The 141,357-nt window shown below is 39.6% G+C and overlaps 11 protein-coding genes and 3 long non-coding RNA genes across 28 annotated transcripts in view; 5 read left to right on the top strand and 9 right to left on the bottom strand.

Moving 5' to 3' along the window:
* Positions 1-4,156: 4,156 nt before the first annotated feature.
* LOC121774165 (transcription factor GTE9-like) lies at positions 4,157-10,366 on the bottom strand. Of its 5 annotated transcripts, none has more exons than XM_042171079.1 (12): positions 9,948-10,366; positions 9,773-9,823; positions 8,350-9,625; positions 8,187-8,235; positions 7,976-8,101; positions 7,083-7,144; positions 6,903-6,972; positions 5,293-5,370; positions 5,104-5,219; positions 4,964-5,030; positions 4,736-4,866; positions 4,157-4,656 (listed from the first exon to the last, which is right to left on the bottom strand). In XM_042171079.1, exons 3-12 carry the CDS (start codon positions 9,553-9,555, stop codon positions 4,393-4,395), a joined length of 2,169 nt encoding a protein of 722 aa, XP_042027013.1. In that variant the 5' UTR covers positions 9,556-9,625; positions 9,773-9,823; positions 9,948-10,366; the 3' UTR covers positions 4,157-4,392. The 5 variants fall into 5 exon arrangements, with proteins under 5 accessions (XP_042027013.1, XP_042027014.1, XP_042027015.1 ...); XM_042171080.1 differs by having other exon boundaries at positions 8,350-9,613; XM_042171081.1 differs by having other exon boundaries at positions 8,350-9,195; positions 9,280-10,366.
* Positions 10,367-21,242: 10,876 nt separating this feature from the next.
* Positions 21,243-22,317, bottom strand: LOC121775350. Of its 2 annotated transcripts, XR_006045123.1 has the most exons (4): positions 21,945-22,317; positions 21,793-21,855; positions 21,549-21,725; positions 21,243-21,446 (listed from the first exon to the last, which is right to left on the bottom strand). It is a non-coding gene; the product is annotated as an uncharacterized LOC121775350 (long non-coding RNA). The 2 variants fall into 2 exon arrangements; XR_006045122.1 differs by lacking the exon at positions 21,945-22,317 and having other exon boundaries at positions 21,793-21,918.
* A 426-nt stretch (positions 22,318-22,743) lies between these two features.
* On the top strand, positions 22,744-23,764 carry LOC121775351. The gene is made up of 2 exons (XR_006045124.1): positions 22,744-23,059; positions 23,549-23,764. It is a non-coding gene; the product is annotated as an uncharacterized LOC121775351 (long non-coding RNA).
* A 23,441-nt stretch (positions 23,765-47,205) lies between these two features.
* LOC121773732 lies at positions 47,206-47,984 on the bottom strand. The gene is made up of 2 exons (XR_006044837.1): positions 47,935-47,984; positions 47,206-47,460 (listed from the first exon to the last, which is right to left on the bottom strand). It is a non-coding gene; the product is annotated as an uncharacterized LOC121773732 (long non-coding RNA).
* Positions 47,985-50,646: 2,662 nt separating this feature from the next.
* LOC121773731 (kelch repeat-containing protein At3g27220-like) lies at positions 50,647-52,976 on the top strand. Its single transcript, XM_042170649.1, has 7 exons — positions 50,647-51,018; positions 51,226-51,396; positions 51,474-51,709; positions 51,800-51,970; positions 52,241-52,346; positions 52,425-52,631; positions 52,711-52,976. The coding sequence occupies exons 1-7, from the start codon at positions 50,692-50,694 to the stop codon at positions 52,873-52,875; spliced, it is 1,383 nt and encodes a 460-aa protein (XP_042026583.1). The 5' UTR covers positions 50,647-50,691; the 3' UTR covers positions 52,876-52,976.
* Positions 52,977-56,406: 3,430 nt separating this feature from the next.
* On the bottom strand, positions 56,407-60,015 carry LOC121773606 (serine/threonine-protein phosphatase 6 regulatory ankyrin repeat subunit B-like). The gene is made up of 4 exons (XM_042170498.1): positions 59,743-60,015; positions 58,665-58,940; positions 58,262-58,399; positions 56,407-58,065 (listed from the first exon to the last, which is right to left on the bottom strand). Exons 1-4 carry the CDS (start codon positions 59,878-59,880, stop codon positions 56,572-56,574), a joined length of 2,046 nt encoding a protein of 681 aa, XP_042026432.1. The 5' UTR covers positions 59,881-60,015; the 3' UTR covers positions 56,407-56,571.
* An 8,989-nt stretch (positions 60,016-69,004) lies between these two features.
* Positions 69,005-72,811, top strand: LOC121774681 (probable inactive leucine-rich repeat receptor-like protein kinase At3g03770). Of its 6 annotated transcripts, XM_042171539.1 has the most exons (8): positions 69,005-69,666; positions 69,762-69,864; positions 69,964-71,131; positions 71,223-71,356; positions 71,599-71,842; positions 71,919-72,130; positions 72,208-72,330; positions 72,415-72,811. In XM_042171539.1, exons 2-8 carry the CDS (start codon positions 69,775-69,777, stop codon positions 72,652-72,654), a joined length of 2,211 nt encoding a protein of 736 aa, XP_042027473.1. In that variant the 5' UTR covers positions 69,005-69,666; positions 69,762-69,774; the 3' UTR covers positions 72,655-72,811. The 6 variants fall into 6 exon arrangements, with proteins under 6 accessions (XP_042027473.1, XP_042027470.1, XP_042027471.1 ...); XM_042171536.1 differs by having other exon boundaries at positions 69,005-69,265; positions 69,762-71,131; XM_042171537.1 differs by having other exon boundaries at positions 69,762-71,131.
* A 362-nt stretch (positions 72,812-73,173) lies between these two features.
* LOC121774682 (uncharacterized sugar kinase slr0537-like) lies at positions 73,174-76,204 on the top strand. 2 transcript variants are annotated; one of them, XM_042171540.1, is made up of 5 exons: positions 73,174-73,547; positions 73,804-74,066; positions 74,285-74,402; positions 75,214-75,422; positions 75,541-76,204. In XM_042171540.1, the coding sequence occupies exons 1-5, from the start codon at positions 73,416-73,418 to the stop codon at positions 76,004-76,006; spliced, it is 1,188 nt and encodes a 395-aa protein (XP_042027474.1). In that variant the 5' UTR covers positions 73,174-73,415; the 3' UTR covers positions 76,007-76,204. The 2 variants fall into 2 exon arrangements, with proteins under 2 accessions (XP_042027474.1, XP_042027475.1); XM_042171541.1 differs by having other exon boundaries at positions 73,408-73,547; positions 73,711-74,066.
* Positions 76,205-76,561: 357 nt separating this feature from the next.
* Positions 76,562-78,579, bottom strand: LOC121773624 (dnAJ-like protein slr0093). The gene is made up of 6 exons (XM_042170518.1): positions 78,338-78,579; positions 78,192-78,269; positions 78,051-78,126; positions 77,483-77,556; positions 77,287-77,357; positions 76,562-76,733 (listed from the first exon to the last, which is right to left on the bottom strand). The coding sequence occupies exons 1-6, from the start codon at positions 78,368-78,370 to the stop codon at positions 76,691-76,693; spliced, it is 375 nt and encodes a 124-aa protein (XP_042026452.1). The 5' UTR covers positions 78,371-78,579; the 3' UTR covers positions 76,562-76,690.
* A 3,955-nt stretch (positions 78,580-82,534) lies between these two features.
* Positions 82,535-93,127, bottom strand: LOC121774660 (dual specificity protein kinase YAK1 homolog). The gene is made up of 18 exons (XM_042171513.1): positions 92,596-93,127; positions 91,225-91,424; positions 90,028-90,181; positions 89,827-89,936; positions 89,658-89,727; positions 89,464-89,546; positions 89,300-89,378; positions 89,174-89,214; positions 88,308-88,430; positions 86,870-87,020; positions 85,333-85,447; positions 85,149-85,231; positions 84,987-85,061; positions 84,614-84,688; positions 83,757-84,529; positions 83,420-83,578; positions 82,896-83,001; positions 82,535-82,810 (listed from the first exon to the last, which is right to left on the bottom strand). The coding sequence occupies exons 1-15, from the start codon at positions 92,788-92,790 to the stop codon at positions 83,771-83,773; spliced, it is 2,313 nt and encodes a 770-aa protein (XP_042027447.1). The 5' UTR covers positions 92,791-93,127; the 3' UTR covers positions 82,535-82,810; positions 82,896-83,001; positions 83,420-83,578; positions 83,757-83,770.
* A 5,224-nt stretch (positions 93,128-98,351) lies between these two features.
* On the bottom strand, positions 98,352-100,472 carry LOC121774816. 3 transcript variants are annotated; one of them, XR_006045030.1, is made up of 3 exons: positions 100,387-100,472; positions 99,250-99,375; positions 98,352-99,011 (listed from the first exon to the last, which is right to left on the bottom strand). XR_006045030.1 is itself a non-coding variant. In XM_042171674.1 (2 exons), the coding sequence occupies exons 1-2, from the start codon at positions 99,312-99,314 to the stop codon at positions 98,534-98,536; spliced, it is 480 nt and encodes a 159-aa protein (XP_042027608.1). In that variant the 5' UTR covers positions 99,315-100,444; the 3' UTR covers positions 98,352-98,533. The 3 variants fall into 3 exon arrangements, 1 of the variants encoding a protein (XP_042027608.1); XR_006045029.1 differs by having other exon boundaries at positions 99,250-100,444; XM_042171674.1 differs by having other exon boundaries at positions 98,352-98,948; positions 99,250-100,444.
* A 26,899-nt stretch (positions 100,473-127,371) lies between these two features.
* Positions 127,372-128,531, top strand: LOC121773527 (probable carboxylesterase 18). The gene has a single exon (XM_042170404.1). The coding sequence runs from the start codon at positions 127,464-127,466 to the stop codon at positions 128,442-128,444; it is 981 nt and encodes a 326-aa protein (XP_042026338.1). The 5' UTR covers positions 127,372-127,463; the 3' UTR covers positions 128,445-128,531.
* Positions 128,532-129,883: 1,352 nt separating this feature from the next.
* Positions 129,884-132,588, bottom strand: LOC121775201. 2 transcript variants are annotated; one of them, XM_042172235.1, is made up of 5 exons: positions 132,524-132,563; positions 131,737-132,428; positions 130,690-131,099; positions 130,424-130,493; positions 129,884-130,314 (listed from the first exon to the last, which is right to left on the bottom strand). In XM_042172235.1, the coding sequence occupies exons 2-5, from the start codon at positions 132,357-132,359 to the stop codon at positions 130,251-130,253; spliced, it is 1,167 nt and encodes a 388-aa protein (XP_042028169.1). In that variant the 5' UTR covers positions 132,360-132,428; positions 132,524-132,563; the 3' UTR covers positions 129,884-130,250. The 2 variants fall into 2 exon arrangements, with proteins under 2 accessions (XP_042028169.1, XP_042028168.1); XM_042172234.1 differs by having other exon boundaries at positions 131,737-132,588.
* A 3,536-nt stretch (positions 132,589-136,124) lies between these two features.
* The window catches only part of LOC121774616 (U1 small nuclear ribonucleoprotein 70 kDa-like), a 9,301-nt gene continuing 4,068 nt past the window's right edge, over positions 136,125-141,357 (bottom strand). The window contains exons 3-12 of the mRNA XM_042171479.1: positions 140,686-140,693; positions 140,109-140,284; positions 139,462-139,522; positions 139,220-139,318; positions 138,153-138,247; positions 137,949-138,062; positions 137,729-137,796; positions 137,254-137,364; positions 136,707-136,944; positions 136,125-136,561 (exon numbers count right to left, since the gene is read on the bottom strand). Of these exons, the coding sequence (XP_042027413.1) occupies positions 136,451-136,561; positions 136,707-136,944; positions 137,254-137,364; positions 137,729-137,796; positions 137,949-138,062; positions 138,153-138,247; positions 139,220-139,318; positions 139,462-139,522; positions 140,109-140,284; positions 140,686-140,693 (1,081 nt within the window). The 3' untranslated portion in view covers positions 136,125-136,450. The remainder of the gene's footprint in view (positions 136,562-136,706; positions 136,945-137,253; positions 137,365-137,728; positions 137,797-137,948; positions 138,063-138,152; positions 138,248-139,219; positions 139,319-139,461; positions 139,523-140,108; positions 140,285-140,685; positions 140,694-141,357) is intronic.

Raw genomic sequence — 141,357 nt, 5'->3', positions numbered from 1 at the left:
ATTGCCGCAGTGCACTTTTGAATAGGGGTGTGGTCGGGTATGCCAGCCGCATCGTGCCTGAAGCGGAAATACAGATATCGCTGCTCCAAAGCGTTAACAATACGCATAAACAAGTCCCGCATCATCCTAAAACGACGCCTGAAATGGTTGGCGTTAAAACGCGGCTCCTCTGCGAAGTAATCTGTGAACAGGCGCTGATGTGCAGCTTCATGATCACGATCAACCACTTGTCGACGGTGGACAACTGGTCGTGGGGGAGGTGCCGCCGGCTGCATATAACTCTGCATCCATCGATCAACCTCACGGCTCGTATAGGCATCTAGCTCTTCGTTCATCATACGCTCGTACTCATCCGCATCCCCACCACTACCACCGGCATTACTCATTTCTTAAATTGATCTTGTACAGAAAGTAAGGTAGAGAGAGAGTACTCGTTAAAACAAGTGGTGCGAATGAAAATGACGTTCAAAGCGCGTATATATAGTGTTTTCAAAAGAAAAAAAATAAAAAATAAAATCTGACGCCGGTTTGACGCCGATCCGGGACCCACAATGGCGACGTGAGGATCAGCGTCGGAACCGGTGTCATCGCGCGAATCAGCATGGCCACGCCGATTTTGACGCCGATTTCGCCGACGCCGGTTCCAATGGTTCGGCGTCAGAACCGGCGTCGGCGAAAAATCGGCGTCGCGGTTTTGACGCCGGCATTGGAGATGCTCTTACTACTACTCCCTCCGTCAACTTTTGATGACAAGTTAATAAGAAATTATATTAAAAAGTATGAGAGACATGTAAAGTAGGAAAAAAAAAAGAGAGTAAAATAGGAGATGGAATAAAGTAAGAGTGATTGGATGCTTTGATTTTTATTTTTTTAAAAAAAGGCATGACTCAACTTAGGTGGTATGTTCCAAAAATAAATATGACTCGACTTAGTTGAAACAGGAGGGAGTACTATTTGTTTGTAATAACTCAAAAATTAAGAGAAAAAAATTACTCCATTCGTATCACTTTAAATGACACACTACTCCCTCCGTTCTACCATAGCTAGGTACCGTCCCAAGATAACCGAGTCATATTCATTTTTGAGATGTCCCACTATAAGTGAGTCATTTCTCTTTTTAGCAAAAAATCATCAATTACTTTATCATCCACCTACTTTATTCTATCTTTTACTCTATCTCATACTTTCCTCTCTCTACTTTAACTCTTCAAATATCAATTCGTTAAATCCCGTGTCCAAAAGAAATTATTCGCTTATCTTGAGACGGAGGGAGTATTTCTTTTCGGCAGAGAAATTAAGAAAAATATACTTATTAGATTAAATAGAAAAAATAATGTAAGAGAAAGAAAATACTATGTTAATTATTATTCCTTCCGTCCCAAAGAAGACAACTAATTTTTCTTTCGATTTATCCCAATTAAGATAATCAATTACTACTAAATTTTCTCTCCATTAACATACAAAACAATACTGCATAAAATTTTATGCCGCCAAAAAATGAGACGGAGAAAATATTATATGTAGAAATGAGTCAACTGAAATATATAGAAGATTTACTTTTTTTATTGTATTTTAGGAGTAATTTTTATATTGAATGACACGAAATTTAAAGTTGTGTTTAATTACTCTACGTCCATTATATAGTATTTCCCTGTCTCACTAAGAGCATCCACAGTGGTTATAGCCCAGTAATAGCCCAGTCATAGCCTAGCCACAAACTCCTCCTGCCATATCATCAATGCTAAAAATCCTCCTGCCACATCAGAAATAGTCCAGCCATAGCCTAGCCATATCATAAATAGCCCAGCCACATCAATAGCCACATCACTAATAACACAATATACGGAATTTAATTTACGAGACATATACGGGAAACATTAATAATACTATTTTAATTTTTAAAAAAAGTACAATAAATTAAAAAGTACAAAAATTTTAAAAAAATACATTAATAAAAAAAAATTACATTCAAAATCGCAAAAAGTACATTACTTAAAAAAAATCACTCGCCGGCTCCCTCGCCTCCGTCGTTGCCGTCGCCACCGCCACCGCAGCCTCCGTCGCCACTGTCACCGCCGCCTCCGCTGCCGCCTCCACGCAGATCGTCATTCATGCTCTCGAGCAATGTGAAGAGAAATCTCTTCTCCTGGGGGTCCGTCGCCGCTCGCCATTCGGCTAACGTCTTCACCATCATCTGGCGCGTTTGTTGACGCGCGAAGTACTTGAGATCCTCTGTAGACTGGCGGTCAAAGGGGGATGCCGACTGGACCTCCTGGGAACCCCCGGCGACCCCCCTCGCCTCCCGTTGCGCCCGCTTTTGCCCAGCGGGGCGAGGTCGGCGGCCGAACGAACGAGGGTTGGGGAGCACCTGGTCCGTCTCGGGGATGTCGTGGGAACCACCGCTGCTGCCACTGAAATCCCCGGTATAGTTCAATCCGTTGCTTCTTCGGCCAGCCAGCGTCGACACCTACTCGGAATTTCTCGGAGTCGTTCAGCACAAGATAGCAGTTCCAGTAGGTGAAGTCCTTATACAACCCGGGCTGGGGAAAGGCTTTCTCCGCTATCCTCCTGCAGTCGTCCTCCGTTTGGCCACTACTCTGCATGCGGAGGGCGTTGGCGTACAAACCCGAAAATCGGGAGACGACAGCCCTGATTCGGTTCCACGCCTTCCGGCAATCCTCCCCGTTGTGTGGCCTCCCCTCCGGGCAAAATAGCTGGTAGGCTGCTGCTACCTTGCCCCACACGTTGACGATCCTCTGGTTATTAGAAACAAGAGGATCGTCGCAAACACTCACCCACGCCTTTGACAGCGCAACGTTCTCCTCGTCCGTCCACCTTCTCCGTACCGTGGGGTCATCCCCACCCGGCTGCGACGACTCCCCGACCTTCTTTCCCTTGCCCTTCTTCTTTGAGGCGCCACTACCCTGCACTGCTCCCCCCGTTTGAACGGGAGTTTCCGGAACTCCGAGACTATCAAACCCAAAATCCGACAACGCAAAATCATCAAAACCGCTCGGCGTGAACTGGGCATCCGTTGGGGTCGATGTGTGCGACGAAGCAGTCAAAAAATCAAAACTGGGGCAATAGACGTCCCCCCGTGTCACCTGCGTCCCCGGTACGCCCCCCGGCGTCCCCTGCGTCGCCGAACCTCCCCCGGGTATCATCTGCATATTGGGTGCCCACCCCGGCATCATCTGCATATTGGGTGCCCAACCCTGCATCGCCGGGAACCCCCCCGGCGGACTCCCTCCGGTCGGCATCCCGGGTAGCATCTGCTGCCACGAGTACATGTTGTAGTACCAGGGCATCTGATTCCATCCGCCTCCAACGGGGATTGGGGGAGTTTGAGAACCGCTCGTCCCTGAACTAGGCTCTTTGTTCATATCCATTTCTCGGTGGTGATCTTGTACAGAAATTAAGATAGAGAGAGTACTCATTAATACAAGTGGTGTGAATGAAAATGAAGTGCAAATCGCGTATATATAGTGTTTCGAAAATTAAAAAATAAAAAATAAAAAATCCGCTGGGCTATGCGCTGGGCGATCCGGGCGCTGCAATGGAGCCGAGCGGATCGCCCAGCGGATTTTGACCGCCTAGCGCTAGGCGAAATTGATTTCCGGAAAACCGCTCGGCGGTTTTCGGCTCCTCCAATGGTTCGCCTAGCGACCGCCTAGCGCCGGCGCTCGGTTAGGCGGTGCGCTAGGCGCCATTGTGGATGCTCTAAGTTAGTTCATAATTCTTTATTTTGACAAAAATAAAATATTTAATTACTCTTACTTTATTCTCTTTTATATATCCTACTACTATACTTTATTATTTTTCTATTTATTTTATTTTATTTTATTTCCATCCAACTCATTTCATACAATTTCTTCTATTTTATTTTATTTCCATCTAACTCATTTCATACAATTTCTTCTATTTTATTTTATTTCCATCTAACTCATTTCATACAATTTCTTAATCGTTATACCCAAACAAATAATTGGGAACAAATGATTGGGACAAAGAGAGTAGTATTTATCTTTGTTGAAGCAATTCCGAAAAGAAAGTAGTACTGAAGTTTTCATTTAATCATTTTTTCTGTTTTTTGTGTGCAATCGTACGTATACATACATCAAACAAGAGAAACTTACGATTTGCAACAGAAAAAAAATGCAAATTCAATACTTAGATCTTGTATTAAGAGAGAAGAGAGCAAAATTAGGAGCCAATATAGACCACACGTCCACACCATCATATATTCATACAACATGATATCAGCTATACGTATTTCCCACGCAAATAAGGTTGGAATCATTCTCATTTTCAGGACTTTTTTTTGTGATTTTCGAAGTTGAAGACCAATAATATCGAGAGTCCAATGAGCAGGCGAACCGATCTCACCTTCATCTACATTGAGCATGTAGTAGCATTGGGATCGGTTGTTGGGGGTTCGGGTTCCTCATCGTCGTCGTCCATCTTCATGTACAATCCAAGCTGCTCTAATGGATTATGACTTCCGAACTTGAAGCTCCCAAACCCATCCTGGGAGTCCTCTGGAGTTGTTTCATCGACAATGCTAGCTAGTGCTAGTTGCTCGGTAGGGGCTGTCCTCAACATTTCCAAGTCCTTAAGAAAACGAGAATTCTCGTTGATTTCAACTGTCTTCTCCATCTGCAGCGTTACACGGTAATATAGGCTTAAATGGAAGAGAATAAGGGATAAGATTCGAGTTAGTTTTTGGTAATCGAACCTTGAGCAGCGCTTCTCTCGCTGCTTCTCTCTCCAGTTCCCTTCTCCTTTTTTCTTCAGCTGCAGCTTCAGCTTCAGCCCGCTTACGAGCATCTTCTGCAGCTTTGGCTTCTGCTTGCAGCCTAGCTTTCTCTGTTTAAATGAAAGCAAAGATGTTAAAAATCCTTTGTTGGAGAGCAGAAGTGTTCATCCATAAACCATCACCAAGTAATTACATGAATTATAGTACCTCTTTTTTTGTGCATCTCAAGTTCCTCTCTTTCACGTCGGAGTTTCTCAGGGTCCATCTTCTCATCCTGTCAGAAGATCAGGATCATGCTGCTAAAACTAATAGGGTAACTTGTGATGAAAATTTGAGAAATCACTAACCTGAGTTAGAGTTTTCTCTCGAGCTTTTAAGATTGTGTCCAAAAACCGATTCTTCAAGATAGCGGCCCTGTACAGCTTGTCTGGGGAGACCTGCCTGTCATCTTGTGCACCCTCCACTGACACGTTCAACAATGACAGATAAGAAACAGCAAATATTTACATAGCCAATCCATCACATCGAGCTCTTACCATCAACTTGTCCATCTGAATCACTCGAGGAAGGCTTCACTAAACCATCTTCAAGGTGGTCCAGTTCACTAGCAGATGCTGCAAGGAATCAGGCACCTAGTTTAACCAGCAAATCGTGTAATTGACTGAGAAGTTAACAGATAATAGAAAGCTGACTTAACATGCATCATATTCGTGCCTGAAAATACTACTTCTCAACACAGAGCTGAGAGCTAAAAATAATATTTCAACTAAACTTGTGACGTCATGCCTGAAAATACTACTTCTCAACACAGAGCTGAAGAATGTTGTGTACTTATAGCTGAGAGAAAGACTTCATCAGGCTCATGAAAATGTTATCAGTGGCGCATGGCGGTCGACAAAAAAACCTCCACAAGGTTATGGCGGTCGGCATGGCAGAATATGACGATCGATAAATAATTAAATATATATTATAATTATAAATGTACATAAAAATGCAGTATATATAAAATGCAAATTTTTAGAAAACGATAAAAAAATATCTCAAAATATAATTTTATTTGAAGAAAGTTCCGTACATCATATTTAGTTGCTAGTAAACAGTACTTTCTTCAAATAAAATTTATTATATTTTGGGATTTTTTTTTATCATTTTCTAAAAATTTGGATTTTATATAAGCTGTATATTTTATGTACATTAATAATATATTTATTTATTTATAGAAAGTACTTCTACAATTTTCTTGATAAAGTAAATTAGATCTAATATACGATAATACTACGTACATCTCATTCAAGATGTCCACTTTTCCTTTTAAGTTTGTATCAACTAAGATATCCTCTTTTCTTTTGGGAATAAAACATGTCTTTTCTCTCCTCGATAAAATATTCAACTATATTTTTCTTGCTACTTTAATACATTCAACAACTCCACCTAAAATCTCATGTCATTTAAGAATATGGTCATCTTGAATGGGACAAAGGGAGTATGTGTATCTGAATTCCACTAATACATAAGGCATACAGTAATACAGAAATTGAGAAAACGGTGCTAGAGGCTGAACAGGAGGCAGCGGGGAGGTGCATCGCTTGAAACGGTGCAAACTTAGGCAGCGATAGAGCTGGCAGAGGTAGTGTTTAAAAGAGAGATAGATGTAGGGTCCGAGGTGTGGAGGCTAAAAATTCCAAAAACCCTACTTTCAATAGGAGAATGGATTGGGTTTCTGGTTAACTGGTAAATGGGTGGGAGAAAATGACAACTATGGAAGTGCCATGGCGCTACAAGAGGCATGGTGGCAGCCATCGCCGCCACCGAAAAATGCCAAGCCATGCATGGCTGCCTTTTAATTACACCGCTCATCTCCAACAATATGGGATGGGCCACAATGTGTAATGGGACCATAACTCCTACACTAAAGGAATGACTTCAGAAGCCAAAAGATCTAAAGTCCAAGCAGCTATTTCCACAAAATCCCAAAATCTAATTGTACATTTCATTTGTAATTATATAAAGCAAGTTGATATCTTCAAAATGCTGACTTTCTGGAATTAAAATAGAAACGAATCCTAAAATCCCAAAAAGAACAAAGCCTCTCCCCTTCCTCCCAATCCGATAAAACAGAAGGATAAGACAAATCCAAAACACTTACTATCTTTGCTAACCAACTCGCCAGTGTCAACCTTTTTATCAGCTGAATCTGCTGTGTGACAGGTTTCATCCTGAAACATTTATTAATAATACTATATAAATACCAACAAGCAGCAATTACTGACTCTATGACCAAAGGAGAACAATGGTGCAACCGTGCAAGAAAGAAATAAGAGGGGACCTGCTCTTGTTTTACAGCTGAAGAACCCTTGGAGCATTCAGACCCTCTATGAGAGTCTGGACCTGCAAGATTAAAAATATAAGAAATATTTTAGGGTTCACCGAACACAAATCATAGAAGGTACAGAAACCATGCCATGTCTCAAAGGACTATAAACATTTAACAAACAATTAAACATGTAGCTCTAGATAGATAAAACATACTATGATAAGTTAATCGATTGTTTACTTATATGGAATGGAACTTTAGAATATCCCAAAGCCATTGAGATTTTTTTACCATTAGCTAGGATGGAGAAATCATAATGATAAGGACTAAAAATACCCAATACTTTATCTTGTCAATCATGAACCCTGACTATAACTGCAAGGCGAACAATATCTAACACTTCCAGAACCAAAATAGTTCAATCGAGGAGATGGGTGGCATGGTTGTGGTGGCAGGGAATTGCAACAGTGGTGTGGTGGGGATGGGCGACGGAGTGGTAGCAGTCGGAGGTGTTGCTGGGGCTGGCAGAGGATGGAGCTATAGTGGTGGAGGATGGATAATGCGGAGGGAAACGGGGAAACCCAAACACCAGAACGAGGTGAGGAATGAAAAGCACTCAAATGGCGAATCCAAACTCTTGAAAACCAGCTGTGCAAATGAATGCACATTTAAGACTTCTACAAGGACGTATTCACAATTAGTAACCACACAGATTATAAACAAAAACTTTGCAGCACAAAAACGTCTCATGCAAGGAAACAGACATTAATATCACAGTGAATTAAACTAGCACATGGGATCAATTTAAGAGTTCAAAAAATGTAAACGTTTGCTAGCATGAAGTCCTGATACAGGATTATAATCAGATAATATTTACTGTTTGTTTATTCAGAATCCAAATCAACCTGCTTCATTATATTCTGCAGCTCTTCCCCCAACATCTTTTTCAATCAAAACTGGAGGATAGCTAGTGACAGGAGCTTCATTTCCCCCAATATCAACATCCTCGTCAATGGGATCGCTATCGTTGCCTTAAGATAGTGAACATCACATAATCAAAAAATAACTTCAGAGAAGTGACACTTAATCATAGAGTTAATTTACAAAAATTAGAACCTTTATCAACTTGAAGTGATGAATTGCTAAACCCAGATACATTTGGGAGCTGAAAAAGAAGAGAAACAATCAATTGGTGGTAATGCTAAAACAACACATGCATACTTCAGCAGGGTCTCCACAATGAGGGACAAGAAATGAGCTAAAAGGACAAAAAAAAAACCTCAATCTCACAGGCCTCAGATCTGGCAAGGTTCTTCTGGTTATCAGGTAAATGTTCTTCTAAAAGCTTCCTCAAGGTAAATAGGGTGTCATCGCTAAGATCGTCAATGTCTATTTCAATCTCATCCTCTCCACCATCACCTCTATTTGAAGTGTGTGCTCTGAGCAAATCAATGACGGTATCAGGTAGGTCCCCATCAAAACCCTCTAATTCCATGCTCAATTTATGCTTGTCTTCAGAAGTCAGCTTCCGCTTTGTAGGTTCTTGTACTACTTCATGTTGTCTTGGACTCGGTTTCCTCTTTTTCGACGGAGCCAATGTCTTGGTTATTCCAGTTTCTTCAATGCCCCTTGACTTTTTAGGTGCCGAATGGGAAGCAATCACCAAAAATTTATTCTCAATAGCTGTCCACCTTGTTTCAAAGAACTGACTAAATGACTCAGCCAGAACGTGGACGTCACTCCCAGGTGGATTATATGTCTTTGCATTCGTTAAAGTAAGTCGGACATCATCTACGAATTCTATAGGATCTGAGTACTTCCCTGAATTGAGTTTTCTCTTAACTGTTCCCAAATCCATGGGGGTTTTGATTATATTAAAATAATCCGGAATGTTCAGTTTCACCACATCGACAGGAGTATTGAATACCCAAGCAAATTCTTGTGACATCAGCTTCTTCAAGAGACCCTCACACTGCTTAAGTGTTGCGTTGTTAGCATTCACATGAGAGTTGTTGCTTGCTGATTGAAACCTTCCCGTTATAGCTCGATTCCAACCACGAGCTTTCTTCCCAGATGCAGAATTCAACAACGCCGATTTCTTCAAGCTACCCACTTGCAGCCCTTTCTGTTGTCCATTAGCGCAAGTAAGAGCATCAATAGAATTTGACTTTGTAAACTTATTTACAATTTTTTTCGTTGGCAACTCAACCTTATTTTGGAGAATTCGAATCTTCTCAAGCTCTGATGTCAAGCGACGCGCCAAACTCTTCCTCTCCAAGGAAGACAATTTGGACATGGGAATAATTTGTACTGGTACAGTAAAACCATCCCTGGAGGCTGAATTCAAATCAACCCATTTTCTCTTAGCCACAGAAGAGCCATCAACAGAGTCAATGCGTCCCGAGCTGCCAGATCCTTCAGATTCATAATGTGGAGCAACACTAGCAGAATAACCAGGGGGGAATCTATCTTTCTTGGCCATCATTATACCGCTCCACGCACTTATACAGAGTTCTGTTACCAACTATAGCAACCAAAATAATCTGCAGAAAGCACTGGAGGGAAAATTGCATTCATTCGAACATCTATATTAAAAATTCACTATTGGTTAACTTTTCAACTTTGCTTAAATTTACAGATTTTTTGCAGAAGAAATTCAAGAAATAACCTAAACAAACTCAGCTTGCAAACAATTACTAAACCTGATTCCACAAATCAGCAACACTCCAACTACCCGTTTCAGCCCAATTCCTCTGAAATAAACCAACATTTTACATTCCACTCATATATACAAATTGGACTGAGCCGAAATACCTAACTTCAATAACACCTAACATAATCCATTACCAATTCATGCTCGAGCTGAAATACAATTACCTTGAAATATATTCCAGTCCTCAATCTTGAGCACGAGCACCAATCCAGCAGCCAATGCCCGGGAAGGGACGGAAAATTTTTTGTATAGAGCAAAATTCACTAACTTAAATTGAAGAATTGAATAACTCAATAAACCTAGGAACCGAAAACCCTAGATCGAGAATTGAAAATTCGGAGCTCAGCTGAGAAAATGAATACTCGTAAAAACATAAACACTCAGTAATTTCGTAACCCTAGAAGAAAACAAAAGGTTGAACTGGATTAATAAGGGAGCCCCGAATCAAGAGCGCCAGTCGATTCGGGAAAGCTACCCGAAGCATCTGATCTCCGAAAGGAGTGTGTATGTCTATATGATCTAGTGTAGTAGATGGAGAGAGAAAGTGTGAACAATCACTCTGTTAATTTTTTTCTAGAGAGAGAGTGTGTATCAGTGGGAGTGGGCGGCGCCACTGAGGAAATCTGACCGTTGATTGTCTGCTCGGATGATCCTATCCGCTAGATCTGGATCTAAGTAATATGGCAGGCAGCCTCAGTTAGATTTAAGTAAGTCCAATTTAAAAGCAGCGAATTTAATGAAAACTAATTTAGCAACGTTATAAGAGCACCCGCAACGCGTGCCACCGGCGTTCCGCGTGCTGTTCCGCCGGAACGGTTTCGCCGCGGAACGCGTTGCAGCGTGCGTTCCGTCGCCATTCCGTGCCGCCACCGTTCCCATGCCGTGCCGCGTTCCGGAACGAGGAACGAAACGTTCCGCCACGCGCCGAGGCGACGTGGCGGACTCCCATTCGACGCGTGAAGCCCACTCGCTGCCCCGCGAGTGGGCTTCGTCCCGATGACGCAATAATTCATTTTTTTTAAAAAAAAATCGAATTTAATAAAAAAAAAATTAAAATTTTTTTTATTAACGGTAATGAGACCGTTAATTTTATAGCCGTTTGTTTTTTTTTTTATTATTTATTTATTTACTCTATAAATACTCCTATTTCATACTCATTTCAATCACAAACACACATCTATTTCTCTCTATTTCCACCCCAATTTTCATCTCAAATCAACTCTATTTTCCTTCTCCCAAATTTAATCAAACTAATGGATCCTTATGAACAAATGCGTCAAATATTGGAACAATCACTTGAAGAAGATCGACGACGGGAGGCGGAAGAAGCCGCTCCGCCCCAACGTCGCTCCCGTACGTACATCCATCGTAACCGGGAGGAAGCCGCCGCAAGGTTAGTACGCGACTACTTCTGCGATAACCCGGTTTGGGGAGATACGTACTTCCGTCGCCGTTTCCGCATGGGGAAACCGTTATTTCTCCACATCGCGAATACTTTGGCAGCCCGGGAAGAGTTCTTCCAGGAAGGGTTCGACGCGGTCGGACGTCCCAGCCACACGACGCTGCAGAAATGTACTGCAGCAATCCGCCAGCTTGCGACTGGACAAACGGCCGACATGTTCGACGAATACCTCCACATCGGAGATAGCACTGGGCGAATGTGCTTGCTCAAATTCTGCAAAGGCGTCCGGGCAGCCTTCACCGACGAATTTCTCCGGAGGCCAAGCACGGCCGATTGTCAGTTCCTTCTCGACCTTCACGAAACAGTGCACGGATTCCCAGGGATGCTCGGCAGCGTCGATTGCATGCACTGGCAATGGAAGAATTGCCCGGTGGCGTGGAAGGGGTCCTACACGAGCGGCCACAAAGGTACCCACCCAACCGTTATACTCGAGGCTGTTGCCGACTACCGCCTTTGGATCTGGCACGCGTACTTCGGGGTCCCCGGGTCGAACAACGACGTAAACGTGCTCAACCAGTCCGACCTCTTGACCGAAGTTTTGGATGGTAAAGCGCCGGCCATCAACTTCGTCGCCAACAATCGGCTTTATAAAATGGGGTACTATCTCGCCGATGGCATCTACCCGAAGTGGCCTACCTTCGTGAAGACGTGCAGTGGGTCTGCGAACCCAAAGCAGGCTCTTTTTGCGCAGAAGCAGGAGGCTGCTCGCAAGGATGTGGAGAGGGCGTTCGGGGTTCTCCAAGCGCGCTTCAACATCATCAAAGCCCCGGCTCGTACGTGGTTCATGGAGAACATGGTCGACATCATGTATACGTGCATAATCTTGCACAATATGATTGTCCAAGACGAAGGACCCGAGGCGGGAAATTGGTTCGACCCCGAATCCCCCGGAAGCTCAACCGCAAGTAGTCCGCCTCGAAGTGGAGCGCATCCGTCTATACAAGAACGGTTGGCTATTTGGGCAAGGACACGCGACTCTAGCGCCCACACCCAACTCCAACATGATCTAATTGAGCACATTTGGGCAAACTTTGGCGGATGAAATTATTAAAATTGTGTACTTTATTTTTTTATGATTTTAATTGTGTGCTTTTTATTTTTTTAAGTTTAAGTTGTAACTTTGTTTTAATGTTGTGTGTTTTTTAATAAAATGTGTTTGTTTTTTTAATTGAATTGAGTTGAAATAAAAAAAAAATGAAATTGAATGAATAGTAATTTAAGGAACGGTTAAGGAACGGTTAAGGAACGAGGGTTGCAGGTTCCGTTCCTTAGTTAAGGAATGGAGTAAAAAAGTACAGTGGGGCCCTCAAATAGTGGTTTAAGGAACGGTATAGGAACAACGTTGTGGATGGCCTAATATTCGTCCGCTAAGGGTGTCCACGATAACGCGGACACCCCAATAGCCCCGTCCCAATTTTTGTCCATAGCCCCAGTTTTTTTGTCCATAGCCCTAAAATTTTGTTTCCGCCCACTATGGTGAACACTTTCAATAGCCCCCAAATTTTATAATCAATTTTTCATTTTAAAATGTTTTTAGTTTCAATTAGGTATAATTAAAATTATCGCAATGTAAATAATTGGAAAACGATGTAATTGGGGATGAATATTCGTTGTATTGCAAAAGGGTAAAATTATACAACGAAAATTAAAAAAAAAAACATCTAAAAATTCACACGGCGTTGCCACCTCCCCTACGTGCCCACACTTCTTCAAACAAATCAGCCTCCGCCTCCTCCGCCAAGCGCGCCGCATCTTCTTGGGCGGCCTGGTGTTGCACCTGTTGAATCAGATCATTCCAACTGTCTCTCCACAAATTGTCCATTTTTTACCACAAATTCTAGTGAGAGAAATTTTGTGTGATGAAGAGTTGGAATGATGTGAAAATAATGAATGGAATGGGGTGTATTTATAGGTGAATTAAATTGAATTAAAAAAAACGCCTCCTATAGCCGCGCTGGGCATCCATCCACTATAGGCGCCCGCGTTATCCGCCGCGTCCGCCCCCGACTCGCCGCCTCCTCGCCTCGGAGTCGGCGATCGCTCGTCCGCTGCCTACCGCCCCCATCTCCTCGTCCGCCCCGAGGGCGGACAACTCTCCCACTATGGATAGCCCCGAGATAGCCCCGAGGCACGGCTATAGCCACGCATAACCATTGTGGACACTCTAAGGGAATCCACAAAGGGGCGCCTAAGGCGCGCCCTATGCATTTTATTTTATTTTATTTGAATATTTAAATAACAAAAAATTGGAAAAAAACTTCTTTTCATATATAAAAATTAATACATTATAATACGAATTAAAAAAAATACGCAAACTCAACGACGGCGGTTACGGTCCCACACTTCTTCAATCATGTCGTTCATGAGTTGTGCATGGTCTTGTTGGTTGCGCATTGAAGCCTGTCTAGCTAGAACCTCGTCGAAGCCCGACGGCAATCCTCTATTAGGGGGCTCGGTCGCCGTGCTGGACGAGCTAGATGCACTGTCATCATCGTTCCACTCGGCGATGTTCCCACCTTCATGCTCGACTATCATGTTGTGCATGATAATGCACGCATACATGGCGTCGGCGATGATTTCCTTGAACCAAAGACGAGTCGGCCCTCTCACAACGGCCCACCGTGATCGGAGCACACCAAATGCCCGCTCGACATCCTTCCGCGCCGACTCCTGCTTTTGCACAAATAAAACCATCTTCTCACCCATTGGGCAGCTGATCGTCTTTAGAAAAACAGGCCACCGTGGGTATATGCCATCGGCCAAGTAGTACCCCATGTGGTATCGGCGCATGTTGGCAGTGAACTCGATGGTCGGGCTGTTGCCGTTGCATTGCTCGGCGAAGAGGGTGGAGGAGTTGAGGATGTTGATGTCGTTGTTCGACCCGGCTACGCCGAAGTACGCATGCCAGATCCAGAGCCGATGGTCAGCGACGGCTTCGGGGATCAAAGTCGGGTGGATGCCCTTGTATCCACTAGTGAATTGGCCTCTCCACGCTGTCGGACAATTCTTCCACTCCCAGTGCATACAGTCGATGCTCCCTAGCATCCCAGGAAAGCCGTGCGCCGTCTCGTGCATCTTCATCAGGCCCTGGCAATCAGCGGCAGTCGGCTTGCGCAAATATGTGTCGCCGTTGGCCTCCACAACTCCCCTAAAAAAAAAAAAACGCGTGGCATCGTCCGCGACCATCGTCCCCTGATCCCGCAATGGGGCGCCCGATGGCCTATCGTCCGCGCCCATCGTCCGCCGAGCCAACAATGGCGCGGACGATGGCCTATCGTCCGCGCCCATCGTTTGCCGAGCCCACAATGGCGCGGACGATAGGCCATCGTCTGCGCTTCAACCGGGACGATGCATCGGGCGTGGGCGTAAGGCGCGGACGGTGGCGGGCACCCACAATGGGGCTGACGATGGAGCCGCGGACGATGGCACGCATCGGGCGAGCCATCGGGCGTCCCATTGTAGATGCCCTAATTATTCATGCTATCTCAAAAATAAAAAATTAATACTCAATTCGTCCCAACTCAAGTGATTGATTTCTTTTTGGCAGTTATTTTGCGAAGATGATAATAAATAGTTAAAGTGGAGAGAAAGTAAAGTAATTGATAAAATAATATAGAAGAGAGTCGTATATGCATTATTATATTAATTATTTTACTTTCTTTCCATTTTAACAATATATTACTCCCTCCGTCCCGGACTACTCGCACATTTCCTTTTCGGCACGGAGATTAAGGAATGATTGTATAGCAAAGTCAACAATTGCAGCTGTAGGTGATAATTTTTACTAAAAATGGAAAGAGTGCAAATAACTTGGGACGCCCATAAAGGAAATAAGTGCAAGTAGTCCGGGACGGAGGGAGTATCATTTTCCTCAAACACATGCCGAAAAGCAGTCAATCTCTTAAGATGGGACAGAGGGAGTACAGAGGGGTGTGTTATATTGCTAACTCTCTCTTAAATTGCTAACTACAACTATATCATAGATATTGGATCATTAAATCAAGGTACAAGATCATTCCTCCACGAATATCAATATGATGCACAGAAAATGTCAATTAGGAGTATTAATGTCAATTAGCAAAAAATTAGTCATAACTAACTTCTAAAAAATATCTCAAAACTTTAAATGAGTATAACTATCTCAATTTATATTTTTTTTACACAAAAGATATCGAATTAAAGATAATTTTATAAGGATTCTAACGTGATCTCACTTGCATATGATCCGATGTCAAAATTTGATAATATTTTTGTAAATTTCCATATATTTCGTCAACAGTTTTATGTCAATATAACTAACAAAATATGTCAACTTAATACATGTAAAATGTCAATATGAAACTGTGTTGACATATTCAAAGCATTGGTTTGATATGTTTAATTCACTATGTTGATATTTTGATCTAAAACCCTAAATTTTTAGAGTGTTTAGTATTAAAAAATAAAAAACGAATTTACATATGGCAATTTATAGACCATTAGATCTTTAAAATCATATGGTGTTAAATTAGTTGTAGTTAGCAATTAAGGGGGAGTTAGCAATTGATCACACCCCTAAAAAGTTATATTTTACTTTCATTTTAAGACATTGATTAGATGAGATTAACTGATTATAAAAAAATGTATTGTACTAATATTTAATTACTTAGTAAGTGAAAAAATTACTAAATAATTTATATTAACTTTTACATTTCTCCAAAGGAAGAGTCATTTCTTGGACAAGAGATATTTTGCAATGTTGTTTATGTGTTATGTCAGTGAGCTTGTATATGTTTTCTTAAGATTTTATTATGTTGGACATGGAGGAAGATAGAAACGTTCCTCTCATTTTAGGGGGCTTTCTTGGAAGAACTGATGAAGCATTGATAGATTTTACAAAGCGAGAATCGACCTTAGGTTTCAATATATATGAAACATTTGGTTTCGAGCAAAAAATTTTATGTAGTGTTGTTTTGTGAGTTAATGAAGAAAAGGGTAAAATAAGAAAGAAGAAAAAATAGAGATTTGATGTTAATTCCATTTTATGAAACATTTCCTTTTTGATAATACAATCCAAAAAAATTTATTTTATTTGTAATAGGTCAATGAAATATTGAAGTTCCATGAGAGGAAGAGACATATGGGTACAGACGAGTGCAAATGTGCAATATTATCTAAGTGACAATTAATTGTACGGGAAGGTAAAGGTTAATTTTATCTCTCTAGACTCTAGAGACCCTTTAAAAAAATTAGTCAACCCTTCCTCAAGTTAATTCGATTGAGTATAAGAGCATCCGCAGCGGTGGCGGTTGGCGCCACCGCCGTCCGTGCCAGCGGCAAGGCGAAGGACCGCCACCGCTGCAACCGCGCCGCTGGCACGGCGCTGCTCGATGTATCGAGCACGTCCGTGCCAGCGGACGCACACGTGGCGGTCTCCCATTCGCCAACGGCATAGCCGTTGGTTTCAAACATTTTTTTATTTTTTTTTTAAAAAAATCGGATTTTTATTAAAAAAATCGATAAAAAATAAAAAAAAAAAAAAAATTCACTTCCCCAAAAAATTATATCCGTTTATAACCGTTTTTCCCCACTTTTTAATTTTTTTTTTATTTTTTTTACCCCAAAAATACACACTTTCATCTATAAATACCCCCAATTTCACTCCAAAAAATTCACACTTTCACTACACAATTCTCATCATCAATCTCTCATATCCATTTTCATCTTCCTCTCACACCCTACAACACCACTATGTCCGGTAACGACGACAACCCAAGCGGCTCTCACGGTTGGAACCCCGAATGGTTCGGTTCGCAACCGTTTCATAGTCCGGAAACGGAATATTCGGCCCCTCCTCTCACCCAAGATTCGGGCGTTCCGAGTGGCTACCAGCCATACCCAATCGACGATCAAGGTGCCTCCGATGGGCGCTACGGGTGGACACCGGAGCCTAGGCCTCGCGCCCCTTCCCAAATGCCGAATCCTCCATCTCGCGCCGGTGTCCGCACACCGTACTCACCGGCGGAGATGGAAAGATTGTTCAAGGCGTACTTGGAAATCTCCGAAGATGCGGTGGTTGGAACGAACCAATCCGGCGATCACTTTTGGTGGCGCGTCTCTAGCCGGTACAATGCACACCGGCCGCCGGGAACGATCGAGCGCAACGAGAGTATGGTGCGCAACTGCATCGGCCGAGCCAACGAAGAAATTGGCAAGTTCAACGGCTATTTCATCCAGGAGTCCCGGAATGCCGGGAGCGGCCGAAGCGAGGTTGACATCATCACCGCCTCGCTGAGCACCTACCAATCCATGAACGGTAAGTCGTTCAAATATCTTAACGTTTGGCAGGAGACGCGGACGCACCCGAAGTATAAGGGAGGCATAACATCCTCCTCTAGCGGCTCCTCCAAACGCTCACGGTCGGCATCCCTATCCGACGCCGGCGAAGAAGTGGCTAGCCAACTCGCCGAAGCTAACTTGGGTAGCCCCGATGCCCAACCAAGCGGTTCCCGACGCCGACCGCAAGGTAGGAAGAAGGCGGCGGCCGAACGACGTCGCGCCGCGACTCCATCTGCCCCTGCTCCCGAACCCGCACCCTATGTTCCACCTCCACCCCCGAACAACTCGTTGTGGGCCCTTTTGGCCCAACTCAATATGGCCGATAGGTCAACTATGACCCCCACGCAACTTCAAACGCACGAGTCCATGATATTGGGTCTCCAAAAACAATTGGGGTTGGTGCCGCCGGATGCGTAGTCTTCCTCGGGTTATATTAGCCAATAATTATGTAATTTTTAATTTTTAGGAGTTTAATTATGTAATTTTTAATTTTTAGTATTTTAATTATGTAATTTTTAATTTTTAGGATTTTAATTATGTCTTTTTATTTTATTTGTAATTTGTTATTTTTATTGTGGTTTTTTTAATGAATTTTAGTATTATGAAAATGTTTTTGTGTAATTGAATTTTATATTAATTGTGCTCGTCCTTGCGGAAGAGCACAGTTGTGGGTGTTGTGCTCTTGCCAGAGAGCAGGCATGAATAGTACCGCCCGGGCCCACAACCGTGCCGCTGGCAAGAGCACGGTTGTGGATGCTCTAAGACTCACATGCATGATTGTAACTGCCCGACTTTTCGTATCCTTTATTCTTTTAATTATTCTCGATAGAGCGTCAAACTTTAAGTCGAATGCCGTCCTTATTATATTTCGAGAATTTATGGAATTGTTGCTAACCAAGAACCTAAGTACTATTTTGCTATATATGAATCAAGAGCCCAAGTCTTTTCATGTTTTATTTTTCGATTTCGCGACCAAAGTGAAAGCTTCGATAGAACTAGACGATCTTGCGTTTTATATAAACTAGTATCTCTCCCGTGCTATGCACGACCCATTATATTTTTTTCCAGAATATATATAATACCAAATAATTATGTGGCATAAATATTAAATGAAAAATAATTTATCATAATTAATCCATAATAGAGATAGAAATTATAAATTATTGAGTTTCATTTCATTGCAATATAGTGATCTTATACACTAAAAACCCAAACCTCGAAACCTAAATCCTAAACCCTTAACTTTAGTAGAAATTATAAATTATCGAGCTTCATTTCATTGCAATATTGTGATCCTATACACTAAAACCCCAAACCTCGAAACCTAAATCCTAAACCTTTAACTTTAAAATATACTCATCATGACCAACAATGAGCCAAATATCAATAAAATTTTCCCTCCGTCACAGTTCAATTTTAATTTGTTGATCACTTATTATATTTTGAGGGTTTTAGATATGTGTTCGATATCTTACACTGGGTTGGCCTACTTGATAATTCTTACTATAGTGGAGGTTTTTTATCTGAATCTTGTCTGTAAATCTGTTTATATGATCATATCAAGAAAGTGCTTTACAATAGGCCTATGTGAACGGTAAACAAAAAAAATCTTGCTTGCATTCATCCAAGGATTAAAATGAAAAGGTTTTTAAATCAAATAACATAAATGGCAATTGAAATATCAAACGTTAAATATTAGAAGTGGTATAACATTGATGTTGATTTAACTCATATTTAATCACGATGGAAATCATCATCTAATTATATCACATAATTTATGTCAAAAAATGCTTACAATGGAGGCTCTGAATCCTAATAGGAGATGAATGATCATTACAGCCGTAGATAGTGGATAATTATGTCAATTAATTCATAATCAATTTTTATATTTGAAGATAGAAACTACCGGGTGAATTTCAAATTGTGCTTCCAAAATTTAATGAGTTCAAAGTGGAAGATATAATTTTTTAAAATTGCATTACATCCCTAGCATAAAATTGCATTTACAACCCTTTGCGCGACTTAAAATATTTTTATTTTATTAATACATTGTGAATAAACTAAATAAAATAAGAAACAACATCGTTACATAAGATTTAAAAAATAAAATAAAATGTACTATACACAACATGTTAAATAATTTTAAAACTAAATCAACATGGAACATTTGTTAATTAGAACATTTACATAGATCTCTACAACAAAGAAAAATATCACCCTTAACAACATACACACTTCAATACTAAAACACTATTTAATATGAAATCAATATAAATATTTAATATACAACTTAAAATATTATAAGGACAATAATATTGTGATAAAAGACAAAATGATGGATCACAAAGCATATAAACAACACAAATATATAAATATTAATAGTAAAACTTAACATTAGAACAACGAAACAATAATTCAAAAATTATGAAAAAACTTATTTGTAAACAACTTTAACAGTTTCCTCTTTTAACACCTAAATTGATGATTTATACATGTGGGCTAAAAAAATGTGATACTTCATGTACTTTGTCGTCTTTTATGCTCTTCTTCTTCTTTGCTTCCTTTTGCCATTTCATTGACTTTTGGTGTTTTCTTTGCACGAAAACTACGTAAGAAACAACATCAATAAAGAAAGGAGGATGGATAAGAGACTGATGGAGCAACACGCTAGCATTCTCCATCATTGTGTACGTCGATGCACATAAGTTAAGCCTGAATTTGTTCACTATTTTTTACTAATGGAATTTGTACATTGTTTTTGACTGAGCTAATGTGTTCGAATTATTACTATTTATAGACAAAATTGGGTGTAACCATCCAACATATAAATGGATTTAATTATACTCCCTCCGTTCCACAGTAATATAGGCATTTCATTTTGAACACTCTTTTTGAAAAAATGATAATAAATGGTTAAAGTAGAGAAAGAGTAAAGTAAGATAGAGAATAGTGTAGAGAATAGTATTATCTACCCTATTCTCTATCTTACTTTACTATTTCTCTACTTTAACCATTTATTATCATTTTTCCAAAACGAGTGCTCAAAATGAAATGTCTCTATTACTGTGGAACGGAGGGAGTATAATGTAACCGTTGTTAATTGTTATATCTATTAATTAGGTTTGTAACTCATGTATTTGGAAGAAATTCGATTATTGGGAATGAAACTCTTCCTATCATTAAAGAAAATGTAACGTGCTTATTATGAGACGCATATCATTGGTTCCACCATTCATTCAAATAATTTGAAATTATATAGTAATAAATGGATGAAATTATAATGTAACCGCTACGAATTTAAAAATTAGTTCCAAAGTTATTTAAGACAATGCTTAATTTAGGTGCTCAAATTGATAAGAAACGTCCACTAAACACTAAATGTTTAAAATCTCACCCAAAATTTTCACTATAGTAAATTCATGTTGTGAATTAATTACATAATAGAGGCCCTGAGCCCTAATAGGAGATGAACTATCATTACAACCCAAGAGAGTGGATAATTATGACAATTAATTCATAATTTATATTTGAAGATAGAAACTACCGGATGAATTTAAAATTGGGCTTACCGAAATTTAATGAGTTCAAGTGAAAGATTTAATAGTTTTTCTTAATTGCATTTACCTCCATTCCACAAAATTTTTATTCAAAAGGTCCCAAAACTCAACTTTTATATATGTATAAATGAATCAAGAGGGAATAAAAAAACCCATACTAGTTTTTACAAGTTACCAACTCTATATGATCCATCTTTGGATCAAGAACATAGAACTATCATGAAAAAAAGAGTGTACATAGATTTTGGGCCTCTTCTTAGCAAGCTAAAATTTTTTATTTTCAGCCCATGTTGAATCCAGCTAGCTCGACTCTTTCCCTAAAGCACCTGCAATGAGAATACAAAGTCATTTAATACCAAGACCTGCAGCCATTCCATTAACAGTAATGAGACGACCATGCCTTTAAAAAAAATAAGCTAAGACCTTACCAAAACAAGACAAGTCTGCCACCTCTCTTTTCAGCACATGCATCCTCCAACTTCCCTGCCAAAATGGATCAGCTGTTAGGGGACAGCTTGTTTGACTCCCTAAAGGACTACCAGCCATGCCACATCCCCAAAGACTCCAACCGATTGTCACTTCTTTAGCTAACAACACTTCTATGCCTGCAAGATAAATCCAAATTCAGTTAAGGAAAGCAAGTGAGGAGTTATTGAAGATGAGTACACCTACACAAAATGTCAAAAGTAGTTAACAAAGAGCCAAGGAAGAGCTGTCTGTCCTTGATCAAAATCTCTGCCAAAATCCCAACAAACTTCAAAATTCAGTATATATATAGGTGCACAGCTCCAATTTGTTTCTATGGTTACACAAATCCTTCTCACCACTTCAGCACCATAAGTTGCATACAACAACAAAGAGTGCAGCAAGGGGAAGGGAGAGGAGCAAGGAGTGGCAGTCAAGGAACCAAGAGGATACACCCAAGCTAAGGTAATCCCAGCAACTCCCTTTTGCATCACATGTATAGCTCAAGAACATAGGAGCATGCTTTAAAACCCCACATCATAATAGATCAAGGAGTGAAACTTAGGATCAAGAACTTAGAACAACAAAAAAATTGTTCAACAATCAAGTTTCACATAGAAATCAAGGCTGCCTGAACCGAGAACAAAAGGAACTTGAACAACAAGGAGGGATAATTCTTTTTTTATTCTAGACTATAGTTAACATTCCTCAAGTGTACTGGATTTTTTTTATTCCGGCTTTGGGAGAGACGCATGAGGATCATGCGTCTCTTGTTAATGAAACGCATGAGGAACATGCGTCGTTGGTTTTTTAATTTTTGGAAATTGGACTCCTAGGAATTGGAAGAATAACTAAACTGGATGACAGGTGCTTAGAAATTGGAGTATTAAGCAATTGATTAAGGATTTAATCAGGGCGGTGGACTCCTTGGGATTTGTCTTAGCCATTACTTTGGGCGGTGAGAAGCTTAGGAGTTTGTAAAAGCCGTTTTACTTGGCGGCTGAGTCATTGGAACTGATTAAGTCTAGGGGTGAGCAAAAAAACCGAAAACCGAATATCCGAACAGAACCAAACCGAAAAATTGAAATTCGGTTCAGTTTTTTCAATTTGATTCGGTTTTGAAAATACAAAAATTTCAGTTTTTCGGTTCGGACCGGAAAAAAAACCGAAAATCTGAAAAACCGAATTATATTTAATAAATATATTAAAATATTATATATATACTATTTAATAGTAATAAAATCTCTAACCATAATGAATTCCGCCTCCATTCTCTATCTGACGCTCTCCTCCTTCATTCTCCACCCTCTCCGCCTCCATTCTCAATCTAACCCTAAATCTCCCAAAATCTAAGCCTCCAACCCGTCGCCTCCAGCCGTGCTCCAGACATCCACACCGCCTCTGCCCTCCACCCTCCAGCAGTGTAGCATGTCGCCTTCAGCCGTGCTCCAACCATCCACGCCTCCAGAAGAAGGTAATAACTCAAACTCATATATTTTCATCACAACTCTCAATTTAGTATTCAAATTTATAGTATTTCTGAAGTTTGTGTGTTTAGGCATTAGTGTGCAGGTTAGTACAATTTTTGAGATAATGAGTTTATGAATATGTTCTCTTTAGGAACCTGAAATAATTGAAAAATCCACAAACAGTTTCTGACTTTCAAACTGATTAAATTATTTAGTTTGCTCAGCTCAACTTTGATATTTAAAAATTAAAACATGAATATTGTAAGTATTAATTAAATAAGCAAGTATTGGAGCTGAATTCATATGGTCAAATTAAGTGTTATGATATTTAAATATTGGAATGCACTAATCATTCCAGATCTGCCGTCCTCCATAGCTCCATGCCCCTAAATTTAAAAAATTTTGTTATTCCAATTTTCTCAAATGTTCATTAGCATTTTCTGTTTCATTCTTAATAACTTATGAGATTATTTTGTATTTCAAATTTTACAAAGTTCATTCAAACTTGTGAGGAAAACCATGGGCAGAAAATATGACCAAGTTCATCCCTTAATATTTGGAATTTTGAGCAAGATTGCAAGAAGAAGTCACGAAGGCTTGGACTAGATTATAATTCGTTGTATATTTATTAGTTATTAGATATCATCAAACTCTATCTTTTTTTGTTTTTGCCTAAATATTTGTATTTGTTAGTTGATGTATGTTAATTATGTTATGCTTTTATGCTTTTTTGTTGGTTTTTTTTCGGTTTTTCAGTTTTTTGAAATGTTATACAATTTCGGTTTTTTCGGTTTGGTTCGGTTTTATTAGTTCGGATATCGGTTTTTCGGTTTCGATTCGGTTTTGATTTTCAAGTAAATTCGGTTTTTCAGTTTAGGTTTGGTTTGGGCAAAAAAATCGAACCGAAACCCGAATGCTCACCCCTAATTAAGTCATTTAATCTGGCTGGTAAAATACTTTGGAAATCGTTTGAAGTGATAAAGGCTGGGCGGCGGAGAACTAAACTGCAACGGCTAAATCCCTATTTACTGAAGTAGTTAAAGTTTAGGGAAATGCTATGCGGCCATAATGTGGCTGGCCATAAAATGGCATTTTAGTAAATATAAATACTATGAATAGAAATCATTTAATTACCTTATTTAATGCTTAAACAATGTTTACACTATTACCCTTTTACTTAATTGCGGTAGTAAATTTCAATTCCACAATCCATTATTTATATTTCTTCATTGAAATATATAGTATTATAGCTTCATAGTCAATATATTTATTTGTATACTAGTGATACGTATATACTAATTAATTACTAGCATTGCATACGCATATATTAGTACTATATAATATTTTGTGAAATGTTTAAACTCTCTATTATTTTAATAAATCTGTGATTAATTAAAATTCTTCATAAAATATAAGATCAACTAAAATTTGAATTAATCAATTATTAAATAACTTATAAATTATAATCATTGAAATAGTAATTAAATTAGTGATCAAAATTGAAACTGAACTATGATTAATTGAAATTAAATTACTATGATGCAATAATAAAAAAATAATATTTTTATATGGAATCCAGCTATAATATGGTTAATAATTAAAATTAACAAAAAAAGAAAATGAAACCAATGCATTTACGAACTACGGAGTATAATAAATTAAAAATATAAAAAAATTATTCAACTACATGTGTTATACTTATATTTGCATAAAAGATATTAGGAGTTGTATATTTCAAGTAAAGGGCACAATAGTCTCAACATGTTTACTCTTTTTGAGGTGCATCGATTTTGTTGAATTAGCATTAATCACACAAATTTTTATTAATATTTTAAGTTTATGGCTGGCTATATTATGGCCATTTAGCATCACTCTAAAGTTTATTGGGAATTTGTTGCTTTGGAGGAGAATTAATTGGGCGGTTGATTTACGAGGAACAATCAAGCAGGGCGACTGACCTCCTAGGAATTTGTTAAGCCATTTAATCTTGGCGGTGGCATCCTAGAAAATTGGAAGAGTAATTAAATTGGTTGGCAGCTGTTTAAGAGTTTGAATTAATCCGAGTGGGTTAGTGCTTTGGAATTGGTACGATCAAATTGGGGCGGTGGAGACTTAGTATAAGTAGAAGTCAGCTTACTCTTTTGAGAGTATCCATTTGTTCCAACGACGCATGTTCGCACATGCGTCTTATACAAAGACGCATGACTGACTGTAATGCGTTTCATTAACAAGAGAAACATGATCCTCATGCGTCTCTCTCCTAAAGCCGGAATAAAAAAAACTCCAGTACACTTGAAGAATGTTAATGGTAGCTTACGAAAAAAAAAGAAATAACCCACATTAGAATTCAAACACCATTTTGAAAACCACAAAGTGAGCTAAGTAATAGGAGGAAAACTTAGCTTAGAAGGGCTGTCCGGCAGCGACGGAGCCCCGAAGATCACCGCGGGGCAACGACAGTCGCTCCCTGAGCTTTGGACAGCGACGGCGCTGGTCGTCGAAGAGGAAGAGGAGACGCTGCCGTGGTTGAACAGCGACTTGGTGCGCTGACTAGATCCGCTAGGGAGAGAGAGCCCGACGGAGAGAGTGAGCTCGGAGCTAACCGGAGTAACAATCGGCGAATGCAGCTGAGAGAGAGAAATAGGGAGTTAGATGTCGACGGAGGGCGATAGTAGCGCTACTGCAGCAGCGCCGACGAGCCGGAGAGAGAGCTGCTAGCCGGCGAATAGAACCGAGGCTGACGGCGTAGGCGCAGCGGCTGACCTTGGAGATTTCACGAAGTTCTTTCCCCTTTCTTTCCCGCTTCTTTCACCCTCCCTTGGTCGCGGTAAACCGAGCTTTCTATCCTTAGAAAGTGAGGTCGTGACAATGATTTTGTTGGAGTACTCAGAGTATTCACTATCTTTTTTTATTACTTTCACGTCAGCATTTTATCTAACTTATTCTTAAGGGTTTATTTCTCTATAATAGAAGGACATATCTCACTTTCCATTTCATTTCCACGTCATCAATATTTGTATATTTCAATTTTAATTGTTTCACCCAACTAAAATGTGATAAAATGGTGAATAAGAATAAATTCAAGACAAATAAATTATAGGAAACATACTTAATTAAAAAAAACCCTACATTAAAAAAAATTCAGAAAATAACCAACAAAAAAACATAGATAAACATAATAGAGTATGGAGGTATGTATAGAGGGTTAAAAATAAATCAATGTTAGTCCTATCAAAATGGAGGGCCGATCAAAGGCCCTATGGGATCGGCCAAAGCCGATACAACGGCTCTTTGGGGTGACGGTGGAAAGGCTGATGATCGGCCCCTCTTCCACAATGAGGGGCCGATGGGGGAGCTGATCATAGGCTCAATTGATCGTCCCCCATAGTGAATGCTCTTAATAGTCCAACCTACTCCACCAAAACCACCAGCCGCTGCCTCCAAACAGCCACCAGTCGCCGCCTCCATACAGCCACCAACCGTCGCTGCCTACGTCCCACCGCGTCAAACTACAACTGGCTATCCTACTTCCCGCAACGTCCCCAATCCTACCAGCAGCCGCCGCTGCAAGCCTTCCCCACCAAAACTACCAGCCCGATGGATAGCAGCCCTACACTGGGAAGCCCCCATCCGGCTGGCTATCGCCACCCCCCACCACTCTCAGTCTTGCTGGTGTCTGCCGAGTCACGTCCGTTCAGCAGCACCGCTACCCGCTGCAGCTGTCGCGATCTCAATGGGGAAGACATAATCTTCTCTTTCGGGGTTGACTTTGTGTTGGGAGGTTTGATAGGGAATTTTAATTTTGTGTATGGACCTCGAATGAAGGTGCGAGAAGGAGAAGTGTCTGATTCATCGATTTTAGATGCTCAGATTGAATACTCATGTGATGATGCCAAAAATTTCGACTGCTATAGTTCTTCTTGTAGTGAGAGAATAGCTTTAGAGGAAAATCACACACTTGATGATAAGACTATTCATGATGTTTGTAATTTTAATTAGAGTATACTTTCAGCAAAGTTGATATACTTTGCCGGCCAACAACGTCGGTGGTTTGCTTGAAATACGAATCACGAGCTACAATTGAGAAAATTTGATCAACTCATTTGATTTGTATACTTTCATTTTCTATACAATTCAAAACTGTAAGTCGAATTATTTGACGGTTCAAAATTCGTTGGTTCATATATTTGTAATTTTATTACTATTTCCAGTGTTCGAACTCTCATTTTGAGTTACGCAAACGAGGCCTCAAATATGTTGCACAAAGAAATTATGGAAGCATATTCTTCGATTTGTACAGTTGTCTTGGGAGATTCAACCATCGCCTCCACCCGCGATCTAACCACTATGTTGCTACGATAAGATTAATACCCTATCAACAACGTCGTTGCCTATTGGTGCCGCGGCTTACTCGTCAGTTATCGAAGGGAACATATTTCATAGCTTGCATCCTATGACTGGATACCTTGGCTCTGCTCGGGTTGTACGAGGCAGCACTAATAGTTATGATGGCTCCGCCTTGCAAGCCCTTCCAAGTAGAATGCCAAGAGTTTAGTGGGACCTACAATCCACTAACTCATTCCACTCACATTTTATTATAAAACCAATATATAAAAGTAGGTATCACATTCCACTAACTTTTTCTACACACTTTAATTTAAAACGACAAACAAATTCTTAAAACTCGTGCCGGCCAGATATGGGACATTTAATGATGGACAAGGGAGTACAAAACAAAGTACCTTGCAAAGTTGTTTTGTTCATCAAAGCTTCTCTTATCAACGTCGATCGTTGCTTCTTGGTTTCCGCCTTGCGGGCAGGGTGGATTTCAACCGTGGGGGAGTTGGTACGAGCACATCTTTGGGAATATCTCAAATATCCTATAATTATTTAGTATGAATTATCATATATTTTCCATAGTTTATTAATTTACCATATCTTTTGCTTAGGATATTGCTCCCTCCGTCCACGAAAAATAGTCTTATTTTGCCATTTTGGGATGTCCACAAAAAATAGTCCCATTTCATAAAATGGAAACTTTCATATTTTTCTCACTTTTTCTCCACTATCTCATGCTTTGCCTACTTTTTCTCCATATCTTTCTCCCTTTACCCACTTTTTCTTCTCCTCTCTTACTTTACCAATTTCCCATTAAAACTCGTGCCGTCCACAAATGTGACTATTGTTTGTGGACAAAGGGAGTATTATATGTGATTTACTATATTTGGGTAGAATATTATTATATCCCCACATATTATATATATGTGTAGGAGAACCTTGTATTTGACTTTATCGTTTCTTTGTCTTTTATCGTTCATATATCTTTTCTGCGTTATTTTCTTCTTCTGCAAGTTAACGGACCCTCTCGAGCCTGGCGAATCCCTCGCCTCTATCAACTGATACGAGTAGCATCGTATCAAGTGTTTAGTTTCAGTATGCAATTACTTAAACATTGCAAAATAAGAACATTATACCAAATGTAAGGCATCACATCTACCTTTGTTAGAATCGTCGACTGCACATTAGTTGATATTTTTCACTTTGGGTGGAGCCAAGCCTGCATGGATTATTTTCATGGGTCACCCCCAAAAGACCTCAAACTAATTGGGGTGGGACAACACTTATACTGCTTCCAACTTCCCTCACTCATCCGATGTAGAATGAGTTTGTACCCAACAAAACTCCCCTTAAACCGAGACTACATCGGGAATGCAGTCAATACGAACATGGGTCGTTCCTGGGCCCGACTTTTGATATTGTTCGCTTTTGATCAAGCTCGCACCATAGTAATTTTTTGTTCAAATTATAAACCGTATATTATAGTAAATCTAACATTCACTCTCTCACACAAACGTAAACTACTTTTTGTTCGACATTATGCGTAAAAGAAAGCAATCCTCCGCCGATCACCCAAAACAACCGGCAGCAGTAGCAGGGGAGGCGAAAAGAGTCCATTTCCGGATCATTCTCAGCCAACCCGTGAAGAATGCTTGTCCGTAAAAGATGAACTCTTGTCCCTCCACGGAAAAATTTATCTTTTATATATGCTTAGAAAAAAACTTTTCAACTTCCATAAACTCTCATTTTATATATTGGACGATTTTTTTTGTAAGAGTTGTGTGCATTCATAGTGATGAGAATTTATTTTTTATAATTAATATGCAATCATGTATTGACAAACTACCTCATGAATTCATCATGAGTTACATTTGACATTTATAGTGATGTAGAATGATTTTCAGATCCAGTTTCTCTGAGTAGGGTTATTAGGGACTTTGGATTTCTTAGGCAGCAAAGATAGCTGCAATAAAACAACTATCGAATGTCGATGAAATCTCAAGCTCAAAATCGAGAATGCAATAAGAAATATATCGCGCAAGAAGAAAGTGTGCTTCTCATGTTATTTTTTGTTATAGGATAGAAATCACAGAGCCTGTTATTAGTGAGATGTCATTAGTGATAAGAGGGTGGAGAAAAAAAGAAGAATCAGTAGAAGAAGACGAGAAGGAGAATATCAACAAGGCATACCTTAATAGTCATCAAGGCTAAACTTAGGAGTAGCAAGCAGACCGAGCCATGGCTTACATGTAGGAAAAACATGTGGGAAATTAGAAAGGACTCAAAACCTTTCCTTTTCCTAAGTCTTTTGGCTTTTCAACCTCCAAGTGTTTATGAGGTGCCTTAAACCCGAGACCTCTCGTGTGACCACTCCTAGCCTATAAATAGGCTTGTTTTGAGAGATGGAAGACACACAACACAACCTACAATCCTTTTCTCTTCTCTCGTAGCTCAAGCACTCTAGTTCGCATCTTAGGAGCATCGCATTGCTCGGTTCTCGCCTCCAATTCAAGTTCGCCGGAGCCTACGAGTTTGAGGTGCTTCAACTCGATAGGAGGAAAGTCGTTTCATCTTTGGGGACATTACGCCAATCCGTGAGCACTAGCCGAGGCGTATTTCGTCTTGCGGAGAGAGGGATACCTCGACTCGACTTGAAGAATACTATAGTTTGCATCTCTTTACTTTCGTTGTAATTTATATTATTATATTTACCTTCCAGTTTTGTTCTTTTGTAATAGCAAGAGTTTTCCCGTGTAAAGGCTACAATATTTCCAACAATCGCAAGACGAAAAATTGTACTCTTGTTGAATTCATGTCGACCGATGCCGGAGGAAACATGAAATTCAAAGCTGGAATAAAGCAACGAACGGTCGCAATGTCGATGCGCTATGGAGTGGTTAATTCCTTGAGATCTATTCTCTTGAGAATGATGTTTATCGTTTGTCATTTGACAAGCAAGACCAATTTAGATTTGGTAGTAGTAATTGGGATGCATGGGTTTATGAATATACCAATGCACATTTGGTTCAATATAATTGTGTACTTATTGTTGGAAACAATACTGTACAAATTATTTGAACGTATTGTTATAAACAACAAAGATCACGAGGTGATCGCAGTGGTCTCCGACATGGACCATGGTAATAATCCAAATGAATGGTTTGTTGATACAGGTGCCACATGTCATGTGTGCTCCGAGAGAAGCGTTTTTTCTACTTACAAATCTGTGGGAGGTAGAAAAGTACGTATGGGAAATCAAGCCTCTTCCGAGGTGGTTGGTGTGGGTAATGTGTTCCTAAAATTAGGATCCGGAAAGGTTCTTACCCTCAAGGATGTGCTGCATGTCCCAGACATCCGAAATAATTTGGTGTCAGGCTCACTTCTAGTAAATCATGGATTTTCACTAGAATTTGAGTGTGAAAAGGTTATATTGACCAAGTATGAAAAGTTCAAAGGTGAAGGTCACCTAGTGAATGGGCTTTTTGAGCTGAATGTTACGGTCATTCACCGTGGAAAAGGATTAAGAAATAAGGAAGATGATGCATCCTCCTATTTGCTTGAGTGCTCTGATTTATGGCATAAAAGATTGGGACATGTAAATCTAAATGCTATAAAAAGATTAGTAAATCTTAATTTACTAAAAGTAGATAAGTTTAACTCACAAGAAAAATGTGAAGTCTGTGTTGAAGCAAAAATGACCAAGCTACCGTTTCGCTCGGTAGAACGGAGCACAAAACCTCTAGAGTTAATCCATACAGACGTATGTGATTTAAAATTTGTGCAAACTAGAGGTGGTAAAAAGTACTTCATCACATTTATAGATGATTGCACAAGGTATTGTTACCTTTACTTATTAAGAAGTAAAGATGAGGCAATTGAAGCGTTTAAAGACTTCAAAAATGAAGCCGAAAATCAACTTAATTGTCGAATTAAGTGTGTTCGAAGTGATAGAGGCGGTGAGTATGTAGCCCCGTTTGCAGAATTATGTCATGCAAGTGGTATAATTCACCAAACAACGGCTCCATATTCTCCCCAGTCAAATGGAGTTGCTGAACGAAAAAATCGAACACTTAAAGAGATGATGAATGCTCTGTTGATTAATTCTGGTTTATCCCAGAACATGTGGGGGGAGGCTGTGTTAACAGCGAATCATATCCTGAACAAAATTCCACTAAAAAATAGGGATGTGACTCCTTATGAGTTGTGGAAAGGGAAGAAACCTTCATATTCATACCTCAAAGTGTGGGGGTGTTTAGCGAAGGTAGAAGTGCCACCTCCGAAACAAGTTGCAATAGGCCCTAAAACAGTCGATTGCATCTTTATTGGCCATGCACTTAATAGTAGTGCCTATCGTTTCCTAGTCCATAGGTCAGCTGTGCCTGGCGTGGCTGAAGGAACAACGATTGAGTCAAGGAATGCTATATTCTTTGAGAATGTATACCCTTGCAAGAGGCAAGAGGATTGTTCTAGTGAAAGAATGATGGATGAATCCACTAGTTCTGATCCTCCAAAAAGGACGAGGTCAAGTCCTGAGGATGTTGAACCAAGACGTGGTAAAAGAGTTAAAGTTGCTAAAACATTTGGTCCTGACTTCATAACTTTTATGTTGGATGACGAACCAAAGTCATTGGCGGAAGCTCTGTCTGGCCTAGACGCGGCGTGGTGGCAAGAAGCTATCAACAGTGAAATTGAATCCATCATGAGAAATAACACTTGGGTGTTAGTAGACTTGCCTGAAGGCTGTAAGCCTTTAGGGTGCAAGTGGATTCTGAAAAGGAAATATAAGCCCGATGGTACTATAGATAAGTACAAAGCTCGCCTAGTTGTCCAAGGCTTTAAGCAGAAAGAAGGGCATGACTTTTTTGATACCTATTCACCTGTTACGAGAATCACTTCCATTCGGGTGCTTCTTGCGATTGCTGCTTTGCACAATCTTGAGATTCACCAAATGGATGTGAAAACTGCGTTTCTGAATGGTGATCTGGAAGAAGAAATATATATGGAACAACCTGAAGGGTTTGTTGTGCCTGGGCAAGAGCGTAAAGTATGCAAACTGGTAAAGTCATTATATGGGTTGAAGCAAGCACCATTACAATGGCATTTAAAATTTGACAACGTGATGTTGGCAAATAGATTCACTATCAATGAGTGTGATAAGTGTGTTTACATTAAGAACACAGATAACGGGTTTGTTATTGTGTGTCTGTATGTTGATGATATGTTGATAATGGGCAGCGATAGTGCCATTATTAACGAGACAAAAAACATGTTGAAAAGAAATTTCGATATGAAAGATATGGGTCTAGCTGATGTGATTCTCGGAATCAAAATATTGAGGACTAATGAGGGAATTGCCTTAACGCAATCTCATTATGTTGAGAAGATGCTTAAGAAATTCAACTCATTTGATTGTAAGCCAGCAAAGACTCCTTTGGAGCTCAATGTCTATCTAAGCAAGAATATGGGTGATTCCGTTGCTCAAGAAGAGTATGCAAAGGTCATAGGAAGTTTGATGTTTATCACAAACTGTACTCGACCTGATCTTGCTTGTCCTGTAAACATGTTGAGCCGATTTACGAGCAACCCAAGCAAGGAACATTGGAAAGCTCTGTGTAGAGTTTTGAGATACTTGAAGTATACTATTAACTTTGGGATGCATTACACCAGATATCCCCAAGTACATGAAGGGTACTGTGACGCAAATTAGATTTCTGATTCAAAAGACTCATTTTTAACAAGTGGGTATGTGTTCACTGTGGAGGGTGGTGTTGTCTCGTGGAAATCAACGAAACAGACGTGTATTGCTCGTTCCACCATGGAATCTGAGTTTATCGCTTTGGATAAAGCAGGGGAAGAAGCCGAGTGGCTTAGAAACTTCCTAGAAGATATTCCATGTTGGAAGAAGCCAGTGCCCGCAGTATTGATACACTGTGATAGCAAAGCAGCTATAGGTAGAGCACAAAGTGGCTTTTATAATGGTAAGTCTCGACATATTCGTCGACGACATAATACCGTAAGGCAGTTGATCACAAGTGGCATTATCTCAGTTGACTATGTAAAGTCAGTGGATAACTTAGCGGATCCATTAACAAAAGGTTTAAACCGTGATCAAATGCATAAATTGCTAAAAGGAATGGGACTGGAAACCACATTTTAAAAGATGAGTATAGTGGTAACCCAACCATACGATTGGAGATCCCATGGGATTGGTTCAATGGGAAAACGAAGCTATACAAATCTAGCTGTAACACTCAGAAGATTTTAATCTTCGCCCATTCTTTAGAAAGCATTGAGTGTTGTAACCTGCACGTGGTAAGAGGTTAAGTCTTTTGACTTTTAATGATTCTTGAAATCTCAAGGAGATGCAGTATGGCAGGATACTCATGAAAGAATCACCTATGTAAGTGAGGAGTGAGGCCGCTTCGTGTGTGTGAGTCACTTATGAATTCCAAAGAGGTGTTCCACGGCCGAAACGGACACAAACGTGAGAACTGATGGAGTTGAGACAATATTGTGTTGATGCTATTGACTAGGCATACACCAAGGAGGAATAGTTCAAGGCATCGCGTCCACTAGTCCGCCGGTATGTCCGATAGTGTTGACTATGGAAGGTTCAAAACCACAAGTTACCTCTCCAAATACAGTATCGTTTCCTGATAACTGAGCAAAAGAGTCTGCATACATGCATTTGTGCCTGATGTTGGTTTGAGTTTGCTGCGCTCTAACCAATGTGGGGGATTGTAGGAAAAACATGTGGGAAATTAGAAAGGACTCAAAACCTTTCCTTTTCCTAAGTCTTTTGGCTTTTCAACCTCCAAGTGTTTATGAGGTGCCTTAAACCCGAGACCTCTCGTGTGACCACTCCTAGCCTATAAATAGGCTTGTTTTGAGAGATGGAAGACACACAACACAACCTACAATCCTTTTCTTTTCTCTCGTAGCTCAAGCACTCTAGTTCGCATCTTAGGAGCATCGCATTGCTCGGTTCTCGCCTCCAATTCAAGTTCGCCGGAGCCTACGAGTTTGAGGTGCTTCAACTCGATAGGAGGAAAGTCGTTTCATCTTTGGGGACATTACGCCAATCCGTGAGCACTAGCCGAGGCGTATTTCGTCTTGCGGAGAGAGGGATACCTCGACTCGACTTGAAGAATACTATAGTTTGCATCTCTTTACTTTCGTTGTAATTTATATTATTATATTTACCTTCCAGTTTTGTTCTTTTGTAATAGCAAGAGTTTTCCCGTGTAAAGGCTACAATATTTCCAACATTACAAACACACTTGCAGGCCGTAGCCTCTCGAGTGGGGAGTCTTGAGAGAATATCTACTATGACTTCTGATGGTAGGTATACGAAGAAATCTTGGCCCATTTTGCCTCTCTCGACGTGATAACCCCTTGATCACTTCCTAAAAAGGAAAACCTAGAAGCATCAAAACATTATTTTGATCAAAGTAGTACACTTAGTGTAATTTACAACATCAAAATGTATGTCTCTACTCGCCAAATCCAAACATTACGAAATTGAACTTTGGCCAAATCCCTATCCTATTCCACAAAAAACAATTTGGTAAATTTGGTATGGCTAATAACAATTTTGCAAAGTACTAAACCATTTTAGGTTATAAGAATGTATCTAAATCCAGAAATGCAGACCAAATCTTGGCCATAGGATTAGGTGATCTAATGATCAATAATTAACCAAAATTACGGAATGTCATTGCTAATCAAGGTCATTTTATAAAATTTGAGTTTGATGTCAATTCTAGATTATTTAGGTCATCATTAATTAAAATGACCTAAAGATGCCCCCGTATGATTTTGTTCTGCGTTTTTGTATTAAGATCCAGTTTTGCATAAATCAAAACTCTCTATATATATAAACAAAATTTTGCAACAATAAAATATATAATTACAAATCCTAATGATTTAAAAACTTAATAAAAGTAAATTATAAAAAAATACTTCAAATTAGTTCATTTCTGGTTAATCGCATAACTTTAAAAATAAACTTCTATCCATTTCCATTTTTTTCAGACTTAAATCCGTAACTTGTGTGAGTGTTATACGAATCTGAATAAAAAAATATGGAAGTTGGCTTTTATTTTATACACAATATTTTAAAATTTCAAATCAATGAGCAATTAACAATGTTGAAGTTATGATATAGTAATTAGTTATTTGAAAAATTACAGAATTAACAAAAAAATTAATTAACATAATTTTTTGTTAATATTGTCCAGAGTCATAATTTTGAGTGTAGACGTAGAATATACTTATAATATTTTTATCTCTTTTTGTTAATATTATCGTCCAGAGTCCAGACTAACATAATTTTTTTGAGTGTTTTTCCTTCATTTTATGTGCTATTTACAAATATTATGTGCATATATGAATTGATTTCAAAAATAATTCTAGAAAGATAATGATAAGACTTATAAAACGTTTTATTTTTATCTTTATGTAAAAATTATTTTTTAAGGTTTAAAATAATATTTTTTTCAAATTATACTTTTCCAATTAACAAAACACGACTATAAAAAAATAATACCTACAATATTTTTTCTGAAGCTTATATTTTGATTCCACGAATATAGTTTCCTAGATCCGTCCCTGATCTCACGACTTAATCTTAGATGGTTAGTCATATAGTAATAATTAGTCATAGTCACCCTCTCTAACTAAAATAATCTCACAACTTAAATCCTAGATGGATAATCACATGATAATTAGTTACAACCACCCTTCTCCAACTAAAACAATCGTTCAATTTATTCCTAGATGATTGATAATATGATAATGAGTCACCATGACGTAAGATTTGTAGCATCAAAATCTTGGATGTGTTAAATTTAGCTGTAAAAATGATGTTGACTGTTATAATTTGACGGAATCATCAGTTTTGGACCGATTGTGATCCGAGTTGAAATGTTAGGGATGCAAAAATTCAAACATAATGTCTGGGACCAAAATCGTAAAAGGACCATATGTTCAGGACCAATTTTGACATTTACTCTTTTATTTATAATATAAAAGTTATTTTATTTATAATAGTAATAGTATTATTTTTGAAATAATTAAAATGATTAATTGGGTCAAAGACTCAAAATCGGGTAAACACCCGTTGACTGTTAATATTGACAGATAAGTCTATTTTGGACTAATTGTGGCCAGGTTGAAATGTATGAGATGCAATAATTCAAAATGTAATATCTTGGACCAAAATCGTAAAATCCACTTTTGGTCTTTACTCACTAAAATAAATAATGGTCCGTTGGTATCACACTAGTATATACTCCCTCTGTCTCATGGTATTCATACTTTTATATTTCGAATCGTCCCTACTTGCACTATTTCCATTTTAAGTAAGAATTATGATATTTAATTAATATATCAAAAGTGTTCCTTTTATTAAGTGATTTCTCATTATACGTAAAATACTAATTTAACTATACTAAAAAGGTCCATCCTAAATAAATGAGCCAAAATGTATAATTTTAAACTTATTGAGTATCATTCTCATTACTTTTAAAAAGATCCATTTTATTTAGTGGTTAATCTAAATTGAGCAACTACTAACTTGATATAAAAGAAATTAACGTGTGCAATAATTTCGGGAAAAATTAGCGTGTGCAATAATTTTGTAAATAATTAAGTTTTCGAAATTAAGTATTTATAGGCTTAGGAAAGATACTTTATATAAGTATTTCCAAATCAAATCAAGTCCATACAAACATTTTTAATCATTTGAAAATGTTTTTGGTAATAATCCCTCCATATATATAGCGGCCGCGACCAGAGCACCCCATCACTTTCTCAAGATCGTGTCTCTAGACTTTGAAACCCTAGTAAATGAACACATATGTTTTGTAAATTAGTGGTTTTCCCCAATTTATTATGGAATTGATTCTTTTGATTATTTTTTATTTTTAATGTTTGATTGGTTGATGTTTTGTGGGAGTTGTGTTGCATGCTTGTATATTTATGTGGAATTTTGAGTTGATGATATATAAGAGACATATTTTCTTGACTTTGGTTTTATGGCTTCTTTTGCTTTTTGTAGTTTTCTTTTCTAGCTTTGTGTGGGGTGGAGTTTGATGATCCCTTTCTTGCTGTTTTGGTGTTGTTTTGTTTATGTTTTTACTCCACAGCTTGCTTCTCTTGGCTCGAGCATTTTCAATAATAAAAAAAAAGAAAAAGAGACATATTGCCTTGTGTTTATTCTCCTGTTTTATTGCTCCATGTGTTGTGTTTTACACCTATTTCAGTTTCAATTTATGGCTGTGATTTATTTGATCTATGTAATAATATATATACTATATGTATATCTTACTTTTCGCCTATTGATGAATAATTATAATTTCAAGGTTATCTCACGACTCTGTGGATTGAATCAATCAATTGGCTGCCCTCTTTTTGGATCTTGCAAAATGTTAATTGGGCAAGTTAGAGAAATCACTCCACAGGACATACGAATCGTAGGTTTTATCGTTGTTTTTTACTCATCATTTATGTTATCACGACCGCCCCTTAGGGTTAATAAATACGGGCGATCGTGATTAAAAGAATCAAATAGAAGACGAAAAGAATTAGGGTTTCAACACAAGTTGGACTAACAATTAATATCCAAATAAATAACCAAGAGTTTAATATTATCCAACAAGGAATTCAGAATATCCATTACCCCAACAATTAAAGTTGTCGGCCCAAATAAATCATAATTTAAGACACGTCACAGCGGAAACGACCAAGAGAAAGAGTGACGTCATGTGTGAAGACACAACGACACTCAAGGTTCAAAGACATCAATAACATATTTAATTCACTCGCTCAACACCAACACATCCTCGTCGCAGCTCAACCTGCACATAGGGAAAACACATGCAGGACTAAGTACTATAAGAATACTCAATGGGCTCATGCCGAAAACATTTTCAATAAAGGTTGTCAATTTATCATGCCACACTTAAGTAACCGTCAGGTTTAGCTTTAGAAAGGTCCGAGGCACTAAAATCATTTTCCCATAGTAAAAGTCGACTGATCAGTCATTTTCCCATAGACGTTAGCCATATCTGCCAATACATGACTTGGAATGTGGCCACAAACCAAGCCACTAGACAGGCCAGCCCGTACGCTAGCACACGATCTACCATAGGTGTACACTAGTCCAAGTAGGGTTTGCGGCCCTACGAGGACCCGAATTCGATTTATATAACAATGGCGCATAGCCATATCAGATAGGCACGTTAAAACACAAATCACGGCATGATAAATACAGTTTCATTTCCATCGATGAAATATTTAGGACGTTGTCCTTATTTAAAAGAAAGCCCACCTCGAGTGCTTAATTTGAAATTACGTTCTTTCCATTGCGATGATTCACCTTTAACAATTTATATAATAGATAAATCAACACACTTTCAAATTAAAAAAAAAAGATGCATGCATCCTAAGCGGAGTTATTTATCTCGTTTTGTCTCGATTATTCGGCGGCCGCTTACGCCCCCAATTTCCTCCGTTGGCTCCTCGTATTTTCTTAATGATATCGAAATAAAATCCCCAAAATTATAAAAGTGTGTAATTAAATTAACGCAACCACTTTCCCTCGAACTATATTTATTTCGGACTTAGGATATAATTATTCATTCGTTGAAATAATCCAGAATTAATTAAATAATTCTCCACAATTAATTTAATTATCAATTCAAAGATTTATTTAAATAGTTCGCCCCAATTAATTATCGGCCCAAAACTTAATTATTTCATCACCTTATATCTCCAATTTAATTAAGATGCCCTAAGTAAAAATAAAAGAGGGCCAAACTTTGAATAAATCATCCCATTTAATTTATTAAGCCCAATTTCCTTAAATAGAGCAAAGGCCCATTTTTTAAAAACAACCCAAGCCCAACTCCCTCTCCATCCTCTCCCACATCTTTCTCCCTCTTCTTCTCTCACTCTCGACCAAATCGAGGATCTCCACCTCCGTAGCCTTCACCAACAATCCGGCTCCGTTTTCCTCCAGTTTGCGGCCTTGAATTCATCCGAAATTGCTTGGGTTTCGATTGGGGTGGAGCTGGAGCTGCTGTTCGTCTTCAGCGTTCCTCCACCGTCGCCGATTTCTACTGTCGTCGCCACCGTGAGCCGCGACGCCGCTGCCGCTGCTTCCGCGCAGTCACCGTCGCCGTCATACGCTCTGCTCCCCTGAACCGCTGCCGCTGCCGCTGCTGCCCGTCGCCGGACGGAGCGCTGCTGTCGCTGCCGCCGCCATCGCTGCCGGGAGGCGCTGCCTCCGCCACCCGTTGCCCCGAGCAGATACCGCACAACCCCGAAACGACCCGAACAACTACCGCGCAACCCCGATTAACTTCGAAAGATAAGTTCTCATTCAAAAAAAGTGTTTCTTTTCGTTCTTAATTTGATTCGCAGCAAGGGGAGTAAAGTTCGATTGGTTTTGGATTGCTTAATTGCTATTGATTGGTTCTTTGTTTGGGAGATTAATGCGGCGTATATGATATGAATACAGAATATGAAAATTCCTGTTTTAAATCCGAGTATGAATTTACCTCTGTGAATGAGAAATCAAGAGCGACGAGGATTTGAAAAGAATGGTTCTTGAAGCTGGAGAATTTGGTTACTGCCAATAGCACAAATTGATGTTAGATTCTGAAGCAGGAGAAACTTTAGATACAAACGATAGAACGTTGTTTACCTTGGATAGAAGTTGAAGAAGATAGATTGCTGCAGAGGACGATTAGAATAGGAAAAATAGATGGGTGGTTTGGATGTGGGAGAGATTTGGGGAGAGAGGGGAACGGTTTCAACGTGGGTTGAGGGAGGATTCGAATTTTTCTTTTTTTTTTCTTATTTTTGAATTAATTTGCATTTTATCTGGTATTTGTTTGCAGATTACGGAGGAAGAATATCTTTTCACGGAGGAGGAAAATATGCTCAAAATTGTTAATTAAATTTGACTTGGTGACCAAGTCAATAGGAAGAGAATCTGTTTTGATCTAATCCACGTTTTTTGTTGTATTTTCTTTTAAATTGTGCAGTCCATAATTTATTTATCACGGACTGGACCTTTATATTATTTATTTGATTTATCGGATCCAACACGGAATTGAGTCCAATAAATATTCCTCACGGACAGGAATTATTTAAATTCGCATATTCACTTATTTCACAAATCTCCAGTCAACAACAATTAATTTACCGACAATTAATTCACGGCCCTCGCAAAAATAATAGCATTAAAAACCAGTAATTTAGGGTTCACAAATTAGGTTTAGAAAAACGGGGCGTTACATCCTACCAACCTTAGCAGAAATTTCGTCCCGAAATTTGTTATCCTCAAGAAAAGAGTTCGGGATACAATTCCATCATTTTATCCTCATTCTCCCACGTGGCTTCTTCATGCCCATGATTTTCCCATAGTACTTTCACACAAGCAACATTTTTATTTCTCACAATTTGGATCTTTCGGTCCAAAATAGATTGGGGTCTCTCTTCGTAGCTTAAGTCCGGACTCAACGCGACTTCCTCAAAATGGATCACGTGCTTCGGGTCGAACACGTATTTTCGTAACTGTGACACATGAAAAATGTTTTGAACATTTCCAAGGTTTGGTGGTAGCGCCAAACGGTATGCAACGGGGCCCACTCCTTCAAGAATTTCATAAGGCCCAATAAATCGCGGCTTCAGTTTTCCCTTGACGCCGAATCGTGTTATCCCTTTTGATGGGGATACTTTCAGGAAAACTTTGTCGCCAGCTTGGAATTGTAAATCAGTTCGTCGGACATCCGCGTATGATTTTAGTTTGTCTTGAGCTTCTTTTATCCTTTCCCGAATTTGCCGCACGATTCCCACCATCTCTTCAACTGCATCAGGTCCAAGTATTCTTCTTTCGCCAACTTCATCCCAGTAGAGCAGTGATCTACACTTTCTTCCGTATAATGCCTCATACGGTGCCATGTTTATCGTTGCCTGGAAGCTATTGTTGTAGACGAACTCGATCAATGGTAGTGCTGCCTCCCAACTTCCCCCTCGGTCGAGTACCACGGCTCTCAGCATATCTTCGAGAGTTTGGATCGTTCTTTCGGACTGTCCATCGGTTTGCGGGTGAAATGCCGTGCTAAAGTTCAATTTGGTTCCAAGCTCCTTCTGTAGACTTATCCAAAATCTTGAGGTGAATTTTGGGTCACGGTCGGACGTGATAGTCACTGGGACTCTATGCAATCGAACTATCTCCCTTATGTAAAGTTGAGCCAGTTTACTGGACCCATAGCTTATGAGAATCGGTATGAAATGCGCACTCTTGGTAAGTCGATCTATAATTACCCAAATGGCGGTGTTCCCCCTTAGAGTCCTTGGCAAACCTGTCACGAAATCCATGGCGATGTGCTCCCATTTCCACTCGGGAATCTCCAGTGGTTGTAACTTCCCATACGGTCGTTGATGTAGAATCTTCCCTTGCTGACAGACTAAACATCTCTCGACGAATGACGCTATGTCCCTCTTCATACCATTCCACCAAAAGGACTTCTTCAGATCTTGATACATTTTCGTACTTCCTGGGTGAGCGGTGTAAGGTGTCTCATGAGCTTCACTCATCACCTCGTTTTTGAGCCCCTCGTTATCCGGCATGCATAATCTTCCTTCGAAAGTAAGGGCATTGTCACCTTCTTCGCTAAAGTTCCCAGACTCGCCAGTTCGCACTTCAATACGAATTTCCTCTAATTTCGCATCCATCCGTTGTGCTTCAATAATCCTCGACCTTAGATCAGGTTCAACAGCTAGAGTGGCGATTCGTGCATCCACTGTTTCAGGTGCCCTCACCACTTCCAAACGCATCTTGCTAAATTCGCGTATCAGGCTTTCTTCTTTGGTGAGAAAAGTGCCCAGTTGGGAATGGTCCTTCCGGCTCAATGCATCTGCTACTACATTCGCTTTGCCGGGGTGATAATTGATGCCACAATCGTAGTCTTTCACCAACTCGAGCCATCTTCGTTGCCGCATGTTCAAATCTTTCTGCTCGAAGAAGTACTTCAAGCTTTTGTGATCCGTGAAGATCTCACATCGGACTCCGTAGAGATGATGTCTCCAAATCTTTAAAGCGTGCACTACCGCTGCTAGCTCCAAGTCGTGGGTTGGATAGTTCAACTCATGTGGCCTCAATTGTCGTGACGCGTAAGCAATCACCTTGTTGTTTTGCATCAATACGCATCCAAGTCCCACCTTCGATGCGTCAGTGTATACCACGTAGTTCACTCCAGGCTCTGGCACCGCTAGAATCGGTGCACTAGTTAGCTTTTCCTTCAACAGTTGGAAACTTGCCTCACACTCTGGGGTCCAATTGACTTTCACCCCCTTCTTGAGTTGTTGAGTCATGGGTCTCGCTATCTTGGAGAACCCTTCAATAAACCTTCGGTAGTATCCTACCAAGCCTAGGAAACTCCGAATCTCGTTTGGTATTGTAGGTGCTTTCCACCGTTGTACCGCCTCAATCTTAGCAGGATCCACTCGAATTCCTTCTGCCGTCACGATATGACCAAGGAAATTTACTTCCTTAAGCCAAAATTCACACTTGCTGAATTTAGCATACAACTTCTCACTCCTCAATGTCTCCAAGGTAATTCGCAGGTGCTCTTCGTGTTCCTTCTCATTCCTCGAGTAAACGAGTACATCATCTATGAATACCAAAACGAATTTATCCAAGTATGGGTGGAATACTCGGTTCATCAAATTCATGAATACGGCAGGTGCATTCGTCAGTCCAAATGGCATTACCACGAACTCATAGTGACCATATCTTGTGCGAAAAGCAGTCTTCGGTATGTCCTCTCTTCGGACCCTCAAATGATGGTATCCGGACCTCAAGTCCATCTTTGAGAACACACCAGCTCCCCGAAGTTGATCGAATAAGTCATCTATTCTCGGCAGTGGATATTTGTTCTTGAGAGTCATCTTGTTCAATTCTCTATAATCAATGTACATTCTCATCGATCCATCTTTCTTCTTCACAAAAAGCACAGGCGCGCCCCACGGTGACACACTGGGTCTAATCCTAAATCCATTAGCTCTTGAAGTTGTATCTTGAGTTCCTCTAACTCCTTAGGTGCCATTCGATATGGAGCCTTAGACACTGGTGCCGACCCTGGCTCTAGGTCGATCGTGAACTCCAATTGCCGATCTGGCGGTGGGCCAGGCAAAGCTTCAGGAAAGACGTCTGGGAATTCTCGTACCACCGCGACATCTTCCACTTTCCTTTCTTCCTTCTCATCTCCTTGTAGATAGACCAGATAGGCAGGGCGCCCTTTTCCTAACATCGTAGTGGCTTGGAGTGCGGAGATGATAGACGTTTTTTTTTTGTTCATCGTGATTCCATGATACACGATTAGTTCCTTTCCCGGGGTTTGTAATGATATATGTTTCTCTTTACAACAAGGAGTAGCATAACACACGGCTAACCAATTTATTTCCAAAATTATATCAATATCCTTCATGGCCATAACTTGTATGTTGTGCGCGACTAGCTTAAGTTTTTTTTTTTTTTTTTTTAAATTAACTTCATATATTTATATCATATATATGAAGGAGGAAATTACAAATCAACTCCTATAACAAGGAGGAAAGACAAATTACGCCACCCAGGGTTCGAACTCGAGACCTCTAGGATGGACGCGGTATACAGCACCCTATACAATTTCTATGTTCGAGCATGTTCGAGAAATCTCTATCACCCCTCCCACTGGTGAGGTCACCATCATCTTATGTTCAGATTTATTAGCAGGCAACTTAATGTGTCCACACATAGTTCTGCCAAATTTTCGCTCTCGTGACTCCCTTGTTCAGTCTTGGTTTTTTTTCTAGAGCTCAGCGCATATGCTCTAGCCTGGGAGGGAAGTCTTGGGCGGTGAGGTTGTTGTTGTCGCGGAGATTGATCACGATTCATCCTTAGTTCAGCCGGTGGTGCCCTCGACTGCTGACGGAATCCTTGATTGTTTAGCCTTGACCCCATCCCCGCATTCTTGCTCGGACACTCTCTAGAGAAGTGACCATTTCTCCCACAATTAAAGCACTTGGTAGTGTTCTGCATCATACACTCTCCAAAATGGTACCTGGAGCACACATTGCATTGTGGTGGTCTGGGTCGGAAGTCACCCCTCTGGTTAGAGAAATTTTATCTGTCCCCCATACTGTGGTCGGTTTTGGGTGGCTGGTATCCCTTATTTTCATAGGGAGCCTTATTTTTCATCTCATTTTCTCTTCTCTCGAGAATAATGTGGTGGAGGCAGTGCCAGTGTAGTGTTTCACATCGCCCTCTCCTTGGGCATAGCTTCCTCAACATCGAGTGCGAGGGCTAACGCTTCCGCGTATGTAAGTCTCCCATGACTAGCCAATGCCATCTTTATCTCATGCCTTAGACCTTAACGGAACTTATCGGCCAGCTTCTCGTCGGTGTCAACTTGTTCAGGTGCATACCGAGTCATATCGCAGAGCGCGCGATCATATTCCGTCACCGACATGCGTCCTTGGGTTAAGTTGTAAAACTCAGCCGCCTTTACCTTTCAGTAACTTTTTGGGGTATGCTTGTTGTATATTTCCGCCTTAATGCCCTCCCATGTCATTGTGTCCACTTTCTTAGGGGCCAGGTCCCTTGCTTGGTCCCACCCAAAGTCAGCCGAATCCGTGAGTTGGTATGTTACATAAATCAATTGCTCTTCCTCGGTGCACTTCAAGAATTCGAAGATGCTCTCCAATACGCGTATCCAAGTCTCGGCCTTTGCTGGTTCTCCTATCCCATCGAATATAGGAGGATTTTGCTTTAGCAAAAACTATTCAATATGCCATTCTGGCTTAGGTGTAGGAGGTGATGGTGATGGTGCTTGCACGCGTTTCTCCTTTCGATTGTTTCACATTTTAGTTGATTCAATTTCGCCACTTGCTGGACGATTTCCTCTCGTCTACGACCTTCATTCGTATATCTTAATCTATCAGGGTACTCGTACTTTCATTCCATTACTATTGTACAACGATGATCTTATGCGACGACCTTAATACTCCGACTCTCAGTTGTTATGCGTATCTCCCTTGATCAACCACTTACATAAATTCTGAGCCGCAAAACGTGATCATTTGATGTACACGACTTCTCTCGACTTTTGTTTCTCAAGACCTAATGTCTGGTATGACGTAACGTTCGATTCTTTGGCTGCTTGCTACAACTAAGCATGGATGCAAAAATATTCGACTCCTGGTGTTGTTGGTGTACCATTTTGTATCAGTCTCTCGAAACCAATTCCTCATATTGTGTTTGCAGAGATCGAGCCATTGTCTTCCTTGAGAGTCTTGTATCAAGAATTTAGAAAACTATTTTACTGTCTTACTTGGATCAAAACGGATTTCAACATGAGGAACACTACTGAAATTTCCCTTGATTAGAATGGCTCCGAAAATGACTCAAGAGGAACAAGAATGAGTCACTACTTTCGTTAAAAGGAAACAGTGATGCATCACTTGCAAATTGCAGGTAAACCAAAAGTTTTAAACGTACGAAAAGAATATCATTGTCAAGGAGCTTCATAGAAAGAAATTTATGAGAATCCAAGTAAGTACTGTAATTAATTTCATCCATTCTAGCTACAAAGGTGGCACTCCGTCATTTTCCGAAGATAATTGAAGCGTTCTCGAAAACTCTAGATTCTAGGTCAAGACTCTCGGTGTCGTTACAACCATTAGCTGTCCTTGAAGATCACACCTTCATATTGTTTTTGGCACGCCCTCGCGGTCATGCTCATTAAAACATGGTAATAACCCTCTCGGCCTTAACGTGTCATAAGTGTTGTCTTATTTGTAACGCGTCGTCGCATTAGCATGTTATGCACGATTGCATTCACTTGATCTGATGGCATGCACAATTTCTCGTCGTTGTAAGGATACATCACCTAACATTTCTTCTTGTCCTGATCTCGTTAGAAATTTCCTTTCTTTTTGTCCTTATCATCCAGGGAAACAATAGGCAGCTATAATAATACGTCTAGTTCGAAGTATATGTTTTCATTTGTCCCATCACTCAGGAAAGTGATATTGTAGTTATCAATTTACAACTATGTTCGAGCACGTTCAGCTTAGCATACTTCTTAGGCACTCTATGTTTTCCAGACATAGTTCATAGTCTCATAATTCAAGCTTCATATGGATTCTACGTTTGCAACAAAGTTCAAAATTCCACATTTCACCTTCATAATGATTTTATACGATACCTCGTACTTCATCAATCATGAATTATCATCACATAAAACGTCATTCATATATTGCGCAGTCAAACATGTAATAACAAGTCCCCGTCTCAAGCATGCGATTCATTTTCACACTTCAATATCCATCACATTCAACACCTTCAATAACATACTCCCATAGTTTCTCGCGTCTCGTATGACCACAATATTTTCCAAAGCCATAGCATTTACTTTAAGATTCCAATAGGCCCAGAATTGCCATTTTTGCAAGGAACCATTTTCCCACCGAATTTAAAAATTTTCGGTAATTCATTTTAAAAGTCGCCAAAATATTCTTACCTCTTCTTTCGTGGTTGGGCGTGACGAGTTGTGATGTTGAGCCTTCGACGTTAAACACTTTAGTCTATCGATACAAGGGTAGACTATAACTCAAAAAGACTCTTGGGTCCAGAGCGGAAAGAAACTGAGGCTCTGATACCAAACTGTCACGACCGCCCTTTAGGGTTAATAAATACGGGCGATCGTGATTAAAAGAATTAAATAGAAGACGAAAAGAATTAGGGTTTCAACACAAGTTGGACCAACAATTAATATCCAAATAAATAACCAAGAGTTTAATATTATCCAACAAGGAATTCAGAATATCCATTACCCCAACAATTAAAGTTGTCGGCCCAAATAAATCATAATTTAAGACACGTCACAGCGGAAACGACCAAGAGAAAGAGTGACGTCATGTGTGAAGACACAACGACACTCAAGGTTCAAAGACATCAATAACATATTTAATTCACTCGCTCAACACCAACACATCCTCGTCGCCGCTCAACCTGCACATAGGGAAAACACATGCAGGGCTGAGTACTATAAGAATACTCAATGGGCTCATGCCGAAAACATTTTCAATAAAGGTTGTCAATTTATCATGCCACACTTAAGTAACCGTCGGGGTTTAGCTTTAGAAAGGCCCGAGGCACTAAAATCATTTTCCCATAGTAAAAGTCGACTGATCAGTCATTTTCCCATAGACGTTAGCCTTATCTGCCAATACATGACTTGGAATGTGGCCACAAACCAAGCCACTAGACCGGCCAGCCCGTACGCTAGCACACGACCTACCATAGGTGTACACTAGTCCAAGTAGGGTTTGCGGCCCTACGAGGACCCGAATTCGATTTATATAACAATGGCGCATAGCCATATCAGATAGGCACGTTAAAACACAAATCACGGCATGATAAATACAGTTTCATTTCCATCGATAAAATATTTAGGACGTTGTCCTTATTTAAAAGAAAGCCCACCTCGAGTGCTTAATTTGAAATTACGTTCTTTCCCTTGCGATCACGATTCCCTTGTGATGATTCACCTTTAACAATTTATATAATAGATAAATCAACACACTTTCAAATTAAAAAAAAAGATGCATGCATCCTAAGCGAAGTTATTTATCTCGTTTTGTCTCGATTATTCGGCGGCCGCTTACGCCCCTAATTTCCTCCGTTGGCTCCTCGTATTTTCTTAATGATATCGAAATAAAATCCCCAAAATTATAAAAGTGTGTAATTAAATTAACGCAACCACTTTCCCTCGAACTATATTTATTTCGGACTTAGGATATAATTATCCATTCGTTGAAATAATCCGGAATTAATTAAATAATTCTCCATAATTAATTTAATTATCAATTCAAAGATTTATTTAAATAGTTCGCCCCAATTAATTATCGGCCCAAAACTTAATTATTTCATCACCTTATATCTCCAATTTAATTAAGATGCCCCAAGTAAAAATAAAAGAGGGCCAAACTTTGAATAAATCCTCCCATTTAATTTATTAAGCCCAATTTCCTTAAATAGAGCAAAGGCCCATTTTTTAAAATCAAGGCCCAAATGTTTTTTTTTAAAAACAACCCAAGCCCAACTCCCTCTCCATTCTCTCCCACATCTTTCTCCCTCTTCTTCTCTCACTCTCGACCAAATCGAGGATCTCCACCTCCGTAGCATTCACCAACAATCCGGCTCTGTTTTCCTCCAGTTTGCGGCCTTGAATTCATCCGAAATTGCTTGGGTTTCGATTGGGGTGGAGCTGGAGCTGCTGTTCGTCCTCAGCGTTCCTCCACCGTCGCCGATTTCTACTGCCGTCGCCACCGTGAGCCGCGACGCCGCTGCCGCTGCTTCCGTGCAGTCACCGTCGCCGTCATACGCTCTGCTCCACTGAACCGCTGCCGCTGCTGCCCGTCGCCGGACGGAGCGCTGCTGTCGCTGCCCGTCGCCGGACGGAGCGCTGCTGTCGCTGCCCGCCGTCGCTGCCGCCACCATCGCTGCCGGGAGGCGCTGCCTCCGCCACCCGTTGCTCCGAGCAGATACCGCACAACCCCGAAACGACCCGAACAACTACCGCGCAACCCCGATTAACTTCGAAAGATAAGTTCTCATTCAAAAAAGCGTTTCTTTTCGTTCTTAATCTGCTCAAAATCTTTAATTAAATTTGACTTGGTGACCAAGTCAATAGGAAGAGAATCTGTTTTGATCTAATCCACGTTTTTTTTGTTGTATTTTCTTTTAAATTGTGCAGTCCATAATTTATTTATCACGGACTGGACATTTATATTATTTATTTGATTTATCGGATCCAACACGGAATTGAGTCCAATAAATATTCCTCACGGACAGGAATTATTTAAATTCGCATATTCACTTATTTCACAAATCTCCAGTCAACAACAATTAATTTACCGGCAATTAATTTACGGCCCTCGCAAAAATAATAGCATTAAAAACCAGTAATTTAGGGTTCACAAATTAGGTTTAGAAAAACGGGACGTAATATACATTATTTATGAACTATTTGTATATACATGGTGGCAAATTGAAGCACTGATTGATAAGAAAACAAGAAAAAATCCTTTTTATTTTTCTACCATATGTGCTAAACTTGTCTTTTCCACTCGATGAGGTCAAAAAATGTGCATTCAACTTTACATGAAGTTGTGGATAAGTTGTGCAAAAATTCAACCTCGCATCATCAAACTTGGTAACTTTAATTTCATCGATCTGTACTATTATTTCGATGTTATACTCCATTAACAAAGGTGCTTCATAATTCTTGAAAAATGTTTGTACATGTCCCTTAAAATTCACTATACTATATGATTGGAATTGTCTAATAATTTGCTTTCTTCCAGTATGGCAAAGGCTCGAGTTGGAAAATTTTGAAGGCGTATCATATGAGAGTGGCTTTGAAAGCCCAGGAATCATTTCTACGTCTTCGTCGAATGGATCTTAGATGCATTCAAGTGAGTTTTCTTTTGTCGTATCTTTGGATCAAAATGATTGATAATCAAATTTTGTTTTTAAAATTGCGCAGAACACAACAACTCAGCTTATCAAGTTCAACTAGTCAGGCCGGCCACCTATAATGCCTGAAAACATGCACCACGTTGTTGCATTACCCAGCAGTGTCTACACGTCCGATCATTGTGGTCGTATCGAGATGCCACAAAAACAAGTCGTTAATTCATACTAATTCCAACTCACGAATTGTGCGAGGGATGAACCATCTGATGATTGAATCACAGGGTGGCTGGCACTACATGCGACTCCCGCGCAAAGAAGAATAAAGTAGAGAAAGTAAAAAAATATTTTTTTAAACCCTATGTGAAATTATATGTTAATATCTAATAATACCAGTTTTGAAAATAAGACTGAGTTGTTTTTGGTTGGATTATAATGTTTTATGATTCAGAATTGGAGCATTACTTGTTTGGTTGGTTTCTTGATCGAGGAATATGTGTTACATTTAATTTATCGCACATTTTACACGGTAATTTAAATTCTCATTAGAGCCGCCACATAAGATTTAATTTCATCACACTACTTACTGGATTGTGAAAATTTTGATACTCATTTAAAATTATTATTTTCACCATATTTAAATTTTGCAGAAAAGTCGGAATTAGCCTATAGTTAACATTTATTGGCTATTAATGATAAATAACTAAATGCTTTTAGAAAGAGTGTTTGGAGAAAACCATCGGTATCTCAGGCGGTGTGGCGGCGATGTTTAAACCATTGGCGCCCCATCTTTTTTTCCCTCTCCCCAAACATGATCTGCTTTACTATAACTTTCCCCTTTGCTTGCTCCGTCAACTTCTCATTACCTTTCTTCGATCATCAATCGATATGCTGTCTGCCGGAAAACGCAGTTCCACTAAATCCACAGTCGTTTTTACGCTTCTATCCCTTATTGGGATTGCTTTAACGCTCGATTTCTTCTGGGCCTCCTCCTCCACTTCTTCCTCTTCTTCTTACTCCTCACCGTTTTCGAACTGGGATCGGGAGAAAAATCAAATCTTGGTTGTTTCGAAACCCAAAATCGACACTGAGGTTGGTGATGATGGATTGATTGGCCTCTGAATTTTGCCTCTATTGAGTTTAGTGATGATGGAGAAATTTTTTGTTTGGTTTGTGTATTGAATTTTGCTTCTATTTGGTTGATTTCACTGGTGATGGTTCAAAATGTGTTGTTTTGTATTGTATGGTACTATCTGTTTGTAGAAATGCCTGAATGAAAGAGTTATTTGATGATCGCAGGGGAATTATAATGTACCTGAGCTGGAATTATCAGGTACATTTGCTGATCTACCAGCTCCAGAATTAGAATGGGAGCAAATGGCTTCAGCGCCTGTGCCGCGTTTGGATGGTTCCGCCATTCAGATTGAGGATCTTCTTTACGTTTTCTCCGGATATGGAAACCTTGATCATGTAAGCTCTTTGAATCTATAAATCAGTATGAGTTTTTATGTGCTTAGTATTATTTTGATGTCATGCTTCTTTGGTAGGTGCATTCCCATGTGGATGTCTATGATTTTAGGGCTAGAAATTGGACTGAAAGATTCGAGACGCCAAAAGAAATGGCAAATTCCCATTTGGGAGTGGCGAGTGATGGGAGAAGATATGTGTACATTGTGTCTGGACAGCATGGCCCTCAGTGCACAGCTCCTCCCGTGGCTCTTTCCTTTGTCCTCGACACAAGGACGAGGAAGTGGGAGAGCATTCCCTCATTACCAGCTCCGAGGTAGTACTACTAGATCACTATAGCTATATATCAAGATTACTTTGTTTTGAACTGAAAAACAATAACTTGGTGAATGTGATAATGGTTTAGATATGCTCCAGCAACTCAGATATGGAGGGGAAGACTACATGTAATGGGTGGCAGCAAAGAGAATCGGCATACACCTGCAACCGACCATTGGAGCATTGCAGTGGAGAATGGTAGAGCAATCGAGAAAGAATGGCGAAAAGAGCTACCCCTACCCCGAGGGGGGCCTCATAGGTAAAAAAACTCTTCCTTTTTATCTGCAAGTTTTAGTTTATTCATGAGAAGATGAATAGTACCGCTTCCGTCTACAAAAAATAGTCATGGTAGTCGATGACACATGTTTCAAAGCGAAATTGGTAAAGTAAGAGTGAGATAGAGTGTTAGATTGAAGTATTGTTAGTGGAAAATGAGACCCACCTCGTTATAGAGTGAAACTTACCCTAAAATAGAAAAACAAGACTATTTTTTTGTTGACGAAAGTAGTAACTTGCAATTTGTGAATAGGGCTTGTGTTGCGGTTGGTGATAATCTTTTTGTGATTGGCGGTCAAGAGGGCGATTTCATGCCAAAACCCGGGTCACCCATTTTCAAATGCTCAAGGAGGCATGAGGTAGAACACGAGACGAGTGTGCTATGAGTTGTAGCTAGATGGATCTCGTGTTTTACTATTTTCTTGTGTCTTGTTCAGGTGGTATACGGGGATGTCTATATGCTTGATGGTGAGATGAAGTGGAAAGCTGTGAACCCGATGCCCAAACCCGATTCCCACATAGAATCGTCTTGGATTATTTGGAATAACTCGATTGTCATAATGGGAGGGACAACAGAGAAGCACCCTGTGACTAAAAGGATGATCCTAGTGGGAGAGATATTCCAATTTCATTTGGATACCATGGTATGTATGTTTGAATCAAATTCATCTCTAACATGTTCAAGTAATGAATTGACACAATATGATAATGTGAATGGTGCAGCAATGGTCTGTGATGGGGAGGATGCCGTACAGGGTGAAGACGACGTTGGCCGGTTTTTGGGATGGATGGTTGTATTTCACATCTGGGCAGAGAGACAGAGGAGAAGATAATCCACAACCAAAGAAAGTGATTGCTGAAATGTGGAGAACTAAGTTGAGCTTCTGATGTTTTTTACTCATAATTTGCAACTTTTTTCTCTATTGTCACATAGAAAACACATTTTTATTTTAAATTTCAAATTAATCAATTATTTTCATTGAAAGTAATATATATGAGAAAAGTTGTAACTCCATCTACAGAATTTATATGAATTTATATGAGTCTTATTGTATCAATTTGGAATACACTGAGTCTAATTGAAATACACTATTAACTTCATTTTGCATCCATTTGGATTAACTTGATAGATAAGAAATTGCTAATCAAACTTCAGACCCCTCTTAGCGGAAATCATTATACAAGTTGAATCCTTTATTAAATAGTGAGCATTATGATTATTGAAATTATAATTTTTTTTAAATTATGATTCCTTTTTTTCAAAATATTAACGTATTTAGAAACATGTGTGAAAATATACTTTTTATGTATTTAATTGATCTAAAATAATTTTTAGTTTTTTTTATATTTGTGATTTTTGTTTGTCCTTTTTATAGTTTGATTAGAATACAAAAAGAAAAATTGTATACAAGGATATTAATCATATACTCCCCCGTCTACAAAAAATAGACAAGTTTTATCATTTTGAGTCGTCCACAAAAATTAGACTAAGTCTAGAAATGAAAAGTTTTAAACAATATTAACCCTACACATCATTCTAAATATGGATCCCGCAATCCCCTAACACTACTTTCACTATATTTTCCCACCATCTATTTTTAAAATTCATGTCATTTACAACTTTATCTATTTTGTTTGGATTGAGGGAGTATTTTTTAATGAATTGCTTATTTTAATTAGGCCATTCACAATAGACCCCATATCTAGCCGGATGCTGCAGTTTTTTGGTCTCTATTGCTTGTGCTGAAAAGGGGGGACGCCGGGCGGTTTCAGCCGCGTGGGCGGCGGGCTCTGCGCCGCTGCCCGTGAGCAGCAGGTTTTAAATATGTTGTCGGATTTAAATTTTTTCTTTTTTTAAATACGTTTACATATCTATAACTAATTTTAAATTATGTAGTTTTTAATATTATATTTTTTAAATCTATGTTATTTTGCTAACTCAAAAACATTAACAAATGATGAAAAATGGTGAAATAAGTTTTGACAGTAAAAATGAGTTTCTGGCTGATTTTGCGTGTTTTTCCACTTGTATAGTTTTTTTATGAATTGTATATTTTAACTATGTAATTTTAGTTAATAGTGTATTTCAATTAGATTTCATAGTGAATAAATTGAAGTAAGAAATATTGTAGTCGAAGGAATAAAGTTGTTTGTTATACTCGTTCCGTCCCAATAAATATGAAATATTTGGTTTGCGGTACGAGATTTTATGCAGTGTTATTTTATGAGATAATGAAGAGAGAGTAAAACGTAGAGCTGGTATGGTGTTTATTTTAAGAAACGTTTTATTTTTAATGGAATAATCCAAAAAGAAAAATATTTTGGTTTAAATGGGACGGAGGGAGTATTACGGAAATAGGTAAAAAAATGTTGTGAGATTCAATAGTGTAGTGAATTAATAATTGTAAGAAACAAAGTTGTAGATGCACTTATGTAAGGCATTGGCTTATTAGCAATTACGTTTCTTTATTTTATTGACACTGTTTTTCTTGTAATATAATGACAAACAATAGTAAAATAGGAAAGATGTAAATATGAAACCAACTAGTAAAAAAGGAAAACGTAAAATTAAGAAGTAAAATTTTGCATGATTTGAGAAAATTTAGTGAAATTTGTCAGAATATAAACAATCAAGACTTTCATACATATGTGAAGTAGCACTATAAATACGAAAATATAAAGTTGGATCTTCTTAATAAGAAAATAGGAATAGAAGATGAATTGAAGCCGTTGTGCAGCTGCAGCATGTAAGCATTTGAGGAGAAGATGCCCTTCAGATTGCATTTTTGCTCCATATTTTCCATCAAATAATCCATGTCGTTTTGCTTATGTTCACAAGATTTATGGCGCCAGCAATGTTGGAAAAATACTACAGGTAATTAATACACATTTTATATATATTTGTAGTGAATTAATGGATGTTTTTTGGAGAAGAGCAAGCAGCGGAGACGTTGTGCTACGAGGCATACTGCAGGATACGGGTGTGCCGGGATGGATGGTTAGTAAGGCCGAGGTCGCTGCTCTTCAACCTGCCTATTTCTCTGACTCCTCTTGCTTCCATTACAAATTACTATCTATCATAATTTATGGATTCATTTTCTTTGCCTTACTGTCTTTTGTTTATGGAGTACAATAATAAGAAATGAAACCACATCCATCAATAATACTATCAATCTCACTCAGTTCAACTACTTGAATGATAATTTATTTATTAAGTATGTTGCTGCCTGCGGTTCACACTAGCTAGCTACTACCCTGTGAAAAAATGACTACTAGTAGTAATTAATATTCTTCTAACAAAAATTACTAAATTATTTTCTATTTTTCATTATTAGTTTTGATTCAACTTGTACATCAATCAAAAAAAAATATAACTAACAAGTAGCCTATTTGATCACTTAAATCAAACGCGTCTAAACATCTGAGCGAAATAAAATGAAGAGCCAATTGATACAACTATTGCTACCTACATACACTAGAAATATCAGAATCTAAGTTTGGTCAGTGCGTTTGATAGGGGCGTATAAGTGATCAAATATTTAATTTTTATGAAATTTAATACAATCGATTGTGGTATATTACTAATTAATCTCATATTGGAAAAAGATTCTTAATTAAACTTATAGGCTAAATTATTGCACGTACATAATTAATGTGCACAAAAATGAGATGTAGATAGCCCACACGCGCACCTCACCAAGGTCGCGTGTTGGGGCCGTGGACTTCAAATTAGGGCTTAGGCTTTATCTGAACCCAGTATAATTTTTTTTACCTTTAAAAGAAATCAATACTATTTTTTTACCTATGAAAGCAACCAATTAAAATAATAGTCCAATCCTGCATTGGACATGTATTCCAACACATTGTGGCTTGACATGTAGGTATCTGTACATTCACATTGAAAGGGTCGTCCAAGCACGGCGTGAAACGGGTTCAGATATATCCATATAAATTCATGCTTTCAACGCGTACATGACGTAACGTCAACTATTACGCATCAATATTGATGGCAGAATGTCTGCGTTGACTCCAGCATGCTCCAATGTAGTGGACTACACCTATAAATAGAGTTTTCGTTCCATGTATTTCAGTCTCATGCAATCTATGTATACTTTGTCTATCGAAGTTGTGCCCTTGCTATCGAAGTTGTGCCCTTGCTATCATTTGGTTCGCCGAAGTTTGTTTGTGAGCAGTGCAGCTACATCCAAGATGAAACTGTTTAATATTTGGAGGTGAAAAATCAAATCCGATAATACTACAGAGATGTATCTCGTTTTACGAAAAGAGAACTTAACTCGGCTATTCTCTAAGGTTTATTGTACCAATTTCTGTATTTGCTTGCTCTTTTTCATAAAATAGATCAATCTTGCATTTTATTTGCTCCCATTAAAAAATGTATTTAAATTTAAGCTCTCTATGTTATAGTTTAAAGAATACTGCAATCATCATCCGAATTCCGAAAATAATTTCCCAAATTACAAATACTTGGAGATGAAGCACTCACTACCTACTCCTAACATAACTGTACACCTCCCATCCCCAACATAATTCTACTTACCAAAAATAGCATCTCCGGTCAACAGCCTAATCCCACGCACCCACAGCTCCGCCACCTCCTTCACACACAAAATGCACCTCCTTATTCTTCGTCGTCCTAACCCGGAAGATCCCCGCCTCATCCTCATCCCCATCCCCCTTCCTCCTCCTATTCCGCTGGAAACTCAAGCTCGGCCCTACTTCCGCCTCCCGGCATATCACATTCCTGCAGCTCGACTTCCCCCACCGCAGAACCCCAGTTTCTCCTACCATTGCAACGACCTTCGTGTGTGGCACTCCCTTGCCTCCCTTGGTGTGTTTTCGCAGCTGCAAGCCATCCGTCACCACCTTGCATGCGACCGCGTCCAGTATCACTTCCTCTGCTTCATCGTGAAGCTTCTTCCCGATTGATAGCGCAGTTTCACCCTTGACATTTTTCATGCCAATATCCGCTCCTGAAGAGATGAGGAGTTGGCACATTTTGCCATTGCTTTCCCTTGCTGCCAGCATGAGTGGCGTGTAGCCTTCACCGTCCGCAGCATTGATGTCGTACCCCTTGATTTTTAAAAGCTTCACTGCGTCAGTGTCTCCACGACGAGCTGCGTAGTGCAGGGCATAGAATCCTCCAGCGATGCGGTTTCCCTTCTCCAGAGCAAACTCTAGCATCACCTTCTCGAATAGATCACTCTGCTTGTTGAGTTTGGAAAGTGAGATGGCTGTCTCACCAGATTTGTTGCATAGCTTAACATCAGCACCAGCATATACGAGCAACCGGAAAGCATCAACGTGACCCTGCGCTGCAGCAATCATGACTGCAGAGAAGCCTCTGTTGTCCTGCTCATCTAGCTCAATATCTGCTTGTCCCATCACTGCTTTCAAGAAAACAACATCGCCAGATTCAGCCACGAACAACAGGGGCGAAAAAACAGACTTCTTGGTGGATGTAGGCATAGATCCGCTGCGTATTACATCGAGCAATACTTGCTGAAAACTGACATACCATCGATTTGAACGAGCGATGGAAGCTGCTGATTGGCCAGACAAATTAACCAAGCCAAAGTCAGCCCCTGCCTTTGCCAATGCTTGGAGGCATTCTTCCTGCATATATGCCGCGCAGATCATTACCGCTGTCTCACCATATTCTGTTGTGCAGTTCACATCACAACCTGAATCAATCAAAGTACGAAGAATTGTTGAAGATCCAAGCCGAGAAGCCATATGGATAGGACGAAACTGAGTGTGTTGTGTGGTCATGACTGATGTCTCAATGCATGCACCATGTTTTACAAGCACGTTCACAGCTTCTTGATTGTCGCATAGAATGGCATGGTGGAGTAGAGTTCTTCCAAAATGAGGAGCATCAGGGGAGATGCACTGAAGGAGCATCTCCAGTATAGATCCGGTTGCTTCAAAATATTCAACAGCACACCAAGTGATGGGATAAGGCTCAGCGAGTCCTGCACCAACTCGAAATTCCTCACCAGAAGCCAAATCCCATAACCATGCTCCAAGGTGCGCTTTCACATCAGTTCTGACACCAGCCTTTTTTGTAGAAAAATATGATAAGTTAAGTTCATTGAAGACCACAATAATGCATGAGATCAAGATATTTCCCAAATATATAGAGGTGATGGTCCAATGTTGTTATTTTGTTGTATAGATGTAGAGCGGAGACACACACGAGTAATCCTAATTAATACAAGGATCCAAATTCATTGATAAGCATTAAATTTGTTACCTTCAGTAGTAGCCGGACCACAGAAATCTGCCTACTAACAACGGCAGCCACAAGTGCAGTACAATCGGCATTTGTATGCAGAGAAGGCTTACGAGATTGAAGCAAAACACGATCGGTTGCATTGGCATCTACTCCACACTGCCAGTAAATAACAACTAAGTAAATAACAACTAAATTAGATAGATCATAAAATGGATATGAACAAAGATCTGTATGATGAGTTGCAACACATTCCATCTGCCGATTTGAACAAAGTTACCATACATGGCCTTCCCAATTAATTTGGTACCTGGTAGGCATTATAACCAACTAACTCATTTAACCTCATAATGCTGGTAGTTTACAGTCAAATAACAGAGATATGTTGCCTGTACAAATTGGTGTAGGTGTATCCAAAATGTACCTTGACGAGAGTATCAACGACCTCAACAAATCCTCTACTGCATGCAGTAACGAGAACGTGAACAGCAACATGCGGTCTGATAAGGTCAGATGCCATTAGCAGCTCCACTAACTGAGAGTGTCCATGGATGCTAACCTCTAACAGTGCCTCCTCACAAGCTGGTTGAGATGCCCCAGCTTTTAGAAGGATCTCTAGGATTTCGTAATGGCCCTCTCTAGCAGCTGCCGCCGTTGCATAGCCCCTAAACAGTTGTAGGTTTACATCAGCTCCAACACTCTGCGATTTCAGAAAGGTTACATTCGGTCATTGCAGATATGATATAAAAATTTATTTTCCTTTACTTGAAAATACATTAGTTCTGTAAAAAATGTCAGTAACAGCGTAAAAATATTTTATTTTAGTCCATATAGAACTGAGACAATTTAAAAACAACCTCGTGGTACAAGCAGATTGCACCATCTTCATATATTAGTAAGAAGAAAAAAATATTAAAACACAAGAAAAGCTCTTATTAAGGAAACAATATACTTTGTCTGTTTGTAACTTGAGGCAACAATACAGAGAATTATTAAGGAGCTGGCCCCCACCTGATAAACAGATTTCCCTAATTAAATAGTGGAAAACGACTACGAGTAGTGTACATAACAGTTACCACAATACAATGACGGTGACGGGAAATTAAGTCAATGCGATAAACCACTCTAATAGGATAAGAAAGGGACTGAGATCACAAAGCACAATATACGGTTTATGGAAGGTTAGAGGCAAGAGATCGATAATCAGAAGTAAAAAATCAATCACAAGGAGATTTCAAGCAACAATCAATGCCTATGCATCTGTCGACATTTTGAATAACAGAGATAAATAACAACACCAGCATATCAACTTTAAAACTTTGAATTGAACCAAACGAAATAATCGAGTCTCTAATCACGCAAAGCAAAACTAACAGCATTATATAGAAAAGGATTCGCGCAAATCCAGCAACAATAAAACAAAAAATCGGAAAGCCAGATTAGAATTTGCCGAATTCCGATGATGGATTTCCATAAAAGTGAAGGTGAAGGAGAGAATTTACCAGTAATTTCCTGACTAGTGCCGAATTTCCGTTAGTAACAGCAACAAACAAAGGCGTAGCATCAGTTCGGAACTCCTCGTAGTAGACTCGCACCTGGCTCGGAGATTCCTCTGGCAAAACGACGCCGGTTTTTCGCATCTTCAAGCAAACTGCACCGACGTGGTTGACGTCGACGAAGGGATTGGCGAGGCATTGATGAACCGATCTGAGATCATTGCAAAGCGACGATTGTAGAAGGCGGTGTGAGACCTCAGCATCGTGGCAGCCAGAAATCCGCCGCTCCCTCCCCCGCCATGTCTCAGCACCATCATTTCCAGGTGCAGTGTTGGTTGAGAGAGAGAGAGAAATTGAAATAAGTGAGCGCCAGAGACGGAGGGGGAAATAACTTCTTTTTTCACTACTTGATTGATTTTTTGAAATTCACTTTTAATTTTGTGTGTAAAGAATTTAAAGGAATTCCTATATTCTAGCATCACTTTAATTATCATTTAGAGCATCCACAGTGGTCGCCGGACAAGTAATAGTCTAGCCATAGCTCAACCATGCCACATCAGCAGCACTAAATTCCTCCTACCACATCAGCTAGACAAGCAATAGCCCAGCCACAGCCTTGCCACATCATCAGCACTAAAAATAAATAATTAACAATCACACAAAATACGAAATTAAATTCACGCCACATATACGGGAAAATTCAATTATTTCATTTAAATTAAAAAAAGGTACATAATTTAACAAAATTACATAATAAAAAAAATGTCGTGCAAATCGCGTATATATAGTTTTTCGAAAATTTAAAAAAAAATTCGCTCGTCGGTTCCTCGCCGATCGGGAGGCTGCAATAGCAGCGAGCCGATCGGCGAGAGGATCGGCAAGCGCCCGGGAATCGGCGTACCCTCGCCGAAATTCTCGCCGGTTTGGCCCTCGCCGGCTGCAATAGTTCGGCGAGCCGCTCGCTCGCCGACCACTGGAGATGCTCTTATTTCTTTTTTCCAAAAAGAGCATTTGCTTGTAAAATTCTAAATACTCAATAAAATCTGATTTTGTATAATAATTTTAAAATCTTCGTATTAATTACCAAACTTTTTGGTATTTATTTTGCAACTACTTGTGCGTACCGTTTTGATAAAAGTACATGAAATTTAAATATATATTTACATTTTTATTTTATACTAACATAATAATGCAAATCAACCTAAATATAATTCCCCAAAACCAGAAGCAGCCACTTTTTTTAAAAATCCAAATTCTCAATCCAAAATCCAAAATAACATTTCGCAGGTCTAATCACAATGTTATTTGATAACATAAAGTCACAATACAAAATTCGCAACCTATGCTACCAAGATGTTCTGAATTATTCGAAAAAATCTTAGTTTTAATTTTGATGATACTCTGAATCTTTCAAAAAGTTACTCTATGTTACTTATATTGAAAATTTGTTATTTGAATTTTGAGAAAAGGTTATTCCATGTAATTGCCACGTAACCATGTTACAAAGTTATGTCATCAGTGAAATTTAGATAGTTACTAGTATAAAATAAGAACAAATTAAAAGTTTTAGTATAATGTAGAGAGAGATTTTAAAACGGTTATGCAAAATCAGAATTTGGTGAAAGTTTAGCAATTTACGTACAAATATCTCTGTCTAAAATCAACGACTTGAATTTAAATATATTATCATAAAAATTCTGGATTTGAGAATGCGTTATTTATTTATAATCAATTTTTTGGCTTGAATTTGTGAAGCCATATCCATATTAGTTATCGTACATTTTCACCTTTAAACAAGTACTTTATAAATACTCTCCTTTCATCATCCTATTATAAATTTCTGACTATTTTTTGGCACATGAATTGAAAAAATAATTGGATAGAGTCGGTGTTGTCAAGATGTGAAAGGGGAGATGCATTACAATTCATCTTCAAAAATAATTTGTGTAGGAGTTGGAGCCATCACAATTTTATTGGGGTTACATGAGCCCTCAGTTTTCTAATAAATTCAAAATATTTATATTTACTTTTTTTTAAAGAATATTTACCTTTTTTTATATACAAGTACTTTGTAATAAAAAGGGGTTGTAAAAGCTGGTTCACATTTTTTTTCAGTCAATACTTCTTTGACAAGCCATATACTATATAGTCAAGATTGTTGGCCAACATTTTTAGCAAATTAATTAGACAACAATGCAATTAACATTTTAATAAATCAATGTTAGCAGATTTGTATTTCATCACAAATTGAACTTTAGTTTCACTTAAAATAAAAAGTGTAACACTACTAGTTTATTCAAATTTTACAACTTTCGTATTCTAAAATCGAGATAAGTTACAAAACTAAATTATAAAAAGACAAATGGAAACAAAGTAGCTAATTTTCTTCCCCATAAATTGCCTTTCATTCTTTTGATTTTGCCGGATAAAAAAAAAGAGATTTTATATTTGTGAGAAAAAGAATTAAATCGAATCCACATGGCGAAAGAGAGGTTCGGCTGCATTTGCGCACGCCGGCACGTGACCACTATATATCACTGTGTCTATGTCTGAGATAGAATAATTAATATTTAATCCATCGCTAATATCTACAAAAATGGACATTTTTTTATTAGAAATGATAATTTTGATGTTTAAGCAAATCTATACTAATAAAGTTAAAGTCATGTTATATTCACACATACAAGACAAAAGGATTTATTCTAGTCACACTGACATGTGCATAAATTAATCTTTTTTTACATAAATCTTTATGTATAATGAATTAGTCAAGTTTGATTAACTAGCAAATTTTAGCATAAAAGTGAGGTTACACTAACACAAGACACTCATGAATACTTCATTGTCACGAAACATTATATTATAAACTTAATTAAGTTTAGAGAAGAGATCGAGAGAAGAAAATATATTAAGATGATGATTAGATCTCAGACCTTTAAATTATTTTGTCAATTCTTTAATCTCGTATTTCATTTTTTATGAATGCATAAATTCATATTACAAAATGTATATTAGCAAGTGAAAATAACGTTAAATTGCAAGCGAAAATATAATTATAGTACAGTGATTGTGGTCAATTAGGATTCACATGAGCATGTCCTGATTTAGAGCCTTATTTATTACGATCCATAAAATCATACTCCATAAATTTGTAGAGAGACAAAACAAACCATGTTCAATGAATAATTTGTAATTGTCCTACTACAATAGGCATCCTATGGAAATGCAGTCCCATATGGACAACTTGAAACAATGGTTTAAATAAATAAAATAGGTTCATGCCAATACCTGAAGGTTGTATCTTTTTATTCTCTAATTATTTTTAGATTTTTTTAAAATTATAATAGGATTTGGTTTTCTATTATGAAGAAATATATTTATTTTATTCTAGAATTACAAAACCTATTTAAGTATTACTACCATTTAAATTTTTGAATGATAATTTTGAACTAATTTGATCTTATTTTATTTTGGAGTTATTTTTCAGAAACAAATATAATATGAGCTATATATGAATTGATTGGGAATTTATATATAGATTTATATAAAATAAGTCAAAATCAATTGCGATATAAATAAAAATAATAAAAAGTAGATTTGAAGTTCAACTCTAACAAAAGTAGATTCCCATTAGATTAATTTGAGGCTAATAAATTGAAAGTTTGAACATTGTTAGCGCCTCAATGAGGGTCCATGTCTTCACCAAAGCAATACCCCACTTTCATTAATTTAACACTTTCGATACCAAAAAAAAAGTGTATTCGATCATTTGGAGCTTGATAGGATTGAAAATCTCTCATTCTCTCAATTAAACTTGCTTTTTTATTCAAGTCTTTCTCTAAATTATGTAGTTTTTTTGTTCCAACAATTTGGTTTACCTCATCATCTAAGCAACAATATCTTTGTAAGGGGATTGTGGCATTTGGAAAAACTTAGAATGAAGCTGTGTGGGGCCATTGATCATAATCCATGTTTTATTTATTTGTCATGATTAGGCCATAATCTTAATCTACTAAATTATTGATAACTTAGCCTTTCACTAACAATGGAAGATACCTTAAAGTGAGGATTTAGTATGCCACACAAATAGTGTGTTCCAATTGAATTATATAGAGGTGTTCGTTTTGCAAGATTGTATCTTTGATTAAATATGTAGTGTGTTTGGTTCATGAAATTCAATCCCACAATTCAATCCTAGATGGATAATCATGAGATATTAGTCATAGCTAACCCCCTATGATTAAAATAATTTCATAATTTAATCATAAATTGTATCTTGGTATTATTTTATCTAGGAAACCGAACACCACCATAGAATATAAAATATAATTGGAATAGAATGAAAAAGCACCAATTGGACATTAATCAAACAACCGTCTAATTGGAATAAAATGAATTACAATTTCTGTGCAATTCTATTTGCACTCAACATAGTTCCATACATTTACTTAATTAATTGGACATTAATCAAACAACCATTCAATAATGGAATTGGATAGATTCTCACACAGGAGACAACTCTAAAAAAATGTTTAACATTCATTAATCTAAGACTTATTTTACAAAAGAAGGAATAAAAATTGATTTATACTTGTAAGGAAAATTAACATAAATGTCCCAAAACTAGGCTTAATAGACTGAAAATTTGGAAACAACGAGTGGAGTTAAGGAACCACTCGGACTAGTGGAGGTCTATGAGTGCGCAATTTTTATAAAATTATCATACCTTTCTCAATCAGACTTCAGTTGAGGTGTGTAAGATACCCACATGAAGTTCTTTCGAAAATAAAGACATCGGTGGTCTTTGAAAAACTTTTGAAATTCATCTTGTTAGGCTAAGTGTTTACATTATTATGACTTCATTCTTTTCTCCACTTTGTCTTGAGTTGTTATCAGTAATGTCAAGAAGATGCGAAATTTCCTCATGGCTCAAATATGTGCTCCCGACATTCGTCCTTGGGCCCCTATCCATCCATGACTCTCTCAAAGTTGGCACGATGCTCGATGTTAAACAATCGAATTTTCATCAATGCATGCAATACACATCTACTGTTCATGCAATACACATGAACTGTGATCAGATTATCCATATTTATAGAGTATTTATTGAGCTTAGGTGGGATCCAATGAAATATGGATTTGCCTCTTCCTAAACTTCTACTTAATTAAACCAGTCTTGATTTAATTAAAGTTTTTAAGGAATATTAACTAGTGTAACTTTTATTCATTGTACTGATAGTAAATTTTAATTAGCTATGTTTATGTAGAATAAATCATTGACCAGAATATTTTTTTAGTACAATTCAGTCATCAAACTGAGACACAATTCTATAAAGTAACAATATTTAAATGCTTATCAACACTACCTAAGAAGCCATGATATTGAGAGGCGAAAAACCCACACATTCGAAGTAGCGTTATGACCGACACATATGTCAATATTACTTGTACATATGAAAATGAATAATTTGCAAGATATTTGTACTTGATTTACACAATAAAAAGTATGTATCTCAACATGATTCATTTAGGGTTGTATCACACCCAATGTCACCAGTAATCCAAGATAGAAAGTAAGGCCATCCGCAATGGGGCGGACGATGGCACGCCCGATGGCGCGCATCGTTCGCGCCCGCCATCGTCCGCCCCATTGTGGGTGCGTGACATAGGCCGCGGACGATCGTCGCGCCCTATACTAAGGGCGCGGAGTATAGCGCGGACGATGTCCATCGTCTGCCCCATTGCGGCCTACGCGGACGATAGGCCATCGACCGCCCCACTGTGGGCTACGCGGACGATGGTCGCGGACGATGGCACGCGTTTTTAATTTTATATTTAAATCTCGTTTCTCATTCATTTGTACATACGAACATATCGACTATCTATTTACATATTCTCTCTCCATCCAACCAAAATGAATCTCGGCGACGACACCAATAGTTCTACTTCGTCTGAGTCGGTAGTTCAACGTCGGAAGCATTAGATGCAGCCGTTGAAGAGGCCATGGCGGCATGCTATGCGGCAATGCAGCGCGAGGAGGAGGAGGCGGCAGCGGCGGCTGAGCAAGTCCATAGGCCTATTCGACATAGGACGTATGTCCGACGCGACCACCCGGAAGCTCACAGACGTCTGGTTGAAGACTATTTTGCCGATCAACCACGATGGGGCCCGACTGTTTTCCGCCGCCGGTTTAGAATGTCGCGGTACCTTTTTCTCAGCATTGTTCGGACATTGTCTTCACGTGATGAATACTTCACGTTTCGGGAGGACGACATCGGCAAACCCGGCCTTACACCATTGCAAAAGTGCACGACTGCTATTCGTCAGTTGGCATACGGCACCACGGCGGACCTTTTTGACGAGTACCTCCACTGCGGGGATTCTACAGGCCGCGAGTGTCTGAAGCGCTTTTGTCGGGGGATAGTAGAGGCCTATGGCGACACATATTTGCGCAAGCCGACTGCCACTGATTGCCAGGGTCTGATGCAGATGCACGAGACGGCGCACGGGTTTCCTGGGATGCTCGGGAGCATCGACTGTATGCACTGGCAGTGGAAGAATTGTCCGACGGCGTGGAGAGGCCAATTCACAAGTGGATACAAGGGCAGCCACCCGACGATGATCCTCGAAGCCGTCGCTGACCATCGACTCTGGATCTGGCATGCTTACTTCGGCGTAGCCGGGTCGAACAACGACATTAACGTCCTCAACTCGTCCACCCTCTTCACCGAGCAATGTAACGGCAACGGCCCGGCCATCGAGTTCACTGCCAACAGACGCCAATACCATATGGGGTACTACTTGGCCGATGGCATCTACCCACGATGGCCAGTTTTCCTAAAGACGATCAGCTGCCCAATTGGTGAGAAGAGGGTTTTATTTGCGCAAAAGCAGGAGTCGGCGCGGAAGGATGTCGAGCGGGCATTTGGTGTGCTCCAATCACGGTGGGCAATTGTGAAAGGGCCGGCTTGTTCATGGTACAAGGAAGTCATCGCCGATGTCATATATGCGTGCATAATCATGCACAACATGATAGTCGAGAATGAAGGCGGAAGCATCACCGATTGGAATGAAGATGACCGTGCATCTAGCTCGTCCGGCACGTCGACCGAGACACCCGATAGAGGGTTACCGTTAGGCTTCAATGAGGTTCTATCTAGACAGACCTCAATGCGCAACCAACAGGATCATGCGCAGCTCATGAGCGACATGATTGAAGAAGTGTGGGCTCGTAACCGCCGTCGCTGAGTTTGCGTTTTTTTAATTCGCATTGTAATGTATTAATTTTTATTAAATGAAATGAAGTTTTTGAAATTCGTATTTTAATTTATTAGTTTTTTTAAATTCGTATGGATTTTGTAAATATTAAAAAAATGATGATGTGGCGCGCCTTAGGGCGCCCCACTGCAGGTGGGGAGGTAGGAGGATAAAACTGATGACGTGGCGCGCCTTAGGGCACCCCACTGCTGATGCCCTAAGTTCGGATCGATACCAACAATCTGTTTGCGATAGACGGTCTACATTTATCATTTATCTAGGTTGAGAATGACTCATAATTACTTCTACAAGGTACCTACCGAAAGATCTTTTGTAACTATCTATCAATCAATCTACAATATAGAAAAAGGACTGATTATTCCATTATCAAAATCCTTAGCGGGATGTTAGTTAAATGGTTAAGTGACGTGGCAAAATACTACTCCCTCCGCCCCAATTAAGTTGAGCCAAATTTTTTGGCACGAAAATTAAAAAATTGTGTTGAAAAGTAGAAGAGATGAATAAAGTAGGAGAGATAAAGACAAAAGAAAGCAAATGACAAAATAAAGTAAAAGTGATTGGATGTTTTGTTTTTTGTTAAAAAAAAGAAATGACTCAACTTAGTTAGAACGTCGTAAAAAGGAATAAGACTCAACTTAGTTGTGACGATGGGAATAGTAATTTGTTAATCTATTACATTCAACTTATAAATGTTGTACTCTCACACACAACTTGTGAAATGAGATACTACGATTCTTCTACTTCTCTAATTTGTAACTTAGCTTTGCAAGTTAGTGGATGATATTCTTGATCGCCTTTCTATACTCCGACGTACTTGAAGCTCTGTGGCGGTTCCAACCTTGTACCACTATGTTAGTAGACGACAATGATATGAATTTGGTGCTTTGGCTTTTAACTTTTAGCTTTTAGCTTTTAGCTTCTTTTTTTGTTGGTCTTTAAAATTGGTCCCTTTGATTTGTTTTTTCTTGTTAGTAGGTATCTGTTCACAATTTTCTGAAAAGTGGTTATGGTTGCAACATTCCCTCATTATAAGTGTTTAACTGACCGTTAGCATAGTAATCTGTAATTTTGGCATCATTGCAGTCATCTTTTTCTTTATTTGATTGAGGATATCTCACATCATTGACTGCACACATACATATGTTTCACTTATTGTCAACTTTTGGAAAGAGAAAAAGAACAAACTTCTATGCTTTAAGCTTTTGTTGGCAAAAACAATATCAATGGGTAAACACACAGTACAATTTATCCACAACAAAATTCTACCGTAGTACTATATCATATTCGCACCATGAAGATTTGGTCACAAGGGTGTATCTATAATGTAAAACGAGGTCATGTATAACAATCATAGTATTCACTATGATTATTATCACAGTGAAAATTCATTTTCTCCGCAGGGATAGAATTGCAAGAAGAACAATTTTGTCATTTTTTGTTGTTCACGATTTATAGAACCATTTACATTTTTTCACTTTTTGTATGCAGACCCCACACTTCACCAACTTTTTACATTCACAATTGAACATAAAAACGTAAAACAGATAATATTATTTTAAATGGTCTCTCTTTACTTTTCTTCCCAAAGTCAAACAATTTATTAAAACTCGTGTTGGGTCAAAATAACTGCATGTAATATCCAAGTTGCGCCTTTTTGGAATAGAATCAATTAGTAACGGAAATGGAAACGTGGGGTTAGGCACTGATGACAGAGTGATTAACATGTGTTTTTGTGCAATTTGACTGACTAATCATCATGCTTTTGTTATTGAAAGCTCTAAAGCTCTATTTTAAAAGGAATCAGTGACTTGGATTTGTTGCTTTCTGTGTAGACCCCTTTTTTTAAGCCAGGTTTCATTTCAAATGTTCACATAACTTATTACACTTACCATCATTGTAGTCTACAAAGAGAAGATGAAATTCAAAATATATCCAATTAATTGTGCTAGAATCAGTAGTCAGGTCAGGTGTTTATAAAAAATGGTAGGATGTTTAAATATATTTTCCACATCATAATTACACCTTATTTTGTGCCTGTGTCTGTGTATAGATGTGAAAGTTAAGGTTTTCAATTTTAACAGTGGACTGGTTTTTGTATAGATGTGAAGTTATACTCTCACCCTCACTCTGACTGCTTCAATCCATCTCACCTCATCCATTAATGCCACATCGAAAGACGACAAAAGGAAGTTCCCATTTTTGCTACTCTCAAACTTGTTTTCTTCCATGAATAAATGCATCTATGCTGGTGGTAGGAGTAAATGCTGATTCTTCCCTTTCAACCGCCTCTCATTATTAGTTTCATTTGTTCCAAGTCTTTCCCATTTATGTTAAATTCTTTCTCTTAATAAAATCTTTCCAATAGATAATTTTATCGAAGTTCTCTTGATTGTTCATGCTGTCTACCCCATGTTTCTTGTCTGTTTCGGTAATTTTACTTCTACAGAATCCAACATTATTCAGTTTCTTTCATCTCCTCTTTAATGGTTTTCCAATATCTTATCTCTAGCCCTGTTCCATGAAATCATTAGCTGTTTATTAGGCTTTTTCTGAGTGCTCTTTTGCAGTTTTCTGAATTTGAGAGTTGGATGTTGGTGAGAAATGGAACCCCTATCCAAAAGCTGCAATCTTTAGGGCTTTTGCTGAAATCTTGTGGGTTCCCTTTTGCAAATTTATAAATTTGAGTGTTGAAGTGTTGGAGAGATAGAGGTAGCTGATGGAATGCTAACAAAAGCTGCAATCTTTAGGGCTTTTGAGCAAATGGGGCCTTCAAATTGCTCAGTTTTGGTGTTTCTTTCATGGCTGCTGTTTGCTTGTAGCACTCATCAGCTGAACAGCTACGAAACTCAGGTTCTTCTTCAGCTTAGGAAGCATTTGGAGTATCCTCTGCCTCTGAGCACTTGGGAAAATAACAATGCTGATTTCTGCAATTTGTCTTCTCCACCACAGCTCACCATCAAATGTGAGAATGATTCTGTGACCGAGCTTCGAATCATGGGAGACAAGCCTGCAAAGGTCAGTAGTGAATTCATTGGATTTGCAATTCCAAATCTAACACTGTCCCAGAGTTTCTCTATGGATTCTTTCGTTACAACTTTGACGAGGTTGTCCAACTTAAGGGTTGTTACTTTAGTGTCTTTAGGCCTATGGGGTCCATTGCCTGATAAAATCCATAGATTATATCTGCTTGAAGCTTTAGACATGAGTTCAAATTTCTTGTTTGGTCCCATTCCTTCTCAAATGTCTAGAATGGTTAAGCTAAGGACTTTGAGCTTTGATGAGAACTATTTTAATGGCAGTGTACCTGAGTGGTTGGATTTGTGGTCGAATCTCACTGTGTTAAGCTTAAAGAACAACAGATTGAATGGCGAGATTCCTTCTGCAGTGTCAAGAATTGCAACATTGATTGAATTAGTTATGTCTCACAACCTGCTCACTGGGAAGTTACCTGATCTGAGCAGCCTCTCGAGTTTGCAGCTACTCGATTTGAGAGAGAACGGATTAGATTCCGAACTGCCTCCTCTGCCAAAAGGGCTTGCTAATGTGTTTCTAAGCAAGAACTCGTTTTCTGGTGGCATACCTGAACAATTTGTTAAGTTGGATCAACTTCAGCATCTTGATTTGTCGAATAATCATCTTAGTGGAACCCCTCCTCCTCTGCTTTTCTCTCTCCCGAATATTAGTTACTTGAATCTGTCATCCAATGTTCTTAGTGGATTACATCCTGAGCATCTCAAGTGTGGAGAGGGACTTAATTTGATTGATCTTTCTGATAATAAAATGGTAGGTCAGCTTCCCAATTGTTTGGACACTGCAGCAGATAACCGAATTGTCAAAATTAGTGGAAATTGCTTCTCTGCTGATGCCAGAGATCAACATTCTGCAGCATACTGCAAAGATGTTGAGGGCAAAGGACGATCTAGAACGAGGGAAATAGTCATTCTGGCTGGTGTGATTGGGGGAATCGGCGTTGTAGTGATAATCCTCTTGCTTGTTGGTCTTATGTTTTTCTGTAAAAGGCACCAAACACAGCATTCAGTAGTTCAGCATATTGCACCTAAGGTTAAGCAAGACGATCCACCATCTGGAATTTCCCCCGATCTCATAACAAGTGCCAGTATGCTCCCTTTCCTACATTATGATTCACTTACAATGTCATCTACTATCTTTGTTTTGAATCTTGAATTTTTTATGTTTCCTTCCATCAGGGATAATGTCTGAAGCATCAAAAGTTGGGAATCAAAGTTCTCCATCCTATAGGGTGTTTACTGTAGCAGAACTTGAAGAAGCTACAAAAAACTTTGATCAGTCGACTTTCTTGGGCGAGGGGTCTATCGGCAAGGTAGCTCGGTACCTACATTGTGTCTTGACCCTTTCTTTAAGTGAATTTATCTTGAGCATTTTTTTAAGTACTGCTTGTGAAAATGACATAGTTTCAAGTTTCATTTAGGTAAGTAGGTAAGTTTTATTCAAGTTTCAAGTTTTTGTTCTCGACTATTTGATGTGATTTTGCATATGCTGCATTAGCCACATTCTACGTGAAATTCTACTATCTTTCTTACTATTGTAGCTTCACCTGTACAGGTTTACAAGGGAAAGTTAGAGAATGGAAGCTTTGTTGTTATACGATCTTTAACTCTCTACAGAAAATGCTCGATTCAAAACCTCAAGCTGCGGCTTGATTTGCTTTCAAAGCTTCGTCACCCTCACTTGGTTGCCCTTCTTGGCCATTGCATCGATGATGGTATGCAAGACGACTCAAGTGTACGTAGGTTGTACCTTGTGCAAGAATTCGTTCCAAATGGAAACTTCAGATCCCATCTTTCAGGTACTATACTCATCACCTATCTTTTATAGAAGATGAAGGTTATTAAATGATGGAATTTGGCTGTGTTGGTGCACAGAGAACTCTCCAGAGAAGGTCCTAAAGTGGCCGGAAAGATTGGCTGTTCTTATTGGTGCAGCCAAGGCAGTCCATTTTCTGCATACAGGGGTGATTCCGCCTTCTCTGAACAATCGTCTGAAGACGAACAATATACTTATGGACGAGCATGGGATTGCAAAGCTTAGTGATTATGGAATGTCCATCATTGCAGATGAAACTGAAAAATCTGATGTAGGCTCCTCTATTCACTCTTGAAGCCATATTGATTCTTGTAAACAGCTATTTACAGTTTTTGTTTTTTTTTGCAGGGAAAGGGAGAGCACGTAGATAGGTTGCAGGACGATGTTCACAATTTCGGGTTCATACTACTCGAGTCATTGGTAGGTCCTGTAACCAGTGGAAAAGGAGAAGCATTTCTGGTAAATGAGATGGTATGTTGCTGTATTTGTATGGTTGGTTTGTTGTAATGAAGTTATTGGTTTAGGGTTTTGATTCTGTTTCGGGACGAATGGCAGACATCGTTCAGCAGCCAAGACGGGAGGCGAAAGATAGTGGATCCGATCGTGCTAACCACGAGCTCACAGGAGTCGTTGTCCATAGTGATATCCATCACGAACAAATGCATATCGGGTGAGTCGTCGGGGGGGCCCTCGTTTGAAGATGTGCTGTGGAACTTGCAGTATGCTGCTCAAGTGCAGGCCACGGCCGATGCAGACCAGAAGTCGGATAGCGCGTCTCATCAGAGCTTCGGCTAACCGCCTCCTTTTGTTGTAGTAATGCTTTCATTAAGTTATAGTAGAGTGAGATATAGTATTATGTTGAGAAAATGTAAATGCATTAATTTCCACTAATTTATTGTATTTTTCGTTGGCATATGGTACTAAATTAAGAAAAAGGCAGAGTTGAAGTTGAGCATGATATGTAATGTAACTACGACAGACCACCGCTCGAAGAATAAGCTTGTCCTCGAGCTTGAAGTTTAGAAATCGTTTCGGCTATTTCCCATCGGCAACAAGCATGCATGTTCCACAAACCTGGTTTGTTGTCATCATTATCCAAAATAGTGTATTCAGGTTCAGCCCACAGAAGCAAGATCGTCATCTTTGAGAAGCCAATGATTTTTTGTGCATATATTCCATGAGCGAGGGCGAGGCACAAATAAATTAAGTTTGTTTGTTTGTTTGTGTTATTGCAAGTGGTCCATTTTCACAGTATTTCACTTTTATCCCAATAATTAATTAATTTAATCCAATATTATAATATGGTTTATCCAATACATAAATGGTTGTGCGGTGGAGATTGAGCAGGCTTGATCGCCTGCAGCTGCAGCCACCATCTCCGCCGCTGTCTTCGCCCTCTCTCATTCCGAACTTTCTTCTCCCTATCCTAACTTTCTTCTCCTTCTCCCGCTCTCAATTCATTCCCCCTTTTTAACCGGACATCCATTCCTTCTCAATCTCATGCCTCCAACTCTTACTTTTCCTCCTCCTCCTCCTCCTCTTCTCCTTCTTCTTCTATGTCGACTGGCAGCGACTGCCGTTGCGCCTCTGAAGCTGGAGTCCTAGGAGTTTCCGATTCCGACGACGATGACCCTCTCCCCCACAATTTTCCTGACACATGGCACGTCCTTGGCCTCGGCCAAGCTATGGTACTCTCTGCCCTAATTATTTATCCTTGTGTTGCTGCAATTTCCCTAATTTCTCAGATTTGGAATTATTAACATCCTATTATCACTAGAATAATTGAATTGGAAATCACAAATTAGGAATTAAATGAGAATCTGACACTAATGCCACTTGCTATCGACATAGGAAACTGCTTACGAAGCAATATATGAGACCTGATCCTTACCTCTGAGGATGTTAACGAGAACAAAGTTTAAGGAGTTCATTTTCATTGTCTAGGTGGACTTTTCGGGAATGGTCGATGACGAATTTCTTAATAGGCTCGGATTAGGAAAGGGCACTAGGAAAGTGGTGAATCATGAAGAAAGAGGTAGAGTTTTACGGGCCATGGATGGATGCAGCTATAAAGCTGCTGCTGGTGGCTCTCTCTCCAACACCTTGGTTGCTTTGGCAAGGCTTGGTGCTCAACCTATTGGAGGACCTTCGCTAAATGTTGCCATGGCAGGCAGCGTTGGAAGTGATCCCTTAGGTGGATTCTACCGGTAGGATTTATAGTCTTTTGTGTTTTCCATAATCGTACAGTTTCCACCTCCTACCATCCATTACTTCTACTTCAAGACTCTTTTCACATCGATGTTTACAATGAATTGAGGTTAATTAAGCAGTTGGTGTGCTTTTGATATTGTCTGTCACACATGTATCCACAGCTAGATTGCTTGAGTCTCATTTCTTAACCATACTTTTGTGAATGTTAATATAGATCAAAACTCCGGCGAGCAAATGTAAATTTCCTTTCAGCACCAGTGAAGGATGGAACTACTGGTACAGTTATTGTTCTCACAACTCCAGATGCTCAACGGACAATGCTTGCTTACCAGGTAAGTAGCATTTCAGATAGTTAGTGTAAAGTTTAAGATGCCTGTGATTATGTGATGTTCAGCACAGTAAGGAATATGAAGTCATGCACTATCAAGGTTTATTATTCAAAAATGAAAACAACTATGATAATAATGAGTACAGGAGATGTCTGTGAGGCAGGGTCTTCCAGTTACTGCCGACCATGAAAAAACTAAATCATGAAATGTGTTATGGAAGATATTTTATTAGATCAATTATTATTATACATTACATTGTCAGAAAGGTTGAGCAAGTCTAGCGTGAACCAAGGAATGTTGAGATCTACCCCCCCCCCCCCCCCAATCATGACAGAGTCGTAAACCTCTTGAAAGGAAAAATGCGCACATTATGAAACAAAACAAAGTTTCTAGATGACTCATTATTGGTCAAGTTAGGCGTTTTTATGCACTGTAAGACAGTGAACCCATTTGTTTGGCTTGTTTAAAGCTAGCACAGCATTGGTTCAATCGATGAATATTGATTTGTGAAAGTTAAATAAATTAACATGTCACCTTGAAACTAGATGCTTTAAATGATTCAGCAATGAGATATATCCATAATATTTGAAGTTAATCTATACATTGTCTCAAAAAGTAGATCTCTCCTTTTCATTCTTGATGCGGTCGAACTTATTTCATGTTGCTGATCAGTATCAACTGTAAATAAGTTTTCTTCATTTTGACATTTTACTGTAGTTGCTTAATCCATTATCCCAAATTTTCTTTCGGTTCTTCAATTTTATATACGATAGCTTCATGAATTTCTCTAAAATCGTTCTGTCAATGATATCAGGGCACTTCGTCAAGAGTAAATTATGATTCATGCTTGGCTAGCTTGATGTCCAAAACAAGTATATTAGTTGTTGAAGGATACTTATTTGAATTTCCTGACACAATCAAAACAATTTCTATGGCATGCGAGGAGGCCCGCAAATGTGGTGCTCTTGTCGCCATTACAGCGTCAGATGTCACCTGCATTGAAAGACATTATGATGACTTCTGGTAAATATTCTGTGACCTACCTAACTCTTTTATCCTCTTCATTTGTTCCGAGGTTTGTCTGTAATATAATCAATCTGTCAGCCTGAGATATAACTTTTAGTTTATACTTATGTGTCAGGGACATCATGGCAAATTATGCAGACATAATCTTTGCCAACAGCGATGAAGCCAGGGCTTTTTGTCATTTTTCCTCAAAAGAGAGCCCCATCTCAGCAACTAGGTACCTGAGTCATTTTGTCCCGTTTGTTTCCGTGACAGACGGTCCTAGAGGCTCTTATGTTGGTGTGAAGGGAGAATCTGTTTACATACCTCCAAACCCTTGCGTAGCACTGGACACTTGTGGGGCGGGAGATGCCTATGCATCTGGGATATTATATGGTTTGTCACGTGGTGTATCTGATTTGAGAAGTATTGGTACGTTAGCTTCGAAGGTTGCATCTGTAGTTGTTGGACAGCAAGGAACTCGGCTAGGGATAGAAGATGCTGCTAAGTTGGCTGAGTCATTCGCATTCCATTGCAAGAGCGAGAGCAAGAGCTCAGCAAGGTGGTCTGATGTAAGTTCTGATCAAATTTCCAGCTTGTGATCTTTTGCATTTAGTGAAGGAAAAATCTATCTCATGCCAATTTGTTGATCCATTGAACATTTTTAGCTGTTTATAACCACTGTATATCTTGGAAGTAGTAATTAGGTATGGCATTGTATTATTCTTCTGCTATGAGAGATATGTAGCAGTTTATCTACTAGCATCAGATATGTAGCAGTCTATTAATTTCTTCATTAAGAGTTGATTTTGACTTCTTGATAGTATGTGACAGTAACGAATCGATTAGAGCAGCACAATAACAAAAATTGCATAGTAATTCCAGGAATCGATAATCGAATCAGATCCGAGTTCATTAACCTTTACTAGAAAGAAGAAATACTGTGTTATTAGAAGATTTCAATTGAAATATAGTAAATGGATGTTGCATAGCACATAGCAACCACCACTATATAGCCGTTTAGTTAATTTTGCTCAGATAGTTCAACCTATTGTTAGTTTGCTTAGACCAGCAGCGCACACCTGTTCTTCGACAGCAGACAACAGCATAGGAAGAAATACAAGAAGAATAGGCCAGCATAACTAGCCGGAATGGCATTTTCATCAACTTTTCTGCATTGCTTTTCTTAACAATATGATACAAATATTTGTCTCATCTCTTAATGTTAACAGACAAGAATATTGAGATGGAGAATGGTGAAGAAATAAAATGACTCTCTCCAAACCTCAATTTTCTTTTAAATCATTAAGTTCCACAAGCGTCTGTGACCTGCACGACGAGGAAACGAAAAATAAAACATAAACAGTTGAGTTTTTATCAACAAGAAAGGCCAAGCTGCTAGAATAAGGCAGGACTGTAAAATATAAGCATAAATCATAGATTGTGTATTACTTTCTACTCATTTATGAGTCTGCTATTCCATTATAATTACAATTACTCTCTCGACTCTAGTTTTGCTCAACTATGAGAACAAAGGAACTATGTACGGGATGAAGCACATGCAACACTAACAAATACTAAAAATAAACAAGACCATCAATATAAAGTCACAGTAAACACACAAAAGTGTATGGACAGCTTTGTCTACAACAGTCACATATGGTGAGATGTAGTAGTTGATGTCTTGAATTCGAGCGAGAAAGCAAATCCCTTTTTCATATGAAACATGATATTCTTTTCATTCCCTTTTCACATTAATTTCTCTCATTCTACACTCTGGCAGCACGCCATGCCAAGGCCGTAAATGCAGGCATGCAATTTCATAACGTACTTGAGAAGAAAACGAAGCAAGTTGAGCATCAAAAGAGATAATCATGCTTACCATTTTGATGTTTGGCTGATGCCAAGACCATTACAGGTGAGTATCATTCCTTTGAATCTCGATAAATACTCCTAGAAAGGGAGAGGCCGATCAAAATATTAGCGAAGAAGCATCAAATTTTGACAATGATAACAAACTGTTAACATAACTTGGATCAGACAACGCCTCCAAAGATGACACGCCACAAAATACTAACCCGTAGGGTGTACTTGTCAATCTCATAGTTTCCATTCAAATCATACTCGAGTCTCTTATCTGGATCACTTAACACTGCAAGGAATATACATGGGAATGAAACTTAACATCATACCCCAGAGAACAAGAGGGCTCTACCAATCAACATATCTTTATAATGTTAAAGGCACTAGATTTTTAGGTCAGCTGATGGAAAGTTGATTCGATTCAATTCCATTCCATTTTGCAGAGAGAAGACAACTAATTGTTAGCACTGCCCACAAACTATGCTTAAATGGTGATCTTAGATGTAGAGTACAACTCCATCCGTTCCATCCATCCACGATTAATTGATACCAATTTCCTTTTTCGTCCGTCCACAATTAATGGACACCCTGACTTTTTACTACTACTTTTGGTAGTGGACCTCATTCCACTAACTTTTTCAACCTACTTTACACTATATTTTTTAAAACCCGAGCCGAGTCAAATGGACTCAATTAATCGTGGACACAAGATGATTTATGATTGAAAATTGGAGATGAAATACCAATAATTCCAAAATGGGATTGATTAGCAAACAAAATTACCAGAATAAGCTTCATTAATTTCTTGAAATATAGCGGTGGCAGCAACATCACCCTTGTGTTTGTCAGGATGCCATTTCTGCAAACGAACAAGGTAAATTAGAAGAGGAAATAGAGAGAAAAGAAGATGAATTAAGTGTGTACCAAAGCGAGCTTGCGGTAATTAAATCGGATTTTGTGGTCAGTTGCATCATAATCTACTTGTAAGATCTTGTAATAATCCTGAAATAGGAAGCAAGTAAATGAAATTGAGAGGTGGAAATGAATAGAGAGAAGAAGGTGGAACTAACCTTGTGAGAAGTGGAGTTGAGATTGGAGTCCATGATTAGATGGAGAAAGATTCATAATTTCGTTTCATGGAAGAATGAAGCTGGATATTGGGGAGTTTTAATTTTCCTAATTTAGGATATTTTTATAGAAAGGTTTGGTAGCTGTAGCTGTAGCTGTAGCTGTATATAAAACCAGAGACTTAAAAAATGGATCGGAGAAGAGAGAAGAGAGAAGAGAGAAGAGAGATAATGTAAAAGGCATTTCTTTTCTTGAACAAAAAAGGCGGCCCATATATCCCAACGCAGCCCATCATAGCTGTTCGCTATTATTTGCGAGTCTTTTAAACCAATTTATGCTGGTTCTTATTACTTCTCCTATTTTATTTCATGGTTCTTATTAATTTTCTTTATTTTATTTTTCCTAACTGGATTTTACATTCTATGTAGCTTATAATTTATATCGCACTAAAATTTTTCCTTCCAATTTTCTTAATAAAATTAAACTAACTTTTAAAACTTCGCACGGAACAAAAATATGACAATTAATGGAGATCGGAGGAAGTATAGTTTTAGAAATAACGATTACAACTCATCATTCTATCACTTAACCATTTATATTAATCTTTTACTTAATATTTATAGGTTCCATTTTTTTTATTCATTTCTTATTTTAATATTTATTGTGAAATCTTATTAAATTCTTTTGCGAATAAATTGAAATAAGAAATGAAATAAAAATAAGATATCAGCATCGAGTTAAATTTAACTAAAATATAAATTAATATTAAAATTAATTTTTTATAATAATTAAATCCAGATGATTATAAAAATATAAATATGATATTAGAAAAAGGAAAGTGAAAACAAAAATGAACACAATAAAGAAAGATCGAAAATAAAAAATGATAAAGTTGGAGTTTTAATTCAACCTTTAGGTTTCACCAAACACATTACCACTAGACCACCATTGATTTTGTAGGGAAACCCACAAATTTATATAGAAAGCAATAATTTTTTTCTGAAATGCAAACCAATTGTCCTACACTATTACAACTATATATAAGCAATGCAAAATTCATTTCTCTAATACTTCCTCCATCTGTCATTACTTGTCAACAGTTCTTTTTTTGTCCGTTCGTCAATATTTGTCACACTTACTTTTTACTAATTTTAGTAGTGGATCTCACATGTCACTAACTAATTCTTATAAAAATAGGACACATATTCCGCACATTTTTTACCCACTTTTCATATTCCACATATTTTTTATCAACTTTTCTTAATATTTCTTAAAATCCGAGCCAGGTCAACTTGCTACGATTAATGGTAGACGGAAGAAGTATAAAGGATTATACACCACAAAATAAATTTAATAAAAAAAAATTGATTCTTTATAGTGCCTGTCAAATTGGGTACCCGCGGATACCCGATCCGAAAATTTCGGGTACCCGATCCTAAATTTCCCAAAATCTAATACCCGATACCAGATCTAAAAATGATTTCGGGTACCCAGATACCCGACTCGGGTATCCAGTCCCGATTGTGAATTTTTTAATATTTTTTTATTAGTTTTTTAAGAAAATTAACTACAAAATTTTAGAAATACAAACTTGTAGTTCAAATTTGATACAAACTTGAAGTAGTTCGAGTTTAAGATAAAAATAAACTACTACAAATTATTAGAAATAAAAAAAATCAAAAGTTATAACATCCACCGTTCATCCATAATAAACATCACAATTCATACATTAACCCTAAATGTGACTTAAGAGTGAAGGATTTCAAGAGTACATTTGATTTTTTAAATAACAAAATGGATACATAATTTATTAAATTTAAAAGAAATTAAAAAAAATCGGGTAATTTGGGTATACCCGATCGGATATCGGGTTACCCGATACCCGAGTATCCAATTACCCGATATTTCGGGTTCGGATATCGGGTATCCAAATCCCGATATCCATTTTGACACCCCTACTTTACAGTTAAAATTGGGCAAAAATGATGTCCTCACTCGCACGCCCGAGTTGTGCTTAGAGAGAAAGACAAGGTTGTGAGGCAATTTCACATCAACATGGTTGAAGCTATGTATAGTGAGAGCATCCACATCCGTGCTCTTTGGCAAGAGCACGGATGTGGGCTCGGACCCACATTTATTAATTTTTTTTCTCTCTGCTCTTGCTCAAGAGCACAACACCCACATCCATACTCTTAAAAAAAGAAAATGCCAACTGCCAATAGAAACGCGCCACGTCGCCCTACTCAGCGGCACGAACGTGCTCTATGTATCGAGCAGAGCCGTGTTGTTGGCAAGAGCACAGCAGCGGATAGGGGCGTGCCGTGCGAATGCTCTGATGAATCGTCTGGATTGAGCTAATAAAATTGCTGAGGATGGAAAAACCTAACTAACTACTTATGCTTGTGGGATTGATGATTTATTTGGGTGTAAATATAATAATATAGGGGTGGTGATGAATTGCTAATTAAAAAGTAATCTAAATTTGAGACCAATGAAGAGATCGTAGTGATTGAAATAATTCCAAGTCGATTATAATATAAATTTTAAAAATAATTAAATAAATTCAAAGGTTATTAATTTCTTTTCATAAATATTGTAGTTAAAAGTTAAAACTAACCGATTTCTCTCCCATCAAAATCATCTCAAAACTTTAAATTTACTCAACTCTCTCGATTTAAATTATTTTTCCGCACAAAATATATCAAATTAAAGATAATTTTATAAGGATTCTAACGAGATTTCAATTGCATATGTTCCGACGACGTTCGAATGATGAAATTTGATAATTTTTATTTCAATTTTCGTTTATGTTAATAAGCAGATTTTATCAATAAATGCATCAAACAATCTCAATATAATGCATGTACAAACTGTGTTGATATTTTCATGTCATTGTGTTGATATTTGTAATACACTATGTTGATATAAAAAAACTACGAAAATTATAATATATTAACTAAATGATGATTTTACCCCTTTGTTGATATTTTATCTACTATTTATTGAAATTCGTGAAGTTTAATCTCACGCATTCATTTTAAAATCTAAGAGTGGAAGATTTAGTCTTAATTTTGAATTATAATGCTATAAGTAATATAAGAAGACCATGCAATACAGTGGTTTAGATTTTTAGAGATGATTTGAATGGTGTCTGCATTAATCACTCTATTTATACAATTCAATCCACACTATTTTTTAGAAAAAGCTGTGACAATAAAAGCAATCCATTGTCAGTAATAACACTATTTTTTGTAAATCACCATCTCCTGTCAAATGTATTATGCTCCATCAACTAAGCAATATCAACCCTCAAATCAACTTCTTTCTTTAACCTTTTGAAACCAGAGACACATGTATGTCGATAGTAATTTTTTTTCTCAACAAACTTAGAAAAAAAATAGGAAGGGAAAAGGAAAAAATCACTAGTCCAGGAAATTCAATACTAGTATAAATAATGATGACTTCTCCGGTCCGATGCAATGACTTCTCCCATCATAACATTTCGCACTATGCATTCCTTCTGTAATCTTTTCTTCCTTGAAAAGCCGGAGGTGGGCGGGCAGCGGCGTATCCACTAAGGAACAAAGGGTACAACTGTACCCCAAAATAAAATATTAGCATTATATATTGAGAAAATAATCAAGTTAGTTCCTTAGTCTAGCGATAGAATCTTCCTTTACCAAATTGGTAGCCTAAGTTGATTCCCACTCAGTTCGGATTTTCAGTCTCTTTTTCTTGTTATTTTAGTTTCTTCATTTTTCTGTATTTTTCTCTTTCAGTTTTAAATCTTTTTATGTATTTTAGCAATCTAATAAAAGATTATGTATTTATTTTATTTCTTTTCAAATTAGTTAATTCTCTTGAAAAGTATTTTCATTATTTTTAATGAGTTTCATTTTCTCTTCTAATGCGTCTTATTTTGTACATATATTTCTATTTTAAATTCATCTTATACATTTTATGCATGTATATTTAAAACAATTTCTTATCTTATAAAGCATTATGCATTTAGTTATTTTCTAATGAATTTTAATATTAACTTTTTGTTTTAATTTATTCTATTGCATTTTATTTTTTTATTTTCTATTTTTTGTAAATAATTGAAACATTGCTCAAATAGCCAAATAATGATTTAATGGTAAAATAACCCACAAAAAGATAAATTATTAAAAGATAACACACTATTAATGCTAAAACAATTTATCTATAATATATAAATCTAAGAACCTTTATTTTGAATAATGAATGTCATTTAAGTAGTAGTAACACTAATTTAAAAATAATTCACATCTATATACAAAGTATAATCTGAATGGAAAATAAAAATAAAAATTTTGATTGAGAGAACAAATTAAAAAGAAGAAAAAGGATCGGATATTGAAGATTTATGCTATAATTATTTATCGTACCCCCAAACCGAAATTCCTGGATACGCCACTGTGTGCAGGAGACCGAGTAGTTCCCTCTATGTCCTCCTGCAAGCAGAGCAGATATACCAAGTTAGTGTTAAAATATATTGGAATGGTGTTCAAACTGAAACCAGATCATTGGGGTACTCACCTTTAGCGCCAAATGAGGCGTTAAATATGATTGATGGGCATAACCATGGATTGCAGGATTACTCCCTGCTTCGCCAACAGAAAAAGACTGAATACGCCCGTCATGCCTACATTGTGATCAAACAACAGAAAAACTAAACTGAGCCTCAGTTAGCAACCACCAGGCACAAGAAAGCTTCAAAACACAATCATCTTTAAACAGTTCCATTCAGCTTTGCTTTTCAAATGATATCAAAACAATGGCTTTGCAGTTCAATTTTCAATTATATAGTTTTACAAGCATGGTTCATACTTCTGATATTCTTGATCATAGTGGAAGATATTTGTCCACATAGGTCATGTCATTAGTTAAAAATTAAAGAAAATTTGCAATTTTATTTTTCAACAAGTGATGAAACAGGTGTACATCTGGCACTAATGAAAGCCTGAGCTAAATTGGAGAATATGATCTTAGAAAAGCAGTAAAATGGATCAAACAAATTTCAAGACTGTCTCCTTTATATATTCTGCGAATATAAAGCTTACCTTTGCATAGAAAGAGCAGCAATGGAGATGTGACTTGAATTTCCAGCTCCAATCAATGGTTCAATGGACATTGAAGGTTGGCCCAAGTCCATCCCCTTGATAAATTGATTTGTCATGCTATTCACATCTGAACTATCCTCTTATAAAAGAAGTTCTTCACTGAAAAAAACAAAATAGTGAAATACTATAAAACAATGAACATATTACAAGAAGATCCATTTGATAATTTCATAAAATACAAGCACATAGATAATCAGAACATCTATATTAATAGAGCTCAACCATCCAACAACTAAGTTTCTTATGTCAAAATACATTACTGCAGGTACATGCATACCTATAATTCGGATCCTAGTCTCCAGGATCAGGCAGTGAGTTACTAGCCTCATGCTTTTCAACTGCACTCCCTTGGACAGTTTGCATGTGTGAAGAGGAGTAACTAGATGCTACACTCCCCCCTCCTTGTTGAGGTCTCCATGTTGATGCATTAAAGTTGGGCTGCCGATGAGATTGAGAGCCTATATATACAGGAGAGTTCCCCTCAAGCTGACCAGTGTTCATATCGGTGATATTTCCTTGACAGTTAGAAGATGGTGCAGTCTCTTGGGAATGTAAATTTCCATGATAGGACCAGTTCTTCCTTCTGTTGTAATGGCTTCCAGATGCCATCTTTCCTAAAGGAGATCCATGACAACTACCTCTAGGAGAAGGAGGACCGTAATGTCTGGGCGAACCTGCTGAAATCTGACCATAGGAGCTAGGAGGAGTAAACTGCGAAGGGCTAGAACCAAGGGACATAGGTGCGAAATTTCCAGGGCTAAAACCAATTCCACTCCCGTGCGGTAGTTGCATCATGCGCCTAGTATCAGGACTATTCCCAAGAAGTAAGTTACCACTGTGTGCGTAGAGATTCATTCCAGACGGACCAGCAGGAGAATAAAATGCATGGAAATTGTTGTTGTCACCAAAACTTCCATAGCTGCTTCCAAGCCCCAGGCCATCATTGTAGCTCCCATGGCTTACCAAACTACCATAACTACCTGGATGCACATATGGCACAAATTGGTAATGTTGGCTGTTGGGCATCATAGCTCTATTCCTTCCTGATATCTACATAAGAAGACCTGCAAAGTCAATTTTTGCATCCAGATAAACAAAAGGGACTGCAGAATATATTGGATGAAAATTGCTTACATTAGGGGACAGACCAGCGGCAAACCAATGACCCCCAGCAGGATGGTGGTCCACCTTAGCATTTTGAGTAACAGGCTGAAAAATGAAATTTACAAAAATTGATGAAACCAGGAAGGGTCGTGTAGACAAGGCCAGATACAGATCAATGAATGAATCAGGACATTGCTAACATAGAGGAATGACTATATCAAGCAAGATCTTCACCAATTGCTGTCACAGACTAGCAATCAATACAAAACGATTTTCATTCATGGGCTACCCTTAACTCACACAAACAAAAATGGTAGAATTCTTATTTTCCAACAGGTAAAAGAAAGAACAGGAGCATGTCTGACACATTATTGTAGAAGGCAATTCAGCCATACGTACTCACCATGTGCGAGGTCTCTGGAGCAGGTTTGTAAGGGCATGTAAAAGGTTCCCCAGTAACAAAAGGGTGCTTGGAAGCCTAAAACACATTATTAATCAAATCCTATTAGACAAAGAAAATCAATTTATAGATCCATACTTATTGGATGCCAAAGTTGTTCAATACCTGCAACGGCGACCACCTTTTATCCGGATCAAATTCGACGAGCCCCTTCAAGAAATCAATAAGTGCCAATCGTATTTGACTTTCTGTAAAAGTAGAAGTCCATAATGTATCCAAATAAATAATGTATCAAAAATTAGACAGTCAATATGCCCCCTGTAGCTTCTTGAAAGAGTATCATGATAACCTTTAAGAATTTCTTCCTCTGGCAAATTCTTCCTGTAAGGGTACTTCGTGACAATGGCTTCAAGGTTCATATGGTTGAAGTACTCCTTTCCTATTGAAGGTTTTTTCGATTCCCTCTGAATCAAAGAAGCATTAAAATAACTATTAACTAGCATAAAGAATTAGTGAATGCATAAATGATAATTTAAGGTCTGGAAATCAGCAAAACTTGCTGATTTATTTCAATATTACACCAGGACCCACCATAAGTACGATGCAAGTAATATCATAAGCATCATTATTTTCATGGAAATGCATCAAGAGAGCAACTGAGAACTCGTCACTATGGCTCGAGTGAGCAATGTGCCCTTACCTAGTTGTGGCCTTGTGAATCAACATGAGAAACTAAGAATAGTGAGATAATACAAAATCTCAAACAACAAATCTGAATTCTATAAACAGGAAATAAACATATGATCAAAAAAATAAAGTGTGGTACTCCCTCCGTCCCACTCAAGATGTCCACATTCTTGAGTGGCACGAGATTTTAGGTGTTGTTACATGGAGTAAGTAGATAGAAAAATGTACTCCCTCCGTCCCGGCTAAGATGACACATTTCTTGGCCGGCACGGGATTTTAGGAGTTATTGGTTAGTGTTTAATTGGAGAGAAAATATAGAGAGAAAGAAAGATGAATATTTCAATAGGAGTGAGAAAAAGTAGTTGGGTGTATTAATTGGAGAGAGAAAGTTTCCAAAAAAGGAAATGTGTCATCTTAGTTGGGACAAACTAAAAAGGAAAACGTGTCATCTTAAGCGGGACGGAGGGAGTAATTGAATATTTTAATGAGAGAGGAGAGAGGGATTTATTTCCAAATATAGAAAGTGGACATCTTGAGTGGGACAAACTAAAAAAGGAAAGATGGACATCTTGAGTGGGACGGAGGGAGAGTACAAATGAAAATTGATATAATAGGAAGCTAAGAAGCAGGCCTAAAAATTAATATAGAGAGCTGCACACCCATAAATAAATATTATACTTGTATATGCATAGATATTATTGTGCACACAAATACAGATAATTACGGCATATGGGCCGGTACATAATACATATTTGAAAGGGAAAATTGCCATTTTCACAACTTTTGATTGACTTCTGATCAAACCCATAACTTTCAAAATCAGTCCATTAAATCATAACCTTTGCACATTTCTCAATTGTCTCATACAATTAATCATAATTTTTGGTTAACTTCTAGATAAATTTAGCATTCTTCTATGGTGGTCAATTTCTAGATTATTACTATTATGTAAGCGGTGAAGATATAATGATGAAAAGTTCAAAAGTCACAACAAATTTCATGAATATTTTGATTGTATGGGACAACTGAGAAATGTAAAAAAGTTAATATTTAATGGGCTGATTTTTAAAGTTGCGGGATTAACCATAAGTCAACCAAAAGTTATGATTTAAATGGCAATTTTTCCCTATTTGAAAACACACAAAACCCTAACAATAAAAATCACCAAGCTGTAACTTACAAGTTTAAAAGGCACTTACAGCTGCATATTCTTCTTCAGTCAAGACCTGATACATGCTGTAATTGCTTCTTTGACTCTGGTCTCTGTCATCATGATTGATGCTCCCAATGAACTTAAAAAACTTGCTAGTGTTTTTTGCTTTCCTGAGAATATAATCAGGAGGTTGACCCCTGCCAATTTAGCAGAGTAAGTCAACTTGCAAGATAGCTAACACCTGAGCAAAGTAAACTTTATACAAAGCAGAGTTCACCACATGTGATGTTTTTATTGTTGTAGATGCTGTGGTGGTCTGTTTCTGATCAAATTAATGCACGGTAAATTGGAGCTTTGATTATGTTCAACTTGATAATGTATTCCAAGAGATAAAGTAAAGAAAATATGTTTAGAAAATGGCAGTGGATGGTCTGTTTCTGATCAAATTAATGCACGGTAAATTGGAGTTTTGATTATGTTCAACTTGATAATGTATTCCAAGAGATAAAGTGAAGAAAATATGCCTAAATATCTAAACTTGGAGATTTTAGCATTGAATTTAAGATTGAGGGTAGCATCTTCATAATGGAGTTAAAATTCAGTCATGAACCATTGAAGCAAATGAGATATAAAGATTTCTGAAATGGGAACGAGGAAGAACAAGGAAAAGAAGAACTTGTGGTAGAAAATGCTGGAGCATTTATGCACCACCTTTACTCGCATGGTATATCTTAGAAAGTTGAATCTGAAAAGGCTGGAGAGCAGAGTTAGTTAACTGAATTTGTAGGTATAGAAAATGGCAGTGTGTGATTATGATCGCATTGGGGTGGAAAACAGAACCAACAGCCATTTTCAGGAGTGTGTGTTGCAGCATCTATGCTGTGTGTAACTATCTATTGGATAGCATGTCAACCTTCTTTTTCTCAACTAGACAAATTTCTTTTCCCAATCTATGCTTATACTTATGAGCATATAAAGCTTATCCAAATTAGAACAATTTCATTAAGTACAAAATTTTAATTAACATCATTCGCAATTATCTTCTCATCATGTTTTTCAAGACGTGTCCAGTTTCCTAACTAAATCTATCTTTGTCCCAAAATTAGGATTGGATATCATTAATTTCTTTTGTAAGACAATAGACCACAAAGATCAACAGCCAGGCCTTCAGGGCCATTTATTCTACAATAGCAAGCATAAAAACATTGGAAGTGATTTAGAGTAAGCGAGTGGAATAAATAGCAGAACCCAAACCTTAAGGGAGGACGTATGGGTAGTTGTATCAAATAACTGAAGAGTACACGGGCATTCATTTCATAAAATGAAATATGCCCAAACAAAGATAATAACTGAAACAAAGACGTAAGGACTAAGATAAAAATCTCCAGTAACATTAACATCAACCTTCGCTTTCCACTTGTCAAAAGATTGCCTAAAAGCATCAGTTAATTAAATTCCAAAAAAAGAAAGAGAATGTGTCATACCCAAGAATTTTAATCATTCTCCGCAGAAGATCAAACTCTGAAACTCCTGGAAACAATGGTAGCCCAAGAAATAACTCAGCAACAATGCACCCAAATGACCACATGTCAATAGCTGTAGTGTACCTATGCAAGGTTAAGGTCTACAAAAGCATCTTTTTGCATCATAAAGAATCTATTAAATGAGTATAAATCAACATAAAAGAGCGGGAGAAGAAGAAAATAAATGTAGCCCAAGAATTTAGTTCCTCAAAATCCAAGTAAGTGACTATTAAATACTCCCTCCGTCCCACCATAAGCGAGTCACTTTCTTTGTTAGGGTGTCCACCATAAGTCAGTCATTTCCCTTATAGCAAAAATAATACATACTCCCTCCATCCACAAAAAATAGTCCCATTTGTGGATGGCACGGGTTTTACGGAGAAATTGGTAAAGTAAGAGAGAAGGGAGAAAAAATAGATAAAGTAGGGGGAAAGAGAAAAGGTAAGAGAGAGAGGAGAAAAAGTGGATAAAGTATTAGAGAAAGTTTCCAATTTTGAAATGAGAGTATGTTTCGTGGACTCCCAAAAATGGCAAAATGTAGTTTTTCGTGGACGGAGGGAGTATACTTTATTCTCTAACCTACTTTTTTCTCTTCACTCCTCTACTTTTTTCTCTCTCCACTTAACTCTTTAAATATCAATTTCTTAAATCCTATGCCGAAAAGAAGCGCCTCGCTTATGGCGGGACGGAGGGACTACTTGTTTTCCTTTACTCAATTAGAAGTACTATGATTAAGACTAGCTTCTCCATTATAGCAAGGTCCAGGGCATCCCAAGCAATTTTTTTGTGGGGTCAGGGGCCAGGGTTTATATCATTTTCAAGAATACTGGTATCCAAGAAGAACTTCTGGTGATCTATAGTACCGACTCTGCAAAAAAAAGGTTATTAGCTTAACAAACTAAGCTCAAATTGGTATCAACAAATTTACAAATTCCCAAATTGAGAAAGCTTACCTGTATATAAGAATAAACAGTACGATCTTCTCTACAAGCTGATCCAAAGTCTATGATTTTGATTTCTGCTGGCTTCACACTGTAATTTATCACTTAATACTTTAGGTATATAAGATAAATAAGATGCATACCTTTGTGGGGTTCAAAATCATCGAGTAGCTCACCTTGTAGATAACAGAATATTCTCTGGCTTTAGATCACAATGAATTATGCCAGCATCTTTCATGAGAGCCAAACCCCGCAATATCTAGAATAATAAGAAATCAATCTTATAACACATTGACAAATTAAACAGTCCCATTCCATGAATAAACTTTCTTAAAATCCACACCAGCTTGGAGAAAGGAAAAATTATCACCTGTTTTGAGAATAGCAGCACAATGCTCAACGACAACCCTCTAAAATGATTCAACTTGATAAGCTCATACCTGATACAAGATTCTCAAGGCAATGCAGCTAAGTTCCCAGGTGTGGTCAAGCAAAAAAGGTTTATCTCTAAATGGAATATTTGTAGACCAATAACTCACAGATTAACATCAAGCAGCTCAAAGACGATGCACAAGTGATTCTGGTACACAAAATAATCATAAATCCGGACAATGTGGTGCTTATCCTCAGGATCAAACTTCTTATTTAACTGCGTAAAGAAACAAAAGGCTGAAAACCTACCACAAAGAGTTCTAGGCGAATTAAAAAAAATGACAAAACCAAGTCCAGAGCAGGCTTACTGTTGTTAGGATAGAAACTTCAACAAGTGCCTGCTGGTAAAAAGCAGGTAAATTTTTTATGATCTTGACAGCAACAAAACTGTTCATTTCTGCTACCCAACATTTAGCAACCTGCCCAAAGGTGCCTTGGCCAAGAACATCCTTCACAACGTACCTGCATACAAAAGTAGATGGCAAATCATTTGCCAACATCTGATGTTACATACAAGTGAGAAGTAGAGAGCCTAGCAGGCGAGAACAAGAGCAGAAGAAAAAAGGCAGATGTCAAATAATTTTTTATAATACTCCCTCCGTTCGGGCTAAGATGACACACTACTTGGCCGGCACGGGATTTTAGGAGTTATTGGTTAAAGTGTTTAATTGGAGAGAGAAAAGGTGGGTGTAAGTATTAAAATAGAGAGAGAAAGAAAAATGAATATTTTAATAGGAGTGAGAAAAAGTTGTTGGGTGTTTTAATTGAAGAGAGAGAGTTTCCTAAAAAGGAAATGTGTCATCTTAATTGGGACAAACTAAAAAGGAAAACGTGTCATCTTAAGCGGGGCGGAAGGAGTATGTAACTATGTGATATAGAAACTTCAGTAAAAGAATACTTTTCTCTGCAATTCATACAGGCAGAATGCCGAAACCAAGATGATCGATCCAGTTTTTCTTTTACTTTTTCTTCATTACTGACCGGATACTAGATGGTAATATTTTTCTTACAAAGAACTTATATCATTTAGAGCCATTTATTGATTTATTTAGCCATTTCCTCGTTCCATGAACATTAGGTTGATACTTATTTAAAATGCCGGACACGAAGATATTTTATTCAAACAATTATGTTGATCAATGCGAAATATATTAAAATGGGAATCCAGTGGCATGCCAAGATAAATTAATTGTAACAATTAGAAACCCTACTAGTATCTGTCCAACACCAATGGAACCTTGATTTAGACCAGAAATTACAAGGTCAGTGCACTACTCATAAAAATCCCCTGTTTTATTAACTAAATTCTTCCACCTGTTAAAAAAATTACAATAAGACACATATTCTGCTAAGTGTTCGCATAACGCAATTACCACTATATGTTCAAAATGTATCATCTTGAGTTTTAACATTAATGATTTAAATATGAAAGTAGGACGTAATGCTTAATGCTGCCTTTGATTTAAATCCTTGAGCAAATTCCCCGGACATCGAGGTAGGCATACCTTTGATTTATGTTTGAGTTAACGAGAGAATAATTTACGGTCAGGATCAGGTCTGAGTTTTCATTATCACAACCATCATTCAAAAGTCCAACAGATGGTGATGTCAAGAACCTCTTTAAATTCAATTCTTCTGAATAACAGAATTGAGGGTTGCATAATTGATATATCTCAACAATATCCTTAGCCAAGCGGGCAACCAACTGCAACCAAAAAGAAAAGAAAAGTCTAAAATGGACCTACAAGTTCAACCAAGGTTACACAAAGCAAACGAAGTCCTAGCAAAAAATGACAGATAAGCAGCAAGTCAATAAGAATAATAGTTTGTCAGGAAAAACAAAAGCATAGCCAGAAAGGAGATAAGTTCCTTGATAGAGGACATAATATCATCCCGACAATAAAATTGAATCATGACCAGCCATTGTAATATGCACAGTCCATATGTATAACCAGAATATCTTGATCTTTTGATCTCCTTCCCAGTGACAACAATATTGGGGCAGTTTCTTGAACTTTCTGCCTTATCCAAAAACAATTTTTCCTTTCTTCAAGTGAACAAGCCAATGACAATTTTACATAGGGATTTGACTATTAAGGCTTCAGAAAGTCCTTCTTACTCCACCTATCTCAACAAAATGAAGTGATGCTCTATCCACAAACCACGCCCAAGTTAAGACCACTACTTTTTTTATCTTCTTCAAATAGCATGGTATGCGATTATACTTTGGAATTGATTTATGAATAAAGGACTAATATATCCTGATTTCTTGGACTAATATATCCTGATTTCTTGTGTTAGTATAACCACAGCCATCACAACTCACAAACTTACTCATTTAAATTTATACTGATACAGTGACAACTTAATTTCAACAAGTTTAGTTAGTTGATACAAGTTTATTTCTGCATTGATAATTTGATGATACATAGATGGTCCAGAATCTATATGGTCAAAATGTAGATAGTTTTGTTCAAAGCAGAATAAGCAAACACTTGCAGCATGCCAACAACATCTAATACCAACCTCTAAAGGTAACTTGTTAATATATGAAGCATCATTAATGTGTTCTCCAACTTTGGTCTCTTCCTAATTACTTTCAAGGTCATCTACTGCCTAATTATATATGTAACCTATAAATTTATGTGATCTATTATAATCAACTGCTTCACTGCCAAACAGGATGAAATGCTCGGCAATCAGCATACATGATCAATAGTGAAATAGGAAACGCAACAAGAACCATAGCAACCAACCCAAGCCAACAACCACATTCTTTGACCAGATCAGAGCCAATTCAAAAATTAGGCACTTGGAGAAGCTGAAATCGTAGATTACGTGATTGTAGCTATGCAATGAGAGATGAGAATCGATACCGGTCTCTTGACGACCACCCGAAGATGTTGGGGCTTGGTATTGGTGTGGAGAGTTGGGGAATAAGGTCGGAAGGCAAGCGGCCTAGGGCGCCATGAGATTATCCTGGATGATGAGGAAGAGGAAGATGTTGAACTCTCGCTGAGTTGCGGGGATTCAGCTTCCCTAGCAGCAGCAGCAGCAGAGACCTCGTCCATAACTCAATCCTACCTCAGTTAAATTGATTGATTGATGAATAATAGATTAAAGATTCAGTTGAAAGTCAGAAACAGGGATGGTATGGTTTACTCCTCCAGCAAATTCGAGGAATTTACCGGAAGATTGTAATCCCATCCTCCTCCTCCACTCAGGAAAGAATCTTCAAAATCAGGCACATAAACAAATATACAAATTTCTTTTTTATGTTTTTTTCTGGAAAGGGAGGGAATCGATCGAGCTGTGGCCAGAAGGGGGAGAAAAGAAAGAAATCAAAGAGATAGAGCGATGAAGTGAAAATCGGTAGAAATCAATCTGAATTTGGAGGAAATAATTAAGAAAATTAGAGGGGAAAGGGGATGAAGGCTAGAGCTGCCCAAGCTTTACCGAATCGGCGGTTAAAACCGGAACCGGAACCGTAACCGGCACTTAGAGGGGAAAGGGGATGAAGGCTAGAGCTGCCTAAAGTTTACCGAATCGGCGGTTAAAACCGAAACCGTAACCGCCGGTTACGGTTCTGAACCAAAACCGCAAGAAATATCCCGAATCGAAACCGTGAATTTTAGAACCGTGGTTCGATTCAGGTTACAAATTTTTCGAACCGAAACCACGACCGAACCGCCGGTTTCACGGTTCCGAACCACCAATGCAATGATAAATTTAAACATAGTTAATCCTTATATTAAAACTATGCTCCATTAAATAAAACATCGTTGAATGATCCGGCTTTTTAGTTTTATACTTTTATAAGTAACTTTCATTTTTGGATTTGGTAATATCCGTGGAAACAATAATGTGGGACAAAACTTTGCAGCAAAAATAACTTTATAATACTATTTGGTAAAATTGGATTGTAATTTGGAAAACATAAGAGAAAAGATAATAAAATAAAAATAAACTAAATTACAAGAGGTAGTCTATGGAGTATGTACCTTTAATTATGGTAATAACTTTATAATACTATTTCTGATTTTATTAATTAACATTGTCTTTTATGTATGTAGTCTATAAAGCATGGATCATTATTAATAAATATTTATAGAACATTGTTTAATAAAACCTAGAAGAATTGATTACTTTAAATAAAGCATAATACTCTAATTAACATTAGTTAATGAATTTGTAGTCTTCAAAATTGATTAATTGAGTCTTTAATTGGTTGGCGGTGGGTGATGGTTGCACTATTCAAAATTGATTGCACAAAACGACATTTCGTTTATTTTTATTTATTTATTTATTTATTTTTATTTTTTTAATGCTGCTTTTAAATTCAAATTGGACCAATTTCCCCCTATTTATATCACTTTGTAATTTGTTTGTAAATTATATGACATTGTAATTTATTTATAAATTTGATCATATTGTAATTTATACATGTAAATTGTAAATTTGATATCATTTTCACCTTAATGTCTTAATTCAATTTAAATTATCCATTTCATTGTTCCAATTTATTTTAAAATTTCAAACTAAATGGCATTAAAATATTAAGGAAAAAAACCGTGAAACCGCGATGAACCGTCCGAAAACCGGCGGTTCGGAACCGAAACCGTGAAACAGCCTCACGGTTCGGTTCTGATTCCTTATTTCCCAAAACCGGAACCGGCGGTTCCAAACCCAAACCGCAGATTCATGAACCGTGGGCAGGTCTAATGAAGGCGCTGTGAAAGGGGTGGGGTGTTTTCTGGTAATCGGGGAGCAGTAATTGAACAACTACTACTGTGGGGAAAATCGGGTTTCTAGGGCAGTTTGCCTTTAAAATTAGCATTGTTGGGCACCTGCTTCAAATCCTCAAACGGAAAAAGAAGCTTCCCATTTGCTTCGGGAACCCCCTGGAAGCTTCCATAGCCGCTCCCGAGCCCATCCAGCGAGAAGTTGAGCGACGGCTTGAACTCCGGCATCGGAAACCCCGACGAGTATGGATCCGCCGACGCCGGCATGAAACCGCCCAACGTCGCCGCCGTGAGCAGCTCCAGCGAGGAGGAGAGATGCTGGCGCGGCGGCGACGACGGAGAAGAAGCGGCGACGGTGGAGTTGGTGAATGAGGGGAATTGGATCATGTCGGTTAGGGATTTGAACCAACTGTTTGATGAAATGCCTGAACGAAAGTTTGCCCTCCAAGTGTTCGATGAAATGCCTGAACGAAAGTTTGCCTGAATGAAAGGTTGAAACATGCCAATCCCATTGGCGTGTATAACTTGGGATAATTTTTGGCCTTTTTTCACGACAGAAGGCGCGAAAAACGCCACCCGAATTGGCGTTTTTAAAACACGCCACTGGGATTGGCGTTTTTCGATCAAACGCTAACCCCGTCGGCGTTTTTTAACATACATGCAATACAACGACACATACGTTGTAAAACGCCAATACGTGTGGCGTTTTCACTTAAAACACGCCAACGAGAATGGCGTTTTTCCCATTTATGGAATAGATAACAAAATGGGTACATTTACGTAATTTTAAAGGCAAACTGCCCTAGAAACCCGATTTTCCCTACTACTGTGTCTGTTACTCTATTTGGATTAGCAGTAAAACTAACATTCTTCTCCCAATTTCACATTATAATTACTTAAATAATAAATCCAATAATGTTAGAGGAATCTTCAGCTGTATTAATATAGGGCAAATTGCCACAAAAAATTATGAAATTTAGCTATTTACTGGTCAATTCCATCCCTTTTAAAAATAGTTACTTATATCATAATTTTGATTTTTTTTTAATTATTCTATTAATTTAGATGTGGAGGAAAATTATACTGATATGACTTGAAAATTGAAATCCATAATTTTTTGGCAAATGTGTATATTCAAAAGCCATTGACTTTAGTAAAAAAGTACATTGTATAAGATTAGACTTAAGTTTTTTGCCTTCTAAATCTTACGTACATGATTTCCTCCTAAGCTAAATTAATGGAACAACTGAAAAAACTGATGAAGTTATGATATGATTGAATATTTTTTAAGTTGCTGGATTAATTAAAATTTGACAAAATTTCTTGATATGTTGCCAATTTCCCCTTTAATATTAATAAAAGTCTTGCATCTAATACTTTTATCTTTAAATGGAGTATATTTCAACCCATTTGCTAAAAGTTTACTAATTAATTTTTCCCTGTATAAGATAAACACTGTAATTTATGTAAGATAATCTTTATTCAATTTTGGTTTTTGTTACAAAATTAGGCATTAACAAGTAACGCCTCCATGTGAATTCGATAGAGCACCCGCAAGCCGCAACGCATCTCGCGGGTGTCTCTTATCTCGTGACGGCGTTACGGCGTCACGTCTCGTCACCATCCCGCCGAGACGCCAGTCCCACCGAGACGGATGGCGAGCCAGCTCGCCACGCGTGACACCCACTCGCCGGCCCGCGAGTGGGCTTCGTCAGGCTGACGCAATAAATCATTTTTTTTAAAAAAATTCGAATTTAATAAAAAAAATCAAACGGTAATATTACCGTTTTCGACCATTTTTTTCCTTTTTTTCTTTTTTCTTTTATTTTTTTACTCTATAAATACTCATATTTCAAGCTCAATACACACACAAATACACATCTATTCTTCCCAAATCATCTCCATTTCCTCTCCAATTTTCATCTAACCTCTCAAATTTTCATCACAAAATGTCCGGCGACGGAAACGAGGGCGGCTCCGACGGGTTTGACATCAACGCGTTTGACGACTGGGGGGCATGTACAATGTATTGGCTGGTTCGGGTTCCGGTTTGTCGACGTCGGGCACCCAAGGCTCGTCGACGCCGGTGGGGTACCAACCATCCCATTTTGATGTGGATGCATACGTTCGTCCCTCCGCCCTGAGATATTCGCAGGGATTATCCCAAATTAGGGAGGATTACCCGGATGAACCCACTCCGGAAGGAGGACGAGGCGGTGGAAGCTCCAGGGCATTCGACGCCGTGCAGGAAGAGGCGGAGGCGGCCGAGGAGGATGAGGATGTAGGCAGAAGCTCCAGAACACGATGGCTGTGTACAACGCCTGGATCATCGTCTCGTACGATCCCATCGTCGGGAATCAACAAACTTAGAAGTGCTTCTGGGAAAAGGTCACCGAGGCCTAGAACGAGATTAAGCCGAAGGGGTCCCACCGCCGCACATTGAAGATGCTCCGCGCTCACTTTGACCGAGTCGATAGAGAGGTCAAAAAATTTTGCGGCATCTACAAGACTGAAGCGGCTCATTACTAAAGCGGAGCCACGGGAACCGACATTCTGAGATCGGCTTTGCGAGTCTATTTCGACGACACCGGCAAAGAATTCAAACATGTCGATGTTTAGGAGGTCGTCAAAGACGAGGCAAGGTGGGCTGGCGGTGTCCAGTCCAGCACGGGCTCGACCTCGAAGCGCACGAAGCACACAACAGGTGGCCAATACTAGTCTAGTGGGGCGGTTCAGGCAGCGCCGCACAAGAGGTTGTCTCGCAGGAGGTTGAGGGCACGGCGGCCGATGCAGGGGGTCTCCCGTGGGCGCCGTCGGCCGCAAGGGACTAAGGCGGCGAAGGCGGCTAGAGGGAGGAGGGGCCGAGGCGAATCAAGCCAGGCAGGCTCCCAAGGGCCGCCCCCCTTCTTAATGTCCATGTACTTCACCGCCACGATGGCGGACACTTCCCGCATGACGCCTACCCAATTTCAAGCCCATCATGCCGGCATTGTGTATCTGGCGGGACAACTTGGTATTCCGCCTCCACCGCCTCCAGGGGATGATTCGCCGGCGGAGTAGTTTTTATAATTTCTATAAAATTGTATTTTAAATTATGTCTTTTTTTATTTATTATGCCATGAATTTAATTATGTATTTTTTTTAGGATTTTAAGTTGTAATTTTTATTTTATTTAATGAAGTGTATTTTTATTAATTGAATTTGTTCGAAATAAAAATAAAAAATGAAATTGAATGAATAGTTAAAGGATGAGATGGTTAAGAGACAGATAAGAGATGGAGGGTTGCAGGTTCTGTCTCTTAGTTAAGAGATGGAGTGAAAAGTACAGTAGGGCCCATGAATAGTTAAGAGATGAGATAGTTAAGAGACGGATAAAAGATAGCGTTGCGGATGACCTAACATATACATAAACAACGATCGGAATCATATATTTTCTAAAACAAAATTTATTAGATTGCGAGCTAGAAATAAGACCTGTTTTCAAAATTCAAACATGTTCTTGAACTTGGTTCTTTAATATTTTCATTATCTTGACCTCAAGTCATTATATTGCCATCACTAGCTAAACTTGAGTGGTTCTTATAAAAGTATTCATACTCGGGTGCATCTATCTAGTCTTATAAAGCATTAACAATGCAGCCGCAGCCGCCTCTGGGGTGGCCACCTGGCGCGGCTGCATTAGACGCGGCCATGTGTTTCGATGTGCCAAACAGCATGCGGTTCGGTACTGAGAGGATTCATAGATAAAGAATAGTATAATGTTGTAAATCGGCAATTTGACTACTAATGATAGTATGTATATCTAGTCTAAACATGGCCATCTATAATGCACACTACTAACTCAGCTAACATTAGTTCGCGCCATAAACCAGAAACACAAAATACCATAGTGCCAGGAAAAACATATAAACCATCAAGCATTTCCGCATAGCATCTCTGACCAAAAAATCAAGCTAAGTACATGGGCCACATTCAGAAAAGCATTGCTAGAGTTGGTACACATTTTGTAGAGAATATGCCTGATTGCAAAAATGTGCAGAAAAGAAACAAGTTGGAAAATAAATCAACCTAGTCATGCTGCTGAACTTGTGGATGCTCTAAACTTCCCCTGCATCCATACTAATCGCCTCTCCCTTTTAAGAGATACGAAAGTTTCTCTTGCTGAGGGATTTTCAAATAAATCCAAAGCAAAAAAGTATACAGTTTGATCAACACCTTGCATCTCATCCAATATTTTTATGCATTTGCTTATGGTGAAACGCTCCTCATTTCTCATGATTGCAGCAGCTCTCATCTTTGAAGCTGCAGCTATCTCCAACATAGCATCCACAATAGCATCACCTGTTGCTTTGCGGCTTCTCTTGTGCTGCCCTGAGTGCGGAATCGTGGTATGGTGTTTATTCTGGCTATCTAACATGTTTGCTTCCTCGCCAGACCCAGAGGAAGCGTCCCCGTCTACGAAAGTCCGGTCACCAGACATACTTGGCCTTACAATATACCAAATGAGGGGGAATAAGGTTCCAGTTGCCTTCTAGGTTAGCAAAGAAGATCTGGATCAAAGCAATTACGAAATCCAATGTAGAATCCTTCAAATGGTAAGTAAGACCAGAGCACAAGAGATGAAACCAGCAATGGACCAAATTAAAGGAATATTAGATGTATTAAGCTAAATTTTTCATATTCCTTGTTGCAAACGAGTAAGACAATAACACTTAAGAACGAAACAAAGAAATAAGCATGTGTAATCTCAATTACAGTTAAAAAGGAAGAGAAGAATGCTAGATGTACGTTGTTGTTGATGGCATTATACGGATGTTGATAAGCATGAAGGCCTCATATATGGACCGATACATGTGATGATACACTTAATTTGCTAGATTGGGATAGATCTTGGGTACTTGAGGAACGGTCATCCTAGAAAAAGCATTAAACCAAATACATTTTAAATATACAAGACGAGCTCGATCATTTAAGCATAGAATTCTAAATAGTTAATACTCAAGCATCACAGTGGGAATTAACAGTCAGGATAAGTGCCATTTCAGATAAAATAAAACATATTTTTCCTGTCTTATTAACGCTAACCCTACCAACAATGAGGATGTGAAGTCAGTTGCAGAGTGCAGACTGGTATATACAAACCTATTGCAAACTTCTCCGCATAACAACAACTACGTCATTTGTCCCAAGCTACTTGCTACATATTCCAGTTTGGGTTGTCCCAAGCTAGTTCCATTTCTTCTTTTTGCAAAAGCTTTATCCTTTCTTCCTTTATTCTCTCTCTCTCTCACTTACTTTAATATATTTCCTACTTTATTCTCTCTCCATTTAACCTTTAAACATCAATTAACATCAATTACCCCGTGCCCTAAAGAAATGTAGATCAACTAGCTTGGGACAGAGAGAGCATTAGATAGGCCATAACAAAAAGAGGAAATGAAAATAGTAAATTTATGTATTTGTAGTTAACTTCAAATGGTAAGTGTGAATTACAGATGTTGGAACGTTTTCATGTCAGAAAAATTACCATGTAGGTGACATACAGATAACACAGGGAGAAGTACATTCTGCAGCAATTCCACAGAAATACATCGTATACAAATGTACAAACAACGATAATGAAAGTAAAATTGAATAAACAAAGAAGAAAGTAGATGGAATCAGGGTTTCTAGCTGCACTAATACATGTATTTTACGGTTAATTATTCCTGGACTTAGATCGAGAGGAGTTAAGCTCACGCCTCAAAGACAATGATCAAACACACTGACACGTTCGCATAAAAGAGAATTTTGAGTGGAAATTGAGAATCAGCACAGGCACAGAGAGCGGTAGCGTAATCAAATCAATAAAACAGAATTAACTGAGAAAATTAGCAATAGAATTGAAATATAGGATAATGATTAGCTGGGAAGAAATAGAAATACTTGGGAGGATGAGAAAAATGAAACGCCTGCTGCACGGCCAAGTGCCAACTGAAATGAAGACGACGATGATTTTCGAATATTTAATCGATTCACACGCTTTTATTCTCGGATTGGGTGGAGGTTAAACTGGGCCATATTCTCACTATTTGGAGGCCCATATTCTCTTCTCATTAAACCCATATTTACACCTCTTCCCTTAATAATCAATCTCTCCCATACCATTTTTCCTCCCAAACTCTTTCTCACCAATGAGTCTCACAACCACAATTTATAATTATACAACATTTGATCAAAATAATTTTGTGCAATTAATTTATAATAAAGATGAGAGTTCAATAATTTTTAATATTAATGTATAGAGCTACGTGCATTCAGCATTAAATTTATAGATTTCTAATTCGTAAATCATTACAACCTTTTCCACTTATTGCATTGAAAAACGAAACACGCTTTCATGAGTTACAATGGCATTTATAATATTTCTCATAAAAGTCCTCTTTTATATTATGTATGTATAGATAGCTACGTGCATTCAGCATTAAATTTATTGATATCTTATTCAGTTTCACTTTGCTATATATATATAATATGAATGTAGATTTGTTGTGTGTATTTTTATTTTTTGAATCTCAACATCATTCTCTAGCTCTCTATAAAGGTGTGATATTTGAATGATTGATACATATAGAAAATGAAAGTCGAATTATTCAGTTACATGTCTTCCATGGATTAATGCTTGAATTGAGCGGGTAAGGGAGAGCAGCACACCAGGGCAGGCACTCAAATCTGGCATCACCTTCACCCGCACCACAGTTTACCATGAAGCGGCATCAATTTTTCAGATAGTTGTAACCAAGAATATTCATATGACTACAAGTTTTCAGAATGCTTGCATAACTACAAGATGTTTACACCTGTTCTAACTGTGCCAAAACCTTTCCCTCAGCAAACAGATCAACAATGATACCTGCATTGTGTGTAAGTTAGGCCTATGATATTGATATGGTAGTTCATGTGTTGGTTATGTATTGTCCAGTGATGAATCCGCGAATTTCTGAGGTTTGTAAATGCTGGTAGAGAATGAAAATGCAGATCACGACACAAAGAATTTACGTGGTTCGATTTACTGAGGTAAATCTACGTCCACGGGAAGAAAAGAGGGCAGAGTTGTATTGCTTGATCTGTTTTCTACAGCTAACAATACAGACTTGCTATTTGCTATTTTCTCTCTAGAGAGCTTAACAGAAGTTAACAGAGCCCTTATCTATCTGACCTAGGTTCTATTTATACATTGAACCAAGATCGTGGCATGCAGCATTTATTAGGTAGTGGATGTCGTGGAGATCGTGGCCTAAGATCGTGGCATGTAGCGTAGGTGACGGCCTACGATCGTGGCCTGAGTTGACACCACGTGGTAGTGGGTGTGTTGGAAGTTGTGGAAATCCTGCATGGGTCCACTAACTCCTTGTTCGGTCGAATACTGAGACCGAACTGCTTTGGTTGCCGATCTGAGAGTAGAGCTTGATGCCGACCTGAGAGCAGAGCTTGATTGGTAGGCTTTTGCCGAGCTGTAGGCTGAGGCCGAACTCTTACTGATACCGAACTGCTTTGGTTGCCGATCTGGGAGCTTGATGCCGACTTGAGAGCAGAGCTTGATTGGTTGGCTTTTACCGAGCTGTAGGCTGAGGCCGAACTCTTTGGTAATGCCGAACTCATACTCTTCCTTGGGCTTTGGGCTGATGGGCCGTTGGTGCTGTTGGGCTTGTTTAGTCCGTACCCCATCACTACCCCCCCCCGAAAGACGAAGTGAATCACTTCGGCGAAGCGAGTCACTTCGGCATTCTGGATAAAGGTACGGGGGAGGCTGTCGTCAGGGGACGTGCCTTGCACGTGACTGCATTAAATGCGACAGTAAAATCCGGCCGTTGAATCCCGAAAAGGTGGGATTCGAAACGGTGCGACGATTTTGAAATCTTCGCCGAATCTGATAAATACCTCCCTTCTTCATCATTGAAGCACTTTTGCGACTGCTTCTTCTGCACTCTATCTCCTTTGCGTAAAAATTTCCTTCCGCTTTCAAGAATATCTTCAGAATTTCTTCAGATTTTGCAAAGAGTAAGAACCATGTCTTCTTCTTCTTCTTCCGAGTTAGGTAGCGGTAGGAAAGGGGGCAAGGGGTCTTCTGGCCGGAAAGAGTCCGGGGAGAAGACCGTAGAGTATTTCCACAGCATCTTGAGTAAGGATACTGTGATATCCCTACCCGAACAATACTTTTTTCCTGGGGGGAAGGCGGTGGTACCTGACGGTGATCATAGGGCTGACTCCCCGCCGGAGGGTTACGCCACCGTGTACGAGGCCTGCTTAGAATGCGGGCTTCGTTTCCCCCTCCCTTCTGCCTTTGTAGAGCTGCTAGATTTTTTTCAGCTCCCTTTAGGTCAGGTGACTCCGAACTCTTGGAGGCACTTATCGGCTTTTGCTGCCGAACTGCGTAGTCTAGATAAGGATCTGTCTCTGAGGGCAATCCTTAATTTTTTCCAGTTTAAGAGGAAGGGATCTTGGTTTTACTTGGTCCCTTTACAGCCTTTTAGGGCCTTTTGTAAAACCAAATGGCCGAAATGGCAAAATCGCTTCTTTTTTTATAATAGGACCGCGGCTCCTAGTTTTCCCTGGAGAGGGCCGAAGTCCGTTATCCGTCATCCTCGGCCTGAACCGTTGGACGAGCTCGATGGCGAGCTCAACAAGATTCCCATAGTTAGGAAACAATACACGGAGTCTGAGCTCGTCAAGGGCGACGTCGTGTTCGACATCTCGTCTTCGGACGAAGAGGCCGAGGGTGAGGATTTCTCTTTATCTTTATGCTCTACTGCTTTAACGAGGAAAACTAACCTTGTTTTCTTGCTTTTTGGCAGTGTTCATGCTGAATAAGGTTAGCCGCAAATCCTCCGAGCTTAAGGAGCCGGAGAAAGAGAAGGCTACCATCTCGGCGCCTGATGCCGAGAAGAATCCGAAGAGGCAAAAGACCTCTTCGGGTCCAAAGAAGCCGGAGTCGACTTCGGCAAGTAGGAAGGGGAAGACCCAGAAGCCCCCGAGAGCGCCAGAGAAAGACGTGGTCTTGGCGCCTCCTTCGGAGCATATCTGTGAGCCATTTTTATGGCCCACGGACTTTGCCGAGGTGAATTGTCTTCTTGATTCCTTGGCTTGGCTTCTGTCCTGTATTTTTGGTGCCCTCTGTTGACTTTTTTCCTTATCCATTTTCAGAGGAACGATATGCTCTCCAAGCTCGTCGCCGTCGAGCTCTCCAAAGCGTCCAACGACTATGCTGAGATGCAGAGGAAATTGGCGGCTGCTTGTCACCGGGCCGAGCAGGCTGAGGCAAACTTTGAGAAAGCCAGAGCTGCTAGGATTTCGGCCCAGGATGAAGCTCAGTTTGCCAAAAACCAGCTCGTCATCCAGCGAGAGCAGACGAAACGGAGTGATGCTGCCGCCGTGGTTGCCCAAGGAGAGGGTCTCCGTGCTTTCGTGGAGAAACTCTTTCTGAGCCACCAATTCTCGGCCTTTGTCGGTAGTCTGGTAAGGCTAATTACCGATAAGGGCGAGCAGGGGGCCGACGTCGTGCTGCCTCTGTATAGCCGAGAGATAGCAGCTCGGCTTCAGAATCTGCCGCTCCTTGAGGAGCTCGCTTCCTCCTCGGTCCTGCTTTCTGCAGACCGAGTCCGGAGTTGTCGAGCTGATCGGGACGAGAACCTGGAGGCTATCTTTGCCTCCGTGGGACCCGTTTCACCCGCTTCGACTTACAACGAAGAGGGTGAGGCCGAGCCGCTGGAGCAGGAGGTCGGCGATAAGCAGGCCGATCAGGAGGCGCAGCAGATCGGCTACAGTGGCGCCGAGCAGGCTGGGGAGAGCAAGGAGGCAGAGGCTGAAGCTGAAGCAGATAAGGAGAAGGAAGCTGAACCTCACCGAGAAGGCGGAGACGAAGCTAGCGAAGTATGATTTCGCCCCCCTTCTCTTAGTTTAGTTTCTTCCTTTATGTAAAATGGCCTTGAAGCCCTCCTTGTATAGAAAGAATTTTTTCTTATGAATGAAAAAAATTCTTCTTTCTGCTCTTGTGTCTTCGTATAGCCTTTCGTACTCTCTTACTCCTGTTGTGGTTTACTACCTGCTCGGTAAGCTGAAATGCCGAACTGACATAGCTGCTTTGTATTCTTAACTCTCAAGGAGCTGGAGGTACTTCACTGGAAGCGGCTGTACTCTTCGGCTTTAGACGAAGCTGAGAAAAGAGCTATAGCTGACCAGATGAAGAATGACGAACTCTTGGCTCGTTCAATGAAGCTGGAGGCCGATAATAGGGACTTAGAGTCCGAAAAGAAAGATCTGGAGGCCGAGCTGAATACCGCCGTGGCTGAGAGGACTGCGTATGAGGATTTCATCTGCAGGCGCGGGGGAATGACCATCTCAGAAGTTCAGGAACGAGTTGACGAACTGTGGGAGGAATATCATGTACTCCGGAGGAACAATGCGCTGGAGAGCTCGGCTTGCCAACAAGTTGTAAAATCATTGCGGCGCTGGGCTTCTCGGTACGACATCGTTCTTTCCCGGCGTCCTCCAATCGAGAGATTCCTTAGGCATTTCCCGCCAACAGATGTTCATACTCCAGCTCAAACCCTTGATTCACTTGCTCAAAACCGTACTCCAAGTCAGCAACGAACTCTGGAACAGCCGGAAACGTCAAGACGAGAACAGGCTGAAGTTCGTAGAGGAGCTGTGATTATGAGTGAGCAAGATCAACAAATGCTTCGTGAAGAGACTCTTCGCCGCCGAGGTGCTAGGGCTTCCCGGGCTCAGAGAAGAGGTGGCAGGTCGATTAGAGCATCTCGTCGACCTGCTTATTCTGCAGCTGCCTGGAACGCCCGAACTCAGCTTCACGAGGATTTTGTGAATAGATGGCTCAACTTTAGCAACCCTGGACAGTAGAATAGTCCTTTGTAATAGCGTAAAGCCATCTTGTAGGGTAGCGGAGTTGTGTGCCGAACAAGATTTGAAAATGAAATTTTGTTTCCGCTTCTAACACTGTGTATTTACAGCTTAGCGAAAAAATTTCATCGTACTTGTCCTCGGTCTTATGAAGTAAACTTCTTTGACCGGACTTGTCTTTGGTCTGATGAAATAAACATCTTTGACCGGACTCGTCTTTGGTCTGATGAAATAAACATCTTTGACCGGACTCGTCTTTGGTCTGATGAAATAAACATCTTTGACCGGACTCGTCTTTGGTCTGATGAAATAAACATCTTTGACCGGACTCGTCTTTGGTCTGATGAAATAAACATCTTTGACCGGACTCGTCTTTGGTCTGATGAAATAAACATCTTTGACCGGACTCGTCTTTGGTCTGATGAAATAAACATCTTTGACCGGACTCGTCTTTGGTCTGATGAAATAAACATCTTTGACCGGACTCGTCTTTGGTCTGATGAAATAAACATCTTTGACCGGACTCGTCTTTGGTCTGATGAAATAAACATCTTTGACCGGACTCGTCTTTGGTCTGATGAAATAAACATCTTTGACCGGACTCGTCTTTGGTCTGATGAAATAAACATCTTTGACCGGACTCGTCTTGTGTCCTAATTTGGCGAGTTTTATCGCTCGGATCGGACTTTCCGTTGTCCTAATTTGGGGATCGGACTTTCCCTTGTCCTAATTCGGCGAGTTTTATCGCGTGGATCGGACTTTCCCTTGTCCTAATTCAGGCAAGTTTTATCGCGAGAATCGGACTTTTGTTGCAGTTCGTTTCAGACGAAGTGCTTGATTTTTAAGCCGAATTGTGGTCTTGTATCTTCTGTAGAAGCTTTGACTCACAATCGTTGGCTTGTTGCAGCTCGTTTCAGACGAACTGCTTGTTTAAGCTGAATTGTGGTCTTGTATCTTCTGTAGAAGCTTTGACTCACAATCGTTAGCTTATATATGTTCTAAAAAGGGGATCAGCCTTTGAAGAACAAGATACCTCAGTAACATTTGTAAGAGACGACACGCACATAGACAGACACAACGCACATAGACAAATAAAAAAGACAAGCACAAAGACTGACTGACCGGACTGTCTCTTACAAATGGAACTTTTTGAGGGTTGGGAATGTGCCATGTTCGGGGTACCTGTTCTCCTGACATGTGAGTTAATTTGCAAGACCCTTTGCCGAGGACTTCTGACACCCGATACGGACCTTCCCATGTGGGTTCGAGCTTGCCCAGCTTTTCTGCTCGGCTTACTTCGTTGTTTCTCAAGACGAGATCTCCCACTTGAAATTGCAGCTTCTTCACCCTTTGGTTGTAATACCGGGCTACTTGCTCCTTGTACTTGGCTGCTTTTATGCATGCCAATTCTCTTCTTTCTTCGGCAAGATCTAGCTCGGCTCTCAGTCCGTCACCATTCATTTCTGAGGATAAATTGAGTTCGGGGACTGGGTATGCCGATCTAAACCGGAATCACGGCTTCAGTGCCGTACACCATTGAGTTCAGCTCTGGTGTGACTTCGGTCGTTTCGCCTGCCTCTGACTCCGGTTGCTGTGATCGCTATGCTTGATGGTGCCGAGCTGATTGCTCGGCACTTTTAAGCGCAATCTGCACTCTTGCTCTTTTTTGATCACCTCGGATGACCGCTATCTCTCCTTTAGTGGAGAAGGTGTTCGGCGAGGATGCCTCTGATCGCTATGATCGGGCTTCTTTTCGTCTCCTCTAGATGAGCTGTCTAAAGACCGTTTTCGACGGTCTGCCTCATCGGCTCGGGAGAACTGGTCCGCAATGTCCCACATCTCTTGAGCTGTTTGCGGACTGCATTCCACGAGCTTTCTGTAGAGAGCTCCGGGCAGGATTCCATTTTGGAATGCCGAAATGACAAGTAGATCATTGAGATAATCTACTTGTAGGCATTCCTTGTGGAACCTCGTCATGAAGTCGCTGATCTTTTCGTCGCGACCTTGACGTGTAGAAAGCAGCTGAGCCGAAGTGCTTCGGGCTTCTGCTTTCTGAAAGAACCTCCTGTGGAAAGCATCCATTAGATCTCGGTAGGATCTAATGCTGCCTTGAGGAAGGCTGTCGAACCACCTTCTGGCGTTCCCGATGAGCAGCTCGGGGAACAGTTTGCACATATGGACCTCATTGAGACCCTGGTTCGCCATATTATATTGATAGCGTCCCAAGAAGTCATGAGGATCCACGAGCCCGTCATAAGTCATTGACGGTGTCCGGTAGTTCCGCGGCAAAGGAGTTCGGGTGATATCGGCCGAGAACGGAGTCTTTAATGCTCCGTACATGGCGAACCCGATATTTCTTCGGTACGGAGGAGATGGAGTTCTCCTGTGGTTCCGGTACCGAGGAGGAACATGAACACGTCGGGGTTGAGGATTCTTTCTCTTGGAAGACACGTCACTACTGCGGTAGTGACTTTCATGTCTGGATGAGGAGGGAGAATCCGCCGTTGTCTTCTCCGGTTGTTGGCTCTTCTGCAGGAAGGTTAAGAACTCCTCCTGCTTCTCGGCCAAGAACATCTTGACAGCTTCATTTAAATTGGGCTGCTGGGAAGACTCGGTGCGATGACTCCTGGAGTGGCTTGTTCCTTCTTCGTGAGAACCGGGGGTAGATTTTTCACGAGGCTGCTTTCCAGGCCTATGGGCTGCTGGATTAGCTTCCTCATGGTTATCACGGACGGAGGCACGGGTGTTATGTGATCTGGTATGCATTTTTTTGGTAGAAGAGGATCAAAAACTCGCTTTATCACAAATTTGGTTCTCTGGTTCCCACAGACGGCGCCAGTGATGAATCGGCGAATTTTTGATGTTTGTAAATGCTGGTAGAGAATGAAAATGCAGATCACGACACAATGAATTTACGTGGTTCGATTTACTGAGGTAAATCTACGTCCACGGGAAGAAAAGAGGGCAGAGTTGTATTGCTTGATCTGTTTTCTACAGCTAACAATACAGACTTGCTATTTGCTATTTTCTCTCTAGAGAGCTTAACAGAAGTTAACAGAGCCCTTATCTATCTGACCTAGGTTCTATTTATACATTGAACCAAGATCGTGGCATGCAGCATTTATTAGGTAGTGGATGTCGTGGAGATCGTGGCCTAAGATCGTGGCATGTAGCGTAGGTGACGGCCTACGATCGTGGCCTGAGTTGACACCACGTGGTAGTGGGTGTGTTGGAAGTTGTGGAAATCCTGCATGGGTCCACTAACTCCTTGTTCGGTCGAATACTGAGACCGAACTGCTTTGGTTGCCGATCTGAGAGTAGAGCTTGATGCCGACCTGAGAGCAGAGCTTGATTGGTAGGCTTTTGCCGAGCTGTAGGCTGAGGCCGAACTCTTACTGATACCGAACTGCTTTGGTTGCCGATCTGGGAGCTTGATGCCGACTTGAGAGCAGAGCTTGATTGGTTGGCTTTTACCGAGCTGTAGGCTGAGGCCGAACTCTTTGGTAATGCCGAACTCATACTCTTCCTTGGGCTTTGGGCTGATGGGCCGTTGGTGCTGTTGGGCTTGTTTAGTCCGTACCCCATCATCCAGTGTAGACCTGCGTATCCTCCCGAAATAGCAGCTTCGGGAGAGAAAACATCACCGATGTGAATAGTAAGCATTCCGCCCTCTCTCCAAGCCGGACAGTCCAAAATAATCTTTGGACAAGTGTATCAACTGCAAGAACAAAGATGGAGTGAGAAAATCAAGCAGTTAATTGGCATTTATAGCAGAATTGAGGATGATCACATATTCACATTACAATTTCATCTATCTCCCAGCCATGAATCTGCAACAATGGCCACAAATCAAGCATCAAATGTGCAGCCGTTCCTCCGCCCTAACATTTCGACTGAGCCATCAATTCAAAGACGAAACTGAGGAAACTTGAGACACTTAATCGTGAGTTAATTTACCAAGCCAAAGATTGCAATAGGCCCCAGAGGAACCACAGGTGACAATGCACTAAACTCATCCTGCAAACCTCACCAACACATGACATGATGATTCGTAAGTCTTCTTTCCATCATCAAACAACACAACACATAAACATACTGTAAAAAAAATCATGGATTAAATATGCCCGGTCAATGGATTTTGACCAAATAATAAATGTGACGAGACATTTAATTTTGTGAAATTAAATGACATAGCGTCGATCTACATTTTACGTAGATAAATGTAGTATATTCACTTTCTCAAATCCGATTTCCGGTAAGTGAGAAATAGTGGATTAAAATTGGGCATAATTAGCTTTTAATTAAAGCTTGGAGTTGGAGCTTAGGGAATAATTAACTAGTGTTAATTATTCCACAATGGATGATTAACACATATTTTAATGTGTTTAAATTAAGTGACTTTATGTTACTTAATAATTATAGTGGACCAAGATGGGTGAAAGAGCTCACACGCGCGCACACGCGCGCGCCGCCGCCGCCCGCCCGCCCGAGCCCGAGCCCGTGCTCGCGGGCGCGGGTGCGGGCGCGGGCCGCGGGGCCCGATCCCGAAATTGACAATTGGTCTTTGGGCTTGGTGCTTGGGCCAAACTAATCTTTTTAGACCACCGCCGAGTCAGCAGTCCAAGTGGCTTGACACATCGTCAAGCGAGGCACAGTCACGGCTGCCACACGCCTGTAACCGACGACGGTTACGAATCTGCCATGATGAGCCTTCAATGGCTTGGTTGACCCTGCATGGTGGCTTGGTTGACCCTGCATGGTGGCTTGGCCTATAAATAGGCTAGCCATACCACTGCATTACTACACATAAACAAGCATTCTCTGCATTCATAAGCTCTCTCCCTCTCTCTGCATTGTTTTTCTGTCGAAAGCTCCGCCCTCTCCTCCATCCAGTTCGCCGGAGCTCTGTTGATTGCGGTGCTGCTTCACCAGAGACGTAGCCGTTTTACCTTTGGGGACGACACGCCAAACCGAGAGCACTACAAGGGCGTATCTCGTCTTGCGGGAAGAGGCCACCTCGACTCGGCTAATTCACGGTTTAGTTGTTTCGATTTACCGTTGTAATTTTAAGTTCAGTTTCTCCTTTTTGTATTCTTTCTTTTGGGTTGTATTACGCCCGGTTGTATCTCTTGTAATCCCCAGAAATCAACAATCGCAAGACGAGATATAACTTGCTTTTGAAGGAATTTGGACACTAAACTGAACCTAAAAACTTTCGAAACATTTAACACCTTTGCTGGAGATGTCGACTGAATCCAACACCGCTGCTACCACCACCACCGCCGCCATTTCCTCCACCATGGCGACCACTGAACCGGTCAACACTTCATCGATCCCCTCGATGATGCCAACCCCCGGCTTCCCAGCCGCCTCTTCAACTGTCCCATGGGTTTGGGACAAGACCCTTTCGGGGCGTCCATTGATTCCACCTTTGGTGGTTCGGTTGGTTCCACTTTTAGTGGTTCCTTCGGATCCTTTAATGGATCGAGTGCTGGGGCCTTCGGGTCTCACACGAATGCTGGGGCATTTGGGTCTCATGCGGGTGCTAGTCCCAATATGAATGGTGGGGGCTCTATGCCTAACCATGTTGTTGGCTCCTTCGGGGGCAACGGAATTGGTTCCTTCCATTGACCAAGTGCAGCACCTTTGGCACCAAGAATGATGCCACCTGCCGAGAAACCACCAAAGTTTGGAGGATCTGACTTCAAGCGGTGGTACCAAAAGATGTTGTTCTACTTGACAACATTGGGCGTCGCTAACTTCCTCACGGAAAACGAGCCGCCTGCGCCAAGCGACCAAGAGACTAGGCTCGAAGTCATGGCGGACTATGAAGCTTGGAGAAAAGGGGATTATCTATGTAAAAATTTTATTTTAAGTGCATTATATGATAGCCTCTACAATGTATACTCCAATGTAACCACATCTAAACAAATGTGGGAAAACCTAGAAAAGAAGTATAGCATAGATAATGCTGCAGGGACTGAACAAGTTGTAGCTTCCAAATTTATGGACTACAAGATGGTCGATTCTTGACCTGTCATGGAGCAAGTCCAAGAGCTCCAAATGATCATCCACGCACTAGTGGCTGAAGGGATGACCTTGCCCGACAAATTCCTAAGGTGCACGATCATTGACAAGCTTCCTCCTAGTTGGAAGGACTACAAGAGCTATCTCAAGCACAAACGAAAGCAGATGACCCTTGAAGACTTGATCATGAAGTTGCGCATTGAGGCTGATGTGCGCAAAAGCGACCAAAAGGCTAAGGGCTTCACCCCACTTGAAGCCAAAGCCAATCTGTTGGAGCGGGGCGGTCCCTCCAATAAACGCCCTCGCCCAAATCGTCCAAGTGACAAAGGGAAGGGAAATCAGCCTACAAAGAAGTTTGAAGGCGACTGCTACAAATGTGGCAAACCGGACCACTTTGCAAAAGACTGCCGCAGCAAGAAGAAGAAGCCGGCTGCCCACGTCGTTGAGAAGGAGTTCAAGGACTGGGATGAAAACGACCTCATTGTTGTGGTCACTGAAGAAGTTAACCTTGTTGATAACAAGGGTGGCTGGTACATCGACACCGACGCTACTGCTCATGTCTGCTCAGATAGGAGCAAGTTTTCCTCCTACACGGCTGTTGAAGGGAGGAAAATCAACATGGGGAATCAAGCATCGTCCGAAATCCTCGGCGTTGGCAACGTGATTCTCATGATGACTTTTGGCGTCACAATCACTTTGAAGAATGTGTTGCATGTCCCGGACATCCGCAAGAACCTAGTGTCAGGATCAATACTAGTTAATAAGGGGTTTAAACTTGTATTTGAGTCTGATAGGTTTGCTTTGTATAAGTTTGGAAAATCCCTCGGAAAAGGTTATGTAACCGATGGGCTTTTCAAGCTTAGTGTGGCAACTCGCAGTGTTGCAAAGCCATTGGCGAATAATAATAAAGCATCTACTTCCTCTTATTTGACCGAGTCTTCAAATTTATGGCATTATAGATTGGGACATGTAAATTCTAAAGCCATTAAAAGATTAGTGAATTTAGATTTACTAAAGGCTTATGAAGTGGATACCCAAGATAAATATGAAATTTGTCTTGAAGCAAAAATGACTAAGTTGTCGTTTCACTCAGTTGAATGAAGCACAAAACCCCTTGAATTAATTCACACGGACGTATGTGATTTAAAGATGGTGCAAACTAGAGGTGGTAAAAAATACTTTATCACTTTCATAGATGATTGTACAAGGTATTGCTACATTTATCTTTTAAGAAGTAAAGATGAAGCAATAGAAGCGTTCAAAAATTATAAGAACGAAGTTGAGAATCAACTTGGTTGTAAAATCAAAACGATTCGAAGCGATAGAGGAGGCGAATATGTAGCCCCGTTTGAGGAGTTATGCAACGCAAGTGGTATAATGCATCAAACAACTGCTCCATATTCAGCACAATCTAACGGTGTTGCAGAACGCAAAAATCGAACTCTAAAAGAGATGATGAATGCACTGCTTCTGACTTCAGGATTACCACATAACATGTGGGGGGAAGCTGTTTTGACAGCCAACTATATCTTGAATAAGATTCCTCTCAAAGGAAAAGATGTTACTCCTTATGAGCTGTGGAAGGGAAGGAAGTCATCCTACAAATACCTCAAAGTGTGGGGGTGTTTGGCAAAGGTGATGGTTCCTCCCCCCAAAGAAGTTACAATCGGACCTAAAACGGTTGATTTCATCTTCATTGGATATGTACTTAACAATAGTGCATATCGATTTGTTGTTCACAAGTCTGAAATATCGACTATCACAGTAGGAACAACAATTGAGTCGAGGAATGCTGTATTTCTCGAAAATACATTTCCTTGCAAAGACAAGAAAAAAGTCTCAACCAATTCTGAGACAAGAATTGAAGAAGCCACTAGTTCTAAACCAGTGGAAGATGAAGCCACTAGTTCTAAATCAGCGGACGAGGAACCTGAATTGCGCAAGCGTGCAAGGCCCGATCCAAAGGATACAGTACTAAGAAGTGGTAATAGAGTCAGAACACCAAAAATATTTGGTCCTGACTACATTGCTTTTATGTTAGATGAAGAACCGACATCTATAAAAGTAGCATTCGATGGCCCAGACGGGTTACATTGGAGAGAAGTTGATCAAAGCGAAATTGATTCAATTTTGCTAAACCACACGTGGGTGTTGGTTGATTTGCCCGAAGGTGCTAAACCTTTAGGATGCAAATGGGTCCTTAAAAGAAAGTTTAAGGCCGATGGAACAGTTGATAAGTATAAAGCCCGATTAGTAGTAAAGGGTTTTAAACAAAAGGAAGGACATGACTTCTTCGATACATATTCACCTGTAACAAGGATTACATCTATCCGAGTGCTTCTCGCTATTGTTGCATTGCATAATCTTGAGATTCATCAAATGGATGTAAAGACCGCGTTTCTAAATGGTGAATTAGAAGATGAAATATATATGGAGCAACCCGAAGGGTTTGTAGTACCTGGACAAGAGAAAAAGGTATGCAAGCTCGTAAAGTCTCTATATGGATTAAACAAGCGCTATTGCAATGGCACTTGAAGTTTGATAATGTGATGTTATCAAATGGGTTTAAAATCAACGAGTGCGACAAATGTGTCTACATCAAGAGCACTAATAGCGGCCATGTTATAGTGTGTCTATACGTTGACGATATGTTAATCTTGGGTAGCAACACTCAAGTAATTAACGATACAAAGGCCATGTTAAAGAGAAACTTTGACATGAAAGACATGGGTCTAGCCGATGTAATTCTTGGAATGAAGATTCTAAGAACGTCTGATGGAATCATCTTAACACAATCACATTATGTTGAGAAGATATTGAATAAATTCAAGGCCTATGATGGCGCGCCGGTTAAGACTCTAATTGAACTCGACGTTCACTTGAGCAAAAACAAAGGCGAGCCCGTTGCACAAGAAGAGTATGCACGGGTCATCGGGTGCATTATGTACTTGACTAATTGCACTCGACCTGACATTGCTTGTGCCGTGAACAAGTTGAGTCGTTACACGAGCAATCCTAGCAAAGAGCATTGGAGAGCTCTTGTGAGGGTTTTGAGATATTTAAAACATACTCAAAATCATGGGCTACACTTCTCGAGATACCCCCCGGTACTTGAAGGGTACTGTGATGCGAACTGGATATCCGATAATAGAGACTCACTTTCAACAAGTGGATACGTCTTTACTATTGGGGGTGGTGCTGTATCGTGGAAATCCACAAAACAGACATGTATAGCCCGATCAACAATGGAATCAGAGTTCATTGCCTTAGATAAGGCTGGTGAGGAAGCCGAGTGGCTTAAGAACTTCCTTGAAGATATTCCATGTTGGTCTAAGCCAGTGCCACCAGTGCTGATCCACTGCGATAGCCAAGCGACTATTGGAAGGGCAAACAATGGTTTCTATAACGGTAAGTCTCGACATATACGTCGACGACATAACACCGTGAGACATTTGATCACAACAGGGGTGATTACAATTGACTATGTGAAGTCAATAGATAATCTAGCGGATCCGCTAACCAAAGGGTTAAACCGTGATCAAATGAATAAGTTGCTAGAGAAAATGGGTTTGAAATCCACAAACTAAAGAATTATCATAGTGGTAACCCAACCATGATGACTGGAGATCCCAAGAACTTGGTTCAAAGGGACAACTAAGCTATGAGAGTTCATGAGAAACACTCAACTATATCTATTCCGTAGAGAGCAATAGAGTGTTGGAGAACTTGCCTAGTGGTACAGGCTAAGTCTATGACTTTTAATGGTTCTTAAATATCTCAAAGAGATGGACTTCTCAAGGAGACCAAGTATGGCAAGGTACTTAACTAAGAATCACCTATGTAAGTGCGAAGTGTGGTCGCTTCATAAAACGCACTTATGAATCCAAAGTAGGGTCCAAGACCACAACGGACACAAAACGTGAGAACGGATGAGGTTGAGGTGTTTAAGCGTTAACACCATTGTCTCGGTGCACGTCGTGGGGGATTAGTTCAAAGCATCGCGCTACTAAGCCGTCTGTGTATCCAATGGTGTCGACTATGGAAGGTTCAAAGCCAACAACTACCTATCCTTATGCTTATATACCTCTCGAGGGTTGAGCTTGTGTCTGCATGCATATGCATTCGGCTATTTCCACTCATGTGGGGGATTGTAAAAAAAATCATGGATTAAATATGCCCGGTCAATGGATTTTGACCAAATAATAAATGTGACGAGACATTTAATTTTGTGAAATTAAATGACATAGCGTCGATCTACATTTTACGTAGATAAATGTAGTATTTTCACTTTCTCAAATCCGATTTCCGGTGAGTGAGAAATAGTGGATTAAAGTTGGGCATAATTAGCTTTTAATTAAAGCTTGGAGTTGGAGCTTAGGAAATAATTAACTAGTGTTAATTATCCCACATTGGAGGATTAACATATATTTTAATGTGTTTAAATTAAGTGACTTTATGTTACTTAATAATTATAGTGGACCAAGATGGGTGAAATAGCCCACACGCGCGCACACGCGCGCGCCGCCGCCCGCCCGCCCGAGCCCGTGCTCGTGCTCGCGGGCCCGGGCCCGATCCCGATCCCGATCTTGGACTTGGACTTGGACTTGGACTTGGATCTTGGCAATTGGTCTTTGGGTGGTATTTGGGCTTGGTGCTGGGCCCAAACTAATCTTTTTAGACCACCGCCGAGTCAGCAGTCCAAGTGCTTGACACATCGTCAAGCGAGGCACAGTCACGGCTGCCACATAAGAAATCCACACGCGAAAGGCACACTCCTGCCACACGCCTGTAACCGACGACAGTTACGAATCGAGAGCACTATCGGGGCGTATCTCGTCTTGCGGGAAGAGGCCTCCTCGACTCGGCTAATTCACGGTTTAGTTGTTTCGATTTACCGTTGTAATTTTAAGTTCAGTTTCTCCTTTTGTATTCTTTCTTTTGGGTTGTATTACGCCCGGTTGTATCTCTTGTAATCCCCAAAAACCAACAGATACCCAATAGGAATCTGTCCATTTGCTCTCTTTGTTAAGCATGCTATGCACATTATCTGCAGCGTCATAGCTAAGATTAACCACTCCTTATCGTTTACTACTACTACGAATGAAATGCTCTAGAATCGAGAGGCGTACGAGTTGAGTTGAGAAGAAGAAGCCTTGATTCAGATGTATCCACAATTACAACGTTGTTGTATCTGGTCTGGATGGCTGTCAGGACTTGGAAATCCTCTTCTTGCTGGGATGCAGTAGCCTTCACCTTCAACCTGCTTGATTTCTTGCGATTTCTACCAGCAAATGCAAAGATACAAGGTGTTGATTTGAATGAATTGGCGGAGGGAGAAGAAGAGCAAACAGGAAGAGGGCATCGCATGGAGGCAATCATGATTTGAATGAATGGTCACGATTGGCTGAGTTTGGATATTAGAGTATCCACACAGTGAGGACACTTTCCTTGGACAAGCCACTTTTTTTTTGTCCTCAGTCACTGATAGGAGGGAAAAGATGAGACTATGACTCTGTGTGTGTGTGTCAGCTGGCCAGGAGGGTACCTAGACCTAGCTGTGTCGTTGGGTCTGTGTCTATCTTCCCTATCAACAAAAAAATACCTCAACCCACTTCTACTGGCTAGTATAGTGGAGTAAGGGTCGAATCCCACAGAGATGGATGTAGGCGAGATACACTTGCGATGACATTCTGGGAGCGGTTGGTTAGCTACCACGCTTTTTGGGGTTGAGTTTTACCTAGTCGGAAAATGAAATGGAACCTATACCCCTCCTGACCAGTAGGTCAGGGTGGGCTCTAAATGCTGCGTGCTAAGAGAAATTAACGTGCGTGTGTAAATTAGGGTACGAGTGTGTATGTGAGAAGCTACTAGACAAAACTTACTAAAAATGACTAGACAAAAGGTAAACAGAATCAAAGGACATGCTGGCAGACTGCCTCCTGGGTGTGCAGAAAAGCTGAAAAAGTGCAAGTACAAAAGCAAAAAGCAACAAAAGCAACACAAGTGGTCCCACTCTTTGATTGTGACATTATCTTCTTCACCAAGCTAAACAACAAGATCTAAAAAACTCCATTGATGAATGATCGAGCTTGAAAATTCGAAAATGCAATATTTAACCTGAAATCGAGAACGAAAGCTAAGAAAACTGAGATCTACGCAAACTGGTCAGCGCGACAAGGTGACAGAAGCAAGCAGAAACGATTCCCATGCATTTTTTAGAAACTTAACTCGATTAAAACTTGTAAACACTCCAAGAAAACCTAGATCTAACTAAGCAAAGCAGATTCAAGCACTTAAACCACGGAAATCAACGTAAAACTACCAGATCTAGCTACTTGGCAGAAAGAAATAATAAGCAAGCTGAAACACAAAATAAAACCACAATAAACTTCATTGCATTCAAGATTATCACCCAAAAGATATTTCAACTAAGTAGCTACTGGAATCCAAGTCAAAGGCAGGCAAAAACAAGTTCTTAAACTAAGAAATCTTAAAAACAAAGCAAGTAAAAGATTGTTTGGCTCATCGGAAACTGAAACTGGAGGAATTTCTGGAACTACGGCGGCTGGAATGAATCAGGCATGATGCTCCTGGCCGGCAGGTGGCCGGAATCTTCAAGTCAGGCTGCTGGATTTAGATGGAACTAAGAGCTAGTGGAGCTATTCTCCTCAAAAGTGATGATAAGTCCTAAGTAAAGTGGTGTGTAGATCCCCCTTTTCTTTATGTTCAGCTCCTATTTATAGGGTGGCTTGCCCTAATTTCTAGGGCTTTCTCTTCATGTGGAATGACAATTTTGCCCTTCTTTAGATAGGTGATTATTCCAAGCAAGTCCTTCCTTCTCGTGTCCAGCTCTGTAGCATCCATCCTGACCAGTTTGCGTATTTTCTGCTCATACTGACCAGTTTGCACACTCTTCGCAGCTTTTTCACTCGAATTCCTTCTGAACCTTCCCTCCTGATTTAGTACTTCAACCTGCACACTTTAACAACTATTTTGCAGATATTATCCAATAAAGCACCTTATACTGACCAGTAACCAAGGCCTAGAATGCGACTTATCAAACTGCTCACACTTACCACATGCTTGTCCTCAAGCGTGAAGAACAAACATAAAGAAATAAGTCGAATTCTAGCCTGGTTACACCCCTGACCGACCTAAGACTCTAAAACTTGGACGCAAAGAAAAACACATAAACGACGGACAACACACATAAACAGACTCACAAGCACTTAAACACATTGAACGGGCTATATTTTCAACCATCCGTCCCCTTGGGATTAGGTGCAATCCGGCCTTAGACAGCCTTGAACTTCTGCCGCCCCCCTTTTCCTTCCCAGTCAGTATATCTGCTCGTCAAGATCACCCAAACTCTCGGCCAAACACCAGATTCGCTCAGTCGCTCATTCCTCACTAGGGATATTAGGACTGTTTTCTCTCAAAATGCTGAACCACAGATGCTTCGGACTCAGATCTCACGTGCGGCTCCTGAAGGGCTTTAAGGTTTGTAACGGGGCTATTGGTTTATAGTGTATGGGGTAGATGTTCCTAAGGCTCTAAGGTTCAAAAACTACTACTTTATTTCGATGTGAGGGAACTGTGTGCATTTGAGCTCTTGGCTGTTGCTTCTCTTTGGCTGGACGTTTTCTGATATTGGACTCCAACTGGTCAGTAGCTTCTTTGTGGCTTCGCCACCCTTATTCCTTCTTCTTTCTTTTTGTGGTCAAGTGTTTTTGACCATTTTCTTCAACATTTCTTTATGTGGCTTCACCACCCTTATTCCTTCTTATATTTTTTGGACCTGGAATTTCTCCTGATCGATTTTCTCCTTCCTTCTCGATTTCTTTTTCTAGTTGTTTTTTTTTTTCTTGTATGTCCTCCTGGCCAGTCGCCTTCTTGCCTTATGCCTCGCACACACAGTCCCAGTGGCTTGTGGGTTATATATCTGGGTATAGATTTGGCTAGAAAGAGGGGTTCTAAAGGATGTTTTTTTTTTTTTTTTTTTTTTTTTTTTGTACATGTTTTAGCATGCGTATACCCTCATTCATAACACTTAGTCTATTCCATAGTCTAAGTGTGAGAAGAAGAGGGTTTACAACTTTATATGTGTTTAGGATGTTTAGAAGTTGTCTTTGTTTTGTGTTTTTTTTATGTGAGTCCTATACCTTCTCCCACTTAGCCTATTGCATAGTCTAAGTGTGAGAAGTTTTTGTTGACATAGTATGTTTTGCATATTAGTTCTTGTTCCACATTGTCTATGTGTTCTCTATGTTCGTTATTCTTTTCCCACTTAGCCTATTACATAGTCTAAGTGTGAGAAGTTTCATATATAATATGTTTTCCATGTATTATGTGCTTTCTGGTCTTTTGTGTTTCTATGTGTTGGATACTGGTCATCTTGTTTTCCACTTCACTAAACTTGCGTGAAGGCAAGCAAGGATGAAGTGGGAGGAGGAGATAATGGCCAGTATAATTGTATATATGTGTTGTCATGTGTTGTGTCAGTCCCTAGTAAGTCAGTTTAGGTTAAGTTTTGTTTTTTTTAGGACATGTGTTAAAACACGGGCTTAAAACTCAACTGCCTCAAACTGACGGTGAGGGGAATTGAGGGAGATAAGGCATGCTGGACAATGGAAACCACCCCCCTTAGTATCTCCTAGTCAGTATAGATGACGCAAGTATGAGAGAAAAACTCATCATTCGAGCCAGATACAAAAGCCCTCTTAAATGGTGAGTTATAAGCCTAAGTGGAACCACTTTCCACCAATTTAGAAAAAAAAAGAGTGGCTGCCACATGATGCCTAGGGTAAGGTGGCTACGTGTAGCAAGTCCTGAAGGCAGTAGGAAACCCCCGGTCTTAAAATTTGATAAGTCGCATTCTAGGCCTTGGTTACTGGTCAGTATAAGGTGCTTTATTGGATAATATCTGCAAAATAGTTGTTAAAGTGTGCAGGTTGAAGTACTAAATCAGGAGGGAAGGTTCAGGAGGAATTCGAGTGAAAAAGCTGCGAAGAGTGTGCAAACTGGTCAGTATGAGCAGAAAATACGCAAACTGGTCAGGATGGATGCTACAGAACTGGACACGAGAAGGAAGGACTTGCTTGGAATAATCACCTATCTAAAGAAGGGCAAAATTGTCATTCCACATGAAGAGAAAGCCCTAGAAATTAGGGCAAGCCACCCTATAAATAGGAGCTGAACATAAAGAAAGAGAAGGAATGGACACACCACTTTACTTAGGACTTATCATCACTACTACATCACTTTTGAGGAGAATAGCTCCACTAGCTTTTAGTTCCATCTAAATCCAGCAGCCTGACTTGAAGATTCCGGCCACCTGCCGGCCAGGAGCATCATGCCTGATTCATTCCAGCCGCCGTAGTTCCAGAAATTCCTCCATTTTCAGTTTCCGATGAGCCAAACAATCTTTTACTTGCTTTGTTTTTAAGATTTCTTAGTTTAAGTACTTGTTTTTGCTTGCCTTTGACTTGGTTTCCAGTAGCTACTTAGTTGAAACATCTTTTGGGTGATAATCTTGAATGCAATGAATTTTATTGTGGTTTTATTTTATGTTTCAGCTTGCTTATTATTTCTTTCTGCCTAGTAACTAGATCTGGTAGTTTTACGTTGATTTTTGTTGTTTAAGTGCTTGAATCTGCTTGCTTAGTTAGATCAAGGTTTTCTTAGAGTGTTTACAAGCTTTAATCGGGTTAAGGTCCTCAAAAATGCATGAGAATCGTTTCTGCTTGCTTCTGTCACCTTGTCCCGCTGACCAGTTTGCGTAGATCTCAGTTTTCTTAGCTTTCGTTCTCGATTTCAGGTTAAATATTGCATTTTCGAATTTTCAAGCTCGATCATTCATCAATGGAGTTTTTTAGATCTTGTTGTTTAGCTTGGTGAAGAAGATAATGTCACAATCAAAGAGTGGGACCACTTGTGTTGCTTTTGTTGCTTTTTGCTTTTGTACTTGCACTTTTTCAGCTTTTCTGCACACCCAGGAGGCAGTCTGCCAGCATGTCCTTTGATTCTGTTTACCTTTTGTCTAGTCATTTTTAGTAAGTTTTGTCTAGTAGCTTCTCACATACACACTCGTACCCTAATTTACACACGCACGTTAATTTCTCTTAGCACGCAGCATTTAGAGCCCACCCTGACCTACTGGTCAGGAGGGGTATAGGTTCCATTTCATTTTCCGACTAGGTAAAACTCAACCCCAAAAAGCGTGGTAGCTAACCAACCGCTCCCAGAATGTCATCGCAAGTGTATCTCGCCTACATCCATCTCTGTGGGATTCGACCCTTACTCCACTATACTAGCCAGTAGAAGTGGGTTGAGGTATTTTTTTGTTGATAGGGAAGATAGACACAGACCCAACGACACAGCTAGGTCTAGGTACCCTCCTGGCCAGCTGACACACACACACAGAGTCATAGTCTCATCTTTTCCCTCCTATCAAATGGCGCCGTTGCCGGGGATGGATGGCGTTTTTGCATACATTTGTTGCATGACACTTCTACTGGCTAGTATAGTGGAGTAAGGGTCGAATCCCACAGAGATGGATGTAGGCGAGATACACTTGCGATGACATTCTGGGAGCGGTTGGTTAGCTACCACGCTTTTTGGGGTTGAGTTTTACCTAGTCGGAAAATGAAATGGAACCTATACCCCTCCTGACCAGTAGGTCAGGGTGGGCTCTAAATGCTGCGTGCTAAGAGAAATTAACGTGCGTGTGTAAATTAGGGTACGAGTGTGTATGTGAGAAGCTACTAGACAAAACTTACTAAAAATGACTAGACAAAAGGTAAACAGAATCAAAGGACATGCTGGCAGACTGCCTCCTGGGTGTGCAGAAAAGCTGAAAAAGTGCAAGTACAAAAGCAAAAAGCAACAAAAGCAACACAAGTGGTCCCACTCTTTGATTGTGACATTATCTTCTTCACCAAGCTAAACAACAAGATCTAAAAAACTCCATTGATGAATGATCGAGCTTGAAAATTCGAAAATGCAATATTTAACCTGAAATCGAGAACGAAAGCTAAGAAAACTGAGATCTACGCAAACTGGTCAGCGCGACAAGGTGACAGAAGCAAGCAGAAACGATTCCCATGCATTTTTTAGAAACTTAACTCGATTAAAACTTGTAAACACTCCAAGAAAACCTAGATCTAACTAAGCAAAGCAGATTCAAGCACTTAAACCACGGAAATCAACGTAAAACTACCAGATCTAGCTACTTGGCAGAAAGAAATAATAAGCAAGCTGAAACACAAAATAAAACCACAATAAACTTCATTGCATTCAAGATTATCACCCAAAAGATATTTCAACTAAGTAGCTACTGGAATCCAAGTCAAAGGCAGGCAAAAACAAGTTCTTAAACTAAGAAATCTTAAAAACAAAGCAAGTAAAAGATTGTTTGGCTCATCGGAAACTGAAACTGGAGGAATTTCTGGAACTACGGCGGCTGGAATGAATCAGGCATGATGCTCCTGGCCGGCAGGTGGCCGGAATCTTCAAGTCAGGCTGCTGGATTTAGATGGAACTAAGAGCTAATGGAGCTATTCTCCTCAAAAGTGATGATAAGTCCTAAGTAAAGTGGTGTGTAGATCCCTCTTTTCTTTATGTTCAGCTCCTATTTATAGGGTGGCTTGCCCTAATTTCTAGGGCTTTCTCTTCATGTGGAATGACAATTTTGCCCTTCTTTAGATAGGTGATTATTCCAAGCAAGTCCTTCCTTCTCGTGTCCAGCTCTGTAGCATCCATCCTGACCAGTTTGCGTATTTTCTGCTCATACTGACCAGTTTGCACACTCTTCGCAGCTTTTTCACTCGAATTCCTTCTGAACCTTCCCTCCTGATTTAGTACTTCAACCTGCACACTTTAACAACTATTTTGCAGATATTATCCAATAAAGCACCTTATACTGACCAGTAACCAAGGCCTAGAATGCGACTTATCAGTCACTTCTGATTTGTCCCCAGTCATAAAAAAAGTTTCTACAGCAATAGTGGACATTTTTTTTGGCCACATTTCACTTTATTTTATTTTTTGTATATTTTAATTCAATGAAGATTAAAATTATCGGACTATACATAATTAGAAAAAAATGGCTAATTAAATAAATTAACATTGAAAACTAAATTTTCGTCGTATTAAAGTAAGGGGAAAATTATACAACGAAAATTTCATCTATGGAAAATCATGCATGTTCTTCACACCGCGCCCCCTCCCCTACGTGCCCAAACCTCTTCAATCAAATCGGCATGGAGTTGGGTATGTACTGTGCTCTTGCGTATATCAGTGAAACGTTGGAGCAGATATTCATTACTACGTGGTACACCCATCTGTATCGCCGAGGAGGCAACTCCGTGACTTGTACTTGCACCATCTTCCGGTGCCCAGCGCTCTGCAGTAAATCCTTCATCTTCTATTATCATATTGTGCAATATGATACATGCTAACATAATATTCGCGACATCATCTTCGTGCCAAACTCGTACCGGATACCGTATAATGGCCCATCGAGCTTGGAGCACACCAAAAGCTCGCTCAACATCCTTCCTAGCAGCCTCTTGTTTTCGCACAAAATATTGTTTCTTCGCTCCAACCGGTTGGCGAACTGTCTTGACGAATATGGGCCAACGAGGGTATATCCCATATGCCAAATAGTATCCCCTGTGATATTGCGTGCCGTTGGCTACGAATCTGATTTCTGGACTCTCCCCCCAGCACTCATCATTGAAGAGAGACGATGTCTGCTGAACGTTGATGTCGTTGTTCGAACCTGCAACACCAAAATACGCATGCCAGATCCGCAAACGGTAGTCAGCAACGGCTTCCAGAATCATCGAGGGGTGTTTGCTTTTGAAACCGGTAGTGAACTGGCATTTTCACGCCACCAGACAGTTTTTCCACTCCCAATGCATGCAATCGATGCAGCCTATCATCCCTGGGAAACAGTGCACCGAACCGTGCATGTCTAGCAGTCTCTGGTACTCATCAGAGGTTGGCTTTCGTAGGAACTCCGGACCAAAGATTTTCCGGATGCCCTTACAAAACTGCCAGAGCACCTCTAGGCTAGTCGTCTCACCCATCTGTAGATATTTGTCGAACATATCAGCCGGTCCGGTATAGGCAAGTTGCCTAATTGTAGCGGTGCATTTCTAAAAATTAGACAGCCCGATCCGGAGGGTGAAGCACCTGTACCGCACCGCCAATGTAGTTGCTATATGGCCTCCGCCGCTTCCACCTTGTCGGCTTCCCTCTGCACCTCTTGAATAAGAGAATCTCATGTGTCATTCCACAAATCATTCATTTTTTAATAGCAATGGAATCCACAAATTTTAGAGAGACAAAGTAGGAATAAAGAGTTGGAATGATGTGAAAATAATGAGGGGAATGGGGTGTATTTATAGGCAATCAAAATAAATTTTTAAAAAATGAAAAAAAATTTTCCACCGCCACGCCGCTCCCCACCCGCCGCGTCCTCACCGAATACTCGGCGATGGCCTTTCTTCCCCCTCCCATCCGTCAACGCTGGGGCGGACGTTTCCTTCACTATAGATCGCCGCGGCTGCGGCGACTCCGGGACGGCCGGCGCGCAGCCCCTATTGTGGATACCCTTAGTACAAGAAATTAAATGTCAAGTTGCCTTGTTGAGTTGAGTTGTGGGCTGAAAATAAAAGCCCAATACTAGTTGTAGTCATAGAAGCTATGCAGGAGTGGGGAAAATTTTGAAATACCACACTTACCGTACACATAGTTGTCATCCCATTGACATTAAAGTGACCAAGAGGAAGGGAAGGGCGAAGGCAACAACGTCCGAGCCAGAAGCCTTGTCTCTTATGCCCCAAGACCCGCAACTCACGTCCTTGGTCCGGGTCACGGTGCATAGGCCGTTGTTGGGAACACATTACGCCTTCACCCCGTGCCAGATGCCAGCTGAGCGAGAAGTCCTCCGGGTTTTTTAATTTTTTTATGTTTTTTATAATTAAGTAGTATTTTCGTTGTATTAAATTTTTTTATTAAATATTTCTAAGTGTTACATTTAATTTATGTTGTTTTGATATTTTATTTTATTTAGTAACATAATTTTTTTTAAAAATAGAAATAAAGATAATACAAAAAATTAGGCTGGACAGATTTATAGGACGTGCTATTGGAGGTAGTGACACATCCTGCTCAGGCCAAGCCACCGCTCCAGCATGGGCTTGGCCAAAGTCACTGCTAAGACCACTGGAGCTACAACCTTATAACCAGGTGCAGGTTGCAAATATTGTTGCATATACTAAGGGCATCCACAGTGGTGTGGATGTCCTGGCGGGCATCCCCAAGGACATCCCAAAAACACCTCTTGCCACGTCATAAGGACTTCCCACTGTACTGTCAATTCATAAGGACTTCCCACTGCACAGTGTCGGACATCCCCACGGACGTCTGTGGGGTCAACGCAATGGCGGACGTCCGGCATGCCGGTCGGACGTCTGCCGGGACGGGCGCCATTGCGGATGCTCTAAATGAAGATGAAGATTAACGGTTCGAGTTTTAATTTGGATTGGTGGACTGAAAAAATATGGAGTAATAAAAACTAAAAGGCCCATAGCCCTATACTCCCTCCGTCCCCAGAGAATATGAACTATTTCCTTATTTGTCCGTCCCTGAAAAGTATGAACTTTCTAGTTTTGGAAAATTCAAACAACATATTACCCTTACACATCATTTTATTTACTCCATCCGTCCGCGAATAGGAGTCCCGTTTTTCCATTTTAGTCTATCCGCGAAAAGTAGTCCCGATTCACTTTTACCATAAATGGTAATAGAGTCTCACATTTCATTTAAAACTAATATATACAAGTGAGACTCATGTTCCACTAACTCTTTTCCACTAACTCTTAATATTTCTTAAAACTCATGCCGCCAAAGAATGAGACTCCTAATAGTAGATGGAGGGAGTACAACTTATACCATTACCATTAACAACTTACACCATTATAATAGTTTGGACTCAACTCTCTACTAACATTATTTCCACTACCATTTCTTTCTCTCTCTTTTACTTTTCCCCTTAATTATTAAAATTCGTGTAGGAACCCATTATTCATACTCTTTGGGGGCAAATGAGTATTATTTAATATACTATCTCTAGTTAATTAATACTCTAGGAATTAACTTTTATTCACAGCTGTCCTTAATTCCCTATGATATAAATGTATACAAATTAGGCGTCTACGGTCTACCAATTCTCTAAACCATGTACTTTATTATTATTTTTTTCATTAATTGCTACAAATTGATACTATCAATTCCTAAATTTAATAATTCATAATATCGATTTATGTATTTATTACATGTATATTGTTTTGTATGTTAAGTGGAAAGAGAAGATATATTTTTATATATTGATGTGGGAGAGATTTTTTTAAAAATAAGAAGAAAATATGACATTTCTCTTGAGACTAAAAAAGAAAAGTTAGAGATCTTTTTGAGATATTGAGATAGAGAGTGTATTACTATTTAATCATTCTTGAGTGTGAATATATATTTTAAAACTCTCTCGCTTAAATTAATACTAAGAGTCTAAGATAGTATAGTATAACTATGACTAATTTTACTCATTATTCATTGGGGAGATGATGTATTCCTTTTTAAATTTTTTTTATTGTTTTCTACATTGAATATTTTGACACCATATTATTATAGTAGTATTTATTTTTTTACATATTTATATAATTGAAGGATCATTTAGGGTAAAAAAGGATAATTTATTGTTAGATTTTAGGTTGATCCAACATTTAAGGGGAGAATCATAAATTTGAATTCGAAAAATGTACATAACTCAATCAATTTGCAATTTGCAATTTTAATTGTATTTTCGGCATCAGTAGTTGATGGTAAAAATAACGAAGAAAAGTGAGTTATTGCGATTGGTGGGTAGTTGGACGACAGGTAAGATTTAAATACTCGGTACTGCAAAAAAGGAAATATTTTGACCAATAAATCCAACAACAGCCTATATAGGCCTATCCCTACCCTCCATTGTATTTTCTCCCAATCATCTTGAATTCGAAATTGATTTGGGTGTGATGGATAAATCCGCCGTACACCACCCTCAGCTCCCTCTCAAGACCCGCATCAGCCTCTTCCTCCTCAGCGCCGTCACCAACGCCACCATGCGCCCCGACGGCACCGTCAACCGCCGCCTCTTCTCCACGCTCACCTACCTCTTGAAGGTCCCTCCCTCCTTCTCCCACGGCGTCACCACCTCCGACGTCCCCGTGGACCCCTCCCGCGGCCTCTGGTTCCGCCTCTTCGTCCCCCGCCACTCCGATCAGAAACTCCCCGTGCTCGTCTTCTTCCACGGCGGCGGCTTCGTCTACCTCTCCCCCGACTTCAAGGCCTACGACGACGTCTGCCGCCGCTTCGCCCGGGCGATCCCCGCCGTCGTCGTCTCGGTCAACTACCGCCTCGCCCCGGAGCACCCGTACCCGGCGCAGTACGACGACGGGTGCGAGGTGCTCCGGTTCCTCGAGGCGGAGCGGGGCCGGATCCTGCCGGAGAAGGCCGACCTGTCCCGCTGCTTTGTGGCCGGGGACAGCGCCGGGGGCAACCTGGCCCACCACGTGGCTCTGCGCGCAGAGCCAGGTGAGCTCAGGGTACTGGGAGTGGTGGCAATACAGCCGTTCTTCGGGGGAGAGCAGGTCCGGAAATCGGAGATTGAGCTGGAAGGGGTGGATGTGGTTGTCAACTCTGCCCGGACGCAGTTCATGTGGAAGGCGTTCATGCCCCGGGCAGACCGCGACCATGAGGTCATCAATGTCTGCGGGCCAAACGCAGTTGACATGTCGAATATTCGTTTTCCGGCGACCATGGTGGTGGTGGCGGGATTCGACTCGCTAAAGGACTGGCAGATGAGCTACTACAACTGGCTAATTGAATCAGGAAAAGAAGCTTATCTCATCAACTACCCCAACATGTTCCACGCCTTCTACATTTTTCCTGAGCTTCCTGAATCTACGCTCCTCGTTTCCGAAGTCAAGAACTTCATCCACAAACATTCTAGTTAGTTACTTTGTTGGATTCATCTTTCCACTTCAGAATGTACTACTCTTTTCTCTTTTTAAATAAAATTTAAAAACCATCAAGTGATTCAACCTGTCCATTTCAATCCACCTAATAATACTACTAGTATAATTACTTAATTAGGGATACACACATTCATAACAGAAAGGTACAAAAGGCTGTCAACAAATTACCGCTTGCGTCCCTGAGTTCCGTAGCACCTGACGTTCCGTAGAAAGAGCCATCAGCTTTGAATTTGATCGATGAGGGTACCACTTGCACTCATTCATTGTGATTCTCATCGATAAAAGAAATTACTCTTTTTCCTTTTAATTTTCATACCAAGGATGAGCTTATCCAGATACCGGGAGAGGTACCCTGTTGCAAGCACAAAAAGAGAGGTCGAAAGGGGGTCACCTCGCCTAAGGCCGCGAGAGGATTAAAGACGCATGTTGGAGAACCGTTCACCAAGACCAAAAACCAAAATGAGTTGATGCATCTGTTTAATGAGACGGATCCACTTCTCCGAAAATCACATCTGTTTCAAAACCTTTAATAGGAATCTCACTTAACCTAATCATATGCTTTGGCCATTTTCAATTTTAGTGTCACATTCGGCAAGGGGTTGCATTTGTCAAGTTCATGCATCACCTCTTGCGCCAATAAAACATGAGTGCAAGAGGCGATACATGAACTTAACAAATGCAACCCCTCATCGAATATATTGGATATGGCCAAAGCAAATACTACTTCCTTTGTCCCCTATTATGTGCTAACAGGGGCATGTTTTATGTCAAACACTATAAGTTCGAAAGTGGATGCCCTCTCAACGCTGACGTCGAAAATAAACATTTTCTGACTAATCACCATATCTTTGTTCTAACCGTTTTTAACAATTCTAATAGATCGTACACCATCCCAGTGCAACAATACTACCATTGTGTGATCACAGCATGGATATTGACTGATCCAATGGTTAGTTCTTATCCGATTCACTAATAGATTAACTAGCCTAACGGTGCAGCTATGCTTCGGTCCGACTCTAATGAACAGCCACATAGAGAATTACATGGTGGGTATGTTAATTTATGCAGGTATTAAACCATGTGCTAACATCATACTATTAGTTTTCCTATAACAGCTCCGAGCAACACCAATACAATCGCCATGAACCCGTAAACACCATGAGAGAAATATTTTATTGCAACTCTGATGCAAATGGGCAATGAAATCGGAAGTGGAAGTAAATTCAATTGTATTGACACAAAAAACAGGGGTAACTTCAGGAATCTACTTGTATTTCATGTTGCACTTCCCAATGCCGAAGTGATAAACCAGGGCACTTGACATTTTTTTAATTCTTGCCGATTCGCAATGAACAGTGCGGGCCAAAGCTGATATCTCGGGCCCAGTGTAAGCAAAAACGAGTATACAAAAATAATCATGATTCATGGCTATTGAGTCATAAAACTAAATCCGGTTCTGAAATGCTAACCTTATAGTACATGTACAGTAATTCTATGTTTAAACCACTAACTCATGATATATCTGTAAGAGTAGATAGCTAACTAAACATGACCAACTATAATGCACACTACTATCTCAGCTAACACTAATTCACACCATAAATATTGTATGTTTGTTACATGTGCCTCCATTGACAACAGCAGCTTTCGGCAATGAATTTCCCTATGGTAGTTCAGTCAACCCCAACATAGGAGCTATAAGATTGCATAATAATCAATATATATTCACATACCACCAGCTCATTGTAGCATGGTTTATTCTTTTTCAAATGGGACACCAATGGTTCATCGCAACCGAAACTTGGGTCGTACCATTATAACCCCAGGCCTAGTCTCATCGAAACTATACCTGCAGAGAGTATACTAGTTATCAAATACCAGGACATTTTGTTCCACTGTACTATCTTGATTCAAAACTTCCTCTGCCAGGAGTATTATAGGAAAGAAGGAAATCTCACCCTTTCTCACTGAGAAAGTTTCTGACAGCTGATGGGAGTGCAGCTGATCCCCGGCTATGATTACCCTTTCCTGCGAGAGATGCAAATATATGACTGTATCAGATCAGATTCCTTACTCTAACCTACACACAGAAAAGAAGTGAGTGCCAATATCTAAAGTTTGCAGAGGTTTCTAAGTTGTTTTCACCACCAAGTGCATGCAACATTTCTATCAATATCAGCCTTATTCGGTTATTCCAAAGGATTTTTTTTCTTCTGGCACATACCTGTTATAACTTGTAACAATGTAATCCTCTGCCTAGAAGTTGGGTGCCGTCTCCCAAACTTCTCCATCTCAAGCTGAACAGATGATTGTGCAGATGCAGCAACTGACACGCTGGATTTCTTTAGGATTCCTGGATGTGCTTCTAAACAGTGCGGTGAAAGTAGGGTTTCAACAGTCATTAAATGTTCATGCAATGCTTTAACTGCTTCTGCGGCATGAAGACCATGTAAATCTAATGTCCATGGATCACTTTTACAATTCCTCAAATCCAGAATTTCTTTGGCTGCCTTAGCATTGAGCCTCTCAGCAGCAGCCCATTCCTGTTGAGCTTTAACTGAGAAATGGTGAGCGGCTGCATGGTCACCCCTTAGGTATGCATCATTAGCAGACTTTGAATGACGAGATGCTGATCTGATCATATGAGATGGAACAAATAAATAAAGAGGCAAGAAAAGATTATTGAGAATTCCTGTTTGGGAGTGAGATCTTTTTCATTTTCCAAGTACTAATAACTTTGGTATATTTGCACAGGCAGGCATTTTATTCTACAACATCAAGAATTCGACATTAATGCATTTGAATAAGTCAATTAACATAGTGGGAATCATTCGGGTTTACACGTGCTAATAGAAAACGAAAGTTCAGAAAGAGCATTTTCTTGAGCATCTCATTTTGATGACACTGAGTCGGTACTTTATTCTACCAGGCTAAACAAATCATTACTTATCACCTTCAAACACTAACCAAAACACACAACAGAACCAGGAAGAAAACGGAAAAGGTTAACCATGTCATCGGCTGACAAGCATTAGACAACAGTCAATATCAGATGGAAATGGCTCGACTGGATCAGAACTTGAAAACATCGACAAATATAACGAGCAAAGGACATAAGAAACTAAAACAGTCTGATGCAATATGTTTCTAGAAACAGATCATAAGAAATTAAAAGGACATATAATATTATCCGCTAGCTATGAGACATCGGTCTGAATCAATACTTATATGATGCACAAAAAGTGAAGTAAATCAAGAAACATAGTACTACCTCATCATCCTTATTGCATCTTTCCGGTAAATCAGATAGACATCATCCTCTCCCCACTCAGGCTCGGGTTCAACGGGTAAAGACTTGATAATATCCAGTAACTGTAATGAAGATCCCTCATCCACAGATTGTTTGTGATTTCCAGCTGCAGAGTCAAAATTATTGCAGCTTGACTCAACTTCTTCCTTCTTGTCAACTTGATGATGATCAGTGATGACCATTGCTTCTAGTAAAGACAAAGCCTCATCTACATTGTCGTTTACACCAGCCAAAACATCCTGAATCAAGCTTTCATCTGTCCAAGGGTGGTGATCTTTTAGCTTTCCATAAGCTAACTTAGCTGTGGCAGCGGTCTCAGCTGTAGAAGTGGTGGCTGGAAAGTTGCTACTCTTAACATCTTTCAAGGAAGGAAAAGCAATTGAAGGGGCAAGCACGGATGAAAAGGGCTTAGCTAAAAGGGATTCGTTTTTTCTTGGTGCGGTTAGGGCTGATAAGGAAGGATAAGGATTGGAATCATGATTGTCGGCAGCACCTTGCTGCTTCCTTCTTTGATTAAGGTCAAAATCAGTCCAACCGGAGATGCTATGAGCCTTAGCTCTGTGGCTAGCACCACCACTGCTCATCTTATTTCTCTTTCAGTAGAAATCCGTTATCCAATTTGGAACAATTTAGGAAAAACGGAAAGGGAACAACTGCAATTTTCCACAAATAGAAGAGTTTCGTGGATTGCTGAAGTAAAAAAGAAGAATCTTTTGTATCACAACAAGCAATAGGGATTTTTAATTACCTATTAGGGATCGGTGAGAGGAGATTGACGTATCCTGAGCGAAAGGGGGTGAATTGAAGCTAAATAATTGGGTTTTTTCTTCTTTTGTTCTAAACTAGAACTTAGGTTCCTTATTTGTTCTAGACTTTTTTTTTGTTCCGGATTTGGGAGAGACGCATGACCCTCATGCGTCTCCTTTTAATGAGACGCATGACAGTCATGCGTCTTTCATAGAGACGCATGAGGGACATGCGTCGTTAATTTTTTAATTTTTTTCGGGCAAAGACGCATGAGGGTCATGCGTCACTGGCAAAGACGCATGATCATCATGCGTCGCTATTTCTGACCTGGTTCAAACAATAAATGAAATAAGCACTTCAAATGCGGTGATGATAAGCACGTTGGGTGACATGACACCTGAACCAATAATTGCTAGTCCACTAAGATAGGTAAACTCCTAGAGGGCTGATTTTCTATCCGACAAATAAAGGGTGGTGGACCATCCTAGCCTATCACGTTATTATATTGTGAAATGTGTGGTCAAATCACTTGACAAATACATAAAATAAGGGGAGGTGGACCATCCTAGCCCATCACATGATTTATGGTGTCAAATGTGTGGTCAAATCATTGAACAAAAACAACAAATTAAAGCAATAAAAACCACTGACAACCGGAGCGAAGAAACAAAAATAGCGACGCATGATGATCATGCGTCTTTGCCCGTGACGCATGACCCTCATGCGTCTTTGCCCGAAAAAAATTAAAAAATTAACGACGCATGTCCCTCATGCGTCTCTATGAAAGACGCATGACTGTCATGCGTCTCATTAAAAGGAGACGCATGAGGGTCATGCGTCTCTCCCAAATCCGGAACAAAAAAAAAGTCTAGAACAAATAAAGAACCTAAGTTCTAGTTTAGAACAAAAGAAGAAAAAACCCCTAAATAATTGGAGGTGGAGGATGATGGAAGAGTAACAACAGGTGTGTAGAAGGAAGCGGGGGCGGAAGAGGAGCCAGAGTTGAAATCCATAAATCCCGATGAAAATCAATAGATTGAGCAGAAAACTCAGCCGGCGGATGAAAGAGATCCTCCTTTTGCTTCCTCTTTTGTTGAATGGTCGCAGTTAACCAGAAAATTGATGATATGTGAGCCCACGCATATTAATTGCTTTAATTTTCTTTAAAAAATAATTCTACTTAATTAGGCATACATATAAAAGAAATAGTGTTGAATGAATTCAATAAAAATAAATATAATTTTCAATATAAACTTTAATATTATGTCCTTCAATACGATTTTAATATGAACTCTAACATTATATCCTTCAATTATGATCTCCTCCAAGCCATATTTCATACAACCTCTCATATAATTGGTAAATGTGACAAGCATGACCTCGAGGACTAAGAGCATCCACAATGGTGCACGTCCCGGCGGATGTCCGGCCGACGTATCTGAGTTCCGCGCGGGACGTCCGCCATTGTGCAGCGGTGATGCGGATACGGACGTCCACTGCGGACACCGGAGTTCCGCGGCGTTCCCGGGACGTCCGTTGCGACGTTCTTGCGGACGTCCGCCATTGCGTTGACTCCACGGACGTCCGCGCGGACGTCCCGATTATTTTATTATTTTTTATTATTGTGGGAAGTCCGTCGGGATATCTTTGAGGATGTCCGTCACTGTGCAGTGGGATGTCCTTATGATGTGGCAGTTCAGTGGGAAGTTCTTAGAGTGTCCACAGTGGGGGAGCCGCGGCCTGTGGCTCGGGTGCGCGCCCCACTGCAAACAGCCACGATTCGCGGCTGAGGGCCGAGAGCCACGAGGGAGCCGCGGCCGCGGCCTTCACGCGGCTGAGCCGTGTGAGTCGCGGCCCTCCACTGCAGCGGGCCACAAAACGCGGCTGGGCCGCGAAAAATTATTATTATTATTTTTTAATTTTCGAAAATTCTTTTATAAATACTACCATTTCCATTTCCATTTTTTCCACTCCATTTTACACTTCAACACCACAAAATCCTAATTAAAATCCTACCAAAGATGCAAGGTGGAGATGGTGATTCCCCAGGGTATGGAGACTCGGGATACGGTAACTTCCCAAATCAGATGTGGAGTTCACAATCTCCGCAATACCGGGTTCAGTCGTCCTCCCATCAGCAGAGGAACATGGTTCGCCAACCATCGGGGAAGGTAGAAACGCATCCCAAGTCTCTGCTGCGAGCGCGTCAGCACCGCGCTCATAACCGACCACGGCGTTGTCTCAAACACTGGAGGTGCAGATGATGAAGCAACTTGGGGATAACTTATCTTTGTACGAGAAGTCGACAGACCCTCTCACCAAGAAGATGTGCTACAACCTCATTCTTAGATTGAGGTCGAAGTTGGGGTGGGCCGATGGGTCGGAGACGGGCGGAGCTAGCGGCAGTGGGGGCAGTGGGGGTGGTGATGAAGACGTGCCAGATTCCGATGACGCCACCGAGTAGGAAGGGTGGCGTCTTTTTGTGTAGTGATTTTTAAAAATTTTCGCTTTATAATTTTAATCTATCTATAATACGACGAAAATTTGTCTGTAATTCGTTTTTTTATTAAATTATGTTTATTTTCTAAATTATTAGGCTAATTAAATTTTCGTGGCCCTTGTTGTTTTTGTTTATTTACCATTGCGGAGGGCCATGGAGAGCCACATTTCGTGGCCGGGCCAACTTTGGTGGCCTTCAAGGGTCACCATTGTGGACACTCTTATGACGTGGCAGAAGGTGTTTTTGGGATGTCTGCGGGGATGTCCGCCGGGACATCCGCACCACTGTGGATGCTCTAAGAGTTTTAAGATAATAGTATGAGCTAGTATGCTAATTAACCTATGCTCCTTCTTTTCACAATTAGGAGTCTCATTTCTTTCCGATACAAATTTTAAGAAATATAAAGAAAAATGTGAGTGGAAGAAAGTTTGTGGAATATGAGTCTCACTTGTATATATTAATTTAAATGATATGTGAGTGAAATGAGTTAGTGGAATGCGAGACCTCTTTACCATTTATAGTAATTATGAACTAGAGCTTCCATTCGTAGACGGACCAAAATAGAAAAATGAGACTCCTATTCGTGAACGGAGTTGTGAATTTAACTCAATTTCCATTTTCTATATTTTATATTTTCATGAAATCAATCCTATAATTCTACAACTATTAACATCAGAGTCAATAGTTACCGAGAAAAGTCTTCAACAATTTTATGTTAGCTATAGGAAAATATATTAACCAACAAACAGAAAACTCAAAATCGAAAAAAATCATACTTCGTCTGTCCGCAAAATATTGTCCAAGTTTGACTTAGCACGGGTTTTAAGAAGTATGAAGAAAAGTGTGTGGAAAAAGTTAATAGAATGTAGGTCCCACATGTATATTAGTTTTATAATAAATGTGAATGTAATAAGTTGGTGGAAAGTGAGATCCATTTATCAAAAATTGAAAAAAAAAAACAAAGTGGACAACATTTCGCGTATGGACCAAAATGGCAAAACTGGACAACATTTCCCGAACGGAGGGAATAGTGAGTATCATATTAGATGCAGCAACTCCCACTTTCTTTGCCTCAAATGTAAATTATTTTCCTTCCCTATCATTTCATCAACACGCCCTTTTCCATTTTCAAACTAAGAAAAGACTTGAGTTTATCTCCAAGTACATCCGTCCGCACAATGCGGCAGAATCTTACAACCCGACCTGGGCTTAATATACTACCTGAACACTTGAAGGATGTTGTATTGTACAAAAACAAACAACATGAACTAGAAAACAAGAGTAGAGTGCCTCAAACCAAACCAAACCAAACCATGTAGCAAGTATAATTTGGCTCCTAAAACTACCGACTTACAGCATTGAGTTCGCTATCTATAAATCCCCTCAGAAACAGGAACGCATGCTGTGTTCAGCACATCCAACACACATCTATCTTTGGGAAAGAAAATGTGCACGAGCAAGATTGTATTCTTTGCCACCAATCCAGGCACCAGTTTGCGACCAAGCTATCTCGTCCCACTCCAGATTATCCTCCAAAACCTGGCCAGACCAAATACAAATTAGCAACATAAATAAAACAGTAGCTTATGTTGTGAACATTTCATATCATAACCAACAATACTCTGCATAATTTTCTGAGGAAAAGGATGCCTACAGCGAGAAAGAAACAGCACACGAAGATTACCTCTACATGTTCAATAGGCAATGGAATTCCAATACTCTGCATACTTTTCTGAGGAAGGGGACGCCTACAGCGAGACCATCGGAAGATGTCTACCACAGTGCTTTCACCATCCACACCACTCCGTTCACCATTAATGGAATGCGCACTGTTAGTTTGAGGTTTTCCAGTTTCAGATCCGTGTGCATGAGATGCTGTTGCAGCTTTTACTACTTTTTCTCCATTAAAGCAAAGTTCATACCTAAAAATAGCTCCATTAAATAAGATGAGATGGTGATGGTGAATAACACTGTTATTCATATTGAAAAACAAATCAACTCATCCCTCACAATTACTAAACTGAAAAGAACATGACAGCCGTGTCAGATATACTATCACAATATTTATATATGTACTGTCCATGCCAAGAGTCATTTCTATGATCGTAGCATATGAATGAGAAAAAAGACTTGACAAGTATTATAGTATTAAAATCTTGTTGGTAGAGAAATCATATTAAAAGGTAGAAAATCTACTGACAATTTAATTTATTTTAACCCAAATCATATACCTGCGAGAATGAGTCTCTACATATAGCACTTCTCCCTTCTTTAGGCGAGCAGATGTAAAGAGGGACTTTTTCAGACCTTTGTCAGCAACAGCACTAATGCTGTACTTCAACCTAAATATACCAGAAAGCAACAATAAGGGGAAAAGTCATATAGGTATAAATAAAAAGTAGTACATCAATCATTATACCATTACTTTTTTTAGCCTATTACATACTTCACCAGGAATACTTATGACAAGGATTTATGACACAATTGTTACCAGAACAAACAATCTTAAAAAGAAGTGTGTATATAATTTGATAGTGTTAACTTTAATTTAATTTGCCCAAGTATAATAATTTGGAACAAAGCAACAAATCCAGCCATTGACAAGTATAGTGCTAATCAAACAAGGCTAATAATGGTGATCATAGAAAACTTCATACACAAAGCCCTAGAAGAGTTCAAATAGTACTGCTGAAAAGACAGACATACCAAGGCTCCATGCAGAGGTTGAACTGAATAGTTACTTCACGCACAAACCTTTGCTGGCGTGATGCATTCTGGAAAAAAAGGTGAACATTTATTTATTTATTCTAATTTTATGTTTATTTTGGTTAAGCTACTAACAAGGACATAGAAAGGGATTCCTTATAAAAAAACGAAGTGTGTGCTTAGATACGATAAAGTAGATACGACATAATGATGCAATTACCGAAGCTGCGGCTCTAGTAGTCATTGTGCGCTCCACTGCAACTGGAGCTAAAGTAGGCTCCATAGTTGATGAATGTGTAAGACAAGGTTCAAGATCAATAATCCCACCTCCTTTCTGATACAGAAGCATATATCAATGCATGCAAAGTTAAAAGCATAGAGCAGAGTGAGAGCAAAGTAAAACATGGAAATGCACAAAAACAACCTTTACAATGCAACACCGCTCAACACGATAACTGCAGCCAATCGCAGCACCCCATGCACGCGAACGGACATTATTCCTCAGTGTAGAATTATAACCTGACATATTTCATGAAATAGAGTCAATTAAAACGCGGGTAGAACCCTCAGAGAAATAGAATAGACAAATTCACTCTCTTAAAAAAACATGTTAATTTCCTCGCATCGAGAAAGATACTGTTTAGCAAAGCAACAAATCTTCAATGGACAAAAGTACAAAAGTGCACAAATAGTAAGGTTTGCAACGACAGTATCTGTGTATTTGTTTTTGAAAATGTACATGTATAGCAAACAGAGAAAGAGATACTAGCCAACATAATATGTGTACTGGCTTAACAAGCTTCACTAAATACTACTCCCTCTGTCCCACTTTAGGAGTCCCGGTCACTTTTGCACACCCGTTTTGTAAAAATCATAATAAATAGTTAAAGTGGAGAGATGGCAAAGTAAGAGAGAGAATAATGTAGAGAACTTTACCATTTCTCTACATTATTCTCTCTCTTACTTTACCATATCTCCACTTTAACTATTTATTATGATTTTTACAAAACGGGTGTGCAAAAGTGACCGGGACTCCTAAAGTAGGACGGAGGGAGTAAGTTCTATCCATCCACATCTCTTCACATAAGGAGCATCGATGTCTATTAATATACTTCAGGTATAACAACAGATAGGCTTATATTACTATAGATAAAGTTTATGTAAATTGGGATAATGGAAGCATTAATAGGATGACAGACGATTCACTAGCCACCAGTGCTATAAGCCAGGTAAACTGTGTCATGATCAGGCACTCCATCCATCCCTATTCTCCAAAACCTCAGTCCTCAAATCATACTCGCTCTCCTCAATGATACTTATAGTGAGCATCCCCCTCCCTCTTGTCCCCATGTAATGATAATTCTGGCGACCCAGTGTGAAAGAAAGTTTTACATTGACATGCATCACATTTAACTATCGAAAATTAGGACTTAAGCAAACATCTGTTTAAAGAGCAAGAACTATTTTTGACTGGTTATATATTGAACATACTATCTTGTGGAGGAAGCACTCTGATAGTAGCCCTTAACTCCTGAGTAGCAGATGGAGGGGGAGAAGCCGTTGGGCGACAATATCCTGTATGCATAAGAACTAAACAAGAGTGCTTAATGTTAGTCAAAGTCACATCTAGTACCTATGGGCTATGGGTTATACAACATACGGAAGTTGTAGCCCAGTAAAAAATAAGAACAGAAAAGAAAAAAGCAAGCTGCAATATATGTCACTGAGCGTACCAGCCACCAAATCAGAATCCACTGTATACACATCAGTCCCCCAAAGCTGTCCACCTCTAACCTGCACAGGCAGCATTTAGGAGCTCAAAATAATGGTATTTACTTTAGGGTAAGGGTGGATCTTTCCAGGGAAATTTAGCCTCTTTATTGGTCAATGCATCATTTGATGATTTAAGCTACTAACCATTCAGTTTGTCAATCAGAACTCAGAAGATATAAAATCTGGGTGATACCCACAGTTAGGTCCTTCAATATGAATCCTTGCCAAACATATTAAAGCTTGTATCTCATGCTTATACACAGTTTGTAATGCATGTAGGAAGGATTATGATTTACTGGTAGGTGATTCAGAAATACAAACAGAAAGCTTAGTCTGCTTTTAATTTTGACTACTAAGCTATAATAAAGCAGTTCATTCACAAATAATAAAACAGACAAAATATAAGAAAATCATATAGAAGAAATGAGTTTTTAATGATGGAACTGGACAAAAGCATTGGAAATGAAGGCATAAACATCTCAGGGTTCAAAATTCTAACTTACCTGTAGTAGGAGATTCAGAAATACAAGTAGAATTTATAAAGTACAAACAGTGAGTGGGGCCACATAATAAGTAAGAGTAAAAAGAAAATATATAATCATCTTACTTGGCGATTAGTAGCAGTAACATGTTCTGCTGGTATGCAAATTTCTAAAGTAGGGCCATTTTGAGCACCATCACATGCTTTATCAGCTTGCAACGATTCATATTCCTTCCACAATTTTATGAGTTCTTGCATGCACTCACCAATTTTATAAACAACATAGGACACACCAGTTTTACCTGCAAATGGACATCATGAATTCCAGACAGGCACTACGATGCAACAGGAAATTTCATAGAAAATCATAAAGAGTGCAAGATGGTATATTCAAATTTCAATAGCATATGTAGTATTGAAACAGCGGGAGAAAAAAGTAAATATCCAGAGGAAACTTGTGCTATTTGAGGTGCCAGTCTCCGACTATTCAAGATACAATGAAATTGCTGCTTAATAGAATCCATTGAAAGCCAAATTCAAGCAAAATTAACACTACTGCTGAATGGGATCAGCTGATCAAGGAGTTCTTATCGTCCTGTCATTCATGAAGTACTTTTCTAACAGAAAATGAAAAGCAAACCAGAAATCCAAGTCAATTGTGCAAATGGAACGTTACAATCATCCAGTCCTATTTGAGCATTACCTTGTGACCTGCACAAAGGTCAAAAAAAACCAAACAAAACAGAAAAAAGTTAGGAACACCTCTGCAAGAGAAGTAAAACAAGAAAATTAAGTCATGGTGCATCACAGCATTAAACTGTAGATAGTACATTTTACGATTAATCAGGGGAACTTATAATAAGCAAAATGCAAAATGCAAGTAAAAAAAATCACCATGCTAACTCATGCTTAATCAAATCATCAAAGTTTATATAATGTGCAGAATTACATGGGCTAATCATCACCTGACCAATCAGAGCAGGGATGGAAAGAATATAAAAGCGATGTAGAATCGATAGTAAAATCTGTCTTTTCTCCAGGAAGGGGTTTATATCATTTTAATCTATAAAAATGAAGTTCAAGTTGTCTTATTTTGGGTGGTCGAGGAGCAGGGGGTCTCTACAACTAACCAAATAATGTTTTACAATGTGGCACATGAACTTTGGTAAAAAAGGAAAGCATAAGAATGCTTCGGGATATATTTATTTTATCTTGAATGTTTCTGTAGTTAGTTGAATGCAACTCAATTCTAACCATGAATTCCCTAAAAGAAGGCAATCGGGAGCACAAATTCTTTGTTAATAAAAAAATGACCATGAATTTATCTTGCTATTTTTACCTATGAATATCTCATCTTTTATGTAACTTATCTAAC

The sequence above is a fragment of the Salvia splendens genome, chromosome 17 (genome assembly GCF_004379255.2).
Source record: "Salvia splendens isolate huo1 chromosome 17, SspV2, whole genome shotgun sequence".
NCBI lineage: Eukaryota > Viridiplantae > Streptophyta > Magnoliopsida > Lamiales > Lamiaceae > Salvia > Salvia splendens.
The sequence above is the reverse complement of the archived record's forward strand: the minus strand, read 5'-3'. Positions and strand labels throughout refer to the sequence as shown.

Bases quoted from the DNA above. Each gene is read 5' to 3' on its own strand.
- LOC121774165 (XM_042171079.1), bottom strand. From the start codon at position 9,555: ATGATGGCCAAGAAAGATAGATTCCCCCCTGGTTATTCTGCTAGTGTT. The intron at 8,236-8,349 runs GTTTTTTTTTTG...CTTCTTTTTCAG, and splicing joins CTGAGGCCTGTGAGATTGAG to CTCCCAAATGTATCTGGGTT. The intron at 4,867-4,963 runs GTACTATAATTC...TCATTTAAACAG, and splicing joins TGAGATGCACAAAAAAAGAG to AGAAAGCTAGGCTGCAAGCA.
- LOC121773731 (XM_042170649.1), top strand. From the start codon at position 50,692: ATGTTTAAACCATTGGCGCCCCATCTTTTTTTCCCTCTCCCCAAACAT. The intron at 51,710-51,799 runs GTAGTACTACTA...ATAATGGTTTAG, and splicing joins CCCTCATTACCAGCTCCGAG to ATATGCTCCAGCAACTCAGA. The intron at 51,971-52,240 runs GTAAAAAAACTC...ATTTGTGAATAG, and splicing joins CCCCGAGGGGGGCCTCATAG to GGCTTGTGTTGCGGTTGGTG.
- LOC121773606 (XM_042170498.1), bottom strand. From the start codon at position 59,880: ATGCGAAAAACCGGCGTCGTTTTGCCAGAGGAATCTCCGAGCCAGGTG. The intron at 58,941-59,742 runs GTAAATTCTCTC...CTGAAATCGCAG, and splicing joins CACTAGTCAGGAAATTACTG to AGTGTTGGAGCTGATGTAAA. The intron at 58,066-58,261 runs GTAACAAATTTA...TCTACAAAAAAG, and splicing joins TGGTCCGGCTACTACTGAAG to GCTGGTGTCAGAACTGATGT.
- LOC121774681 (XM_042171535.1), top strand. From the start codon at position 69,736: ATGCTAACAAAAGCTGCAATCTTTAGGGCTTTTGAGCAAATGGGGCCT. The intron at 71,843-71,918 runs GTACTATACTCA...GTTGGTGCACAG, and splicing joins CTTCAGATCCCATCTTTCAG to AGAACTCTCCAGAGAAGGTC. The intron at 72,131-72,207 runs GTAGGCTCCTCT...TTTTTTTTGCAG, and splicing joins ATGAAACTGAAAAATCTGAT to GGAAAGGGAGAGCACGTAGA.
- LOC121774682 (XM_042171540.1), top strand. From the start codon at position 73,416: ATGTCGACTGGCAGCGACTGCCGTTGCGCCTCTGAAGCTGGAGTCCTA. The intron at 74,067-74,284 runs GTAGGATTTATA...ATGTTAATATAG, and splicing joins CCCTTAGGTGGATTCTACCG to ATCAAAACTCCGGCGAGCAA. The intron at 75,423-75,540 runs GTAAATATTCTG...CTTATGTGTCAG, and splicing joins AGACATTATGATGACTTCTG to GGACATCATGGCAAATTATG.
- LOC121773624 (XM_042170518.1), bottom strand. From the start codon at position 78,370: ATGGACTCCAATCTCAACTCCACTTCTCACAAG. The intron at 78,270-78,337 runs GTTAGTTCCACC...TTCCTATTTCAG, and splicing joins TCAACTCCACTTCTCACAAG to GATTATTACAAGATCTTACA. The intron at 78,127-78,191 runs GTACACACTTAA...GTTCGTTTGCAG, and splicing joins ATTACCGCAAGCTCGCTTTG to AAATGGCATCCTGACAAACA.
- LOC121774660 (XM_042171513.1), bottom strand. From the start codon at position 92,790: ATGGACGAGGTCTCTGCTGCTGCTGCTGCTAGGGAAGCTGAATCCCCG. The intron at 90,182-91,224 runs GTATGCCTACCT...TTTTGTATGCAG, and splicing joins AACTCAAACATAAATCAAAG to GTACGTTGTGAAGGATGTTC. The intron at 87,021-88,307 runs GTATGACACATT...CTAAATTGGCAG, and splicing joins AGAATGATTAAAATTCTTGG to GGGTCAACCTCCTGATTATA.
- LOC121774816 (XM_042171674.1), bottom strand. From the start codon at position 99,314: ATGTATCGGTCCATATATGAGGCCTTCATGCTTATCAACATCCGTATA. The intron at 98,949-99,249 runs GTACATCTAGCA...GTATATTGTAAG, and splicing joins ATAATGCCATCAACAACAAC to GCCAAGTATGTCTGGTGACC.
- LOC121773527 (XM_042170404.1), top strand. From the start codon at position 127,464: ATGGATAAATCCGCCGTACACCACCCTCAGCTCCCTCTCAAGACCCGC.
- LOC121775201 (XM_042172234.1), bottom strand. From the start codon at position 132,359: ATGAGCAGTGGTGGTGCTAGCCACAGAGCTAAGGCTCATAGCATCTCC. The intron at 131,100-131,736 runs GTAGTACTATGT...TCATATGATCAG, and splicing joins GATGCAATAAGGATGATGAG to ATCAGCATCTCGTCATTCAA. The intron at 130,494-130,689 runs GTATGTGCCAGA...CATCTCTCGCAG, and splicing joins ATTGTTACAAGTTATAACAG to GAAAGGGTAATCATAGCCGG.